We start from the raw sequence: 144,179 nt of genomic DNA on the forward strand, positions 1-144,179 counted from the left end.
TGATTTTTGAAGGGTTTTTTAGTTATTATTACATAACAGAAACTGCCCCAGCTCTATGAAATCAATTCCTTTACCCATCTCAATTACATCATGGATAGTTATAAGGAAAATGTTTTGTTATTGTAAAATCCTATGTAAAAGTGAGCTAATATAATGAACTTAGGTAGAAATGTGAAAGACAGATTGTCCAAGCTGCCAAATCATTCTTTCTATGATGCAACTGAACACTTGTAAGAATCTTCTTGGGGAAGGACTCTTATCCACCCACCAAGCACCCACTGCTACCCACCTGTTACAATGATGTATGAACATGCACGTACATGTAAATGCACATACATGCACTCCAGACATCCTGATTTTCTTACTGTTGTTCATGTACAGTATTCTATCTCCCCTCCCCACACCTTTGCACAGGTTCTTGGCCACGTCCAGAATGTACTCCCTTCTTTTCAAACCCCTAGTTTCCTTCACAGCTTAAGCCAGAGAAGTGAGATTATTCCCAATCTAAATATGAGTTATGGTTTATGAACATTTTCCATGATGTACCCTCTCAGGCTGCATGTAACCATGTTTTCTTTCCAATTGCTTTGACACGAGTCACAAACAACTGCTCCTGAAGCAGTGAGGTGGATGTGAGGGGTACTGTATATTAATCACATCACACCTACTCCCTCCCCAGGAGGGCACTAACAACTGGGGCAGGGGGAAAGAATAGGCCTTATAAAAGAAATGTCCCTTGAACTAAACTGTGCAGTTAGCTAAGGATTCTAAATGTGGGAATTAGTGTAATCCAGGGATGGAAATGTGTGCAAAGGCAAGGAATAAGAGGTGGGATTACGATGGGATGTCATGAAAGAGGAATAGCACTTGCATCTCTCAGGCCCTTTTGGTACTATAAAAATGTAGTCTATTATAGAAACAGTTTGCAAATACCTACCTTTGCTTTTCTTGCATTTTCATCAAAAATGTTCTGGTACATGAAAAAGTGTCATTTTCATAAGGACTTTTTTATTACATAAAATAACTAGCAATTATATAACACTTCAAATTTTGCAAAGCACTTTACACATATTATCTCATTTGATCCTCACAACAACCTTGTGAACAGGTGCTATTATTATCCCCATTTTACAGATGAGACCACTATCAGGGTTGGGACTTCTCAGGATCACATAGCAAAATAAGTGTGAGGAGAAATTTTAACTCGGGTCTTCTTGACTCCAAGTCTATGACTTTCTTCAATCAGCTACCTGACTATAGACAAGAGAAGACCCAGGAGTTATTCGATACTGACGGTTTCTTGATCTCTTTTTTTGAGCAGTAACATCATCCATTGACATTGCCCCTTCTTTTCATAGGTTTCTCCAAATCATAGAATTCTAGAACTTTAGGTTGAGAAGGTTGAGCTGCCCACTCATTTAATGTATGCACCAATGGAATCTCCACTCTAACACACTTAATAGTCCTCCAGCCTTTCCTTGAAGACTTCTGTTTAAAGGAACATCTTCCCTTTCCCCAATTTAACCTACTACATTTTGAATAGCTCTAAATTGTTAGGGATTTTTTTTCCTTGAATGAACTGAAATCTGTCTATTTGCAACTCCCACCCATTACTATTAGTGTTTTTCTCTAGACCAAACAGAATAAGTCTGATGCGTCTTGCACATGGCAGCCTTTCAAGATACCCTCTCCCTAAGATATCTTGTAATAAGATCCCTTGTTGATGCTTTCAAGATGGTGTCATGTCTAGCATGGATTTTTGCTGTATGTATTCACTCAATTCCAGCTGCCCTGCCCAAGTCAACTTTCTAAGTGCCATTTTTACTTTTTGAATAGCACATTGGGGATGAAGGTATAAGGGTCCAAATGTGGTGGTTTAACAGTCATTTAGATGAACATGGATAATTAAAGAAACATTAACTAAACTGATCCATTTTCCATCGATTTGTTTTCCTGCCAGATTCATCTATTTGTCTCTTGGGACAATGTGGCTTAGTTAGGTCTTATGCCAAGCTTTTGGTAGACTTCATATGCAGTGATATTTGTTGTTTTATGAGATGATAGGACTTGTAATTATCTCCCATTCTCCTCTGTAGTGTTTAACAAATGAGTTTGTATTCTAAATGAATGTTGCCCTTGGTTGTCATGACTCTCTGTTTTGGCAAGCAAATCATTTGTTGGGTAAGGTGATTGCTGGTTTTTTTGGTGGCTTCTTAGTTTTAATAAATGCTTGATATTGGTTAAACTTTTTCAAGAATTGGTAATAATCAAGATCATTTTTTTTACCTTTTCTATTTCTCATTAAAAAAAAAAGATGTTGCGATCAAACAGTATATTCTCATCATTATCCTCTTCTTCCAACTTGCTAATTCTGAATCTTTGCTTTGACCCTTAAATATGACTCTATCCAGAAAATGTATTTGTATATAACTTTTACATCTATAAGTAATCTATTTCTATTAATAAAGTTAAGTTCATTGTGTGTGTGTGCGTGTGTATGTGTGTGTGTGTGAGAGAGAGAGAGAGAGAAAGAGAGAGGTTGTCTTCTGCTCACAAAATCCAGGGTCTTCTGATACTTAGAAGGAAAATATTCACAAGATCTAGTCAGAAGACTGTTAAGCATATTAATAGCATTTGATCTTTTTAATTTCTTGACCCTATACCACATTTTTAACCATCCTTTTGGATATTCTTTTGTGCTTACCTCTCAACCAATGTCACCAATTCTTAAAGTATGCATTGATTTGGTTTAGAACTTCTTAAGTTCTTAGAAATTCACAACTTTTTTATCCTCTGTAGCAGATTTGGGGATGAGTGTCAATTATCCCCATGATGCTCTTTTTGTCTATCTTCATCATGCATTCTGCAAGGCAGAATGGTCAAGTATCACATGGAATTGTTTTTTTTTTCCTTGCTGACTTAAAAGGCACAATGAAGCTAGATCTTCTGGGACTTTTGTTTGCATTTCCAAGGAAAATCTGTTAATTGTCTTTCAAATGTAGATCTTCATTTCTTCTATAGTTTCCATTTGTGAAAAGAAGATCAATACTGATATAGTTTGATTATTTCAATAGTCATGTTGATTTACAAACTTGTTCTTTTTTTAAATGAGTTTCAAAGAATTCATTTTCTAGTGGTCAGTCTGGTGGTATTATGACTCTCAGTACTCAATTGTCTTAGCCTTTGTTGATCAGACATGCCTTGTTATGATCTTATTCCCAAGATCATTCTCTCTTGGTAAAAACTTCTAGAGCTTAAGTTCTACTGCAGAGGACTTTCAAAATCCAGGGTCATCTCCACACCACAATAAGGCATAAGAAGGAAGTCTCATAGCCAACAATGTTATGATAGATGAATAATATTAAGAATTGTATCACATATTTGAATGACACTTTATAGTTTTCAAGATATGCCCATAGATTATAATTATATGTAATCATCATTATTTTATGATGTGTTATGATGAACTTTCACTTTCTTTGTTTGACAGATGAGGTAACTCCTCCCAGAAAGTGTAAATTATTCATTCAAGGTGATGAAGATAGTGAATAAAAGTTCTTAGAAAATAATTTGGATCTCTAATCACTAGTTCACTCATTTTGCATACTTTTTCTTTAACTACCTTTTTGATGCACCAAAATGAGGTCACACCAGTTGTCAGATAGTGACTTTCAGACTGTACTCTGCATTGTGAGTACTCAGGAATTTCAATACTTAGTCCTATGATATAGGTTCCCCAAATTAATCTATCAAGGGGAGCCAAGCTAAATAGTAATGTATAAGAGGTAGAATCTCAGAATTGGATGGGAACTTAAGAATAATTTAGTCATATATGTATATGTATATATATATATGTGTGTGTGTGTGTATGTTTATATATGTATATATGTGTATATGTGTATATATATGTATATGAGTATATGTGTGTATATGTGTATATATGTATATATACATATATAGAGAGAGCTATATATCTATCTACATACATATATATACCTATATGTGTGTGTGTCTGTGTGTGTGTGTGTGTGCATATCTGTACATCAATGCCCTGTATAGCAAATCCAACAACTGATTAACCAAGCTCTGGTTGAAGACTTGCAGTGAGGAGGAACCCCCTTTCTTCCAAAATCATCCTATTAAACTTTTGGATAGCTATAATTTGCAGGAAGCTTTTGTTTTTCCTTTCATCAAGCCTAAATTTCCTTTGTGGAGTCATTGGACTATTACTAACCACCTAAGACTCTGATCATTTCACTTCATCTCTGAACCTCAATTTTATTATCCATAATGGAAGGGGATTGAATTAGATAATCTCAGTGTTGTCCTTCCACTGAAGTTTATGATCTTAAGTCTAATGCTATTTGTCAAATTTATTCAAGACAAATAATTGAATAGAGACTACTATGATATGTTTTATTAATGGTATTGAATAGAATGGGGAGGAGTAGTAAAGTACTTAAGTAGTATTCCAAATAGTCATGATGATACATACAGCACATAGTAATAATGAGGATGGGAACACAAACAAGATTGGCAAGGAAGTGGGAGACAACATTTTGATTCAATTTTAAACTTATTTGAGTGAATGGAATCACTTCAGTATCATTGAGACTTCAATGGGGATTAATAGAACATGTTTTAAGTGGACATTATATTTCTAACAATGACATGTATAAAGAATATCATTGAGGAAATATCTGAACAGAAAAGGTTGTGTGCCGATAACTTCACCCCACATGAGTGCTTCACTCATATCTACAGAATGTAAAATGACCAAGAGGAAGTCTTCTAGTATGTTGATTAGTTCCTTGATATTTGATTGATGGGAGAAGCTGAGCAAGAAAGAGGTGGGAAACAATGATGGGAATAGAACTTCTATCAAAGGTATCATGGAGCCAGTTAATCATTGAAAGACTGGCAAAATGAAAAGTATATAGCAGTTATTAAGGAACAACTAACTCAAAAGAAAATGGTTTCTTCATACTATGATTGCTCTGTTTAATGTCTAAGATAATGAGTTCTAGAAATTCCTTTATCAGAGTAGCCCAGTAGTTAGGATTTGCCAAGTTTGCTTCAGGTTACTCTCATTTTATCCCATGTTTTAGAAGCCAAATTAGTATTTGGGAAAATCTTCACTATTCCCTTCTATCCTCAAGGGGTGATGATTTCAGCACACATGAATTATAAGCTATATTTAAGTTTAAAAACAGTAATTTTAGCAATTACAGAGAAGTCCTTCTTATTCTCCAGTAAGCAAGTGTTTAAGCCTGGAGTTTTCCTTGGAATAATTCATCATACCTAGTTAGACTGATTTGTCAACTGATGGTGATAGGTCACTAAGAACTACTGGAATATGTCAAACTCTGAAAGTGCCTTCATGAGGAAACACGATTAACTTTTATTCTTTCACTGCAGTAATCTCTTTTTCTACAGTCAGAGAATTTCTAAATACATTTCCAATGCCCTATATCATAAGTGTGTATGTTTAGGGGACTTTTTTTTTTCCAGTGGTCAGAGTTGTGGATGGAGGAGTTAATTGTGGGCAACTGTTTCTGGAGCTGACTTACTTGCAAGCACAGTGAAATCTTCTGACATTGGACCAGCTTGTAAAAATAACTTGGACCTTTTAAACAGGTCTGTATAATAATTTATAGACATGAGATTAAAAACTCATAGAGTGCTTCGGAAATGTATTTAAGTAAGGCCTATTTCCAGGAAAATCACATCATGTATGTCTGAGAGTTAAAATGGTGTGTGAAACTCTCCAAGCAATAGCTTACTGACTTGCCGTCTGGAACTCACCATAAAACTTAGGTCTCCTTCACATATGCTTCAATACTTCAGGCATCCAAGATTTTGTGGTGCTGGCTCTTCTTCTGCCAAAGCAGATCTCAAACCTTCTGTAAGTTGATATGACTAACAAACATAACACTTCATGGCCAAGGTGGCAATGCTCTTGTCACAGTTTAAGAAGGTTGTTGGTCAGATTGTTTATTGCTGGGACCAAAATCTTAGGTAGGACATGATAGGTCATTACAACTAAGAAGGACTGTCAAGCCAAAGAAGGGTTAGATTTGTTCTGTTTGGCTCCAGTGGTCAAAACGAGTAGTGATCATTTTTACCCTAACAAAGACACACTTTTGAGCTTGAGATAAGGAAAATCTTGTTGACAATGAAAATTATTCCAAATAATATGGGCTGCTATTGGAGGTAATTGGTTTCCCTTCCCTGGAAGTCTTCAAGCAATAAGATTGTAGTCATTTGCAAGGCATGTCAGAGGGACTGTTGTTCAGGTACTGGTTGATTTAGCTGGCCTCTAAGACCCCTCTCACCACTCTAAACTTCTGGGATTCTATTTAGGCTCTTCAGCTTGAGAGACAGCAAGAAGGCTTGCATCCTATTAGCATAAATATTGAGAACACAAAGGTATCTCAATGAAAAAAAATGGAGAATGCAGTTGAAATTTGTAAAACAAGAAAAGAATATTATTTTTCTGCAAGTCTTGAAACATATCAACCAATCTTATTAGTTGCTAAAAAAAATACCAATGCAAAAAAAATAATTTCATGTTTTAACCTATCATTATGGCATAGTATTTAGAAAGGACCTGTGGCATTAAAAAAAAAATAGGGACATAATTTCTGAATAATTTAATCATTTTATTAATAATTCCAGAATTTTTAATAAAAGGGCCAGTGGCACTCTCAAATGCTAAAGGCTCATGGCTAATATGCCCTTGGAAGAGGATTGTTCCTGAGGGTGGTAATCGATTCCTATTGGGTAACAATGAGTGGTGGACTTTACAAAGAGAAGTGAGCTCACTCCAATGAGGGGCTTAGAGTGATATCATGTCACTCTTAGCCAGAAAGACTATCCCTATGCCCAGACCACCCCCAGCCTTGGGCAATTTAGACAAAGAATCTATATTCAACACCCAAGTCAGAGCTGGTTGGGTGGAGAAGCAGTACCCAGAATGAGAAGAATGTTAATTCTATTTTCTATCAGCCCTGTTCCTGAGAGACTGGACAAGGAAATAGGACAGGTGAAAAAAATCTTGGGTCTTCCCAATTTTAATAACTGACTATTAATATTAGAGAGAAATAATCATTTTTCTCAGACCAATGCTCATTTCATGCCGGCAAGGTTAAAGCAACAAAATTTTTAAGGATGAATTATCCTCAATTTTAGTTAAGCACTTAAAGACTTGTCTCTCAGTATAAATGACTCTGAGTAGTTAACAAACCATTCAACTCATTAAACATCATTCTCCTTATCTCTAAATATTAAGGGGAAAAAAAGGCCCAAGTTATTGTATTTTTAAATAACAAAAAAAAACAAAACTTCTTATCCTGGAAGGAGATGCTAGGACTATATTACAAGGAATGTTCATTTACAGTAATTTAAGCCCCTCAATATTGGCAAATATAAGGTTTTATTATTTTCTCCTCATTTATAAATGCAAGATAATGAGATGGAGTGACAAGATCTCAACTTAGAGGGCTTAGAGACCTGAGTTCTGACACTTACACTAAGCCTATGATGATGGACCCAAATAATTTCTTGGTAAAAGTATGCAAAAGTGTGCAAAAGTCAACAAGTTCAGGTCAGACCAAACTATCTGATATTCAGAACCAATGAAGTTACCCCTGTTGAATGGTTTAGTTCCAAAGACTCATCATTTTTCAGGGCATTTACTTGTGCTAAACTGGATTTTTTTTCATTAAATATTTGAGGAAACCGAGGAAAAGCAAGATTCAATAAATACTCTTGAAAAAATGAAAAAGGATGGGCAGAAAATTATTCTAATAGTTTTTGATGTTAAGCCACTCAATATAGTTTTTGTTAGTACAAAAAAAGTAAAAGTTTTTTTTAAACTGATGAATCTTTTTGTCTTCATGATGTGGCCCTTTAATACTAGAAGATTCTACTGAAGAGTGGTGGCACATGCTGAAATCCCTGGTACTAGGGCACTTAAGGCTGGCTAATCTCTTCAGCTTAAGAGTTCCAAGCTATTGGAGGCTAAGCTAATCAGGTGTCCACATTACGTTTGGTACCAAAATGGTGAACCTACAGAATGAAGGGTAACCAGGCTACCTGAGAAGGGGCAAACTGGATGTAACAGGTGTGGCAAAATCAGGTTATGTGTTGCCTTTTTTAAGGCTATGAAAAGTCAGCATATTAATATATTACTTATGAAGTAAGAAAGTGAAAATGTGAATTATTTACCATCTGGCACTCTACCTGAGCTACCAAACTAATATTCTCAGCTAAGTCACAGGCACACATATGAAACAGATAGATAAAATATATTTTAAGTGCTTATTATCTGTCATGCATTGTGGTAAGTGCTGAAAATACAAATAAAAGCAAAAAAAATACAGTTTCTATCCCCAAGGAACTTATATTCTAATGAGGGAAGGAAACACACAAACAGAAACTAGAAAGCAAGTGGTGTGGAAAATATACGCAGGTAGGAACAAGGAGGAAAAATCCAGTCTGGGAACTTCCTTAAGTAGTGATCCTGGGAAGTAACTGAGCAACTAAAGGAGAGGGCTAGGGCCATCTCCAGAGTGAGAAGGCATCTGGAATGGATGTGGAAGATTCTGGATACTCAGGACAGCTGGGAGAGAAATTTAGGAGAACCTCCTTAAAAAATTCCAGCATGTCCACTAACCACAATAGGATACACAGTCTACAGACACGCTCCCTTCCTCAGCACTCCAAGACAAATAAACAAACAAAAAAATGACACTTTTCACGTCTGTTATTTCAAGAGACAGCACTGGGGAAGTCCAGAATTATATACAAGACTAATTGGAATACTACTAAATTTTTAAAGTGAAATCTGCAGCTCTAGAGCCCCCATCCCATCTCTGAACTCTGCTCTTTCTCACCACAGACTTAACACTCCACATTTGCAGAATTCAATCACCCTGCTAAGTAATTACATAATTTGTTGAATATAGTGTAGTTAGGTTATGTCCCGCACATAACATGGGAGTATTGTTGTATGGCTCCAAAGGGAGCAGAGAAGACATCTCTAAATTCTTCTCCCCCCACCCACCCCCAAAGGAAATGATAACCGGCAGCAGGGGAAACAGGAGCATAGGGTCAGAAGCTTGGCCACTCTGCTCTCCTCAGAAAGAGGGAGTACCAAGGTAGAATTAGATTTAGCTGTTCCTTTAAATATTATCTGTCTAAGGGATGTAGTTTTCAGGTTCAAGATAAATTTCTATCACTAGTAACGAAGCATCCCAAACATTTTATACAAGGCTTGAATCATTTCCCCATGAAATGCTAATACCACAATGAACACATCAGTAGGAAGGAAACCCATTTATCCAAATCAATGGCAAAACCAAAATCAGAGAAAGTCCACATAGGAGAATGTATGCCAGACAATACAGAGAGAAGGAGCTCTCCTATCACAAGAAAGGTAACTCAGTGCAACTAAAAGGGATATTCCTAGATCTCACCCAAGGGGAAATTCCTTGAAGTCTTTCATGTAGCAAGTTGGGGATAGAGACATGATGGAGACCAGCAGCTTCTCTCACATGGCTTCATCCAAGTCTTTGTCTCCCTTCAGTAACCTGAAGTGGGCTTGGCATTTTCCATATCCTCTCTTGAAGCTGGAAGCTACAACCACCCAAATGACCACAGAACTAAAGGAGACTCAAGATACTCCAAGATCCTGAAGACCCTTGAAGAAAGTCCAAAGAGAATAGAGCTCTCATCTTTCTCACTCTCACCACCTCTATCTCATCCCTCATGCTTATTGATCTTCACCAAGGAGAAAAGAATACATACCGATGAGCTTTGGGACTCAGGTTATAAGAAAAAAAAAGAGAAGAAAAAAAAAAAGAAAAAAAACTGAACTCTTTTATATGAAGTCATTCCCTTTCAACCATTCCCCAACCCTCTCCCCATATGCCTCCCTAGATTATCAGGGTTCTGTGAGAAAATTACTAAATCAATCACAAATGGAATTAATAGAAAGGTATAAAGAAGTTGTTATAGAGAGATTCCTTTTGGGATGTCAGACTAAAGCAGGGAAAAAACAGGGGCATGAAAGAATGTTGAAAACCTCTATCATCTTATAAGCTCTCTAATTGAGCAAGAATCACAGGACCTACAAGTTTTGGAACCGGTGTTTACAATGCAGGCTTCCAGCCTTCACGGAAGCCTAGAAGGCAGGCCTCAATCTGACAGAAGTATCTCCTCACTCTATGTGGCCCACCTGTGAACTCAAGGGTATCAGATTGAAGAGGGGAGTTAATGCCCATTTCAAAATCTGCTTCTTTTCTATCTCATCATTTGGCTTACTACATGTTGTGAATGCATACTAATTGAGGCTTCCAATGAGTGGGGAGGGAGAAGAGAGAATATTAGAATGTTTCTACTTGGTGCTCAACTGACTAACTTTGTCTCTCTGAATCATTATAACCCTAGGTTCAGAGGGAAAAAAAATAGTAGTATTCAAGGAGTTAAGAGAGGAAGGTTTGGGGTATAGGTTATGAGACAAACTCAGTCTTTTGGACTGGTTTATATTTCATTTACCTTAAATTCTTAAGAGGAATTATATCTAGTCCCTAAACATTCTTCTTTTTATCACATTTGTTCTATGAAGTCTTCATCTTAGACTCCATACAACATACCAAAGATAGCATCCTCTATTGTGCTGATTTCAAGTTTATGCTTGGCTCATTCTGGCCATCCTGATCTACTACTTAACTGTTTCCATTTGAATCATATATGGAAAAGTATCTGGAACCCTTTGTACCAAAGGAAAGAGTCTTGACTTCATGTTTTGGTTTGGTTTCCACATGTCATGGAATTAGCTCTGTAATTTAATATCAGATCATGAAAGCACAAGACAAAATTAATTCATGAATTGTCTGACCTTATTCTTCTCTTTCAGGCAAGCAAAGATCAATTCATCAAGCCATCCATTTTTCTGCCAAGTGACAGGAAGGTGAGTAGCAAAAGCGCATGGGATTCATTGTTCTTCATGATATCTTTTGGAGCTGTCAGTGTCTTGGTGCCAATTTTATACACCCTTTTCTACCATGTCATTAGCTGGAACAGATGTTTTGAATTGAGGGTCTCATCCAGAAGCCAAGATGTGCTCTTGACCTAAAAAGACAGGATCAAATCTTCACTGTACAGTAAGTAGTTCTTCATTTGGCAGAAAGGGGAATTTATTTTGGGATGTATTCTCTTTGCTGGAAGACTTCTGTTACCCAAATCAAACTGCTGTATGAATTGTCGGTCTGAAGTAGCTCAGATACGTTGATTAAACCTTAGCTTTGCAGGCACATTTTCAACCGGCATCAGCATTTTCAGAATATTGAACCGAGCCTATGTCCCCACCCTGAAACTGAACCACTGGTTGAATGTTGAAATGGCATAAGCTACAGTGTAGTCTCATTTCCCTGAAAAATCCTTTTAAGTATAAGGATTCTGACAAAGTCTGGGTGAAATTTGGTGTCCCTGTGTGACCATCCTAAAAAAGTAATTAACAATCATATGCCATAAAAGCATGATATAATTGAGCCTGTGGAATGAGTGTTAATCCCATCTTCCAATAGATATGTTCCACTAAGGATACAACAAGGACAGTTTTTCTCAACTATAAAAGTTCATTAAGGTCTCTATTTTAAATAAGAATCAAAGGATCATGCAGGAAAAAAATGGAGGAGGTCGTTTGGTTCTCTAGTCAACACCCTCCTCCATTTTGCATAAAAGGAAACTAAAACTGAAAAGGCATGAAGACTTTACATTGTCTTAGATGCTGGGGCAGGGGTCCACATTTCATGAATAATTTGAAAAGGGGAGGAGATGACAAGTCCATATGCAGAGATTCCTATTTTTTTTTTGTTCTAAGCAAGGGAATATAAAGAGTTGGTAGGTATGAATAGGAATTGTGATTCAAAATACTGCTTATGCTAAAGTTAAAAGCCATTTAGTAAAAAAAAAAAATGAGAGAAATATATCTTAGTGAGGTGGGTCTTAGATGTGTAAGCAGAGCTCCAATCAAATCACTTCACCAATTTGAACCTCCATTTCTTCAACTGTGAAATGGGTCTAATAACACAGGCCCCACTGACCTCACAAGACTGCAGTGAGAAAAGGTCTTTGGGAATTTTAAAGTGTTATAAAAATATCAATGAGTCTCTTCTTTGTCAAAGTCTATCTGATTCTTCAAGGCCCAGAATTTCCTCCATGAAGTCTTCTGAGGCTATTCAAGCTAATAGTAATGTCTTCCTTCTCTAAATCTGGTTGTCTTTGTGACCTAATCACTGTTCAGCATCCTCATAAACCCATGGGGTTCCTGTCCTATACCCGTATTTTCTATCTCCCCCACAGCACCTACTACTCTTCTGGAACATTATGAGTCTGCAATGTGAAGCCCTACATTAAAGTTCAAAATGGAGAGATGTGGCAGTCATATGATAAAAGGGTGATAGCTAAATGTTTTACAAATACTTATATGGGTATTTTGAATATATCTAAAATCATTCATGCTGTCTTATTTGTTAGAATGTAAGTTACTCAGAGATGAATTTCAGAATTGAAAGTGGTATTAGAGACAATCTACTCTAACCATATTCAAACAGGAATCCATTTTTCATACTCCATTGGTCTTCAAAAGCTCCTTAGGAGCAAGAATTGTCTTGCTTTTTTTTTTTTTTGAATCATTAGTGATTAGCACAGCACTTTGCACATGGCAGGAATTTAGTAAATATTTATTGGTTATTTATTAACTGAGTGACTCTTCTTGAAGACCATTAGTGAAAGGTAGTCTACACCTCCTAAGGCAGCCTGCTTTTGGACAGCTTTTTTGAAGTTATACTTACCTTAAGCCATTTCTCAGCTTCAATCTTTTCAATCAAGTAAACATTTGTTAAGTACCCCTATGTGCCAGGCACTGTGCTAGGGAATATTTTGCTTTTTTATTTGGATGCCACAGCTCTGCCTCCTAAGAAGGACTAGATACTAAAGACCCAGAAAAGAGAGTTCTCACAACCGAAGCCCTTGACACTTTCTAATGGTTCAATGTCAGAAATTGATATTTTAAACAATATAAATAACATTAAACAAAATATATTATTATTGCATCCTAAATGTCCATGCATGTTTATGAAAGTAATATTTATCATGATATGATAAGGTAGCTTTGGCACAGTGGATAAAGTACCAGACCTGGAGTCAGAAAGACTAATCTTCCTGAGTTCAAATCTGGCCTTAGACACTTACTAGCTGTGTGACCATGGACTTAAACCTTTTGCTTCAGTTTCCTCATCCACAAAATGAACTGGAGAAGGAAATGGCCAACCATCCCAGTATCTTTGCCAAGAAAACTCCAAATGAGGTCACAAAAAATTGGACCCAACTGAAAAAATGACCAAACAACAGCATATATGACATATATCTACGACAGAATAATTCTCCTGAGGAAATTTGGATACTTTCTATTGTTCCAGATTTTAATAAACAGCTGTCTATTAACCGACATCTTATAAAAGTTCTATCTAGAGAATCTGACATTTAGAAACTTTAGGAAAAAGCCCAGAACCAAATGGATTCACAAGTGAATTATACCAAACATTTAAGAAGCCATTAATCCCAATACTGTATAAACTACTTGGAAGAAAAAAGTAAAGAAGGAGTCCTACAAAATTCCTTTTATTACACAAATATTGTTTGGATAGCTAAAGCAGAAAGAGCAAAAACAGAGAAAGAAAATTATAGGCCAATTTTCCTTAATGAATAAAATGCAAAAATTTTAAATAAAATACTAGCAAGTAGAATACAGCAATATATCACAAAGATCATATACATTATGACCAGGTGGTATTTATGGCATAATGTAAGGCTGGTTCAATATTATGAAAACTGTGATCATAATTGACTACATCAATAACAATAACAAAATCATATAATTATATCAATAGATGCAGATAAAGCCTCTGTCCAAATACAACATCCATTCTGATTAAAAACACTGGAAAGCAGAGATTCTTATAATCTAGCCAATAGCTCAGTAATATTCATACCCCTTAAGAGTCCGCCCAATATGATGGATGTTCTAATAAACCTTGTCTTTGGCTGAAAGAAGGCTTATGTCAAATTCTTTCAGGCAGGACCCATGTGTTCTGATTTGTGGGTCCCAGTACCTCTAAACCCCTAAACCTCAACATTTTGGACCATACGGGAAAACTACCTAACCCCAAGTTCTTCTCCAGCCAAGACTAGAAAGTATGTAAGCCTCCCCCTACCCTTTTCTTGCTCTGCAGTTGGGGTTGCTCTCCAAGCACCAAGGCTTGGAGGTGCTTTTCAGGCAGACAGTTACAAGGCTGTCTCACACTCGGCCTGACGCTCTCAGGCTCTCAGTCCATTGGGTTGGTTTGAGGTCATGGACCTGGGTACACCTTCCACAACATAGAGGACAAGGACATATGCCCTTTCAGGAAGTGTATGCCCAATTCTATCAATTCTCTCGGCACTAGGGAATTGAGGAAAACTGCAGTTGCTTTTTTATTCCTTGAGGCTTATTTACTCCCTTCCCTCTACACCCTTAGATCCTCCTTCATGGAGGTTACAGGGAAAAGTTAGAACAGCTGAAAATATCTTGGCAGATTCTGGAGGTTTTGTGATTGATCATTAAGGAGTTTTGAAACTCTTCTTTACAACACTGGTCACTCCTTTCTCCCACTCCCTTCCCTTGAGTCAAGAGAGTATCTATTAGCCCTTCTCATAGGAGAACAGAATTTCATGTTTTACACCTCACCTTTGATTTCACCCTCCTCTACCTGGGAAAGGAAGGAGGAGGAAGGGGCTGCAACTACAGCATGGGCCCCACTGGCAATGACCTTGGGCCCTGGGGCAACCTTTGCCTGGAAGCATCACCCAGGTTCAGCACATCCTGCTCAAGGTAAAAAAGCTAGCCTCTAAACTTGGGTAAGCACACTCTTTTTAAAGTTGTAGTTTTAACCGTTAATGATGAGATGTTGATTCTCTGTGTAAAGTAATTTGGAAATGCATTTAACAAAACTGAAGTCACCTGATTGGTAATGGGTTTGTTTCAAGTTTCAAATTGGTGAACTTTTTGTATCAGTTATGTCAAGCAACTTTTCATGATTTGGTTACCACTAAAATAATTTGGCTATTGTTGGTTATTGTTTTAATGTGTAAAATCATCAAAAAGCTTGTTTTGATTTGCTGAGAATTTGCAAGTATATAGAAATCTCTAATAATTTTAAATTTGAGATGTAAATCCTGGAAAAGTTTTTTCCTAAACTGTGATTGGTGAAACTTGTTGTATGAGGTTAAAAAAAAAAAAAAAAAAAGCTCCGGATTTTATTTTGAGTTGTCTAATGCCTTATAATAATCTATCAATAAATCAATAATCTACCATCTAAGATGTGCTACAAACTACTCAGAGAGAATATTATTCTGGTGGGAAAAGCTAAGAGGACAATTTTAGCCTGTCTAAGATAGGATCTTCCTGACTCAATTTCCCCATGATGTTCCCTTGAAAGGGAATGTTACCCACCTGGCTATTCCTGAGTCTGGCTATGAGTTGGATTTGATACTGCATGGTTAGAAAACTGAATTATCTGAATCCAAACAGAGATAAAGATGTTTTATCCTCTCACATTTGGACCCTAAATCTATCTGGGCCCTGCAGTCTTTTCTGTCAGATTTGTGTCTTCTAGACTACAAGCCATTCACCTACAGTTGGTAGCAAACAATGGGTACCAGTCAATGTTCCCCCATCATTCCCTGGATGCAGCCTGTGATCCATTCCAGTCAAGCTCCTCTTTGGGACCCCCTCAAGGCAGGGACAGCTTTACACCCCTTGCCAGCAGGAAGTAGTTTCAGAAACCAAGACCTTCGCTCCTTACCCCAAAAGGATTTGGGTCCCATTTGTTTGAGGGGGGAATAATGAGGATGGGATCGAGACCTCAAAAAAGAAAAACCCTGGACTTTCCCATTTGGCCAAATTGGCAGTCACCTGAGGCTATAATTCCTAGGCTTTCATTGTTGCTACACCCAATCTCCCAATTCTGTTACCCTTAACCTAGCCTAGTCCTCCATTGTCTTACTTCCCTATGGCCCCAGGCCACTTCCCACCCTTAATCCTAGCTAAACTCCATTCTTCCTAGGCCAAGTGGTCCAGGTCCCTGGAGTTCCATTACCTCATAGACTACTTGGCCACTCCTAGATCCCTCCCATAGTCTTTCTGTATATAAGGTCCATCTTGTCTCCATTAAGATGCTGAGATTCTTACGATCTAGCCAATGCTCAGATTTTCATAATCTAGCCAATAGCTCACTAATGTTCAGACTCCTTAAGAGTCTGCCCAATATGATGGATGTTCTAATAAACCTTGTCTTTGGTTGGAAAAAAAAACACTAGAAAGCAAAAGAATCATTAGAACCTTTCTTAAAATAATAAGTAGTATTTTTCTCAAACTAAAAGCATTAAACTTGAAGCTTCTCAATAAATCTGGAGGGAAGGTAGGATGTCCATTATCACCACTATTATTCAATGTTTTATTAGAAATGATAGCTATAGCTAAAAGAAAAGAAAAAAAGAAATTGAAAGAATAAAAATATTCAAGGAGGAAAAAAATCACTCGTTGCAGATGATATGATGTTATCATTTGAGAACCCTAGAGAATCAACTGAAATAATTAGTTGAACCAATTAACAACTTTAGCAAAGTTGCAGGATGCAAAATAAAGCCACCTAAATCCCCAGCATTTCTATATACTATTAACAAAATTCAGCAGCATGAGATACAAAGAGAAATTCCATTTAAAATCATTACAGACAATATAAAATACTTGGGAGTCTACCTGCCAAGACAGACCTGGCAATTACATGAACACAATTACAAAACACTTTTCAAATAAAGACAGATTTAAACAATTGGAAAAATATTGATTGCTCATAGGTAGGCCAACCTAATAAAAGAAAAATGACAATTCTACCTAAGTTAATTTAGTTATTCCATGCCATACCAATCAAACTACTGAAGAATTATTTTCTAGAGAGAGCTAGAAAAAATAGTAACAAAATTCCTCTGAAAGAACAAAGAATCAAGAATCTCAAGGGAATCAAAGAAAAAAATGTTACATCAGGTGGCCTGGTAGTACCAGATTTAAAACTCTATTGCAAAGTGGTAATCATCAAAACAATCTGGTAGCGGATAAGAAATAGAGTAGTGGGTCAGTGTAACAGTTCGGGGATGTAATACACAGTAGTAAATGACCATAGTAATCTAGTGTTTGGGACAGCAAGGTGGTACAGTGAATAGAGCATCAGACCTGGAATCAGGAAATCTTCTCTTCTTGAGTTCAAGCCTAGCCTTGGACACTTACTAGATGTGTGACCCTGCACAAGTCATGTAACCCTATTTGCCTGAGTTTCCTCATTTGTAAAAATGAGCTGCAGAAGGAAACAGAAACCACTCCAGTATTTTTTGTCAAGAAAGCCCCAAATGGGGTCACAAAGAATCGGACACAACAGACGTGACTGAACAACAACAAAAACTAGTGTTTCATAAACCCAAAGATTGAAGCCTTTGGAGTAAGAATTCAACAGTTTACAAAACTTTCTGGAGAAACTGGAAAGCAGTTTGGCAAAAACTAGGTATAGACAAACATCTCACATCATATACCAAGATAATGTCAAAATGGATAATTTAACCATAATTGGTGACATCATAAGTAAATTAGGACAACATGGAAACATGTACCTCTCAGATCTGAAAAGTTATGACGAAACAAAAGATAGAGAGGATTATGGGAAGTAAAATAGATAATTTTGATTATATGAAATCAAAAGGCCTTTGCACAGTAAACCTAATGCAGCTAAAATTAGAAGAAAAACAGTAAACTGGGAGAAAATTGCAACAAATTTCTCTGATAAAGGCCTCATTTCTCAAATATATCGGGAACTGAACCAAATTTGTAAAAATACAAGCCATTCAACAATTGATAAATAGTCAAATGACATAAATAGGCAATTTTCAGAAGAAGAAATCAAAGTTATTAATAGTCATAAGGGGGAAAAAAGCTTTAAATCACTACTGATTAGAGAAATGCAAATTATAACTATGCTCAGTTACTACCTCTTACTTAACAGATTGGTTAATATGACACAAAAAGAGAAAAACAAAATAAATATTGAAGAGGATGTGGAAAAATCAGGGCACTGATACACTGTTGGTGGAGTTGTGAACTAGTCCAACCGTTCTAGAGAACAATTCGTAACTGTCCAAAAGGCTATACAACTGTGCATACCCTTGGACCCAGCAACACTTCTGCTAGGTCTGTCTCCCAAAGAGATCAAAGAAAAGGGATAAAGGACCTATTTTTACAAAAATATTTATAACAGCTCTTTTTGTGTTGGCAAAAAATTGGAAACTAAGGGTATATTTTTCAATTGGGGGATTGCTGAATAAGTTGTGGTATATTTTTGTAATGGAATACTATTGTGCTATAAGAAATGATGAGGAGGATGGCTTCAGAAAAACCTTGAGAAGACACAAATGTTTTCAAAGTTAAGCGAGCAGAACTAGATCATTATACACAGTAATGACAATATTTTAAGGATAATCAACTGTGAAAGACTTAGCTACTCTAATCAATACAATGATCCAAGACAATTCCATGATGAAAAAAAAAAATAATATCCATCTCCAGAGAGAGAACTGATGAATTTTGGATGCTGCTTGAAGCATACTTTTTTTTAAAACTTTATTTGTATTGTTTTATTTTGTTTGTGTTTTCTTTTGCAATATGGCTAATGTAGAAATATATTGGTTTGAGGGCAGAGATTGTTTGACTTTTATTTTTGTAAGTTCAATATATGGCTGATACATATTGTTTTTCAATATGTTTGTCATACAGAGTGATTAATAATTTCACATTGCTAACCAATTCAGAGTTCCATCAACAGTTCATGTATTCCTGACCTTGACCTTTAACAGCCAATCCACAGCTAACTCTTTCCACCTTTTCACATTGACAGAAGTCAAGTTTCTAGAGAGAGAGTGACATCAGTTTTTTTTATTTAAATTTTTCTTTTTACTCCTGGTTGGCTGAATCTCTTATAGTATCATTAAGTTTGGAACTCTTGAAAACTGTTTGTTCATATCCATTGGGGAATAGCTTTTGATTTTGTTTATGTTTTATTTCTCTATCTTGGTTATCATATTCTTATAAAATATATTGATACTTTTTCCTCATTGACTACTTCTATTTTTATCCTAGTTTTGAAAATTGTGTACAACATTTAAAATTCACGTAATCAAAATAACCTATTTGATCGTTTGTGATTGCCGCTATCCCTTGTTCCATTAAAAGTCTCTCCTTAGCTATGGTTATAAAAGAAATCAGATCTGATTTTCTTTTTGTATAAGTACTTTTAATATTCATTTTGAACTTCTTATAGTATGTGATATTTGGTATTTAACGCAATTTCTGCCAAAACGCTTTCCACTATTCCCAATTCTTCTCAAACGAGAAGTCCTTTCCCAGTTGGACATGACCTCAAATTTGCTGAGACCTGAACTATTGAAATCAATTTTCTATTTCATCTTTTTGCTATTGTTCCACTGTTTTATTTTTTTAACAAGTATCAAATAGTTCTGATGATTATTGCTTTGAAATATAATGTGAGCTCTGAAAAAGCTAACCCTCTCTTCATTCCTTCCTTTTATTTTTTCCCCTGAGATTATAGACCTTTTGTTCCAATAAATTATGTCTATTTAACTCTCTATATGCTATCTGATCATTATTTTGATTGATATAACTCTAAATGTGTAAATTAATTTAGGTAATATCATCCTTTGTTACTACTTGGTGTGGCTCAGCATGAAAACTGACTATCCCATCAGTTATATAGTTGTTCTTTATTTCCTAAAGGTCTATTTTAATTGTACATACAGGCCTGGAGTCAGGAAGACGCATCTTCCTTAGTTCAAATATGGCCTCAGACACTTACTAGTTGGGTGACCCTGGGCAAATCACTTAACTCTGCTTCAGTTTTCTCATCTGTAAAACAAGCTGGAGAAAGAAATGCAATCTATTCTAGAATCTTTGCCAAGTAAACCCCAAATGGGGTCAGAGAGTCACAATTAAGAAAATGACTGAACAACAACAATAAACAGGTTTCTAGTACCTGTTGGTAAACTGATTCCTGGGTATTTTAGGTTTTATATGGTTTTATAGAATGGGATTTCCCATTCTATTATTTCATTCTGGGACTTTTATTGTTAAATAGAAATGCTGCTGATTTTGGAGCTTTATTTTGTGTGTGAAATTTACTGAAGAAATTAATTGAATCAATGAGTTTGCTGATTCTTTAAGATTTTCTACATAAACTGTCAAGATGGCAACAAGGATAGTTTTGTCTACTCTTTATGTATATGTGTGTACGTATGTGTGTATATATACATATATATGTATATATATGTATATATATATAATATATATTCACACACATACATACACGCACAAACACAAAGGAAAATTTGTCTACTTTGTATTTGTACCTGTATACCTGCAAGCTTTGGGTTTTAGATATATGCTTTTATGATATTTTTTTTAAAATATAAAATGTTATTCTACATCGGTATTTATATAATTGTTTGCATAAATGATTGGGATTTTTGTATCTCTAGCCCCTGCTACCAGCGTCTGGTAGGTGATTAATAAATGCCTTTCGATTGATTTGACTTTAACAAATACTTTTCTGCATCTATTTCTGGAATCACGTGATCCAGTTAATCGTGACCTTTATGCTGAACAATCATCACCTCCAATTTGACAGTAACTAAACTCTTGTGTATTTGGTCAGGATTGTATTTTTCAATTGTTAATAGGCACAGTCTGATCATCCTGGTCTGTTATTGTTTTGTTTGATATTAAGATAAGGCATACTATGTGATCTGCCATAACTGTTTCTGGATTTGCAGGCGGGCATCACCACTGCTGGGAAAGCCCACTCCCCCAAGCGTGGGCACCAGGGCTTGGCCTGGCTTATGGAGGGCTGTGGGCGCCACCTGCTGGCCCGTCTCCTCACCTGCCTCAGGGCCCTAGCCAGCTGATGGCGGCGCTGCTCCAAGGCAGGCCCGGAGGTCCCCGCATGGGGCTCCAGCAGAGTCCTGCCCAAGGGTGTGCGCAGGCGCGCCCGGGACCGTTCGGGCCAGTTCAGTTCTTGGTTGCTCCCAGTTGGGAGGCGTCAGGTGCGGCAGCGGCCTACCGGGCCTTCCCGGCAGGCACCGCGGCGTGAGGAACCGTGTCCTGCTGCCTCGGCCCAGCCTGGACTCACTCCCTCCCCCAGTCCAGGCCACCCTTCCCCCAAAAGCGTCTCTCCAAGCCCAGGCCCCAGGAAGCTGGCTCAGCCTCTCTCAGAGCCAACTTTCCAACCTGGCGCTCCCGTGACGTCATCACCAATGGGGTCAGCCGGCGCAGGCTGATGTCATCACAGGCCAGACTGGGCCTGCGCAGGGGGCTGACGTCATCAGGAGCGCGTCAGCGGCACTGTGATGTCATCACGCCGGAGCACGCTCCCTTCTCGGACCAACCTGGTCTAACCAACCTGGAGCCAGCCAAACTGGTTCGCGGCGGAATGCTCCGGTGGAGTCCGGCTTCACCAGAATGGCGCCGCCCCGCCCCGATCGCCCCATCTGGCCCCGATCGCCCCGTCCGGCCCCGATCTCCCCGTCCGGGCCCGATCGCCCCGTCTGGCCCCGATCTCCCCCGTCTGGGCCCGATCTCCCCCGTCTCGCCCCGATCGGTCGGCCCCACGAGAATGGCCCGGCTTCTACAGGCTGAAAAGGAAAACAATTCCATCAGCCGGTCCACATAAGCGGCAGACCGCGGGGTCCGCAAACCACGCTGCCCGCACACGCAGCCGCCTGCTCTCCCGATCTCTGTGATACTGAATCCCGTGTTGAGCTGCCCCTGGCCAGACCTTGGGCTGGATCCCCTCTTACCCGAACCCTTAGGCGCCTCCATCCCAAAGCTCCCCAACCCACCCAGCTCGTTGCCCTCTCCCAATTTTTCCCACCCCAGGCACCAGGGTGTCCCTGAATCCACTCTCCCTCCCCTTCCCCCCGCCCGGGAATGTGCAGATCCAATCATGCCCACCTCATTCTCGGTGCCTTGTTCCCTCCCCACCCTAGCTTATGGCTCCCCCCATCCTAATCTTCCCTGATCCTAGTCCCCAGCTGCCTTCATCTAGAGGCTCCCTACCCCAGTCTCCATGGACCCTCTCTACCCTCACCCTTGGGCATCAGCATTCCAATTCTGCTTGACACTGGCTAGCCGCCAGGGGACTCCCATCCAGATCATCCTACTCTAGGCCTCCTGATGAAATTGTTAGTTCCTTTCATCTGATCTCTACATGCATTTCATCTCTCCCTGGCCATGCTTTCCAGTCCTGGCAGCCCCCTCAGTGGAGGTTTTTCAGTGGACACCTATTGAGCAGCAGCGGTAACAGGAATCAGTTTGCTCAGGGCCTATCGTTGGCCCTCGGCTGGCCACCTTCAATCAGCAAACCCTCCTTTGAGATTCATGAGATCCAAATACCCTATCCTAGAGGTCCTTAACTACCAGCCTCCTGGGCATTTTTCCTCCATTCTTAATGAGTTCAGAGCCTGGCTCAGGGTTTTCCTTTCCTTTACCTCTGCTCTTACACTTGGGGATTTCAAAGTTCATATTGTTATTCCTTCTAACACTCTGGCCTCCTACTTCCCCAAACTCAGCTCCCTCACCTTGCCTTACTCCTTTACTCTTACAAGCTGCTTTCAAAGTCAAACACAGACCTAAACTCACACTAACAAGAATTCTGAAATTCCCGTATCCTCTTTACAGCCCTCTACATGCCACCTCTTACTGGGCCTCATTTGAGAACAAGGAAGATTTTTTTTGGTCTTTCTGTGTTTCCCCAGTGCTCATTACATAACAAGTGCTCAATAAATGTTAGTTGACTGATTTCTCTTAAAAAATGTTTTTGTCTTCACCATAACTTCCAATAACTCCGATCTTTAGTACTTTCCCAGGCCATCATCCCTTTTATGGATACTCTTACCTTGCTACTTGGGTAGCACGGTAAACAGAGCACTGGACTTGGAGTTAGATAGACCTAAGTCCAAATCTAACTGACCCTCGGCTACTTCCTTAACTTCTGTTTACCTCCACTTCCTCAGCTGTCAAGAGAGAATAATAATAACAACAACTGAGTTGTGAGAATTAAAGGATATATTTATGAAGCACTGAGTGCCTGGCACATAATAGGTACTATATTAATACTAGCTCTGTTCATTATTATCATTATTAATATGTAAATGATTTACCTCTTCTCTTTCCCCTCCTAATCTTTACCCTCTAGTTAATCAGTTCTGTGTTTCCTTTTCTTCTTCTGCAAACTTTCTTGCCTCATTGTCCTAATGACATTGAGGCCAAGCCTCATCAAACTCAGGCAAAATCAGCCCTGGATTACTCCTACCATCTCTCTCCTCCACATCTGTGTGCTTGCTACTTTACACTGCTGGAGGAAAGCATTCAAAGGTACTTCCTGGGGCAACTCCTCAATTGCACAGAGGCAACCCTTCCATTCCTCTAATTACTTGTGAAGCAGCTTGGTCAAGTACAGAAATATCAAATGCACAGTAGCCTCTGAGTGCCTTCCCAACCAGATTCAAATACAAATGAGGGATATTTAACAAAATAAATAAAACTACAAACATAGATAGTGTTAATATGTGGTTTTCTAAGTCAATATGCAGCTTAGTGGCTTCTGTTTGTACTTGAGTTTGTCACTAGTAGTGTAGTAGATAGAACATAGGACTTAGAGTTAGGAAGCTCTGGGTTCAAATCCCAATTCAGACACTTACTAGCTGTGTGACCCTGCACAAGTAATGCATTCTCTCTGTATTTCAGTTCCCTCATCTAAAAAAATGAGAAACTTGAACTCAATTCTCTTGAATTATAGACATTTGTTTTATATCTGTTAAGCAATTCTTTAACCTGTTAAATTCACAAAATTGTCACACAGTTTTCACACTGTTAATGGGAAGCCAATAGATGAAGAACTGCTATTTAATATCTGCTGTCATTGGTAACGTGTCCTTAGGAACCAACATTAGGAAGGGTACTGTGAAGCACCATGAAGAAATTTGTAGTGCGGTGCAAAGGACATCAGAATAAAAATGAAATAATTTAGAAATCATCACCTTTCTCTGAATAGATGTCAGGCAATTTAACCCCCCCCCAAAAAAAAAGCCATTTGAGCCAAGACTTCATTTGAAATCACATCTATTTCATGGAAACTATAAAATTCTGAGTGGTTTAGAAATTTAAAACAAAATAAAACATTTTTATAAATCACGATCCACTTTATGGGGAGAAATTGGTCAAGAACTCAAATTTTAACAACATATTATAAACACCAAGTCACATGACAAATTAGAGGAACATTAGCCTAACTTCCATGCAGTGAGATCATTACTCATTCCTTCTTCTAAAGATGTTCTCAGCTTACATGTCATAAATATATATATATAATATATATTATATATATACACATATATATGTATATATACATATATGTGTGTATATGCGAGTGTGTATATGAATATGTATATATGTATGTATGAATATGTATCTATTTGTCATGTATGTATATATTCACACATAGATACACATGTGTATATATATATATGTATATCCTTCCTAAAATCAGAACCTTTAAAACAAAACTATTGATATTGTGTATGTACATATTTGGTATGTATATGTGTGCATGGGTGTGTATATACATATATACATATAAATACACACATATATGTGCATATGTATACAGACATATTGACAGTACTTATGAATATGTGTGTATAGTGTATATATCCTTGTTAACCAATATCCTTCCTACAATCAGGACACCTAATTTAAAATAATACTTCAAATATCGCCTGACCATAACAGCTGACAGCAAAACTATCTATCATCCACCTTGTGTTCTCTACTGCACATTTCTTATCACAGCCTTACATTGCATTTTGATCCTTTCTTGCTGTATTGCATGAGGAAGGTATTTTCACTCATGTTAAGTGTTCAACCTTTTAAAAACTCCAGATCTTTTCCCCCCAAGTGAACTGCTATAGTCATACCTTCTTCTGACTTATATTTGTTATGCTAATTTCTAAATGAATTATAAACCCTATTGTGGACCATAACCTTCCTAGTTTTATGGACTCCTGTGGATTAATCAGGGAGATTTCATTAGGTTCAGTAACCTGGAACCTAATAGGTAGAAATTGAAACTGGGTCTAAAAGATAAGGATCTGCTTAAAATATAGTGTATGCTTTCCTCCAGCAGTGCAAAGTAGCAAGCAGACAGCTGTGGAGGAGAGAGATGGTAGGAGTAATCCAGGGCTGACTTTGGTTGAGTTTGATGAGGCTTGGCCTCAATGTCATTAGGACAAGGAGGAAAGGAAGTTTACACCGTTTTTTCAGTCTTCTTATACTTTACAGCATTCCCCTCTACAATACCAACTCTGTGATTCAGTGATGCTGGTCTCCTTTCTTTTCACAAACAAGACATTCTTTGTCCCAAATCTAAGGATTTTTCCTGGCTGTTTACCCCATGCCTGGAAAGCTCTCCCTCCTCATCTTTTCTACCTGGCTTCTCTGGCTTCCTTCAAGTCACAGATAAAACCTCATCTTTTATAGGAAGCCTTTCCTGATCCTCCTTCATTCTAGTGCTTTCCATCTGTTGAGTATCTCCAATTTATCCCTTTTATAGTTTGTTTGTACATAGTTGTTTTGCATAATATTTCCTCATTAGATTGTGAGCCCCTTAAGAGCAAGGACTTTCTTTTGCCTTTCTTTATATCCATAGTTTAACACAGTGCCTGGCACATAGTAGGTGCTTAATAATGTTTATTGGCTACTTCCTTCTTTGAAGTTTATATTTTTGTCACTTTATTCAAGTCCTTGGATAATGATTCCAAGAAACAGTCAATTTTTTTTCCCAATAAATCAATGACTCAATCAACAATTACTAATCAAGGGCCTACTATATGCCAGGGCCTTTGATTGACACTGGGGACACAAGTACACAGAATGAAATAATTCCTACATGAAATGAGCTTAGTCTATAATGGGGAAGACAAGGATACACACACACACACACACACACACACACATATAAAATGATACAGATAAATACAAAGTAGTTATGCACAAGTTATTTTTTTGGAAGGGGGCAATCAGGGTTAAGTGACTTGCTCAGGGCCACACAGCTAATAAGTGTTTAAGGACTTGAAATCAGGTCCTTTCTGACTCCAGGGCCAGTACTTTGTCCACTTCACCACCTAGCTGTCCTAGAACTAGGTAATTTGAGAAAGGGGGCCCTAACAGTGTGGGGGTGGATCAGAAGAGGCTTCACACAGAAAATGGTGTTTGAGCTGTGTCTTAATGGAAGAAAGAAATTCTGTAGGGTAGAAAAAAGGAGAGAGCTCATTCCAGGCATATGCAATGGCTAGGGGAGGTGCCAGGTATGGAGTGTTATGTGTAAGGAATAAAGAGAAGGCCATTTTGTCTGGATTGTACAGTGGGGGAGGATGAGTAAAGTCCAGTGAGGGTAAAAAGATGATTAGTTACCAGGGGGTGAGGGTAATTAAAAGCTAAGAAGTGAAATGTATATTCTAAAGTTTTGACTAACCTGGAGAGTTTAGGAAGCCATTGAGTAGGGGCATCATGTCATCAAATCAATGCTTAGGGAAAATTACTTTGGCAACAGTGTGGAAGATGGACTGGAGTGGTAAGAGACTAGAGCCAGGGAAAACAGTTAGAAGGCTTTCAAAGAAATCATTACCAGTAATAATTATCTTAGGTAAGGTAATGAGGTTATGAACTAAGGTGCTAGGTATGTGCAAGAAGAGACGTGATCAGATATTAGATGTAGGAGTGATTGAAATGGCACTGCGTGGAAGCTTACTGGATACATGTGGTGGGAGAATGAGGACTTGGATAGAATACCAAAGTACTGGACCTGGGATGTGGTGAATTCTACAGAAATAGGCAAGGCTGCAAGATCAAAGACTTTATAGAGGAGAGATCAAATACAGTTTCAGGCATGTTGAGTTAGATATGCCTATTGAACTGTCCAATAGGCAATTACTGATTCAGGATGAAAGACTGAAGGAAAAAAATGGGTTGAATATATAGAGGTCTTAAGCCATCTATCTCAAGATGCTAATGCCATGGGAACCATTAAGGGATACTGAGAGAATCTATAGAGAAAGAGAAGCCAGAGGGAGCTCAGGTTAGACACTTGTGGACACACCCGATACAGGGTGTGGTAGGGATGAAAATTCTTAGCATTCCAATGGATGGAATGCTAAGAAGGAGCAGTTAGACACACAGGAGGAAGAGAGAGAGAGAGAGAGTCATCCAACGTAGAGGGTATAGAATCTGAGAAGTGGAGATAGTAGTCAACAGTGCCAAATTCAGCACATAAGTCAAGAAGAATGAGGACCAAGAGAAGACCATTGGATTTGGCAAATCAAAGGTTAGTCATAACTTTAAAGAAAGTATTTTCATTTGGGTTAGGAGGTCAGAAGGCATAATGTAGAGAGTTTGAGGAGGGAGAGAACAAATGGACACAGTAAACATTGACAGGGTTTTCAAGCAATTGACATTTGACTCGTGGTAAAAAACCAGTGGAGTTGTCTGTGACTGGATCTGATGGCGTTTAACAGCCTTGTTCTGGCAGTTAGCATTGTTGCGCTGGGCAGGATATCCAAGTATCTCCCCCAACACAGATCTATATTCTCCATCAGATTGTTCTCTTCCACTAATAATGGTGTGCTTCATTTGAGAGCTCTTTCTGATAATTGGGATATGACCACTTAATAACTTGGTAAATTCTCATGGGTGGAGTATTGCCACAAATAATTATGGGACAAGAATTCAGCCAGCTATTAAGATTTGCCAAAAACAAATAAAAAAAAAATTGGGGGGGAGCATCTAGGTGGTGCAGCAGTGGATAGAGCACCAGCCCTGAAGTCAGGAGGACCTGAGTTCAAATCCAGCCTCAGACCAAACACTTGACACTTACTAGCTGTGTGACCCTGGGCAAATCACTTAACCCCAATTGCCTAAAAACTTAAAAAAAAAAAAACAATTTTTTTTTCTGGCATCCGGAACCAGCCAGCCTAGGGCAAAGAAGTGTGTTCCAATGGCTACCTTAGCCAGTCTCATTCTTCCTGGGATGCACCCAGCAGAGACAGGAGGCTGGCAGCTGTCAACATCGAAATTCTGGATTTCAGGGTCTCCAAGAGTGAACCATTGTCATGCATATGAACCTTTCCCTCACTAGAGATTGCCATCAATGAGAGGTACATGGCACAATGTTGGATAAGAGGTAGAACTGTAGCCTGGCCACTGTGGGAAAAGTCAGATCAAATCAAGATCTTCAAGTCCAGCAGACTGGAGTCTTTGTCTGGAAGGGAAGTGGAGAGGGTAGAGAGTTACCAGGACAGGGCATAACAAAGGAGCAAGTAAGAATGCATGAGTCAGAAACTAGTGCTAAGGAGTTCTAAGAATAGCTATAGCAATGGAGTAGGCAATCCCATTGAGATGCAGACACCATGCCTACAGAGTCTGATTCATAGGGATTTGAAGATCAGGATGCCAGGCGTCACACTGAAATGTTAAACATAAAGGAATAATTCAGGGAGAAAAAAGAAGTCTGATATTGTAGGTACTGGCCACTTCGCCTGCCCAATACTCGATTTTTTTTACATTTATTCTTCACATGTTTTATATATACTAGTTGTCTCTCCCATTAATGTATGTGTATGTTTATGTGTGTATGTATGTATGTTAGGGATTGTTCATTTTTTTTTATATCTGTATCCAAGCATCTAACAATGTCTGGCACATAGTAAACAATTAATAATGTTGCTGATCGTTGGATGTTCAGGTACTCAAACATGGCCCTGGGCCGCTAGTTCTTCTTCTATTTGTTCCATCTGGTAGGTCTGAGGCTTCTCCTGAATTTTTGACATATTCAATCATTACCCTATCTGAAATGCTCCCAGTCTGAGGACATGGCAAGCATCTGGTGCAAGCATCTGGTCATTTCCCATTCACAGTGCTGAGTTGAGACTGAAAGTTTAATTCAGTAGCTTTCATTAAAATGGCTCAGTTTATTGAACCAGGCTTTATAAAGTGGCCCAAAGGAGGGCCTGTTGCCATCACACAATCTCAGAATGGGAAGGAACTTCAAAGGTTATGTGATCCAACCTATATCCGCACAGGACATCCCTCTCCAACAACCTGAAAAGTCATCATTCAGTCCTCAGACTGAATATGCCCATCTAACTCTGAAATGAGTTATCCAGATTATAGAGGTTATCCAGATATCAAATAATATTCATTCTTCTGACATTTTAGGTCAATAAAGTTTAGTTAAGCATCTGTTATGGACAGGAGCTGGGCTTGATGGTAAGGATGCTCCTGGAAGGCAGTGGATCTGGGATGCCATGAAATATCCCTTCAGTGAGGCAAAGCACAGCCCAGCCCTGTTGGGCTCTCTCTCTCTATCCAGATATGTATATATCTATATCTATACATCTGTATAGATATATAGATATATAGATATATACACATTATGTATATATATATTATATATATTTCTACTTTGCTCCATTAATTACTTAAATTACCTAGAACTTCATTGCTAAGTATCTATTTGGGTCTATATCTTTTGTTTGTGCTTCTTGTACTTGTGATTTTTATGGCATTATGGTTTACAAAGGATTATTTCTTCCTTTTCTACATTATTTTGCAGTATTTTTGTGTCCTAATACATCATCAAAATTTTAATAGTCCCAGGTAGTGCTGAGAAAAAAAATACACACACACACACACACACATATTCTTTCATCCAACTGAGAAGATTCCATAGTTCTCTCAGATATAGTTTCTCCAACAATTTGTGCAATTTTATAATTCCTTTTTGATTGTTTTTTCTGTTAGTTTTATGTAGATCTGAGAGGTACATTAAAATCTCCTGCTATTATTGCATTCTGTCTATGTCTTCTTATATTTTTTTTCCTTTATGAATTTATATGCTTTTGGAGCATATAAATCTAATATGTATATTGGTTTCTTACCTCTGGTCTTTTTCATCATAATGCAGTTTTCTTGTTTATTTCTATGTAGCAATTTTTATCTTTGTTTTGTCTGACAGTATGATGGAAGCTTATGCTTTTTCAGCATCACCTGATACATAGTAAATTTTGTTCTGGTCCATTTTTCTTCCTTTTATCATTTTGTGTTGTAGGTATTTTTAAAGGGAAATAAACAGATTGTGGCATTTTAATTTTTGTCATGGGGCATTGTAACCGAAGCCAACTCACCTGAAAGGAAGGAAGCCATGTGAGAGATGCCAGGGACCTGCTTCTGGGAGAAAATAGCATGATAACATGTGGACAAGTGCAGCCTTTGTCTACATTGTCTATGTAGGAGAAATTCTTGCATCTTAAAAACAAAACAAAAACAAACAAAAACACTAGCAATTTGGGATAGTCTCACTCTTTCTATTTCTACCGATACTCCTACCTGCTCCAAAGTATAAGCACCATTCATTAAGCTAGATGGGGGAGAGCCACCCCACCCCTCTCCTTAGGCCCTATGCCCTAAGAACCTGGGCTTGGCTTTTGGTGCATTGTGTTTGTCTTTTGCAGTTTTAGGTGCAATGGGCTAATTGTTAGATGCAGGACCTGAAGTAGGATGTTAAGTCATGGACACCTTGGAAACTGAATTCTAGCTTAAATATTTCAACCAGTTCAGAAGGGAAGTTCTAAGAAAGCAGGGTGCAAAGCAGCAAGCCCTGGGGATAGGGGTGGGGTAGGAGTGGGGTTTTATGGACTTAGCACTTAGTGGGACTGATGCTATTCAGGAAACGAATTAAACTGAATCAAATCCCCCTCACCTACTCAGAGGTGGAGGGATTTTAGGGAGAAACATGTGCAAATGTTAGTGGGAATACTTCTGTTTCTTCTTGTTACAACTTTGAAATAAATATTTCTTTGAAAAGCTCATCTGGCTATTAATTGTATAAGTGGAATTGTACTGTTTGGAACCCTAAAATAATCCTAAAATTAGGGGAACTCCATCATTTGGGACTTGAGCCAATATCGGAGATTGAACATCCCCCAAGTCCCCTAGGGGTGCAGAGACTCTGGTGGGAGGGGTGAAATCTGGCAAAGCTGGCTTCAGGCTAAATAAGCCCTTTCCATTTTCTTACCCAACCTTTTAGTCTCTTTTATGGGATGGTTTAATTCATTCACATTTAAAGTTAGGAGAGGTAGATTTAGGTTTTCCTCCATTTTCCCTACTATCACCTTTTTCTGAATTTGGATCTTTTGCTATTGTTCTCTTTCCTTTGTAAAGACAGTAATGATCTTTAACACTTCAGTTATTTTTGATTAATAGAATTTAAGATAATTATTTTCAAAGGCTCTTTCCCCTCCTCTTTCAATTCCCCCTCACATTTCCATGCCTTTCCCAAGTTTTTTTAACTAATTTTTTAATTCATTTTCTTTCTTCTTTTTATTTAGTTACCTAACCATTACTTTTCCCCCTCTCATTTAATCAAATAAGATCCCACTTCTCTCATCCAACATAGTTTGCTTCTTACAATTTTGTTCTGCACTTTTTTTCTTAGCAGGATCCTTTTCTCTAATTGTCTTATCGATTCTATCCTCTTCCTTTCTATCCAAGATATTTATTCTTTGATTCATGATATTTGTACTTCTTCACTCCTTTCAATTCTGTCTTCCTTGTGAAAAGAAAGCTTCAAAGGTACCAATTTTCTTTTTCCTCTTCCCCATTCTGTCTATGTTATTTCATTACAGATTTTGTCTTGTGTTCTCTTTTTCCCCCATTGAATCTCTTTCTGATAGAGATAAAGAGGATTAAAATATTGCCCTGGGGTAGAAATTTTCTTGTGCCCTTGATTGGGAAATTAATTATAACTCCCTGCCTTCTCCATGAACATTATCCTTACTGGCTGTAGGAGATATTTCTCTCTCAATTTATGCTCTGGATAGAACTCTTTATTCTTCTGGGTGTCAGTTGTTCCTAGAAGTTTTAATTTGCTTATTCTGAGGCAGGATGCTATCCTTAGAGGCACAATGATCCCCTATGTTTCATGTTCTCAATAAGTACCAAAGTCTTGCAAGTTATACCCAATGTAAGGTCTCCATCACCAATTATAGAATCTCTCTCTTCCCAAAGGAGTTTTCTTCAATGGTACCTGCTCCCACCCTGAATAGATGCCATTCTGCTTGAACCCTTGCCTTTGCCAGCTTGCCAAACCTATCATACACCCTCATTTTCTTGAGAAGCCACAGATGTTATTTCCCATAGATTTTTACCATTGACTTCATAAGAATATGCACCACCTTTACCTCTGTCTTCTTCCTCTTACCCTTTTATGTCTATTCCCACTCTGCAGATAGCCCCCCCCCCCACTTTAGGTGGGAAGAGGAGGGAAGCATTGGGGAGTTTAGGCTGTGCTATCACTTCTATTCATCTGATTTCACTCTTATCTCTATGTGTACTGTTAGAAAAAAAAATTAATGGTCCCTCTGTTGCTATTTTGTGGTTGATTATGTTGTTTCTAACCCCAAAAGTGATTTTCTATTTCGAGGTTTCCCCCCGTTTTTTCCCTGGACTAGTTTATTTAGTTATTTGTGTTTTGTTGGTTACTACATTTTTAATACTTCTTTTGCTTTTATTTTTCTGACATTATTGCAAAATAAAAACCTGCTCATGTCTTGTTTTTGTTTATTTGCTTGCTTGCTTTGACCCTCTTTTGTTTAACATACATCTGATTTCATTGATAATTAGACTAAAGTTTCAGGGTATGTCCCCATAGATGTCATCTTGAATTAATTTGCTCTGTAGAACATATTATTCTACTTTCGACTGTGGTTCCTGGTGGATTCACATCAGTCTTATTTTATTCAAATTTATTTTCTACATTTAAAAGTTCTTTTCCTGGTCACTTACAGAATTTGTTGTTTGTCATTGAAAGTGTTCAATTTCATGACTATTTGGCTTGAAATTTGCAGCTTAGGGTTTTATTCCCCTGGAAGTGATCTGTGGATTCATTCAAGTGGCACATTTTCTATCTTCAGAAGTTCTAGATAGTTATGTTATTTCTTGAATTATATTGTTAAAAGTTTTTTGGCTTGCTGGGTCCTTCGGGGAGACTTAAAATCTTTAAGTTGTCTCTACACACCCTGTATTTGAGGTCATTGTGTTTTCTTTGTAGAGAGATCATGTTTTCTTTTAACATTATTGCTTTTCTCACCTTCTCTTCATTTATACTGTCCTCTTTTGTGTACATTTTCAAGTTCAATCTGTTCCTTCTGTTTTTGTTTCTTTAGTGATACTTGCCACTGTGGATTCAAGTTTTTCTATTCTGCCAATTATTTCTACTCTACAGGCCATAAATTCTGCTTTTATGACTCCTATTTCTCTCTTTAACCATGTGGGAACATCCTGCTATGGTTTCGTGTTCTTTTGGAAATCCATAGGGCCCTTTGCCACGCCAGATGTTGGGCTTATTTAGATGTTCTGAAAGTCATGTTTCTTTCTGGTTTTTGTTTTTTTTTTTTGTTTTTTAGCATTTCCGTTTATTCATATATTTGTGCTAAAAGTTTGTAATTGAGTTTATTCCTCCTAAGATCTTTAGTAATTTCAGTATTTTTTCCTTATAATCTCTCTTGCTAATATTTGAACTGCTCCTCCTTTGATGCTAGCTCCCTCAAGGGCTGGAACTCAAAGTCATCTTAGCCTCCTCCCATGCTAGAGCACATTTCTCCTGCACCAAGCTCTTCCACAAATGATTCCTGAGGGAATTGCCCTCAGCAGGATACCTATCTCCTTTCCTTCAGGCCTTTGGAACCTCTTCTCCTCCCCCCACCCCCATGAGTGTGCACACACTTGGGCACACACACACACACACACAAATACACACAAACACACAGATGCTCTTATCCTGCACCGATTTCCTATGCTCTTTATTTCTCTGACTGAGCACTAATTCAATGCAGCATGTTAACTCTTTAGGGAAAACGAATTTTCACTTTCATGTACCTCCACTGCCTCCATGTAGGGTAAAGTTAGAGGAACAAGATTTCTTGCTTGTTGCCATAGAATTGTTGGATGAGGGCAGGAGTAGATGCTGGCAGATTATAGCAACAGTAAGGTAATTGATGAGTACATCCGAAAACAAAAGCCTGTGATTCTCATTTTACCAACTTACCAGAGCATGAGGTCTAGTTGGGAGAAGGATATTGAGTGAGTTTCTTGGGAATAAGGTATTAACCTTAGTTGTTTTCAATTCACCAAGTTTTTACCCCATTGAGGTTCCTGATGCCAGCCTCTAGAGACAGATGCAATTAGTTTATACATCTTTTGTGTAATGATTATTTTGAAGAGGTCATGAGGATTGGGAAAAAGGTCTAGTCTTCTATCTTCTTGGTCACATGATCATAAAGTTTGGGCTTTCAATAAAGACAGTCTCGTGTTGTTCACTAGATATCCAAAAACCTTACCTCGATATTACTATGAGCCAATGTAAATAAATTGCAAGCTTACAGTTTACATCTTATGTTTAACAAAACATGCATAGTATAACTAAATGTGTTAATATACTTGGGCATTTATTGAAGTCAGAGTATTTAAAAATAGCTATGGGACCATACATTTTGACTTACAATGAAATTTAGATATCATCTAGCATAAACCCTAAATTCTTTTTTTTTTCAAATAAGGCTGTGGAAGCCTAAGAAGGGTAAATGACTTATCCAAAATCATACAGATAATAAATGGAAGAGGCAGATTTTGAACCCAAGACCTCATTGCATTGCAACATATTGGTTCTTATATAATATCTAACAAGGAATGAATTAGCTAGATTCCACCATTTTCCACCACATTAGCTAGATGCACCATTTTCCATTTTAAAAAGTCATACATGTATAGCTTCAGTACATATTATTCCCTTTTCCCTGTTGTGTTCTCAATCCCCAGAATTTTATGAAGCTTTCTGGACCTGCTCTATAACCACTAAAAAGACTTTGCACTAACCACTGACCTAGGAAAAACAAAGTGATTTGGCTTGCTTGTTGACTTCCAAAAAAAAATGAGAATTTAAAAGAAATAAATATCTATAATCGTACAAAGTACAGATATGAACAGAACTTGTGACAGAACTCTTAAACAGTCTAGTGTCAGAAATAGATCGTGAAGAAATTGTCCAAGGGAGAGGGGTATGGGGATGGATAAATTGTGGAATAAAGCTGACAAAAACTGAAAGATAACCATATTTGTTTTTAAAAAAATAACTACATTGAACTGAATATGGCATGCAGTTAGATGTCCTTTCTCATAAAGTTCATTCTTCAGTACATTTAGACACTGAAAATTGGAGGCAAATTGGATCCAGAATTAGGTGGAAAAACAAATGCTAAATTGCTTATGGGGGGGTAAAGGGGGTGGGGCCAAGATGGCAGAGTAAAAGCAGCGATTTACTTGAGCTGTCCCCCAAACCCCTCCAAATACCTGAAAAAATGACTTTAAACAAATTCTGGAGCAGCAGAACCCACAAAAAGACAGAGCGAAACATTTCCAGCTCAAGACAACACTGATGGTTGATTGGAAAGGTCTATTGCACAGGGCTGGGAGAGGAGGACAGTTCAGCACGGGCCATGAAGGCAAAGATGGGGGCTCGGCAAACCTGGAATAGTCCTGAGGGAATTGAATCAAGGGGAGCTGTGGCAGTTTCCAGACTTCTCAACCCACAAAGACCAAAGACAACTTAGAAGGTCGGTAGGAAAGGTTTGTCAGATCCTTGGTGAGAGAAGAACTTGGTCATAGCCCCAGTCCTGGCTCAGTCCTGGGGCAGCAACTGCTTCCAGAGCTCTTGGCCCACAAACAGGGGGAATTAAGTGGTTGATCAGAGGGGGATTGCAAGGATCTCTTTGCTGGTGCTGAGGTAGGATTCTCTTGCTCTGACCATGCTTGGATCTGGGTCACAGTTCTAGGTGGTGGTCCAGGGTGAGGAGGAGTGCTGGCATGGTGAGGCTTATGGTGATGGAAGAAAGGGAATCCTCCTCACAATTTCATGGCAGAAAAGAGTGCTTGTGGTCACTCATAGACAAGAGCACAGGTCAGGAAAGGAGTAAACACCATGATCTTGATCATACCACCTTGGAAGAAATGAAAATTTATAGGTCTCTAGAAGTATCTCTGAAAACCGCTGCACAAAACTCCCAAAGCTTGGGATAATACATTCTCCACACTGGAAGCAGACCCCTACCTTAACAAAGAGTTTAAAACTCAAGTAATTGACTGAGAACATGAGGAAACAGCACACACACACACACACACACAAAAGCAGACCATAGAATTATTTTACTTTGGTGACAAAGAAGATCAAAATATACAACCAGAAGGAGACAACAAAGTCAAATCTCCTACATCCAAAACCTCCAAGAAAGTATGAATCAGTCCCAGGCCATGGGAGAGCTCAAAAAGGATTTTGAGAAGCAAGTAAGAGAAATAGAGGAAAAATGGGGAAGAGAAATGAGAATGATGCAAGAAAATCATGAAAAACAAGTCAACAACTCACTAAAAGAGACACCACCCCTCCAAAAAAAAAAAACTAAAGAAAATAACACCTTAAAAATAGCCTAACTCAAATGGCAAAAAAGATCCAAAAAGCCCATGAGGAGAAGAATGCCTTCAAAAGCAGAATTGGCCAAATGGAAAAGGAAGTCCAAAAGCTCACTGAAGAAAATACTTCCTTAAAAATTAAAATGGAGCAAATGGAAGCTAATGACTTTATGAGAAATCAAGACATTGTAAAACAAAACCAAAAGAATGAAAAAATAGAAGACTGTAAAATATCTCATTGGAAAAACAACTGACCCGGAAAATAGATCCAGGAGAGAGAATTTAAAAATTATTGGACTACCTGAAAGCCATGATCAAAAAAAAAAAACAGCCTAGACATCATCTTTCAAGAAATTATCAAGGGAAACTGCCCTGATATTCTAAAACTAGAGGGTAAAATAGAAATGGAAAGAATCAACTGATCACCTCCTAAAAGAAATCCCAAAAGGAAAATTCCTAGGAATATTATAGCCAAATTCCAGAGTTCCCAAGTCAAGGAGAAAATATTGCAAGCAGCCAGAAAGAAGCAATTCAAGTATTGTGAAAACACAATCAGGATAACACAAGATTTAGCAGGTTCTACATTAAGAGACCAGAGGGCTTGGAATATAATATTCTGGAGGTCAAAGGAGATAGGGTTGCAACCAAGAATCACCTACCCAGCAAAACTGAGTATAATCCTTCAGGAAAAAATGAGTATTCAGTGAAATAGAGGACTTTCAAGTATCCTTGATGAAAAGGCCACATCTGAATAGAAAATTTGACTTCCAAATACAAGACTCAAGAGAAGTATGAAAAGGTAAACAGGAAAGAGAAATCATAAGGGACTTATTAAAGTTGAACTGTTTACATTTCTACATGGAAATTTATTTGTAATTCCTGAGACCTTTGTCAGCATTGGGGTAGTTGGAGGGGGAAAAGTCTATGTATAGATAGATAGATAGATAGATAGATAGATAGATAGATAGATAGATAGAGGGGACAGAGTGCGTTGAAGATGAAGGGGTGATATCTAAAAATGAAATTAAGGGGTGAGAGAGGATTATACTGGGGTAAGGAGAAAGGGAGAGGTAGAATGGGGTAAATTATCTTACATAAAACAGATAAGAAAAGGCTTTTACAATGAAGGGGAAGTAGGGGAGGTTGAGAGGAAATGAGTGAATCTTATTCTTATTGTATTTGGCTTAAGGAGGGAATAACATACACACTCAATTAAATATGGAAACCTATCTTACCCTATAGGAAAATAGAGGGGAAGGGGATAAGAGAGTGGGGGGATAATAGAGGGGAGGGCAGAGTGGGGGAAGGGGTAATCAGAAACAAATACTTCTGAGAAGGGACAGGGTCAAAAGAGAGAATAGATTAAACTCGGGGCACTATAGGATGAAAGGAAATATAGTTAGTTTTCCACAACCTGAGTACTATGGAAGCATTTTGCATGACTACACAAGTATAATTTGTATTGAGTTGTTTGCCTTCTCAATCAGGGTGGGTGGAGAAGGAGGAAGGGAGAAAATTTGGAACCCAAAGTTTTAAAAAAAAATGTTAAAAATTGTTTTCACATGCAACTGGGAAATAAGATATACAGGAAATGAGGTATAGAAATCTATCCTGCCCTACAGGAAAATGAAAGGGGAAAGGGATAAGAGAAGGTGGTATGATATAAGGGAGGGAAGATTAGGGGACAGGGTATTCAGAATGCACACTGTCTTATGGTGGGGAGGGGTGAGATGGGGAGAAAATTTGGAACTCAAAATCTTTTGGAAGTGAATGTTGAAAACTAAAAATAAATAAATTAATATTTTTTTTAAAAAAAGAGGTAAAGAAGGAGGGAAAGAAGGAGGGAAGGAAGAAAAGAAGGAAAAAAGGAAGGAAGGAAGGAAAGAAGGAAGAAAGGAAGGTAAGAGGGAGGGAGGGAGGACGAAAGGGGAGAAGGAAGGAAGGAAATATGCATTCATAAAGTACTTACTATGTGCCATATCCTGTGCTAAACAAGACTGTTGTGAGCTTTAAATATCAGACTAAGTAGTGGCCTATAGACTATAAAAGGTTTTTTGAGCAAGTGCCAGATCTGTGCATTAGAATGATTATTTTGGCAGCTATAAGAAGGATGGATTATTGAGCAAAAAGACTAGACACTAGGAAGCCAGGAAGAAGGTTCAAGTAAGAGGTGATGAGGGCATGAATTGGGGTAGTAACTGTGTGAGTGGAGAGGAGGGAAATACATAAAAAGTAAGAGAATCCATTTATAATTGTGATTTCTGTGAATATGTACCCAGTGTAGAACAATTGAGTGCAACGAGACTTTTGAGGCCATTTCACAATGATTTTACAGGACGAAACTAAGGCCCAAAAGGATGAAATGACTTAATGACTTAACAAAGATCACACATATAGTTAATGCCAAGGGTCAAACATAGGAAACATTTCTTTAATCAAGGAAAGATGTAAATTTTATAGTAAGTTCAAGTGTGTGCTGATAAATGCTTAATAACCAGCTCTCCAAGGAAAAAAATACTCATTCTATGCCTTTAAGTTTAATCTGCATTATAACATTTTCTCCATCATGTTCTTAAGTCTAAACAATCAACAAAACTATAAATCATGCCTTGGTTTAAAAAAAAGATAGTCAATATCTGTTTTGTCATATTTTATTTATTTCCAATTTTTGGTGTCAAAAGTTTGTTTAAATAAAGTTGCCTCAATTGTATTCCCTATCTTCTTGTTTTTGTTACTTATTGTAATCTGGTATTAAAGTATATGTTGATTTAAAAAAAATAAATTGCCTATGGGGGAGCTGTCAGGGTCTTTTAATGGCCCTACCCTTCTCTCTTAAACATTTATTGAAACAAAGACAATTTCTTTAATCCCAAATTTTTACCTGTGTTATTGACAAAACTATGTTTCCTGAAACACTTTGGTCTCTAAATAAAAGCATTTGTGTATCACTCAAAGAACACTGAGAAGGTCTGCAGTGTATTTAAGCAAGCCTAACATATAAAAAAGATTTGGAAGAAGACCCAGTGTAAAGGACATCATTAGGCAAATGCATGGTTGAAAATGATGGGTTGATTATATGGTAAGAATGTGGGGCATCAGGTAGACAGCCCTAATTCTCATTGCTATCACTATAATGTCAACATTAAGAAATGCCAGGCTCCAGCATATTAGATGGAATCCTGGGCAAGAACTTAAAGGAACAGACCACTGAAAGTGATAGAGTAGAAAAAAGCAGTACAGCCTAGGTCCCCCACACAGCTATACCACAAAGACCTAAATAATGTACCAAACTGAGTCCTGATTAGAAAATCCAAGAAATAAATGTTTTTCCTGCCCAGGTGGTCATAGAAAGAGGCAGTCAAGTACTGCATGGAGCCTTCCATTGAACTGGCCCTGAACTGTGACTGAGGGCTCTGTACAAGGGAAAGAAGAGGTTCCAGCTTCAATGTGGAAGGGCTTAGCACAGTGCAGGGAGAAGGAATAGAAGGCAAAGGACATTTCTGTTATTCATGCCATAGATCTGGCTCTCTGATCCCTTGTGATCTGGGGAGAGGACCTGGGTCTAGAGGTGTGTCCTAGGGACCAAAGGGAAGCTCTGTCACTCATAGCCTAGGGTTAGCTCTCAGATCTCATGTGGCTTCAGGAGAAAATCTGTGCCTAGAAATATGCCCCAAGGCAGAAAGCAATCAGTGGCCTGAGTTTGTGTACTTGGACAGAAGTAGGGAGCAGCTATGTGCTTCTGGCATCTAGAGGGTATCAATGTCTCATGTCCAGCCTGAAATCTATAGCAGAATAAAGAGAGAAAAGAGCTCAAACCAAAGGGAAACCCGGAGTTTTAGGCCCCCGGCTAGCTAGCTTATGTTGGCTAGGATCAACAGTAATCTACTGATACTCTAACAAGGAACAGACCTAATGTGGGATTTCCCAGACTGAAACCATGGTCAAAAAAGTTGCAAAGCTCAGACTATGAGGATAGTCATCAGTCTTCATTCTGCTATTGGCAGATTTCGGAACACTGAAATCTTCCAGGGCCCCAGCATGAACTTCCTTGGTCCAGACATTCTCTTTAGTAGTATGCAGAGTCTAAACTTGGAAATTAAGTCTAAAAAATAATTAAAGAACAAAAAGACAAATACTATCATAAAGATCTATTAGAGTAACAATGATTTCCAAGATACAAACCCAGAAAAGGAGAATGACACCAAATGTTTTTTAAAGAAAATAAAATTTTAAAAAATAGTTTGGGCATTAATTGGATTAGAATTTCTAGGGGAAAAATGAAGCAAACTTTTTAAAAAGCTGAAGAAATTATTTTTATTTCTCTTATTTTTTTTTTACATTTTGAGTTCTAAGTTGTCATATTCCCAACCCTACATTAGAGAAGCATATATGTATATGTATATGTGTATATGTATATGTGTATGTGTATGTATGTATGTGTGTGTGTATATATATATATATACATATATATATATATATAATGTGTGTATATTTGTGTGTAAGTATGTGTGTGTAACCACACAATATATACTTCCATACATCAGTTCTTTCTCTGGAAGTGGATAGCATTTCCCTTCATAAGTTCTTCATAGTTTATTTGAATGATCATATAACTCAGAATAAACATTCACAGTTATCTTTCATACAACATTGCTCTTACTGTATACAATATTCTCTTGGTTCTGCTCATTCATTTCACTCTGCATTATTTCCTGGAAATTCTTCCACATTCTTTAAAAACTACCTGCTTGTCATTTCTTACAGCACAATAGTTTTCCATCAAGAAGCTGAATAAATTTAAATGATAAATGATATAATAGCAACATAGGAAATGATTGAAAAAGATTGAATTATGGAAAAGAGTTGAAAAGATTAACAGCTTATTAGAATAATTATAAGACCTTATCCAAGCAAAAAAATTCAGGGAAAAGTAATATGAACCAAATAGAAGTTAATGGCTCCATAACACAACCAGAAATATTAAAACAAAGGACTGAAAAATAAAACAGTAGAAATGCAAAGTATTCCATAGGAAAAAAAACTGAAACAGAAAACAGATTGAAGAGAAATAATTTTAGAATCATTGGACTATCTAAAAGTCATGATTAAAAAAAAAGATCCTGGACATCATATTTCAAGAAATCATAAAAGGTAACTGCCCTAATATCTTACAATTAGAGGGCAAGTAAAAATAGAAAAAAAAATCCACTGAAAGAAATATCAAAATGAAAACTTGCAGGAATATTATATTGAAAATCTAAAGCTTCAAAGTAAATGCAAAATGTCAAATAGCAAAAGAATAATTAAAGTACCAAAGAGTCAGAGTCAGAATAACACAATATTTAGTAGCAAGCACTCTAAAGTCCTGGAGAACTTAGAATAGGATATTACAAAAGTCAAAATATATAGGTTTACAACAAAGAATGACTTGCAAAACTGAATATAATCCTATGGGGAGGGTCCTTTAAATGGAGGACTTTCAAGCATATCTGATGATTAGATGAGAAGCTAGTAAAAACTTTGAAATGAAAACACAAGAGTAAAGAGAAACGCCAAAAAGTAAATATAAACAAGGTAATAGAAGGAGATAGACAACAATGAATTGTTTACATTCTTATGGAGGAGATTATTCAAGTGTCTCCTCAGGACCCTAATATCATTTTGGGGTCATAGATGGAGTCAGATCAGACTAGGAAATTAGGGATATTTTTGTTATATTTTGAAGACTCTACAATAAAAAAAGAGAGAAATGGGAAAAAGGAATATCCTGAGAAGGGGAGAAATGTGGGGGGAAATTATCTCACATAATTAGGGAGCATGAATAGAGATCTGTCCAAATATAGAAGAAGAGGTAGGAATTGGGAGACACTTGAACCTCACTTCCATCAGAAGCAGTCAATGGAGAGAAAAATGACCATCCACACACTTTGAAGCAGAAATACATTTTACTCAAATGGAAAAAAAGAAAGACGAAAAAAGGGAATAATAAAGAGGGTAGATTAAGAGAAGAATTACAAATAATGCAGACTCAAAATAGAGAGGATGGATTGTAAAGAGGTATTGAAAAAGAAAGACATAAAAGGCAAGAACCTGCATTTGGGCTCTGGATGGAGGAAAAAGAAGAATATAAATAAGAAGAAATAGATAACATAAAATTTTAAAAGTTTTTGCATAAACATAAATGTGGTAAAATTTCAAGAAAAACAGGCACAAACAAAAATATTTGCATCAAATTCCACTGATTTCCACTGATAAATTTTAATGATCAAGATATATAAGTAACTGATTAAAAATTTTAAGAATAAGTTATTTTCCAACTAATAAAATATCAAAGAATATGAACAGACAATACTTAAGGTAAGAAAACTATATTATCTACATCCTTATTAAATATTTTAAATAATTAAGAATTAGAGAAATTTAAATTAAAGCCATTCTGAGATTTCACCTCACCCCCCATTAGATTGACAAAGATGACAAAGTAAAACAAAAATGACAAATGTTGGAAAGTCTATGGGGAAGGCAGTTACTTGATGTAACTATGAATTGGTCCAGACATTCCAGAAAGCAATTTAGAACTGTGCCCCAAAAGTTACAAAACTCTGCATACCCTTTGACCCATCCATACCACTATTAGCTCTTTATTTCCAAAGAAATCACAAAGGAAAAGGATTGATGTACAAAAAATATTTAAAGGAGTTCTTTTTGCAATGACAAAGAATTGGAAACAAAGGAGAGGTGCTCATTAATTAGGGAATGGCTAAATACATTATAGTACATGAATATAATCCAATTCTATTTTCTATAAAAATGATGATTGGGACAGTTTCAGAGAAACTTGTAAAATTTGTATCAACTGATGAAAAGTGAAATAAGCAGAACCAAGACAACAGTTTATAAAATAACAAGGGAAAGGGAAGGAAACAAGAATTTATTAGTCACCTAAAATATGTCAAAGAAGGCATCTAGGTGACTTCATGGAGAGGAGGCTGGAGCTGGAGTCATGAAAACCTAAGTTCAAATCCAGACTCAACCACATACCAGCTATGTGACCAGAAGCAAATCACTTTACCTCTGATTGCCTTAATCCACTGGAGAAGGAAGTTGCAAACTATTCTAGTGTCTTGGCCAAGAAAAACCCAAGTACATTATGGTCTATGGGGTCACAAAGTGTCAGACATGACTGAAATGATTAAGCAACATGTGCCAAACACTATGCTAAATGCTTTACAAATATCCCATCTGATTTTCACAACAATCCTCTGAGGTGGTTACTATTATTATCAACCTTATATGACTTAGGATCCTGAGGAAGGTAGAGCCTAAGCGATTTCTCCAGGGTTACACATAGTAAATGTTAAACTCTGGATTTGAACCCAGGTCTCCAAATTCTACCTGCCTTCCTTAACAACATTCTAAATACAAACGGTTTTGCAAAAATTAAGAATTGTGATCAATGCAATAACCAAAGATAATTTCAAAGGATCTGTGGTGAAACATGCTACCCAACTCTCGACTGACATGATGAACAAAGGTTTAAGACTGAGATGTATATATTCCTGGACATGGTCAATGTGGGAATTAGTTTTGTTTGACTATGCATATTAGTTTCAAGACTTTTTTAAAATTTATTTTTTCAATTTTCATTTGGGAAGGGAAAGTAGGAGGGAGAGAAAAAAGTTTTCTTTTTGTCAATTAAAAAAAAAAGTGAACTTCAAAGGATAGAGCCAAGATAGCAGAATAGAGGAGGCAAACTCTCCAACATTCACCTCTAAACAACTTTAAAATAATACCTTAAATCAAATTCTGGAGGGGCAGAGCCAATAGGTCAAGGTGAGACATTGTTCTAGCCTAGGACAACTTAGGAGGCTAGAAAGGTCTATGACATAGGGGCATAGGCCAACTCAGAACTCATGTGGATGAAACACCTGTAAATAGATAAAGTGATAGTGACAAAAGCAGCAACAGCTTCAGGAACTCTTAAGCCAGAGATGGTAAGGGGATGTAACTTGTCGGAAACAGGACACAAAGGACTAGCCCTGGATGCAGGACAAGATACTGTTTGGAAAGTCCATTGATCATACACGCTTCTGGGTCACAGATGAAGAGCAGAGAGGACTACTTTCAATCTATAGGGAGAAGGGAGTCTGAGAGGTAGTATCAACTTTGGGCATGAGGGATTGAGGACACTGAGGAACAATATTGCTTGCACTTCCAAGAGAACAGGAACCCTGAGGAGCAATATCAGATGTGATTTCAAGATATCAGGAGCACTTCCTGGGTAAATATCAAACACAGGCCAAGAGAGCAGTGACCATAACTGTGCTCAGATTACACCTCCTTTAAAGCATTGAAAACTTTCAAATCCCCAGAACTAGCTCTGAAAAGAGCAATGCAAAAAAAAAAAAAAAAAAGCTTAAAGCTTGGGACAGTTCCCCTCTTGCCCAATGATGGGAATGAAGCCCAAATTTAACATAAAGTTCAAAATCAAGAAATAGGATGGAAAATCAACAAACATTAAAAAAAACTGACCATAAAAATCTGCTATGATGACAGTATAGATCAAGGAAAAAAAAACTCAGAAGACAATAATGTCAAAACAGCTACAACCAAAGCCTCAAAAATGTGAATTGGACACAAGACCAGCAAGAATTCCTGGAAGAGCTAAAAGATTTTTTTTTCAAAATGACAGTGGTAGAGGAAAAAAATAAATAAAGAAATGAATGAAGGAAGAAAATTATGAAAAGATCATTATCAACTTAATAAAAGAAGCAAAGAAAATATATTAAAGAAAATAACTTCTTTTAAAAAACAGAATTTGCCAAATGATAAAAGAGGTATAAAAACTTACTGAAGAAAATAATTCCTTAAATATTAGAATTTGGGAAGTGGAAGCTAATGCCTCCACAAGACACCAAGAAACAAATATACAAAGTCAAAAGAATGGGAAAAATAGAAGAAAATATGAAATATCCCATTGGAAAAAAACAACTGACCCAGAAAATTGATCAATGAGATATAGTTTGAGAATTATTGGACTATCTGGAAACCATGATCAAAAAGGAGTTTAGACATCTTATTTCAAAAACTGTTTAAGGAAAACTGACCTGATATCCTAGAATCAGAGGGTAAAATAGAAATCAAAAGAATCCATCAATAACCACCTAAAAGAGATTCCCACAATGAAAATTCCCAGCAATATTATAGCTAAATTCCAGAGCTTCTATGTCAAAAAGAAAATACTTCAAGCAGCCAAAACAAATCATTCAAATATTTTAGGACTACAGTCAGGATAATACAAGATTTACCAGCTACCATATTAAAGGAGCAGAGGACTTGGCATATGATATTCCAGAGGGCAAAAGAGCTGAAAGTATAACTATGAATAATCCACCTAGCAAAACTGAGTGTATCTTTTAAGTGAAAAATGTATATTTAGTGAAATAGAGGATTTTAAAGCATTCCTGATGAAGATACCAAACCTGAATAGAAAAATCTGAATTTCAAATACAAGATTCATAAGAAGCATAAAAAAGGTAAAACTGAAAAAGAAATCATAAGGTACACAATAGGGTTCAGCTCCTTACATTCCTCTATAGGAAGATGATGAGTAAATTCTAAAATTTCATGATTATTAGAACAGTTAGGATAGAAAGAGAATGTGGGAGTCAATTTTATTGGGATGATATAAAAAAAATGGGTGAGAAAGAGGGATGCCTCAGGAGAAAGGAGAATGGAGAGGAAGAATGGCAAAAATTATCTCACATAAAAGAGGCATGTAAGGACGAGCTTTTATGTTAGAGAGCAAAATAGTGCAGGAGCAGGCAGTACTTAAACCTAACTCAGATCTAAATTGGTACAAAGAGGGAATACACACACAATTGGGTATAGAAACCCATCTTACCCAATCTGGGAAAGAAAAGGGGAAGAGGATAAGAGAAAGGAAGAAGTGATAAAATTAGGGGTGGATAAAAGAAGACAATGGTCAGAAGAAATACACATATTTGAGGAGAAAAGGATAAAAAAAGAGAGAGAAGAATAAACAGAAGAAAATAGGTTGGAGGGAAATGTACAGTTAGTTTTCATAACTGTGAATGTGAATAATATGAACTCACCCATGAAACAAAAATGGATAGCAGAATGGATTAGAAACCAAAATTCAGCAATATATTGTTTATAAGAAACACATTTGTAATGGATAGATACACACAGAGTTAAAATAAGAAGTTAGAGCAGAATCTACTATGCTTTAGTTGATATAAAAAAAAATTCAGAGGTAGCAAACATTATCTCAAACAAATCTAAAGCAAAAATAAACTTCATTAAAAGAGATAAGCAGGGAAACTCCATCTTGGTAAATTAAGGTACCATAGACAATGATATAAGATCATTACTAAACATATATGCACCAAATGGTAAAACATCCAAGTTCTTTTTTTTTCCTTAATAGTATTTTATTTTTTTTCCAATTACATGTGAAGATAATTTTTAACATTTATTTTTATAAAATTTTGATTTCCAAAAGTTTCTCCCTCTTCTCTCCTCAAAACAGCAAGCAATCTGATATAGAGTATACATGTATAATCATGTTAAACTTATTTCCACATTAATCATGTTGTGAAAAAAAGATCAGAGCAAAAGGGAAAAACCACAAAAAAGAAAAAAGTGAAAATAATATGCTTTCTGCATTCAGACTCCATAGTTCTTTCTCTAGACGTGGTTAGCATTTTCCATCACAAGTCTTTTAGAATTATCTTGGATCATTGTAATGATGAGAAAAACTAAGTCTATCAAAGTTGTTCATCACATAGTGTTGCTGTTGCCATGTACAACATCCAAATTTAAAAAAAAAATTTAATTAATTACAGGAGAAAATTGAGAGTAAAACTATACTATTGGGAGAACCTCAACTTTAGTCTCTCAGAGCCAGATAAAATTAACCACAAAATAAATAAAAAAGAAGTTGAGGAGATAAATAGACTCTTTAAGAAGTTAAATATAATGGGCCTCTGGGGAAAATTGAATGAGAATAGAAATAAATATACATTTTCCTAAGCTGTACATATCACCTTCACAAAAATTAGCCATTATTTGACCAGGGTATAAAAACTCTAATAAACAAATGCAGAAACACAGAAATATTATGTTCCCTTTTGTGACCATAATGCAATAAAAATTGCATTCAATGAAGGACCATAGAAGCATAGATTAAAAATTAATTGGAAACTAAATAATCTAATCCTAAAGAATGAATGTGTCAAAAAATAATCATACAAATGATAAATAATTTCTTTAAAGAGGATGACAGCAAGGAAACAGCATACCAAAATTTTGAGGATGCAGCCAAAGCAATACTTAGAGGAAACTTTTTTATCTTTAAATGCTTACAACAGTAAAATGGAGAAAGAGCCAATCAATGAGTTGGACATGAAATTTAAGAAAAGAAACTAGAAAAAAATAACAAATTAAAACTCTTCAATTAAACACCAAAATGGAAAACCTGAAAAACAAAGAAGAGATTAATAAAAGTGAAAGCAAGAAAACTATTGAACTAATAAATAAAACTAGGATCTGGATTTATGAGGAAAAAAACTAAAGTAGATAAACCATCATTTAATTTGATTAAAATAAAACCATCTTGGCAGTATCAAAAATGAAAAGGATGAATGCATCACCCAAGAAGATGAAACTAAAACAATTATTAGAAGCTATTTTGTCCAATTCTTTGCCAATAAATCTGACAACCCAAGTGAAATGGATGAATATTTACAAAAATAAAAATTTCCAAGATTAACAAAGGGGGAAGTAGAATACTTAAATATTCCCATCTCAGAAAAATAAATTTAATAATCCATAAATGAGTTCCCTAAGAAAAAAACTCCAGAACCAAATAGATTTACAATTAAATTCTACCAAACATTTAAAGAACAATTCATTTCAATATTATATAAATTATGTGGAAAAATAAGCAAAAAAGAAATCCTACCAAGTTCTTTTTATGACAAAAATATGTTTCTAATACCCAAATCAGGAAGAATAAAAACAGAGAAAGCAAACTATAGAGTAATTCCCCTAAGGAATTTTGATGCAAACATTTTAACTAAAATATTAGCAGGAAGTTTACAACAATGTATCACAAAGATCATGTACTGATAACAGGTGGAATTTATAACAGGAATGAAGGACTGGTTCAATATTAGGGAAACTATCAGCATAATTGATCATATGAATAACAAATACAAGAAAAGACATGTGATTATCTCAATAGATGCAGAAAGAGCTTTTGACAAAACACAACATTTAATCTTATCAAAAGTATAGAAAGCATAAGATCAAATGGAGTTTTCCTTAAAATAATGAGTAGTGTCTATCTAAAATCATCAGTAAGCATTATCAGTAACAGAGATAAACTAGAAGCCATTCCAATAAGATCAAGGGTGAAGTAAGGATTTCCATTATCACCACTGTTACTCAGTATTGTACTAGCAATGCTAGCTATAGCAATTAGAGGGGAAAAAATCAAATTTTAGGAATTAGAATAGTTAATGAAAAAACAAAACTATCCTTTGCAAATGAGGTGATGGTATACTTAGAGAAATCTAGAGAATTAACTAAAAAATAGTTGAGACAATTAACAACTTTTGCAAAATTTCAAGATATAAAATAAACACATAAATCATTAGCATTTCTATATATTACCAACAAAGTCCAACAGGAAAAGACAAAAGGATAAATTTCATTTTAAAATAACTACAAGTAATATAGAATACTTGGTAGTCTACCTGACAAGAAAACTCAGGCACTCTATGAACGCAATTACACTTTCCACACAAATAACATCAGATCTAAATGATTGGAGAAATATTAACTGTTCATGGTTAGGCTGAAAAAATATAATACGAACGACAATTCTACACAAGTTAATTTACTTATTCAGTGCCATACCAATCAAACTGACAAAGAAAGTTAAAATAAATAGCAACAAAGTTCATTTGGAAAAACAAAAAGATCAAGAATCTCAAGGGCATCGACAAAAAAAAATGTTTTTTTGAGGAAAGGTAGTCACCATTCTTTACCAGATTTTCTTTTTTTTCATCAGATTTAAAACTATTATTTCAAAAGTGATAATCATCAAAACAATATGGCACCAGCTACAAAATGAAGTAGTGCATCAGTGCAGCCCATTATAGTGATACACAGTAGTAAATGACCATAGTAACCAATTTTTGATAAACCAAAAGGAACAAACCTTTGGGGTAAGAACTCAATATTTAACAAAAAATTGTTAGAAAAAGTGGAAAGAAGTTTAATAGAAACTATGCATAGACCAAGATAAGGTCAAATTGGATAAATGATTTTGACATAATTGGTGATATCATAAATAAATCAGAATATACTTTTCAGATCTATGGATAAGAGAAAAGTTTATAACCCAAACAAGAGATACAGAAGATCACAAGAGGTAAAATGTATAACTCTGATTACATGAAACTTAAAAGTTTTTGCAGAAACAAAATAATGCAGCCAAAATTAGAAAGAAAACTGGAAACTGGGTTTTCTTACTAAAGGTCTCATTTCTCAAATATATAAATACCTGAGCCAAATTAATAAAAATAAGAGCCATTACCTAATTGATAAGTGGTCAAAGGATATGAACAAATTTCAATTAACAAGAAGAACAAATCACAGTTATCAACAGTCATATCAAAACACTCTCTAAGTCACTACTGATTAGAGACATATACATTAAAACAACTCTGAGATATCACCTCACACCTACCAGATCAGCTAACATGATAGAAAAGGAAAATGACAAATGCTGAATGGAGTGTGGAAAAATTCAGACACTAATGCATTATTGGTAAAGTTATGAACTGGTCCAACTGTTCTGGAGAACACTCTTCCCAGAAGTGTGTAAAACTGTGCACACCCTTTGAGCCAGAAATACCATTACTAAGTCTGTATCACAAAGAAATAAAAGAAAAGGAACTATTCGTACAAAAATATTTATAGGAACTCCTTCTGTGGTGGCAAAGAAATGGAAATTGAGGGGATGCCCATGAACTGGATAATGGCTGAATGTATCATGGTATATGATTAGGATACAATGTCATTCAGTTGTTTCAGTTGTGTCTGACTCTTCATGACCCCATTTGGAGTTTTCTTGGCAAAGATACTGGAGTGGTTTGCCATTTCCTTTTCCAGCTCATTTTACAGATGAGGAAATTGAGACAAACAGGGTGAAGTGAATCACCCAGCATCACACAGTTATAAGTATCTGAGGCCATATTTGAATTTGGGGATATAGATGAGTCTTCCTGACTCCAGGCCCAGTACTCTATACACACAACCTAGCTGTCCCATGTAATAGAATACTATTTTGCTAAAAGAAATGATGAGAGAGATGGTTTCAGAAAAACCTTGGAAGACTTATATAAACACATGCAAAGTGAGCAGAATCATGAGATCACTGTTAACAGTAACATCAGTATTGTAAGGATGATCAATTGTGAAAGACTTAGCTACTCTGATTAAGACAATTATCCATGACAATTCAAAAGGACCTCTGATGAAACAATGCTCTCCACCTCCAGAGAGAGAACTGATCAACTCTGAATATAGATTGAAGCATTTTTTTAATTCAGAGAAGAAGGAAAAGAGATAAGAGGGAGGGAAAGAATTTGGAACTCAAAAAACTTTTAAATAAATGTTAAAAAAAATTCCATGTAGATGAGAAATAAAATAAACAAAAATGCATTGGGGAAAAAGAAAAATAATAGAGGACCCAAGGAAAATGATATAGATGAGTAGATACAGATGGGCTAAAATCTTCATCATCACAAGGAAAACCCATATTAGTGAGATGATTGATACACTGGAGATTGATTTTTTTTTTAATGAAACTGAACTTTGTATGTTTCCTGGTAAGTTCTCAGCTTCTTCCAAGTTGGACTTCTTTTTCCCATTGTTGTTTTACTTACAACTTCAGTGCCTGGTACACTGGTACCAAAGATGAGGTTGAAGCTGAATCATAAAGGAAAATAAACTAAGTTGCGGATGGAAGGAGAGAGAGCCTTTCAGGTATAAGGAAAAGCCAGTGCAAAGACCCAAAGTCAGGAGATGGAGTGTTGTGTGAGAGGAACAGCAAATGGCCAGCAAAGTTTGACTGCACAGTGTGTCAAGAGAGCAAAGTGTAAGAAGTCTAGAAAATTATGAAGGTGCCAGGTCATGAAGGACTTTCCCTGGCAAAGAAAGGACTTTCTATTTGATCCTGGAGGTAACAGAGCTTCCTGATGCTCATTGAGCTGTGAGGTAACATAAGAAAACCTGTGCTTTAGGAAAATCAGGTTGACAGTGTGTGGATGATGAACTGAAGCAAGAAGAGCCTGGAGGCAGTAAGGCCAACAAGAAGCCTTGTGCAATTGTTTAGGTGAAAGTGATGAGAATGAATCAGGGTGAGAATTGTGTGAGTGGAGAGAAACGGCCATATATGGGGATTTAAGGCAGAAGTGAGATCATTGATTTCATATGTGTGGTGACTGACACTGAGGAGTAGAGGGTCACACCTTTATCATGGGAGTTGATGAGATCACTAAATGAGATCTACAGAGATGAAAGAGACGGAAGATTGGCAATTCAACTGTAACCATGTTAGAATTTTGCTTGGGACTTAGAGAGGTTAAAGGATTTCTCCATTATTGCACAGCTATTCTATGTCCAAATGAGGACTTGAATCCAGAACTTTGTGACTCAGTCACCTTTCTATAATTCCCTATAGTATGCTTCCTTTCTTGGAGCTTTTTTTTTTTTTCAGTTCAAAGCATACTTTTTTCACTTTATTCTTTTTGTGTTTTTTTTTCTTTTGATCTGTTTCTTTCACAACTGTGACTGATATGAAAATGTGTTTTACATGATAGCACATGTATAACCTATATCAAATTGCCTACCATCTTCAGAAGAGGGGAGGGGAGGGAGGAAGGGAGAAAAACCTGGAACTCAAAATCTTGTAAAAATGAATGCTAAAAATTGTCTTCACGTGTAATTGGATAAAAAATACTATTAAAAAACCCAAACCCCCAAATAAAAATAAGTAGTCACTGAAGGTCTCAACTAATCAATCCTTCCAAGAATAAGCATTTATTAAGCACCACTATGTACCATGCATTATGCAAAGCCCTGGAATACAAAGACAAAAGGAACAACAACTGCCCTCAAAGAGCTTGTATTCTAAAGGGGAAATAACATGCTTGCCCACAAGTAAATATAAAATTCATACCAATTAATGCAAATTATTTTGGAGTGGATGACTAGTTCCTGGGTAAGAAGGGGAGAAGGATCTTGAAAAAAAACTTGTGTAAGAAGTGGTACTTGAACTGAGTTTTTCTTTTTTTTTTTCCTTATTTTTTTAAATCTTTATTACCAAGGAGTGTTTGCTGGATACAGGATATCAGAGAGATATATCCTAAAATGAATTTGTTATCAAAATAAAAGATATTAGTATTATCTTTAGTAGCTTTATTAATTGCCATTAATTCCCACTGATGCCTCTGTTTAATGCTGTTCAATGCAGTTAAGATGGGCCAGTGTTTGAGGATTCTTTTTTTTTTAATTAATTAATTGATTTTTAGTTTTCAACATTCACTTCCACAAGATTTTGAGTTCCATCTTGTCCCTCCCCCCACCCCAAGATGGCATGCATTCTGAAAACCCCTTCTAATCTGCCCTCCCTTTTATCTCTCCCCTCCTTCTCTTATCCCCTTCCCCTTTAATTTTCCTATAGGGCAGGAGAGATTTCTATAACCCCATTTCCTGTATATCTTATTTCCCAGTTGCATGTGAAAACGATTTTTGTTTACTTTTGTTTTTAAAACTTTGGGTTCCAAATTTTCTCCCTTCCTCCCTCCTCTCCTCACCCACTTTCACTGAGAAGGCAAGCAACTAGATACAGGGTATAAATGTGTAGTCATGCAAAACATTTTCACAGTAGTCATGTGAAAAACTAAGTATATTTCCCTTAATCCTGTCCCACCCACCATTTATTCTATTCTCTCTTTTGACCCTGTCTCTCCTTAGAAGTGTTTGCTTCTGTTTACCCACTTCTCCAATCTGCCTTCCCCTCTATCATCCTTCTGCTCTCTTGTTCCCTTCCCCCCCACCATTTTCCTGTAGGGTAAGATAGATTTCCATAGCCACTTGAGTGTGTATGTTATTCCCTCCTTAAGTCAAATACAATAAGAATAAGATTAACTCATTCCCTCTCACCTTCCCTCATTTCCCCTCCACTGTAACAGCCTTTTCTTTTCTGTTTTATGTGAGATAATTTACCCCATTCTAACTCTCCCTTTCTACTTTTCTCCAAATAATCCTCTCTCACCCCTTAATTCTATTCTCCAGATATCGTCTCTTCATCTTCAACTCATCCTGTCCCCTTTATCTATCTATCCATCTATCTATACATATAATTTTTCCCTCCAACTTCTCTAATAATGAGAAAGGACTCATGAGTTACAAATATCATCTTTCCATGAAGAATGTAAACAGTTCAACCTTAAAAAGTCTTATCATTTCTCTTTCCTGTTTACCTCTTCGTGTTTCTCTTGAGTCGTGTATCTGAAAGTCAAATTTTCTATTCAGCTCTGGTCTTTTCATCAAGAATTCTTGAAAGTCCTCTATTTCACTGAATGTCCATTTTTTCCCCTGAAGGATTATGCTCAGTTTTGCTGGGTAGGTGATTCTTGGTTGTGATCCTATCTCCTTTGCCCTCCATAATATTACATTCCAAGCCCTGTGGTCCTTTAATGTAGAAGCTGCTAAATCTTGTGCTATACTGATTGTGTTTCCAACAATACTTCAATTGTTTCTTTCTGACTGCTTGAAATATTTTCTCCTTGACCTGGGAACTTTCGATTTTGGCTGCAATATTCCTAGGAGTTTTCCTTTGGGAATCTCTTTCAGAAGGTGATTGGTGGATTCTTTCAATTTCTATTTTGCCCTCTGGTTCTTAAATATCAGGGCAGTTTTCCTTGATAATTTATTGAAAGATGATATCTAGGCTCTTTTTTTGATCATGGCCTTCAGATAGTCCAATAATTTTAAAATCCTCTCTCGTGGATCTATTTTCCAGGTCAGTTTTTTGTTTGTTTGTTTGTTTGTTTGTTTTTCCAATGAGATATTTCACATTGTTTTCTATTTTTTCATTCTTTTGAATTTGTTTTACAGTGTCTTGATTTCTCATAAAGTCCCTAGCTTCCAATTGCTCCATTCTAATTTTTAAGGAAGTATTTTCTTCAGTAAACTTTTGGATTTCCTTTTCCATTTGGCCAATAGTGCTTTATAAGGCATCCTTCTCCTCATTGGCTTTTTGGACCTTTTTTGCCATTTGGGTTAGGCTAAGTTTTTTTTTTTCTTTTTCTTTTTCTTTTCTTTTCTTTTTTTTCTTTTTCTTTTTTTTTTTTTTTGGTTAGGCAAAAGGGTTAAGTGACTTGCCCAGGGTCACACAGCAAGTAAGTGTTATATGTCTGGGGCTGGATTTGAACTCAGGTCCTCCTGAATCTAGGGCTGGTGCTCTATCCACTGTACCACCTAACTGCCCCAATACTTCACATCTCTACAATGCCATTAAAAAAAAGCAATTGGGGTTAAGTGACTTACCTAGGGTCACACAGCTAGTAAGTGTCAAGTATTTGCTCTGAGGCCAGATTTGAACTCAGGTCCTCCTGACTTCAGGGCCAGTGCTCTATCCACTGTGCCACCTAGCTGCCCCTAGGCTATTTTTAAAGTGTTATTTTCTTCAGTATTTCTTTGGGGGTCTCCTTTAGCAATCTGTTTACTTGTTTTTTCATGATTTTCTTGCCATCACTCTCAGTTTTTCCTCTACTTCTCTTACTCTTTCTTCTACTTTTTCCTCTACTTCTCTTACAAAAATCCTTTTTGAGCTCTTCCATGGCCTGGGACCAATTCATATTTTTTCTTGGAGGCTTTGGATGTAGGAGCTTTGACTTTGTTGTCTTCTTCTGGTTGTATGTTTTGATCCTCTTTGTCACCAAAGTAAGATTCTATGGTCTGACTCTTTTTGCACTGCTTGCTCATGATCCCAGCCAATTATTTGTGTTATAAACTCTTTGTTAAGGTAGGGATCTGCTTCCAGTGTGGAGAATGTACTGTCCCTAGTTTCAGGGGTTTTGTGCAGCTGTTTTCAGAGATGCCTCTAGGGATCTGTAAATTTTCAGTTCTTCCAAGGTGCTATGATCAAGGGTGAGGTGCTTACTCCTTTCCTGGCCTATGCTCTGGTCTATGAGTGACCACAAGCACTGTTTTCTGTCTTGGAACTGTGAGGAGGATTTTCTCTCCACAGGCCCTACAAGCTCCACCACATCGGTGCTCCTTCTCGCCCCAGGACCGCCACCCAGAACTGTGACCCAGATCCAAGCACAGGCAAAGCAAGAGAATCCTGCCTGAGCACCAGAAAAGAAATCCCTGCAATTGCCCTCTGATCAACCACTTGATTCCTTCTCAGTCTGTGGATAGGAAGGTCAAGGGGCAGCTGCCAGCCCAGGGCAGTACTCAGGAACCAGGGCTGGGACCAGGCTTCTCTCTCACTGCAGACACATACTTTTCCTACTGACCTTCTAAGTTGTCTTTGGCATTCATGGGTTGAGAGGTCTGGAAACCTCCACAGCTGCCAGTGATTCAGTCCTCTGAGGCCTGCTCCAGGTTCACTTAGGCCTGTGTGCCCACGCCAAACTGTGCTCCTCTCCCAACCCAGGGCGATATACCTTTCTGATCAACCATCCAGATTGTGCTGTCCTGGAAATTTGTTTCTGTCTTTTTGTAGGTTCTGCTGCTTTGGAGGTTGTTGTTTTTTTTTTTACAGGTGTTTGGAAGGGTTTGGGGGAGAGCTCAAGCAAGTCACTGCTTTTACTTTGCCATCTTGGCTCCACCCCCTTCTTGGAGCATTCTACTTCATGTAGCAGGCACTAAATAAATGTTTGTTGGACTGGAATAGCTTAGATTGGATAGGATCCCTGGAACTTAATGCACTTTCTTTTTTTGTTCTAAGTTTTCAGCCTCTAACTGGGCACAAAATGATTTGGTTTAAAGAAGGTAATAGTTTTCTAATGCTGTTTGGAGGGGTTTGGATGAAACAGTAAAATGTTGTGGGTCAGAATGGGAAAGGGATGATTTTTCTTATGACCACAAATCTCTCACTTCAACAACACTGCACTACAAGGTTACACTGTAACTTTGTATTCAAACTCATATTATTGTATCCCGGTTTATCATTAGTGCTAAGGCTAAAGTGTGTATATTACTTAAAGGCATAGAGATTGGCCACACTTTGGCAGGTCTTCAAATGCCTAGTACCATTCTACAAGGTTTATTTCAGGTAATGAGCAAAATCCACCAAGATGTTAACATTCGAAAAAAGACTCCCAGTGTGAAGAGTTGGGCACAACTCTTCCTCTTGCAAACTCCATTCCCTGGGCAATTCAGGGGCATCTAATTGTGGGCGTTTGTACTAAATAGAATACAATAGAGTAATGCTTGGTGAGAATTTTAAGCCACTATAATTCTAAGTTGTAAACAGCTATAAAATAGCCATTGTTTTAAAATTCCTTATAATTGATTCTGTCTGATTTGCAGGGCTGATTTATTGTGTTTTCAGCTTTACAGTGGCAAAAGGTGGGTGTGGATCTTGGAAGAAAAAAAGACAATTTCATTTTGAGACTTGGGAATTTAATAGTGCAGACCTTAATCGGTCATTCCCAACCTTTTCCTGTGGATAAAACATATATCATTATCCCCAAACATTTGTGCACATACTTGATGCTGCTCTAGTGAGCACATGTCTGACAGCCACCACTCTACTACCTTGGCAGCTGAAGGAATATGTCTGAGGGTCATTCACTCAACCTTTGACAATGACATGGCAGAAAGCTGGCAGTGGATAGTTAGAGCTATTCCAGGATAATGATGTCCTGCCTTGAGTTCTTAGAGCCTTGAAACCCTTCAGGTGCTGGATTCCAAGTGCACAAAACATCTCCATAGCAGGAAGAGCTCAGTGGATGATGCTGACTGAAGTCATGGCTATGATTTGAAAGGCCTGTCCAGGACTTTCCATCCAGTCAATCAACAAGAATTTGTTAAATACTAGTTAAGTGCCAGGCACCATACTATGCACTGAGGATACAAAATACATAAAGAAATACTCCCTGTCCTCGTAGAGTTTATATTCCAATGGGGGAGAAAACATGGATGGAAGAAAAGACTGTCCACAGGAACAAGTCAGTTTAACTTTGTGGTTTAAAGTCAGGTTAGGGCCAGGGCTTACCCAAGAAACTTACAAGGCACAGGAATATGGTTTAAGGTGAGGGATTGGTATGTAACTGTGTCCTTATCCTTTTCTGAAACAATCTGCCTGTTTTAGTGCCATTTTGTTTATTTTGATGCATCATATGCAGTCAGAGTCTATTATCCACATGACCAGTTTCTAGGATTTGCCAGCCAGAGCTAGAGGAAGAACCCAGTAGGTTAGGTTGACCTCTAGTGCCCAGTTTACAGGAAGATATGAACAAGAGTAATCTGGATGGGCTGGAGTGGATCGATTATCAATAGTCAGGATGAGAGGTACATGCACCTTCTTCTCTTAAGTTCTGCTCTTGTTCACACATACACACCATGGGCCACACAGAACCTACCTAGATTTGTGACAACTTGCATGACTGGATAACATGGGAGTCACCAACTTTTCTGGGAAGATAATAAAACACCAGGCCTTACCATCTGTCCTGCAATATTGCCTTTTAAGGTCCTCCAGAACTTACCATCTCTTCTACCTCTTTATTCTCTATACTGTTAGCACTGTCATTTGACCTACAGAATTATCTTTAGGACCTCCAAGTCTTACCATCTTCCCTGCCACTGATCATTTCAACTTAAGGACATCTCCATCCACCCTACAATTGCATTTCTTTCATATACGTTGTTTCCCCCAATTAGTGTGATCTCCTTAAGAGTAAAGATAATCTCTCTTTGTTCTATTTGTAGCCTCAATGCTTAGCATAGTGCTTAGCACAGAGTCAATGTTTAATAAATAAATTTTAATTATTTTTTTTATCTTCATGGATGAGGTTTTCAGAGAACAATCAGAATACAGAGACACTCACATTAAAAGATAGATTCACATGTATATTTGGTGATTAAAACCAAAAGGAACCTTAACCCTACAGAATTTTAATTTTATTTTTTTCTACTTTGAAAGAGTAATTATTACAGTCAGCTGAACCCATCCTTTCTAACTACCTTTCCTGCCTTGCTACTATGTTTATTTTCTTCTAACTTCTTCTAGGTAAAAGACGCTGGGTTGCCAACCCCCAATTCACTTCCAAATCTTATATTTGAAAGGACAGGGATCTTCAACGTAGATGCTACCTTTCCATTACCAGCAAATATTCTTTTTCTTTTACCTTGTATTGTCCCTCAGGCAAACAGAAAACTGCAAGTGAGCCAATCATTTACTCTAAACAACAGAGAATCTATTTCATTTGCCTAGGCTTGGGCCTCCCTATCTATGGGCATAATGGATAGAGCACTGGCTCTGGAGTCAGTACCGAATCATGGGGTTCAGAGCCAGGACCTGAGTTCAAAACTGGCCTGAGACACTTACTCATTAGCTATGTGACCCTGGGCAAGTCACTTAACCCTGTTTGCTTCAGATCCTCATCTGTAAAGTAAGCTGGACAGCTAGGTGGCACAGTGGATAGAGCACTGACTTGGAATCAGGAAGAATCATATTCCTGAGTTTAAATCACTTTCCAGCTATGTGACCCTGGGAAAATCACTTAACCCTCTTTGCCTCAGTTCCTCAATTGTACAATGGGCTAGAAAAGGAAATGGCGAATGACTTCAGTATATTTGCCAAGAAAACCTCAGATGGAGTTACGAAGAGTAGGACATTACTGAAAAATGACTGAATAGCAACAACTCCCTAACCAGCCCAGACTGAAAAAAGTAGAGTAAACACTCATGGGCCTAATCCAATCACTGACAGGCATAAGAAGTTTGACCTGCTCTGTTCCTCACCTAGACTGGTTTGCCCATTACTCTTTTTTCCCCTCCTCTTGAGGGTTCATCATATTAGTGTTAGAGTTAGTGTAGACACCTGATAGGTTAAAACCTATCATGACACCTCAGACACAGGTCAAGTGTGGGAAATACCTAGAATACAGATTATAGGCAAGTGTCACTGTGTCTGATTTCTTTTTAAAATAACAACAATGATGACTACAACGATAATTATAGTAATTATCATAATAATAAAAACAACAATAACATTTACATAGTGCTTTGATGTTCACAACGCACTATTCATGTGATATCATGATCCTCACAACAACATTGTGAAATAGATGCTTTTATTTTTTCCTATTTCCCAAAAAAGGAAATGAAGGCTTTGGGGTTAAGTGGTTTGCCCAGCATCACATAGCTAGCAAGTGTCTGAGGCAGAATTTTAATTCAAGTCTTGCTGACTCTAAGTCCCATGTTCTATTCACTATGCCAACTAGCTTCCAGAGAATTTCTAAATGACGGAAACATGTCCAGAGAACTAGAGCCAATATACTTTTATCTTTGATACTAGAACTCTGAGTAAATCTGAATTCTTTAGAGAGTGGACATGACAGGCTCAAAAATCAATGGAGTTAATGATGATAGTAGTATAAGAGCCCTCCAATGGCCCCAGAAGCTCCCACTGAGATTCTTTCAGTTTAGATTGAAAATATTAAGGTTGAAAATTTAAAGAATGTGAATGAATACAGTGGGTCACAAATGCTAGTTAATGTCTGGAGCTGGAAAGAGAAAAGAAAGAGCTGATTCTGTATTTAGACTCCTATTTCCAAAATATTCCAAATTATGTGTTTGTTTAGCTTACAGATTAGGATTGGATGCCGGGGAATGGTACAGAAGTATGCTTAGTTTTCACAAATAGATTTTGCTTTCTAAAGGCAGATATTTCATACCAGAAATTCAAACTCAGGGAGCTATTTTAAATAATAAACAACATGATAATTTGCATGTTTAATGTTGATGATTCATAGAAATTTTGAGCTGGACAGATTCTTGGGGATCAGTTGATCTAACATTCTAGGAGGTAGTCCTCCTGTCTCTACTTGAGTACTTTCCATATTGAAGAGTTCAGCATCTCACAAAGAAACCTCTTCTACTATTTAATAGTTCTCATTAATTATTCATTCCAACATTACATGTCAATCATGTAACAGAGAAAACATTGTGCTAACGTCTAAGGAAGATAAGAAAATGAAGGCATGATCCCCAGTCCTCATACTTCTATATACCCAAAAAGGAGAGGAGAAATGGCTTTGTGCTCATCGTGATGGAAGACATGCTTCAAAGTGAGAAGTTTTAAAAGCTGCCCTTCTGTTCAGCTATGATTTCCTCCTGTGTGATAAGGACCACACAGGGTATCTCACACTTTCCCATGAGAGCCTCTTAAATATTGGAAGAAAGCTATTAATTCTTCCATCAGTTTCTGATCTTGCAGCAAATTCTTGAACCCTTTTCATCATTTTATATTCAGTGGTTTCTAGACCCCTCCCAATCATCCTGATCAATTTCTTCTTGATGGTACTAGTTTGGAAAAGTATCTCTTAAATGTCTTACTCAGAATATAAAATAAACCTCCAGGTTCAAAGAATTTCATCTTTGGAGATTAGAAAATATTCTGTCTTTAACAGTTACTATTCTTCCACTGAGAATCAGTACCCAATCATGGGGTTCAGAGCCAGGAAAACCTGGTCCAAGTTTCACATATGACACATTTTCTATGAAATCTTAGGTAAGACATTTAACTTCTAAGTGCTTTAAGCAGCTCACTAAAAGTTACACGGACAAAAAAAAATTATGCTGACTTTCACTGACACAAGTTGTGTCTTCCCCATTGCATTCCCTATACCAAAGAAGTCATACCACCAGTACTGATTTCTACTATTTCATTAGCTATATTTTGCATAGGGAATATGATCAGAAAGATAAACAAAAGGAAAGTCATGTTTTTAATACACAGTCTAGCCAATGTTACAGATAATTCTGAAGAATTCAGGAAAATAGAAAGAGTTTTGTAATAGGATCAAAATCATAGAAATAGAACTAGCACTGTAATTGGAAAAGACCCTGATGTTGGGAAAGATTGAAAGGAAAAGGAAAAGGAGACAGCAGAGGATGAGATGGGTAGATAGTGCCATGGAAACAAAGAACATGAACTTGCACAGACATTAAGAGATAGTGGAGGAGAGAAGGGCCTGGAATCCTATGGTCCATGGAGTCACGAAGAGCCAGACACAACTGAATGACTGAATAACAACAAAAAGAAGTAGTATAACACTATAAACAATTACTTAAATAATGCCATTAAAATCAATACTTAAAGGCAGCTAAACATAGCTATAATGAAAGATCTGCATTCCAAAAAGATACATGATAAAGCACACCTGTCCCTTCAGTAGCCAGACAGTAACTATGGATAGGGAATGCTGCTGACACTGTTAGGCCTTATTGCTTTATCATTTGGTTTTGTTGAACTGTGTGTGTGTGTGTATGTGTGTGGATGACATCCCCTCCAGGCTACTCTACAAATTACATTTCCTTTTGCAGGTTTATTCTCTAAAAGCAGATTACTGCCTTTATCTCTGCCAAGTCTAATGTGGGGTTAGAATTGAAACGCTGGAATTTGGTTTCCCTACTGAGGAACTAGTCAATCCCAAATAGTCTGTAGGTGGCTACTCCTACTACTATAGCTCACAAGCCCCCATCAGTGTACTTTCCGTGAACTATCAGCCAATAAATTTCATGAACTTTGAGCAAAAATATTTATTACCAAGATATAATTTTTAAATAGCAGTTTTTACAAAATGTAGCACATTCTCCCACAAAAACATGGAAAGTATAGGAAAGGTGGATTCAATCTTAGAGTACAATGTTAGTGAGGTACGTATGTAGCATACACATGTGGAAAATGGTGACTCACAACTCCTGATACAGGAAATCGTTTCTCTGTTTGTAGTCATCCCCTTGAGTGTAGTTCTCTATTCCTGCAAGTTGCTTCCCACCTTATGTTACCATCTCTCCATGTTTGTATCTATCATCAATGTGTCTCTCTGCTACCACCTGGTTGCTTTATCTCCTTCTGTTCTAATACCTTTGATGATGTAGAGTAGAAAGAGAAAACTCTGTCCTTCCCTCAAGATTGATTCACTCACAGGGCCTAGTTCTTCCTCTCTTTATGGTTTTAACTGTCAAACTGGCATATGCCAACAATGGACTGAATTATAAGATGTTTCCTCTGTGGTGTAATTTGTCTTTATCAAATGATCAAACTATAACCTAATCACATTGATTAAGTTATTCTTATATTATGGTAACATCATAGAAATTTTGTTAACACCTATTTGATACTAAGTAATTGCATTATGGCATGATTGATTGCTATTTTTAGTTATTGATTGATTCTGTCTCTGATTCCAGAATCTGAAACTGGGAGAAGGGGACCATACCTCTCTTGCCCTAGATCTCAACAACTTGTAATTAAAGTCTGGATTTTCTCTGATTGCATTTATTTGTGTGTAATATTTTTATAATAAAGGGTTGTTGGAAGAAGAGGAGGCATTGAACATTTTGACTATTTTGAAAAACAAAATGAATCAACAAATTAAAAAAAAAATCTGTTGCTTACAAAACTCCAACACAGAGTGTGGTATCATTCACATTCTATAGTCAAAGGATATCACAGTCACATAGACAACACAGAGAACATATTTAGTCATCAATTATCAATCAACAAGCATATAGACAACATCTACTATGTATCAGGCGTTGTGCTAGACACTAGTGCTACATCAAAAAGTACTTACAGACTAATAGAGAGAGAGATAATATAAATATGTACAAAACATATGCCAAATGGATATGAAATAGTTTGGGAAGGAGTGCACTAGCAGCTGGGGAGAGCAGGAGAAGCTTTAAATAGAATGTTGCAATTGAGTTAAGTTTTAAAGGAAACAAGGGATTAAAAGAGGCAGAGCCAAAGATGGAATGCAATCGAGGCATGGCGAAGAGATTATACAAAAGCCCAGACAAAGGAGATTTAGCCCTATGTATAAGGAACAACAAGTAGGTTCAATGGGCCAGACCACAGAAAGGAAGTGGAATGTGTGTGATGTATAACTACGTTGATAAAGGGCTTCAAAGTCAAAGAAAAAAGGCCTCTCTTCTTGAGATATAAAGTTGAGAGATGGGGCAATAAAGAAATTGCCTTTTCTCCAGCAGGCTGGCTGTGAACACATGGACTTCTAGGAAAGCCTGAATCTGGGATGAGGCTGCTTCTTGTTTTAGCATTCTTTGCTTTGGTAAAGTGCCCTGTGAAATCTCAGTAGGCAACTCCCATCTTCCCCCTTCCAGGCAGAGAAAAGCACGATATTGGCTACGAAAACAAGTAATTTAGTAACAGCCACTGCAGCAGTGTCTTATTGACCAAAAAGGACAACATTGCCCACAGAGAGTGAAACCACAGAAAAACTGAGAGTCCACTTAGCATGGATTCCAATATACTCAGAAAAAGGGAATCATATAATGGATGAACACTCATGTCTGCTTAGAAGATTCCAAAAGGATTTTTTATAATAACTTTATAACCGATTGGAATCATTCTAATACTTCACTGTTTGTCATTCCCTTTACGTGTGGGAATAAAACTGCCTAGTCCATACCTGCTTTGTGTTTATACTCTAGGTACCTTTTGAAAGAAAATTATTACCTGTTCCTTGTTTGGAAGGGCATTTTAGACTAGAAACAAAAGTATAATTATCTCTCCCACGTCTAATGTGAGGTTAGAATTGAAGCACTGGGAGCTTGGTTTCCCCACTGAGGAAATAGCCAATCCCAAAGCGATGAACCCGGGGGTGGGGTGGGGTGGGGAGAACAAGAGCAGGTAAAGCATGAGGATTGGTGATTGTCACCAAACCCTGTGGCCTCATCCCAGTGGTTCCTAATTAGTTGTTGTGCTAGAAGTTCATTACAATAGTCTCAGTTAAAAGAGATGAGTTTGAAACTATAATAGTGTATACTTGAGTAATAAAATGGTAGATTTGAGAGATATTTTGAAAATGCAACTATAATTATCCAAACACGTTGAGACAGAGACATACAGTAATACCAGAAAATAAATTGGATAAAATGAGGACATGTGTCAGATTCAGACTGAGAAATAATCACTATGATCTCCTTGTCACTCACTCAATTGACAAGCATTTATTAAGCTTCTATCATGTCACAGACACTAGGCTAAACTCTGAAGATACAAAGAAACACATAGAAAACCAAGCCTCTTCTTCAAAGGAACTTACATTCTATCAGAGAAGACATCATGTACTTACGCACAAAGTGAACACATCAACAATAAATGCTAGGCAACTGGGGTTCAGACTTGTAATTACAGAGATTAGGAATGACTTCTTGTAAAAGGTACTTGAGCTACATGTTGAAGGAAGAGAAAGATTTTATGAGGCAGAGGTGAGGACATAGTCTATTCCAGGGATGGGGGATGACTAGTGCTGTCTTTTGTGAGTAATGAAGAGGCCAGTTTGACTATACTGCAGAATGTGTGAAGAAGAGTAATGTATGATGAGGCTAGAACGATAAGCTGAAATTGTGTTGTGAAGGTCTTTAAAAGCTAGAGAGAGGAATCTTACATTTGATCATGAGACAAAGGGAGCCATCTGGAGCTGATTGAGTTGGGGAATAACATGGTCAAGTAACAGTTTAAGTGTCAGGATAAGGCACAAGGTCAAGGGGTATTCCATTAATCATAACATTCTGGGTTTTGTCATTCAGTATGTTTGCCCCCACATATCTGCATCTTATACTCAAGCTGTCATATAATGATAGGTTTTGTCAAATACCTTACAGTGTGCTATTCCCAAGATATTTTCCTGATCTGGTTATTCTGTTAAAAGAGAAAATGAGATTAGAGTGGCATAAAATTATCTTGATAAAACCAAGCTATCTCTTAGTGATAGCCATTTCCCTTTCAGAATACTCAAGTAATTGGCTGGGATCATGAGCAAGCAGTGCAAAAAGAGTCAGACCATAGAATTTTACTTTGGTGACAAAAAAGATCAAAACATACAACCAGAAGGCAACAAAGTCAAAGCTCCTACATCCGTAGCCTCCAAGAAAAATATGAATTGGTCCCAGGCCATGGAAGAGCTTAAAAAGGATTTTGAAAAACAAGTAAGAGAAGTAGAGGAAAAAATGAGAGTAATCCAAGAAAATCATGAAAAACAAGTGAATGGTTTGTTAAGGAGACCGAAAAAAAAATACTGAAGAAAATAACAACTTAAAAAATAGAGTAATCCAAATGGCAAAAGAAGTCCAAGAAGCCAATAAGGAGAAGAATGCCTTAAAAAGCAAAACTGGTCAAATGGAAAAGGAAGTACAAAAGCTCACTGAAGAAAACATTTTCTTAAAAATTAGAATGGAACAATTGGAAGGTAGTGACTTTATAAGAAATCAAGATGCTTTAAAACAAATTCAAAAGAATGAAAAAAAAATAGAAAACAATGTGAAATGTCTCATTGGAAAAACAAACAAACAAACAAACAAAAAACTGACCTGGAAAATAGATCCATGAGAGAGGATTTTAAAATTATTGGACTATCTGAAAGCCATGATCAAAAAAAGAGCCTAGACATCATCTTTCAATAAATTATCAAGGAAAAATCCCTGATATTTTAGAATCAGAAGTCAAAATAGAAATTGAAAGAATCTACCATCACCTCCTGAAAGAGATTCCCAAAGGAAAACTTCTAGGAATATTATAGCCAAATTCCAGAGTTCCCAGGTCAAGGAGAAAATATTTCAAGCAGTCAGAAAGAAACAATTCAAGTATTGTGGAAACACAATCAGGATAGCACAAGATTTAGCAGCTTCTACATTAAAGGACCACAGGGCTCGGAATATAATATTCTGGAGGCCAAAGGAGATAGGACTACAACCAAGAATCACCTACCCAGAAAGACTGAGCATAATCCTTCAGGGGAAAAAATGGACATTCAGTGAAATAGAGGACTTTCAAGAATTCTTGATGAAAAGACCAGAGCTGAATAGAAAATTTGACTTTCAGATACACGACTCAAGAGAAACGTGAAGAGGTAAACAGGAAAGAGAAATTATAAGAGACTTTTTAAGGTTGAACTGTTTACATTCCTGCAGGGAAAGATGGTATTTGTAACTCATGAGTCCTTTGTCAGTATTATAATAGTTGGAGGGAAAAATTATATGTATGTATAGCTAGCTAGCTAGCTAGATAGATAGATAGATAGATAGATAGAGGGCACAGGGTGAGTTGAAGATGAAGGGGTGATATCTGGAGAATAAAATTAAGGGGTGAGAAAGGATTATATGGAGAGAAGGAAAAAGGGAGAGGTAGAATGGAATAGATTATCTCACATAAAATAGAGAAGAAAAGGCTTTTACAGTGGAGAGGAAAGGTGAGAGGGAATGAGTGAATCTTATTCTCATCGGACTTGGCTTAAGGAGAGAATAATATACACACTCAATTGAGTATGGAAATCTATCTTACCCTACAGGAAAGTATGGGGGAAGGGGACACAAGAGCAGGAGGATGATGGAAGGGAGGGCAGATTGGAAGAGGGGGTAATCAGAAGCAAACACTTCTAAGGAGGGACAGGGTCAAAAGAGAGAATAGAATAAATGGGGGTGGGATAGGATTAAGGGAAATATACTTAGTTTTTCACAACATGACTACCATGGAAGTGTTTTGCATGATTTCACATGTATAACCTGTAATGAGTCACTTGCCTTCTCAATGAGGGTGGGTGGGGAGGAAGGAATAGAGAAAATTTGAAACCCAAAGTTTTAAAAAGAAAAGTTAAAAAAAATTGTTTTCACATGCAACTGGGAAATAAGATATACAGGAAAGCGGGTATAGAAATCTATCCTGCCCTATAGAAAATTGAAGGGGAAGAAGGTAAGAGAAGGGGAGGGAGAGATAGAAGGGAGGGCAGATTAGGAGAAGGGGTAGTCAGAATGCATGTCATCTTGTGGTGGGGGGAGGGACAAGATGGGTAGAAAATTTAGAACTCAAAATCTTGTGGAAGTTAATGTTGAAACTAAAAACAAATAAATTAATTTTAAAAAGAAACCTAATGAATGCAGAAGACGTGACCCTAATTTGGTCTTTTTCTTGCTTCCAACATAGCTTAAGATTCCCTTTTGATTTTCCTTGGCTTTTATTACTATTATTATCCCTTAATTTTATATTTTAGTATTCTTGATTCTGTGTTGTGAAATAATGTGACTCATGCATTAACCTTGAATTATCATGTCTTAGACCCATCTTTTATGCTTTAAAAAAAATAGATTAAAAACAAAAATGGATAAGAACCAAGATGGTAGGTTAGTTCTCTTTACATTCAGGTTAGGCTCTTTGGGTGTTTGTTTAGCTGCCATTTTTCTTCATCATTTGAATAATTTTGGTTTTCATCTTAAAATTCAGTCTTTGAAATGTTTCTATTCTTAAATGGCAAACTTCCTCCCGCTGCTGTTGTTTAGTCATTTAGTTGCGTACAACTCTTTGTGAACCTGTGGAACATATCACACCAATATTGTCCATGGAATTTTCGTGGCAAAGTCATTGGGGTGGTTTGCCATTTCCTTTTCCAGTGGATTAAGGCAAACACAAGTTATGTTACTTGCCCAAGGTCGTACAGTTAGTGTCTAAGGCCTTTTTTGAACTCAGGTCTTTCTGACTCCAGGTCCAGTGCTTCATCCATTGAGTCATCTAGCTGCCTTCTGAGAGACCCTACCTATACTCTTTCTCCCTTAAACCCCAACAAATAAGCTTTTAAAATCTATGACAAATTTCAGACCACAGTCGATTTACACTCGAAGCTAAACACAGTGCCAGGCACATAGTAGGTGCTTAATAAGTGTTTAATAATGGATTATCAAAATCTAAAATGGAGTATTCACTTTCTCTTAAGGTTCACATTATTTCCACTTCAAACATCAGTTTATCACTTCTGCTCTGAATCAGTGTCAAAATAACAGTCAAATCCTTTATCACTTGATTAATGAAATTATCATTAAAATAAATTGAGAATTTATTAGATGTTCTGGTTTCAGATGAAAGAGGAAACTCCCACAGCATCTCCCATAACTACTGCATCATGGTCTGGGTCAAGTTCTGATGCTTGAACATAGTTATGCATCTTTTCCTTGTGACTAAATGGTCTATAACTTGTTCCCATAATATTACTTCCATTTCTTCCTCTACTGATTTTTTCACAAACTTTTTTTCAATCTTGCCCACTCTATTTCATGAATTTCTTCACATGAGCATATCCCTTTAACATGCAAGTTTAATGCATCACTTCTTGCAAGTCCCAGTGATTACATGTGACACCAAACTTAACTCTTCCCATTGCTTTCTCTTGTACATCATGTTTCTCACCCATAATTTGTGTTCTTTGTTTAGTCATTTCAAGACATGAGTCTTGGTGCTTGTTCATTTTACTTTATGTCACATCCTGTGAATTACAAAACAGAATCAGAATAATAAAATTAAAGTATTTCAAAATTGGAAGCTAACTTAGTGGATGGATATTCCAATTCATATCTTTATGAGAATCCCTACTATAATATAAGAAAGTTGTCTTCCAATACTTATTCAAAGATCTTCAAGGAGGAGGGACTTCCTATTTCACAAGGCCATTCTTTCCATTTTGGTATTATTTGAATTGTTGAGAGCTTATTTTTTTTCCTATCAAGTCTAAATATGCTTCTTTACAACATCTAATGATTCTTTTGAATGGCATCTGATATGTCTTACATAACACAGCTTCTTGAGTTCTTGAAATCAGCTATTTTCTGCTAAGTTAGTCTTCTTTTCTCTTCAGTTTTAATATCCCCGGTCCCTTCGCCAAATGCACACACAGCTTGGATTCTAGGCTCTTCATCATTCCCATTGTTCTTTCGATTTTATCTGGTTTACTTTACTTTCTAAAACGGACTGCCCAGAACTACACACCATATTTCAAATACGGTCTAACCTAGAGCAGAATATCCTTCTCCCTGGAAGCTTTGCTTTTCTGAATCAAGACTAAATTAGCACCCATTTTTTGGCACCCATATCCTACCATTAGCCCCACTTGAATTCATACTTCATGAAACCCCAAGATCCTTTTTTTCTGGATATATAGACATCCTTACTTTTCTTCCCTCATCTTCTATATTCAATGTTATTAAAGAACACATGAGACTTTGAGTACATCCCTATGAAATATAACTTTATTGTAGTCTATCCAATTCTCTAGTCAATATCTTTTTTTTTAGATCCAGTTGTCATCCAGTATATAAGCTATCACTAGAATGTTTGTGTCCTCTTCAAATTCAACAAAGATGACATATATGACTTTATCCTAGTCATTGAAAATGATGTTTATCAGCCCAGGGCCAAGCACAAATCTTTAAGGCATTCCACTGGAGATTCCTTCAAACTGGCATAGAGCTAAGGATGACTAGTCTTTCTTTCAGTGTGGTCATTAAACCTTTTGAATCTGTCTAACTATGCTTTCTCTAGCCCACAACTTCCACAAGAATAGCACAAGATTCTTTAACAAATACTTTGCTAAAATCTAGATTCAATGTGACTATAATATTCCTTTCTTCTATCAGGTTAGAAGTCATAACCCAAAATAAAAGGAATGAGGTTTCCTGGAATGACCTGTTTATTTTATTTTATTTTATTTTATTTTTTGTTTAACATTCTTTTTTTTAATATTTTGTTTGAAAATTCTCTTCCACCTCCAGCCCCTGGCCCATTCATTGAGAAAGCAAGCAATATGATACCCATTATAATGTGAAGGTGTGCAAAACATATTTCTATATTATCAATGTTGCAAAAACAAAAAGCAATAAAAATAAAGTGAAATAATATGCTTAACACTACATCAGTTCTCTTTCTGGAAGTGGATTGAATTTATTATCACGAATCCTTTGGAATTATCATTGATCACTGTATATTGATCAACATAGCTAAGTCTTTCACAGTTGATCATCCTTACAATATTGCTGTTACTATGCACAATGTTCTCCTACTTCTGCTCACTTCACTTTGTGTCAGTTCATATAGGTCTTCTGAGGATTTTTTGAAACCATCCCCCTCATCATTTCTTATAGCACAATAGTATACCATCACAATCATATGCCACAATTTGTTCATCCACTACCTAATTGATGGGCATCCCCTCAATTTCCTATTCTTTGCAACCATGGAAAGAGTTGCTACAATTATTTTTTTGAAAATATAGATCCTTCCTCCTTTTCTTTGATCTCTTTGGTATACTAACCTAATAGTGGGATTTCTGGGTCAAAGGGTATGTATAATTTTATAGCCTTTTGAGTATAGTTCCAAATTGACCACACTCACATACTTCAAACCAGAATGTTTGGACTAGTTCACAAATAGTTTACATTACTATACTTATTTTTCCATGCCCCCTCTAGCACTTGTCATTTTCATTTTCTTTCATGTTAGCCAATCAGATCGATTGATAGATATGCAGACAGATATGAGGTGGCATCTCAGAACTCCCAGTTGTTTTAATTTGAATAACTCAAGTTATTAGAGATTTGGAGCATTTTTTTTCATGTAACTATTGGTGATTTTGATGTCTTTTTCTTCTGAAAACCACCTGTTCATATTTTTGTTGTTGTTGTTGTTCAATCATGCCTGACTCTTTGAAACCCCATAGACAGTACTTTTCACGGGATTTTCTTGGCAAAGATATTGGAATGGTTGGCCATTTCCTTCTCCAATGGATTAAAACAAATAGAGATTAAGTGACTTGCCCAGCGTCACAGAGCTAGTAAGTGTTTGGGGCCAGGTTTGAGCTCAGGTCTTCCTGACTCCAGGTCTAGAATTTTATCCACTGAGCCGTCTAGCTACCCCTCTTATCCTTTGACCATTTATCAATTGGAGAATGACTCCTTTTTTAAATACATTGGCACAGTAGCCTATATATTTGAGAAATGAGGTCATCATCCCAGAAACTTGCTGTAAATTTTTTCCCCTAGTTTCTTGCTTTCCTTCTAGTTTTGCCTACATTTAGTTTTATTTGTGGAAAAGTTTTTTTTTTAATCTCATGTAAATAAATATCCATTTTACCACCTGTGATCCTCTATATCTCTTGTTTGGTCATAAACTTTTCCCTTATCCATAGATCTTGCAGGTAATTTTTTTTCCATTCTGTCCTAATTTGCTTATTACATTATTGTCTAAATCATATACCCACTTTGACTTTATTTTGGTATGTAGTGAAAGAACTGTTCTTGATGAGGGTATGTTGGTCTTTCTGATTGATAGTTGCTTCTTTTCTTAGATAGATGCTAGCCATCTCTTTAATACTGCATTCTGTAATTTTCTCAGGAATCAAGGTCAATCTCACTCACCTATGGTTGGCAGTTTTGTTCTCTTCCCTTTTCAGAAAATCCCAACATTTATCCTTCTCCAGTCTTATGCTATCTCTTTTTCTTTGCAGTCTTTCAAATATCACCAGTCGTATCTCAGCAATTAGAGTACATACCTTTATTGACACTTTTGTTCAGTATCAAAGCATGAAGTTTATCTGGCCCAAGTAACTTGAATTCATTAAGGCCACCAAAATGCTCTTTCATTATCTCCTTGCATGCATTTCTTATCAGCTCCCTAGTACACTTTTGGTTTTGGTCCCTTCCCATCAAAATATCACTTTCCTTTGAAGAGAAGAGAAGCAGCAAAAGAATGAACAACTTCTAATTTATTATCCCATACCCCCCGTGGCAGCAAGTCGATCCCACATTTTATTATCCTTTTTTAGGCAATACAGAGAAACACACACATGGTGTTTTCCTTGGCTTTCCTCACTCAAGTCACCCCTGACTTTTATCACTTTTTCCTTAGAAGGCAGCAAGTTGGCAAAGGAGGTAGAATATTGGAATTAGAGTTGGTCAAGATGACCTGGTTTGAATTCTGTCTCAGATACTTGCTGGCTGTGTGACTTTGGGCAAGTCATTTAACCTCTCTCTGTCCACTTCAATTCCCTCACCTGTAAAATAGGGGTAAGAATAGTATCTACTTCCCAGTGTTCTTGTTAGGATCAAATGAGATAATATTTGTAAAATGCTTTGCAGACCTCAAAACCCTGTGTAAATTCTATCTCTTTGTAGTAGTATTAATATGGTAAGTACCATGTCCTGTGTTAACATTAATCCTCTATTAGCTGTTCTTTGGTCCTCATCTATCTATAATTTTCTATTTTAATCACTTTTACAAGTCACACTGAACTGTCCTTGTTCCTGTGCATCCACCTTGATCGCTTCCAGACCCCTTCCATTTGGCCTCCTCACCAGAGTGGATTTCCTTTGAGTCTTCAGAATTGCATACCAGAAAGTTTCCCTGTCCTTCTTAGACTCACTTCTGCTGAGGAATTCTTAACCTTAGGATCTTATTTCTCCTTCATCTGAACCCTCTGAAAGCTGTTCCAATCACAATATGGATTGTTCTGTATCTGTGCTCCTTCTGCACTGCGAACATTAATAGGGAGAGACTATCAGTCTCCCTAAGATCCCCATCCCTGTCAATGTTTTTTTTTTTTTTAATGAGACATATAGGCCGGTCCCTTTGTCGGTTCTTCTAACAAATATTTCAATCAGTCAAGAAGTTCTTAGGTCTTCTCCTATTGAAGGAGGAAAGAGAATAAACATTTATATAGCACTTACTATGTGCCAGGTGTGCCAAGTGCTTTACAAATATTATCTCACCTGATTCTCAGAGCAATTCTGGAAAGTATTTTCCCCATTTTACAGTTGAAGGAACTGAAACAAAAAGGTTAACTAACCTGTCCAGGGTCATAAAGCTAGTAAGTATCTCAGGCCAGATGAGAACTCAGGTCTTACTGACTCCTGGTCTAACAATCTATCCACTGTGCCAGTAATTGCTGAGGGAGAGAGAGAGTGAGAAAGAGAGAGACAGACAGACAGACAGACAGACAGACAGAGAGACAGAGAGACAGAGAGAGACAGAGAGAGAGAAACAGACAGACAGAGAGACAGAGAGAGAGAGATCCAGAAGATGAGTGAATAAATTCCCCCATAACTGCTATATAAAATACTGTGCCAAGCTCATGATATTTCCCAAATTCCCCCAACTAACTTTATGGATATTTACATCTTTTATTTTCTTGTTCTTATGTTGTTGCTTGTCTCTATTGTAAATTCTCAGTGGATATTTGAAGATTATTTCTCCCCTTCCCTGTCCTTTTTTTTTTAACTTAAATATCTTTTGATTTGATTTGTAAGGCACCAAACAAATATATTCCTGTGAGCCTCCTTCCAGGCTAAGAGCCACTCCTTCCCATGTTTTTAACTATGGTTCACAAATCCAAACACCATTTTCAGATACCAGACAATTTAATACATATTGATTAAATACCAACTATAAATAAGCAAGCCAGTGTAATAGAGATTCAAAGATTACCCTCATTTTAGAAATGTAAGAACTAAAATTTCCTGAATTTTCACAAAATTTCTTTTTAAGAATAAAAGGAAATTATACACAATATAAAGACATAAATGGAATTTTCAAAGTTTATGCTCATACAAATGTATGAAGAATTGGAGATTGTTTTTCAATGTAATGAACTGTGTCTTGGAAATTCCTCCACTAAAGCAGATTACAAAGCTTCATAGGTTGGTTGGGAAGTCTTAGAGAATCTACCTGAGTCCCAGAGAGCTATAATAATTGACCTCTCCCCTGCCCAAGCACCTGAAGCACATAAAGACTTTTCCTGGTGGAATGGGCAGATGAGAATAATTTATCTCAACAGCCGTGAAGGTGTCTGAAGAAGGTTCTGTGGAGTGCTCAGAGCTTGATCAGGCATGGAAGACACCAAGGTCACCCACTGCATCTGGAACTATCACTACTCATCCTGACTTTTGTTTTGACATTGGACTTTAATGACCTTGAAAGAGAGAGTGAGGCTGAAGACTTTGCACAGCTTGGCCTCACTTAAATCCAATTCACACACACGTCAAGACATCATCCTTGACATCATCAGTCCTCTTCAAAAATGAAGCAAAAGCAACAATAATGGACACATTCTCCACAGCAGGGAAGTATCAGAAGGACAATTTGACCCCAGGTCTTCCTGAATCTCCCACTGTAACTCTGCCTCTTATTTAATCTAGAAAATCTTTCATTCCCAATCCACTCTCAGGCTGATGCTGAACACTCCTCAGATATCTTGGACTGATTTCTGTTATGCCCCTTGGCAAACATCCGCCTAGTAGCTACTTAGTCAATGTTGAGGGAATAAATGCTAGAATGAACTGACATTCAATCTGGTGGCCTGCTCAGGGAAGTTCTCCAGTCTTCAAGGAAATGAAGAGAAATGAACTTCGGTGACTTGTGGGATCCACTATTCCAGAAAACGACAACCACAACCACAACCACAACCACCACAGAAAGAACAATGACAACAACAACAAGAAGACGCATTTATAAGGCATTTCATGCTTTACAGAAAAAATGTGTTATAACAATCCTGTGAGGTAGTTGCCAGAGGAATCATAGAATTTCGGAATTGTAAGGGACTTCAAAGGCTTTTGGCCAAGGCTGTTCTGGTAAATGTCTAACAAGCAGCACTGTAAAACAATTCATGCAGCCCACTTTGAAGTTTAACCTGATCTACGTGAAAGTAGCATAGCTTTTAATTTTCATGCTGCACAGCACTAACATCACATTTTTGAATGGGTCAACAAAATCTACAAATAGCGAGCGTCTTTGAACTCCCCGAGTGACAGAACTTCAACGGCGTAGCCCCACGTAGCCTTTTCAGCACCCTGCAGGCTGAGTTTCCAGGACAGGCGGAAGGGAAGCCGAGAGCCCTGGATGCTGAGAGAATTACGAAAAGTCAGTTAAATCTATATTCAGAGTTTTCCATGATGTGAACTCAAGCTAGCAGAGTTTTGTGTCGCTAAAATCTAAATAAGGGTACACAATTAGGCTATGTTTTTATCTTGACTTCACAACTCCTGCCAATGACTCAAATTTCGGACTCATTGAGGCACATATTATGAAGTGCTTCGTGAGAGTGGAGCATTTGGCAGAGAGCTAATCCAGTTTGCTCTTGATTTGTTCTCCCTATCCAGATTGGGTTGAATGGTACAGCGCCCATTTTGGGGGGTTTGATTTTGAATGTTCTTTTACAGAAATTCAAGCAGCACTACTGTGGAAATTTGTCATCTGGTTTTGTTTTCTCTTCCAGCAAAATACATTTGCTAGACATGTATTGATACGATCCTTTCATTGATGGCATTTTCGAGGTTGTCTTTATGACCGGCAACATCAGACGATTTTAGATTTAAAGTCAAAAGAAACCTTAGAGGTTATTTGGTCTGATGACGTCATTTTATAGATGAAGAAATGAAGCTCGGGGGGACTAAGAGGCTTCCGAAGGTCACACAGGAAGTAAGAAGAAGATCTGGGATTTGAACTCAGGTTCTCTAATTCCAAACCTAGCACTTTTCCCACCAATCCATGCTGTATCTGTTTACCCAAAAGAAAGTGCCAGATACACCATAAGTATGAACTGCCTATATCTATATCTATATCTATATCTATATATTACATACATATATATATAGATAGATAGATAGATAGATATACACACATACACACCTGTCTACCATTGATCTGTCTACCATTTATCTGTCTGTCTGTTTGTCTGGCTAGCTAGCTAATCTTGTTGTCTTAAACCTACTAAAACCTCTCCAGATAGAAATTCTCTCCGTCAGCATGGTCTGGAAATCTGTAATTTATAACGTTAATGAATTTGGGGGGAGGGGCATGGACAGGTTTTGCTTTGCATATACACACATAAGGCATGTATATATATACATAGGTAAATATGCCTAGATGTGTGTATATATATATATACACCTTTGACATGTACGCATATATATATATACATGTACAAACACATCGTTGGTACATATATTTCATTACAACACGCCGTAGAGGCTACATGGCTACCCTAGGAGTAAGGAAGACTTGGGTTTGAGTCCTGCTTCTGACATGTACTAGATGCATGATCAGAAGACAATCCCTTAACTACTTGGTGCCCCTAGACAGTTTTCTAAAATTGCAAGTTACACACCAATTGCTAGACTGCCTCAGCAAAGGGAATGTCTCCACTGGACATTCCCTCCACTGAGGAAATCCTGTGGCATACTCTTGTTGATATGAACTTGAAAAGTCACTTGATGGAGCCACTGGACAATGGCAAGAGTATCAGTGATGGAGTCAGAGATTGTAAGTTCAAATCCTGTCTCTGAAATTTCATTCCCCAGTGACTTTGGGTAAATCACTTAACCTGAACCTCCTTTTTTTCATATATAAAATGAGAAGGTTGGAATGGCTTATCTCTGGGTTTTCTTCCAGCTCCAAATCCATGATCCTATGACCCCACCCCCAAATAAGAGCCATAAGGGAGCACTTAGGCCCTCTGCATTTATAGCCTGGATTTTATAGTTCTGTATTTATAGATTTGATAATGTCAGTCATCCCATTTTAGCGATGGGATGTCTGGAGAGCTACAGACTTCACTGACACAGCAAAGTAGCCACAACAGATGGCAAAAACACTTGCCATTTCCAGAGATAATCATTTTAATTTAGAGCAGCTAGAAAAATAATAATAAAGCCATGGTTGGGGGGGGGGTCTGATTATGAGCCTTAAAGCACATGTTTCATCCCCAAATTGTAATTCCAAAAGCCCCAGTGATTTATGGTTTAAACATGTCATGAGGTATTAAGTTTCTCTTGGGTGATTTGTAATAATCAGAGCCTGGTTAAAACCCCAAGAAGAGGTGATGAGTCTGAAGCTAAACATGATGCTTGGTCCCTTTCCTGTCATACTCCTTCCTTCACCAACAGCCAAAGCTTTAATTGTACCCAGTCACCTTGATCAAAGCAAGTGTGGCCAGGGAAAGGAAAGAGACAGAGAGAGTTAAAGAAAGAGAGGGGGTTGAAGGAGAGAGAGAGAGAGAGAGAGAGAGAGAGAGAGAGAGAGAGAGAGAGAGAGAGAGAGAGAGAGAGAGAGAGAGAGAGAGAGAGAGAGAGAGAGAGAGAGAGAGAGGCTTAGTTAAAGGATCAGTGGAAAATCTGTAGAAATGATGTAAGAGAAAGCAAAGGCAGGGATTGGAGTAAGGAGTGTAAGGCTGAAACTATAAAAACTCTGAAAAAAAGCTCAGCATCAGGGCAAAGTTAGGGAGAAAGAGCATAGCAACGTCTCTTTCAGATTTGGATCTCTTGAATTTTGAACAAGGTAAGCAAAATAATGACATGGAGAAATCCTTTAAGAAAAATTCTAATCTGCTATTTTCACAGATTCTTTGATGTTTCATTTATTTGTCACTTTTACTAAATTTAAAGTAACCCTACTGCTAGCAGACCATGAAAACTAGATTTCCACTATATATACAATGAGCTGGGATTTGAAAGGCTGTTTCTGTAGTGTATATTTAGGGCACAAACTAATTGGATGGATTTTGGCTTTTCATAAATTTCACAAAAACCTCAATACTTTTCCCCTATTACAAAAAAAAAAAAGATTGAAAACTGTTTATGTTCCTGGTTCAAACTGCTTGTTGCTGTTGTTGTAAAAAATATGTTTAGTGTGTTGCTTGATGTTTATAATCCTTAAGATAAAAAAAAACACATGAATTTATTAGCTTGAAAAACTTGTTGCAAAGTGGTTTTCCCTTTATGTTTTGTTCACCTAATCCATAGAAAAGAAATGTGACTTAATTAAATAAATAAAATATTAATTAATTAAAAAATAATTCAGCTATGTTAAACTTTAGAAATGTACTATGAAACTTGAAACTAATAATATATATATACTATGTATATATACAATATATAATAATATATTTATACAATATATATATGTTTGAGATCTAAGCTTTAGGCTTTGTTCTTTGATGATAGTAAGGGATTAGTTTTACTAGCACTTTAAATTGACATTTTGGTTTCCTTTAGAAGTAAGTATAAAAATTTAAACAAATTTTTTGTTTTGTTTTTTGGGTTTACATACATACATACATACATACATATACATATATATATATGTATATGTATATGCTTATCTCACCATGTTGCCAATACTAGAAACATTATTGATTATTGCTGGGACAGAGAATGACTCTGACTTCAGGTTTGGTGGCATTTATAACCCGGAATTGTAGACCCAACCACTCCCCCCCCCAAAAAAAAACCTTTCACAGGTGATAAAGTTTTCTTTGTTCCTTTAGAGCTGATGGGACAGCACCTGACAGTCCATGAAAGACTATTATCTTCTTTTCAGAACTACTCTCCAGGACCCTGCTAGGCTTGCTAACAGAAGGCTCCTGTGGCCAGATAGTCATCCAAGTGACCTTTATGTATACTGATGGCCACCTGAGGTCCTCTCTTCCAGCAGCCTTCTCACACCCTTTTACTTTGTTCTAGGTCTTCTGATGTACATTTTTCAAATATCATAGATACTTTCATCCTTTCTGTAAAGACAATATTGCACCTTAGCACATTCATTTGTTCTCTCCTTTTCTAAGCATGTGTAAGTGTGTATGTATGCATATGTATTACATAAAACACATATGTGCAGATTGTATATTCACATACACTGTTGACATGAAAGGATGTAAATGGGTGTATGCATATGTGTGGGCACATCCATCTAAATCTATTCACATTTACATTTGCATTATTGCAGATACTTCTTATTTTCTATATCCAAGCTCTGGTAGAGAAGTAACAATCCATTAATAAGTGATGGTGCCTGGGACCCAGGTTCATCAGCTGATCCACTGTGTTTTGGAGGCTCGTTTGAGGAAACATTGTTAACAGATTTTGAGACATAGGGCTGGGTCAGAAGAGCCACTCCTGATCCTTACTTTGCAATGGATTGTTTCATGACATCATGCAAATGACCCATGATGTTTCATTTTAGATCTATAAAGTGGGCTGGGGGTGCTCACTGAAGGTCCTCATTCAACCTGGAATTTCTGTGATGGGAAAGAATTGATGTAACATTATGAAAGAGGCAGCAACAGAGCAGATAAAGGGTTAGGCTTGGAGTCAGGAGGACCTGGGCTCAAATCCTCCTTCTGAAATTGCTGTAGACCATGGGTGAGTCACATAACCTCTCAATTCCCCTGGTAGTTTTTTAAGACTTCAATTGCAGACAGGTATTCAATCTGCACTAGTAGAAGGAGTTTCCACTTCTTGAGTTCCCTGCACCAGTGAAATTACAGGTCCAGACCACGTACATAAGTAAGCGCATCTGATAAGAATGCACATGAGATTGACAGCATCTAGGCTGGAGTAAAGCTCATCTTGTTTTTAGATGTTTATTAGTATCCTAGAGAGATTGTCATATGATGCATGCAAGGACTTTTTTTTTTCATTTCTTCCTTTGTGTTTTGAGTTGTTTTCTAAATATCTGAGGGGTTGGCAATTTCCTAGGAATATTCTGACTTAAGCGTCCAGGAGGGTTAAACTTTTCACTGCCTCAGTATTCTGATCTACAATTAATGAGAGCAGTCCTCCAAACTCAGACCATCAGCATCTGAAATCCTTGTAGGACAAAGCCTTTCCGAGCCTGTCTTTTTTTTGTGCCTGGTGTTGTCTTCTGTCCCTCTGCCATAGCTCCAAATCTGGCACCAGGAACCACTGAGCATTGGGGATTCACAACTTTAGAGGCAAGGGAAGAGAATTAAACTTTTGTTTAAAATTTTGAAAAGAAAACACATTGAAGTAATTAGAGATATTTTGAACAGCTGGCACAATGAGATGACCAGTGTAGAAGTGATTGAGAAGCTGAGAGTTTGCTGGCAATAGACGGTAACGTAATCAAACGTTTGCTCTCCACAATGCATACCAGGGTGATTTTAGCCCCATCATTTATTCTGCCCTCTTCTGCTACATATACAATTAACTCTTCATGATTGGCCAAGCCAGTTTTTTCTGGGTGTAGATGATCTGGTGGCAGCTGGATCAATCTTGCTCTCCATTCAGTGGGTTTTCTTTCACACTTTCTCAGTTGACTTGCTCTGAATATGCCAGGCAGCCTAGCAGAACCTCGAAGGGCAATCTACATTCTGTGGCAACCTCATTCAGTAACTCAAGCAATTTGCCCCCCCTTTCGGCCACAAGAAAATGCTTTTTAAGCAAAACTATTTATTTTCCTTCCTCCCTCCCACCCAAGGAAAGTATAACCCAAACAAGAATGTTTAAGTAGATGAAGCAACCCTGCTCAGGGAGATTTTGCCTGAGCCTGGGAAGTGATACTGCCCACCCCATCACAGCGTAGGGAGCAGAGAATAATTGAGCAGGAGAACACACCCCAGAAGCTGTCCAACAGCATTTCATAGAATCACAGTTATTCATTTTGGCATTTTCTTTATCTTCAGCCCTTCAGAGGCACCTGGACTGAAAAGTGATTAATAAGTAGGTATCCCAAATAGAGTTCAACCTTCACGCTGCCTTAAATCTCCCCTCTTCTCCTTCCTTCTCACCATGAATATGAACTGAGAATAGATCAGAGGTAGACAAACCCAAGTTAGAGAACTGAGATCTGGGCTGGCTCCTTCACCAAATTCCTCAGACAAATCATTTGATTATTCTGTGTCTCCCTTTCCTCATCTGGAAAATGGGAATATCATTTTTTCTGTCATTCCTGCCACACAGGGTTGTTGTAAGATCAAATGAGATATTGAATGTGAAAGTGATTTGAAATGCATTATTCAGGCTTTTCCAAATGTCTTTGTAGTTTTAAGCTATTATAGCTAAATGGGTGTGTATGTGTGTATGGCATGTGTGAGCATGTACATGTGTGTGCATGTGTGTAGCTGCATGTGTCTTGCACACATGTAATGGAACCTGTAATTTTGTTAGTGAAGGGAAATCCTTGTGTGTGAACTCTTGCCACTGATTCAGATCAACTACTAATTTGTAACTCACTTGAAGTACGGGGAGTAGCCTGCCTTGCCTGTAACTGAACAGCTGGTCCATGTCAGAGGCTGAATTTAAAGCCAACTCTTCCTAATTCCAATACAAGCCCCCAAGCTGCAGAGTTTGTATTTATTCCGAATCAATTGTCTTGAATTTACCTTTGGATATCTGAGACATGTTTGCTGGTATATTTTTTCATCACTACTTTTCCTAGTCTTCTATGCATATTTTTCAGAGCTCTATGGTACAAACCATATTTCCTGGTTTAATCCAATCCACACTGGTCAAGGACCTTCCTCTTTTGTCAACAGGGTAAGATAGGGAAGACAAGTGGGTCTTTTGTTAACACCATAGAACATTATCTGGAGGTTTCTAATCATTGGACCAATGGGAATCTTGCTTTCTTTTTAGGAATATGTTCTATAAATAATCTCCACTAGATTTGTCCTTGTGTCGGTGTATATCCAGCTCACCAGAGAAGAAGCTCACGTAGAAATCGACTCCACTAGCCTAGGCATTGAAGTTTCTTTTTGCTCCCCTAATGGTCATGACCATCAAATAGAAAAGTATCCTCATCAGAGCAAGATAAAAATCATGCCATGCCACCAGCATGAGGCTCTGTGCCATGAGATGCCATTATAATTATGATGGACCTCAAAGGAGGACCCCCTGGTACTTCTGGAAACCACCAAGTACCTTTGGATGCCAAGACCAAGCCATAGCAAGGAAAATTCTGGGCTGCTCTGGTGACTGCTGTGTTTCTTGTTCTGTCCTGTTGGGTCTTACCTTCATTCCAGTGTGATTCACTTTAAATCCCAAAGGTTGGTGACTACCAACTCCCTTTTCCTGGAAGCTGATTGACAGTGATGAAGAAGAAAATGCCAAAAGACCAAACAGTTGCACGGTTAATAGATACGTGGTCATGGTAATGGTTTCCCAAGTTGTCTACTTAATACGGTTTCTGAAAAAGAGAGGGGAAATGCTACAAATAGAATAAATGGCATAACAAAGGTGAAATTAAGTATTTTTGATTATTTCAATTTGGTACAGGAAGGGAACCTTTTTTAATGTATGAGGAAATCCTATCTTAAAAAGAGCAAGATAAGAAAGCCCAAACCTAGGAAACACCACATTCCTAATGGCTATTCACACACAGAGAGGACATATGGCTTCAAATAGAGTCCTTTTCAATGATGAGATGTCTTAGAGACTTTTAGCCCCAAAGCATGAGACATTAGCCAGAGATGTGGCCCAGGAGTTTTAATTTAATCAATGAGAACATTCAGTTTCCTAAATTATACCATATTGTAGTCTCTTATAAAGAAATGGATTGAGTTAGAATACTCATTTTGATAGAATACTTATTTTACAGTTCCTACAGATACTGAGATTAGAATCCAAACACAACACTTTCCACTTTCCTCATTCAACTTTGTAAGCAGTGTGCATAAGTAACATTGTCTACTGGCCCCCAATGCCTCAATGCCAGGCATTTTCTAGTTCTTCCCTCCTCCCTGGTTCTCTGTCCTCCTTCACTGGTTCATTCTAGATAAATCCTCAATGGTACTGGAGTTCAAGGGATCAGAGAACTAGAACTGGAAGTGCTCTCAGAAGACAACTAATTTAACTTCCTTATTTTACAAATGATCACAGACCTAAAGGATCTCCTAAGTTATCTATTCCAACTGCCTTATTTTACAGATAAGGAAACTGTGACGGAGAAGATAGAGCGATTTGCCCAAGATGACACATGTGAAAAGCATCAGAGATGAGATTTGAACTCAGGTCCTTAGACTCTTTGTTCATTTTGCCACAGTGTCTATTGACAAGACCTTTCCCAATTTAAAAGATGAATTGGTCATATAGTATAACTGACAAATAGAGATAGCCCATGTGCACCATTGTTATCCTTAGGATGCCAAGAGTATATAAAAAAGAACCTCAAGAACTTTAGGTGATCCTCCTGTATTAAAAACATAGGAAGACATGGGCAAGATTTGCACAGGACAGATAGACAGGGATGGACTGCAATCTGAAATGAGGAAGGGAATGTCTACCCACCTGGCCTAAATCACAGATATATTGCTATTCTGGGGAATGGGATGGCAAACTCATTGGCTTTTTAGGCCTCAGTCCTTGCTTTTTAATGCATCCACACCATCATCATTAGTCCATTAGGGCTATAGGATGATTCTGGGCATTCATAAAGAAGCTGGAAGGAAGGAGATGGAGGAGCCAAAGAGTTTAAAAGCAGCTCACAATGTGGTAGCTGTCCTCAGCTGGCTTGCTCTCACACAAACAATGACCATAGCATTCTATTTGGTTTGTTTACATGGGATGATTTTCTTCCCCAAAACATAAAACTGTGGTGGCTTGAGGCTGAGAAAACAATAATTGTTATCCGGGAGCTTCATCAACAGACAAACAGGAAATTCTTCAGGCATTTATCGTCTAGATACTTCTTGAATGAAATGATTTCGATTTTAGATATCCATTCATTCACTAAATTAGGATTGTTGAGAATTAAGTAGACATGCAAAATCCCATGTCCCATGGTTTTCCATCCCTGGGTATCTATGAATAGTGTTCATGTCCAAAACCTAGTTCTGTTACAGCCTTATGTTGGAAATCAGCTCTGTGGTCTGTGGACATTCCAGGAAAAAGATATCGGTATTGATTTTTCCTATATGGGTTAAGAAGGAAAATACCTTTTAAAAATATTTCTTTTGAGTGGCTTAGAATCTAAGGTGTGTCATTTCAGCCCTGACACATTTTGAGCTGGAGCAGAAATGTGCCTGAATCTAAAGCTAGGAGTTTTCTCTGAAATAATCAGGATGGAACATTAGTTTGAAAAACCCAAGGTGAGGGAGATACACCTTTAATGAAACTATAATGGGAAGTGAGTTTGGCCCACTGTGAAGCTTCATCCCATTTGACACATCATGACAAACCTTGTAGTATGTTCCTGTTTCTTCCTAGAGGGATAATAGCATCCAGAATTGAAAGAAAAATATTCTTGATATGGCAGGACTAAGGCAGAGCACAGAGTGACTGTATTTATTGAAATGTATACATGTTTTCTCTACCAGTAGAATGGTGATTCTGCTTATTATTGGAAGTTCTTCTGCTCTTCATTGAGCCCAAGACCACATTAGTTTTTTTTTGCTTCTAGCTCATGTTCATTATTCACACTAAGCTTGCATTCACCTAGCTCTACCTCCCACCCTTATCTCTTTATTTATCAAACTGCAGCCTAGCTCTGTCTCCTCCTTCCTGTTCTTATGATACTGATTTTTTGAGCCCACATTGAACATTTACATTTAATGTTTTTACAATTCTTCTCATTAGATCCAGCCCAATATTCAAGGCAGTCAAGACCTTTTGGATCCTGACCCTGTCTTCTAGTTCTCAGTCTTCCATCTCTCCCAGTTTTTGGTCATATGCATATTTGATGTGTGTGCCACATGTCCCTTTATCCAAGTTATTGATAAAATTATTAAACAGCAAAGAACCAAATAAAGATCCCTGGGGCATTTCCAAAGAGACTTCCAACCAAGTTTCCATTAACCTTTGACCACTGCTTTTTTTTTTATTTCTGCCATTTAACTAATTCTAAATCTTTGAAATTGTATTATTACTTCTCCTTCTCTACTAGAATAATGTATACTATTTTATGAAAGGCCCCACTAAAATGTAAGTAAATTCTTTCTGAGAATTTCCCAGATAAACTGGTTAGCCACCTTGTCAAAAAAGAGTAATAATACATTGTTCTTCATATACGATTGTGAGAGATTGAACGTAATTGGCTATCTGGATAGATTAAGGGACCCCAAAAGAGGAGACAAATGCCACAACTGGCCTTGTCCTATTTCTCAAGGTTTCTTTAAGCTGCTGGCATTGACTGACTTCATGTTGGCAATACTACCTCCAAATCCATTGCTGCAGATGTAATCAGGATCTTATTCCTATCAACATTAGATCATTCCTGTTATGAGCAATATGGTCTGATAAATAAAACCAGAGATTGGGGAGATTCTACCCCTATGATGACTTCCCTTTCCTTCCACACTGAGGTGCAAAATAGCAAGTGAAAAGGGTTTGATACCAAATAATTGCTAGTTCTTTGAATGGAGGAGAAAATAGCATAAAGAGCTCTGGGGTTGAAGTCAGAAGACCTGAGTTCCAATTCCGCCTACAGCATGAACCAGTCTATGACCAGGGGTTGTGCTAGTAGTTGTCGTAGTAGCAGTAGCAATACTAGTGGTAGTGGGAGCAGTGGTAGTTGCAGTCAGTCAGTTGTGGTCTACTTTATTTAGAATAATCTCCTATATTTTAAATTCCTCTGACAGTTAAATTTCTGTGAAAAATGTAAACATAATAAAACATAGGAAGGCATATTTTTCAAATTTGATTTAAGAATGCTTTATTTCACGACCATTGTTGACAAGATACTATACTTAGCCCTGAGGGAAGAGAGACTAAAATGGAAGAAGGCATCTTCTCAAGGATCCAACATTCTACTGGTGGAGAAACCCTGTAGACATTTCAGTAAATACAAACTAAATACAAATTAATGCAAGAGAGAAGGTGTTAATTACTGGTATAGGGAATCAGATATGACTTCAATAAGTAAAGGCACATCAGCTATGGTGCAAAAGAAGCCAGGAAGACACATTAGGGAATAAAGGATCGTTTGGGCAAAGACATAGAGGTGGGGCTGAAATGGCAGGTAACAGCTTGGAGTTCAATCATCGACAAAGCTTCTATAAAGGGAATAATAGAAAAAATGCTCAGAAATATGGGTGAGACCTAGATCGGTTAGAGTTTTAAATGTCTTGTTTAAAAGATACATAGTCTCTTAGACACAGGGGAAACTGCTGAAGGTTTTTGAGGAAGGACTGACATGTTCAGCCTTGTGTCTACAGAAGATGACTTTGGCAACTACGTGGCACATGCCTTGGAGAACATAGAAATTGCAAGCAGCGAGGTTGAGTAGGAAGGCTTTTACTGCAGCCCAAGAATGAGATGAAGATGAAGGAATCAGTAATAGTCCTAATAGTGAAATCAGAAATATTCCATTCTGCAGATGGAGTCCAAAGGCTGCAAGAGAAAAGAAAATGTTATATTAGTTTGAATAAAGGCTCTATTTTCTTCCCCAGATCTGGTTTGTATAAACTCTAGATGTGGCTTATAATTAGTGTTATTTTTTTTAGTGCATATATCCATATATATCTCCTTGCATAGATATCTCATTTAGGGGTGTGGTCAATATTTAAAGGTAGCCTATATTTGGACAAATCCCATGTATTTTTAAATTTTATGGCATTTTACTGCCAGAGAGTCTTAAAGTATATTACAAACATTGCTTAAAATAGCCATGTGAATTAAATGTTCTTACTCCCACAGAAACAATTTCATTCATATTTTCACCATCCTGTGAGGGAGGTTGGCATCTGTAGTTCCATTTTTAAGTGTCCATAGGTTTTGTGACTTGACTATGATTATATCGGAAGTGAAAGAAAAAGACTGGAGTGTGGGTGTCCTCCAGTCCAGTGTTGAATCTATTGGTCAATATATGTTTTTAACAGAGGTAGGTGGAAAAAAAGAGGGTCAGCTACGGCGTATCCACATACACCTTTTAAAGAGTATGCTTTGGTTGAAATAAGTAGCATTAATTTTTCCTCATAAAATTAGTCACCTATTATATAAAATCATTAATCTTTTCATTGTTTCAGCTCAGTTTAGGCACCATGTTGTTCAGTTGGTACAGGGCTTTCCATGTACAGGGTGCTCAAGTTAACTACTAATTGGCAACACATAGTATAGGATTCATCTTCTATCTAAAAAGAAGCGAGGATAGCAACAGCTAGTGAAAGTCACAAAGCAAATCTTTACTAATATTTATAAACATTCTTAACAATTTGAGTCATCCCAAAGGGAAATGACATCTCTTATGAGGTCATAGATTTCCCTTCCCTGGAGATCTCAAGTCAGATTCTGGAGGACATCTTTGTTAATAATTTGCTTATTACACTTTTGTAATGAACACATAGGATTGACTTCCCTTCCAACTCAGAGATTCTGTGATTCTTTTTTTGGTCGCTCACCACAGTGAAGTGGAGGGATTTCACTTCTCCAGATATTTTAAAAATAATTTTATTGACTAACTCACGAGGCTATTCAGTGCTTATCTCATAATCAATCAAGCCATCAATCAGCAAATATTTACCATGTGGAAACTGTGCCAAGCACTGTGCTTGATCATAAGCAGATTTTGAAGTCATGAACTATTTTTGCCCAGCATGGACAAAACCCTAGAGAAGGGCTAAACTGGGAGAGCCTCCTTGCTCTCTCCCTGTCATTTCCTGTGTTTCTAATTTTGCCAGCTTCAGGTTTCACAGGTTCATCAAAATGTGTCTTGTGTGGCAGGTGCCAGGCTGTTTATTTGTATTAGACTCCCCAGTACTAAATTTAGGTGTCTGGGTCTTTTAGATTAAAAGCAACCAGCATGTTATTAGACCACAGCTGTACATGTTTTCAAATGGACCATTTCTTTTTATACCCACATCCCCAAGCAATCAGGATGTGGTTATTACCTAGGTGTGACACTGTAACTTTTCATCATCACTTGGGTGTAGACATCAACATTGATGTGATGGAGGTGGACATCAGGACAAACCTATAGAGTCCTGTGCGAGCACTGATTTCCGTGGCCGGGGAGGGAGTTGAGGAACAAGGAGGACATAGCAGGCATATTATAAGCCACTCGGGGAGACCTTGGAAAATTTTCAAACTTTGGTACTTTTTAATATAAGAAAAGAATATAAGAACAACTGACATGTGTATGGCACTGTGTGTACATATGTTACTTTCTCTGAGCCTCACAAGTATGTCAGGTGAGACGAGGGGTATTATCATGCACATTTTACGGGTAAGGAAACTGAGTGTCTAAGAGATTGAGAGATTTCCCTTTGGTCACATGGCTTATACATGTCAGGCATTAGCTTGGATGTGTCAAGGGTGGCATTTGGACCTTGACTTCACATCCAATCTCCTACTCACTTCGGCATACTCCCTCCTGCTCTGCCATGCTGCAAGAAAGAGCTGATGAATGGAGAATGAAACAAGGAGGCAAACATAAGAAAAGCTATATATGTCATTGCTATATTTCTTTCTTTGTGGTGAAGAAAATCAGTAAAGAAGAGCAAGATATGGGTGAATGAGGCTTCCTGGACTGGTTCTCTACCTGAATGTCTTGCACAGATTTTGTCTGGCATTTTGACCAGATCACTACAACATTCCCTTTTCTGTCTCCTTTCTCTATTTGTGGAGATGGTAGTTGTTGTTGTTGTTGTTTTAAACAGGACATTTTTTTCCTAAGCCTATGGAAAATCAGAGTAGCCTCTGGCACTCTGTGTTGATCTACCTCAAGCAGGTGACTACTGAGATACTTAAGAAATATTTGCCATCCAGGAAAGATGATCTTAATGTAAGGCCAGAGGAGAGCAAACATTCTTTTGTTGTTATTGTTGTATTCCCTAATAGAAATGGAAAACAACAAGCTTAATCTGTGAGCCGTAAAATCATAGGTTGGTAGATCTTAGGATCATAGACCTGGAGCAGGGAGGAAACTCAGAGGCCAACGAGACTAGCCAACTCTGTTCATAGGAGAGGAAATTGAGTCCTCAGGAGGATTTGTCCAAGGTCAACCAAGCAGCAAGTGTTAAATATGAGATCTGAATCCAGGCCCTCTAACTCCAGAGGAAATTCTCTCTCTTTAGATCATGACAAGGAATATGGTTTGGAATTTGTTATAACTGTTTTTACTGTATGAAGGACCTGCTAAGATGTATCATCATGGAATAAATATGACTTAGAATTGCTGAGTTCTACGCCATGGGAGTGTCCTCTCTGGCTATTCTTACCAAGATCACAAGGCTTCAGAGTTACATGACTAAAATTGTAGCACTAAGGCTGCTCTGGAGTAGAGGTCAGGAGTGCTGGCACACCTTCACGAGACATTCCCCCTGGCTTTTTATCCTATGGGGAATAGAAGAGCCAATGGGAATGTTCCTTCTCCAAGTGTGATGGTTCGTTCTTTCACATTTGCCTTTACACAGAAGGTGATAATTTTTTTTTGGTCATGGCAGTCCTAGAAGTCCTGTGAAATCATAGAAATGTTCCTTCTGTATTGTCCCTGCAGCCAGAGACACATTTTGAATGGAATGGGAAGGAATGGAATGGAATTTGTTGAGTGCTTTTCCACTAGCCTTGGTTTTGCCATGTTTTACATGATTTTTTGTTCCTCGCTACCACACACTATTGACTCTCTGTGTTCTGTTTTCCAGATGCTGGCCTGGAGATTTGTGGCCACTCACTTGATCCTGGCCATTTTCCTGATGCAATGGAGCAATGGCAAAGGGCCTGGGGTCGAGGCAGCACCAGAGGTAACAGAAATGATCTTGGAATGTCCTATATATGCCTTTCTTGAAGGGAATTTCAGGTCAAATCTGAACTCTGTGCCTAGCTCACCAGCAGAATAAATGCCTGGTAACAAAAATTCAAGCCAATTATTGCATTCTTTTGACCAGTTTCCCTCTTTTTTTACTATTATGAAATAGAAAGTGACAGACTCAAATGGATACCAATTCAGTTTACAATATCATTGCAATTTGGTCAATTGAAGGTTGCAGCCGGGTAGAGAGAAAGACAAAGAAACCTGCACGTGCTAACTCTGATTGTAGCTACCAGTGCTCATATCTGAGTTAATGCCAGAAGGATGGAAATCCCTAAGGATAAGGTCTGAGTTTTCCATCATTGTTTCCCCAGAACCAAACACAATGTCTTATACATAGTAGGCACTTAATAAATATTTGTTTAACTGAATTGAATCTGATACATAAACCACTAGAGAAAATCCTTTTTAATAGACACCAAATTTGGCTAAAGATCAACCAACTCCAATATGTCCTTTTCTGTGACCTTTATAGCTGAGTGATGGTAGAGAGGAGAACTGAGGCTGGATGGGCTCGTGGCTGCCTTGGCCAAAGTAAAAAGTTAAAGCCATGGACAACCTCGCCCATATAGATCGATTTTGATTCTATTTCTTCTTTGCTTTCAGGGTCTGTTGGCCTCTTTGTTCACATTCAGGAGTCATGTTACAGTAGATGGGGTCACCAAAAGGACCTGTTTCTTATCATCGTAGTACATTGTGTCTTTTTAAGGACAAAATGTTCCATTGAACTCAGTACTGGCCCTTAGACTATTGCCTTAGACTACTATTAAAAGAGAAAGATTTTTTGCCACTTCAGAGTATTTTTCTTCTTATTAGTACTTCATATTCTTTCACATTTTCTTCTACTTGGTTTCAAGAAAGAAAGATTTTGCTGACTTTCACAAAGCATGCTGAGTATTTCTACTGTGTTGTGCCTTGGTGGTATCAGACAAAGGTAGCAGGTAACTAGGGCTTTCGGCTGCCAGTCCATCCCAGCAGGACCCTTTGTCGTGCCTCACATGAAAAAGAATGAAATGAAATGAAAACCCACTTCTAGACTTCCACTTCTTTTAGACTTTACTCTGCTGGTCTGGTGAAAACTAATTAGTGCTATGGTGTGAATGAATGATTGTCTTTGAAAGTCCTACCTCTCAAAGATAATACATTTGTGTTGTTACCGGATCCTTCCCAAGAAAGGAGAGTGGAAGGGACTGCAAGCACCTGGGCAGGTTAAAGGGTGAAGGATGGCCTCAGTACCTGAGAAATGAAACAGCTCCATGTCTGGATGGTTCCAACAATGACATTAGCATTAGCAGAATCAGTAAATTCAAGAAACTCAGCCGAAGGATTTCCTTGTTAATACTCATTTCAAAAAGAATCCCACAATCAACTACAATCACTCCACTATTTGTTTCTAAAAATATTTCCTTTAGTAAAGCGAATAAATGTATTTAAATACATTAAAATGAGTAAAAGTCTACTCATGTCTATGTGGTTACGTAGCACCGTCATTAGAGATCTCAACCTGGAAGAACCTTGGAGCACCTAGTCCAACATATTCTTTTTTATTTTTTTTTTATTTTAATGTATGGAATAAAACGCTTTTGATTAAGAGATATAGGAAGCAAGGCTCCAAGAACGGAGATGATTTGACCAAGATCATGAAGGTAGCAAGTGGGAGAGCCAGGATTCATACCCAGATCCTCCTTACTGCAAGTATTTCATGAGGTTCAATCTACCTCTATGGACAGAAATTTGCAGGTGAAAGAAGGGTGGCTGCTATTTGCTAAATAACTGAGTTACTAGAAGAACTAAAGGTTCAGTTTTAGGGCTGAAGATTTTTGTAGAAAAGTCAGTGGGCCCCAAGCTAATTTCCTACCAAGTCCATCCAGTTAGAAGAGCAGTTCTTCAGAACCTTGGCTCCAGCCCTGGCCATATTCAGTTATTGCATTCTTATGAACAGCCTCCAGGTCCCTACTTTTAATCCCAGAAGCATCTGTCTTCTGCTTGGATCTTATTCGGATCATACAAGGATACCTGTAAATGTCCCTAAATGTGCAAGTACAATGGAGACATGAGGAGATTATCGATCCTCCGGGCCTCTTCAGTTGTTTAAACATCAATAACAACGATAATGACAATCCTCTCTCTAGCAGGCCCTTAACTCCATAGCTGAGACTGCACAATCCCATGTTGAAAACACTGAAGAGAAATCTGCCACTGAGTTGACCCAGAAACTGCTGTTCCTTGATGAGCTGGTATCCCTGGAAAATGACGTGATTGAGACCAAGAAGAAAAGGAGCTTCCCTGTCTTTGGGGCTCCACTGGATCGACTTTCAGCTGGCTCCTTCAACATCAAAGGCAAACCGAGGTAAGTGAAGGCGTCTCTAGGCTGAGGGCAAAGGGCTTTTCTTCAGCTCTGGGCTCTGAAACATGAGAAGCTCTGTGGAAAGAGTAGCAGGGCTGTCCTCGTCATCAAGCCATGTTCTCACCATGTGGCTGCGAGCAAGCTACTCTGAGGAGGAATTTCGGAAGCCACTAACTCTTGGGGCAATCTCATTAACCCACACTGCTGGAGTGTGCTAAGGACCACCCACTGGTGTGGAATGAGGGGAAACACAGGAGATAACAACCATCTTTGCCATAGTTTAATTATTTCATTATAATGTTAACTATGACCATAACACTGGGGACCTATCCATGTACACACACAGCGACACATGCACACGCACTTGCACACGCACACACACACAGATACACACAGAGGATTACAGTAGGTCTAGAAGTTGGCACAGTGAAACCTTAGCTAACTAGAGTATATGAGCACAGGATGGATTCTGACTAATTGTATTCATGATTAACTAAATCATTTTCAGAAAATCCTTCTCCCTTCAATTCCTATTGAACATCATTCTAAAATTGTCCACGTTGTCAACTCTTTTATTTTGAATGACTACGGTAGTGTGACAATCTTTGAATCTTCCTTTGACAATTGAGAATCATCTTTCATGACCTTGAGTTCATCATTCTAAAAAGTTGTTCCCAGTGCTGAGATCTGGAGACAACTGTAAGAAAGATGGTGGTGCAGTGGGAAGAATGCAGGCTCTGGAGACAGAGAACCTGGTGTCAAATACCAGCCCCGCTGCTTCCTACCTGTGCCACATACTACCTTAGGCAACTCACTAGATTCTCTGGACCAAAATTCTTCACACATAAAATAAGAAGTCTTTCTAGCTCTAAACCTCAGAAAAACAGAATCATTCAAACCTCAAGGAATCTTCTTAGCCTTTTGGATTTTTAAAAACTCCCTGATATAAGCTTTATAATTTATCCGTTTCTATGAATAGGAAGGGTGAGGGCACCAAAGGGGTTAAATCTGAGGTAAATGCTGAATTGGCAGTTCATCTTAACTAAGTTCCTTCTAAGAATCAGTAATAATAAAAAAATGTATGGAGAGCAGGCAAGAGTCTGACATTTGTAATAAACCATTGGCCAGCTCATTTCTCTGTTTAAAAACACTCAGATCAGTCATAATTTGCATGTCACAAGAACTAAAAGGAACGAATCGGGGAAAAAAATTACAGTTAATTTGATGGAGGTGGAATTGTATTACAAATAGGATCGTGAACCTGGAGTCAGGAGAGACCTGAGTTCAAATCCAGTCTATGACGCTAGCTGAGTGACCTTGGGAAAGTGACTTGGCCACTCTGAACCTGTTTTCTTACCTATAATATGAAAAAGCAATGCCTGGCCCTAACACGCAAGGGAGTTATCTGGGAGGCTCACTGAGAGTCTGTAGCAAAAGGTAGAGGGATCTTAGATATTCTTGTATCTATTAATTACTCTCTCCGGTGTGGACCCACTCTTGAAATATTGAATGTAAGCTAATGTCTGCTCTATAAGATGCCTAATGTTACGTGAAACAGCATCTCCCCCAAGAGACATCAGCTTCTTGTACTGTACTGTCAGCAACTGAATACAAATGATGTACAAATGATGTGATTCGTGGCACGAATTGGACTGTGCCAAAAAGACAAGGTCCAGGGAGTGGGGAATCCTTCTAGATCTAGGAGTCTGAATGAAAGTTAGCTTCAAGGCCAGGGATCAGGAATGAGTAGCTGTGGACAGGATGTGTCCCTGCTTTTCTCAGTGATCCAGTAAAAGGCCTGGGTCCCTTACTGAGAAGTGTTACATCCTTTCCACCATCCTTAAAAAAATTACATATTTTTAAAAAAATATTTGGGACACCAGGAAACCAGGATCTTTACTTCAGCAGCAAAACACTTTCGAGGTTTTCTGGCACAGAAGGAAGAATTTGTCTGGCCAGACTTTTATTTTCAGAAGGCAAAGATCAGCAGTTCCTGTACCCTTGAGGATTTAAAACAAGCCATGTTTCCCTTTATTCCCTTTATGATCAGACCTTTTACAATGGATATATGAATCATTTACCTGTTAGAGAATATGAATCACTTACATGTTAGAGACATATGGATCTCATACCTGTTAGAGACATGGGGTTGTATCAAACCCACCAGGCCCTAGCTCCACATCCCTGTATTTAAGCCCATCTCTAACTCTTCCAGACCCCTAATTGCATACGTACAAGACAAGAGCAAAGGTCGTGTTAGGAGTACTGGAACATAAAAATTTCTGTCACCAATTCTTTGAAATCTTGTCTCTCATCTCGCATCACCTGGACATTCAATTCAACAAACATGTATTAGGTATAGTGCCAGGCACTGTGTAGGCACCAAGCATAAAAGACCAAACAAAATCCAAGTCCTGCCTTCAAGGAGTTTCTGTTCCATTGGGTTATCCAGCCTATAACAGATAAATGCCACAATATTTGAGCAGAAAGAAAGCACCAATACCTAAGGGAATTAGGTAGGACTTCCTGTGGGCAGTACCGTCTGAGTTAAGCCTCGAAGCCATCTAAGGATTATGTGAGGTTGTTGTGATAAGAGGGTGTATTCCAGGCACGGGGGCCACCACCAAAGAAACTGAGGATAAGCATGAGATTTTCTTTATGTAGCCAAGTCAAGTAGCAAAAAAAACACAAAAACAAAAAGAAAACCCATCAGTAAAGTAGGAAAGAACCTTGGCTTGGAGTTCAGTAGCCTGGGTCTGCTACTTCCCCGCTGATGCCTCCTTAGATATCATTTCCCTCTCTGAGCCTCAGCTCCCTTCTGTGTGATATGTGATAGGAGCTCTAAATCTGATGGCATAACACAATTTGACACTTAATATAAAATCTAGAGCTAGAAAGGAACTCAGAGGACAGTTAGTTCAACCTCTCATTTTACAGATGAGGAAACTGAGGCCCAGGAACATGACATGACTTGCTGATGTCACACAGGTGTTAAGTGGCAGAGAAAGGATTTGAACCCGTGTCATCAGACTCCTATGGCAACGTGGCCAGCTGTCCCCCTACTTCCATCATTGTATTTCATTTTTCTTCTCACAGCAATTCTTTGATCTAAGTGCTATGAGTACTCATTGCTGTGGTTGCTGTTGACTCCTTTTTCAGTTATCTGACTCTCCATAAAACCATTTAGGGTTTTCTTGGCAGAGATGCTGGAATGGTTTGCCATTTCCTTTTCCAGCTCATTTTACAGATATGGAAACTGAGGCAAAGAGGGTGAAGTGCATTGGCCAGGGTCAAAGAGCTAGTAAGTGGCTGAGGCCAGATTTGACCTCATGAAGATGAATCTTCCTACCCCCAGGTCCAGGCCTCTGTCTACTGCACCACCTGGCTGCCCTAACTGTACTTATTATCTATATTTTAAAGATAAGGAAACTAAGCTCAAGAAATTCAGGGATTTAACCCTAGTTACAGAACTAAGGTCCAGAATTAGGATTCACAACAAGCAGTTCCGTTTGTCATCTCTGTTCCGTTATGCAGGCTCTTCCATGTAGTGCTCACCTTTCTGCCTGCTCTGAGAACCCCCAAATCCTTTCAGAGCTCAACTCAAGTCTCTCCTCCAAGAGGACTGTCAGAATCTATGCAGTGGTTCATAAGCACCCCACCCCCACCATCAATTGTAGCTTTCATTTCTTTTTTATGAGTATTTTTTTTCATTTATTTACATGCTGATTTCCTTTTCTAGAACCAATCAGCATGTGTTAAGAATGGAAGTTCCTTTTCAGTAGGGTATAATTTATCTTTCTATCTCTTATGTGTGTTGATCAGTGATTATTGAATTGAAATGAATTAGAAGTCCCCGTCTCTCCTGACTCTAAGCACAGGATGATTTCTCCAGCACACCTTAGTATTTACTGCACAGATCACTGGTCACATTGCTGCTGCCCTCTTCCATACCTCCCAAGCACTGAGTAGAAATGGGTTAACTTGGAGGATTCTTAGTGTCAAAGAAAAGTTGAAGTTGGAGGGAGCAAAGATGTTCACAGTCATTTCAGTTGCCCTGAGTGTAAAGGCAGCTTCAAATTGCTTGGTTCATTTCGGTCAGAAGCCAACTTGAATTCACGTATTTTTACCCATTGTGGGCTCTTTCTTAAAAAAATTATTTTTCAAGTATGAAACATTCCCATTGTGGCCTCAACTCAAAAGTCTTTAGGGGTGGAGAACTGAGGCCTCAAGGCCCTCTAGGTCCTTAGGTGTGGCCCTGCCACATGTAGCCACATGTGGCCTCAAGGCCTCTGCAGCAGACAAAAGTGAGGAGGATGCATCTCAAATAAGCTCATTTTTTTCCCACCCATTTCTGAGTTAAATGAAAGGAAGGAAAATATTCTGTTTATTCATGGAAAAATATTAGTTTAAAAAAAAGTTTATTTCCATGAAAACTCATAAACAGCCAAGTTTTGAAGGCTGGAACTTTCTCAGAGAAAAAAATAAACAGATTTCCTGCATCCTTTTTTGTTTTTTTCAAAACAAACTAAAATTGTAACAGATTGAAATATTACTTGTGTATATAGGTCTAGTGTAGAATTTCAGAAGCTTTCCAGTTCACTTCTGTCCCTGGGGGAAGGAGGTTCCATAAATAAGTAGTAGACTGGTTGGGTTCTTAAATAGCCATTTAGGGTTGTTTCTGCTCATTTATAGCAGAAACCAGAAAGACTTTTCCCCTGCCCCATCCTCCATATTAGCTTTATAGTTAAACAATTAAAATAGTAATGTTTGTAAGAACAGTCAGAAAATAATGGCTCTCCATTACATATGAAAGCTTATACAAATCTTGTCAAAAGCTATTCCATCTGTCAGTTCTTAAAAATACCAAGGGCCTTAACATGGAAACACATGGATAGTCGTCCACTGGCACTGTGGTCTCACCCATGTGACTACACTGCCTAGTGCTACAGAGAAGCAGAGCATCACTGATTCAGAGCTGGAAGGGACCTTATAGGGCCATCCAGCCCACGTGTCATTTTACAGTCAGGGAAACTGAGGCACAAGGAGATTTTTTTTTTTAGATGACTTGCCAAACATCACACAACTAGTAAGTGTCTAAACCAGAATCTGGACCCAGGTCTTCCTGACTCCAAGTCTAGTGCTCTCTGCCCTTCTTCCTCTCAACTCGCCCATGTCTGTCCATTCTCTTCAAATTCATCATATTCTCCTCAAAGTCGATCAGAAGGGATCGATCAAACGTGTTCATGCTGCTGTAGGATGCCAGTATGGTGATATCCTATAATTACTGTTCTGCTATACCAATTATAGAGTATCATGTCGTATATAGAAATTAACTATGTTTTCATCATGGTAAACTCCTGGTTTGGGAACTCTCTCCCTCAATACAAATCACAGATGTGATTTAGGATTTAGAGTCTAAGGAATTGCATGAAGCACCTTGAGATTAAGTGACTTACTTACTTGACTGAGGTCACACAGCTACAAGATATCCTAGATAACATTTGAACCCAGGTTTTCCTGACCCCAACCTCAGTACTTTATCTTATCTATTCTTTTCTATTTATTGAACTTTCCACACACCCATCCATCCATCTCTCCATATGTCTATCATCTATTTATCTACCTATCTAACCGTATTTCTCTATGTCTATCTAGATTATATGTGTGATAACCCATCAATGAAGCCATCATCTTACTGATATGACTACTCCATCTATCAGTGTCGATCATAGGTTATCTTTATCCCATGTGGTGAGGACACAGCTCTTTCTCCACTTTCCTGCTAGTTGCCTAGGAAAAAGCCTATATTTGAGATGTTTTTATATTTAAATCTTACAGATAACACCCATTTATTAAACTCTTGCAATGATCTCTAACAAGCATTTAACATCTTTTTTTAATATTCAAGCAACATTATTTCAAAACAATCTTAGTAAGGGCCCCAAAGAGATGCAAAATTGGAGAATGAATGGACATCTGGAAAAGAAACCTTGTCAAAGGACAAAAATAAATGTCAGACCACATTGAGCTGAGATCCCATAAGGAAAACACAATATAGACACACATGGAGACACAAACATACATATACACAAAAGCACATGGAGGCAAGAATGCAATACAGGTACACATTACAACACAAACATGCATGTACATGCAAGCACATAGACACAAACATGTGGATTGCAGTCACAAACGTTCATGCACTCAAAAGCATGCACAGCCACAAACATGCACACACAAATGTCCATGCACACACACAGACACACACACACAGACACTAAGTCTTTCCCATGTTCTGCCTTCTCCATGCTGTCTTTTCTCCTTCTGGACTTAGAAGACAAGACGCCACTTTCTCTTCTCTGTCTCTGATGGAAGGATGCCCTGCTTGGGTCCTTAAACCAAACCTCACTCGGAACTTATTTGCAAGTGCAGACAACTTGCTTTACACTTTGCCTCTTTTCCCTTTAAACACATCTGCAGGTGTGAAATTATGAGACGATTCAAATCCGAGAGACTTAGACAGTCACCAGCACCTCCCCGCAGAGGTGCTTTTTGAAGTCGCCGCATGTTAGCCTGCCCTTTTCCAGAGCATGGCCTCCCTCATGCCCTTCCCATTAATACCTTCTTCTGCTAATGTCCAGCACATCATGGGGACACAATCTTCCTGTATGTCTTGCACATACATAAATATTCCTTGGATGGAATTGATAAAGATCAGGATAAAGGTCCAGCTAGCTCAGTGCTTTGCTGCTGAAATCAGCGTGAGGAAGTGTCTCAAAGCCAAGCTTGACTAAGGCAGGAATTCTTAGCCTTTTTCTATCATTGGTACCCCCCAAAATTTTGATGAATCCCATTTTTTTCTTTTTAAATGAATAAAATCCAAATGATTACAAAGGAAACTGAAGGTTAGTGAAGATGAAATTCTATTTTCCTATCCAAATTCACAGAACTTCTGAAATTTCTCCCCAGATTCCTGGGACCCATGGAGCACAGGTTAAGAATCCCTGCTTTAAGGTTATTGAGGGAACCCTCATTATCCCAGTTCACCATTTACTAAGCCTATGTCATCTATAAAATGTGCTTTACGTTTTCAGCAAGGCCTACAACTTGCTGAATGAATTCCATGCAGTCACGTCTCCCTATGAGAAGTATAATTTAGTTTTGTCCGTTTAATACATCTTCACAGATTCTCATTCATTGTTTGCCTTTATGCATAACCTCACCACCCTAGCACAGTACCATCACATGCTGGATGCTTAATAATATTAGCTGGAGGGCAGCTAGGTGGTGCAGTGGATAGAGCACCGGCCCTGAAGCCAGGAGGACCTGAGTTCAAATCCCGCCTCAGACCAAACACTTGACGCGTACTAGCTGCGTGACCTTGGACGAGTCAACCCCAATTGCCTTACCAAAAAAAAAAATATATTAGCTGGATTGGGGATTTTTCAAGGTGACACAGCCTCTGTCTAAAAGCTATTATTTGGTACATGGTTGTGCTGAGTGTGTACTATTCATAATTTTAGAGCTTTAGATCGTAGGACCTTAGACCTAGAGTGGGAAGTGACTGTAGAGGTCAGCTATTCAAACCCCCTCATCCTACAGACATGGAGACTAAGGGCCAGGGAGGGAAGTGACTTTCCCAAGGTCATGGCCCTTCTATGTCCCTCTACCTCCCATTTGACTGTTATCCTTAGGAGTGGCAGTTTGTGTCCTATGGCTGTCCTGCCTCCAACACTAGGATCACTGAAATAGCTCTCCCCTTTCTTGAGATAATGAGATTATAAATTCAGAGCTGGGAGGGAGGCTGGACAGCATCTACTCCAACCTCTTAACTTTATAGATGAGGATCAAAGAATGTTAGTGACCTGCTCGAGGTTTTAAAGGCAGTACGTGGCGCAGATGGAATTTGACATCAGGTCCTCAAACTATCGCAGCAATGATGATAGAACTGGAGATGGGTCAGTCCATCACCACCTGGCTTGTTGTTGTTTTGCTTAGTTTTTATGATTTAACTAAGGAGTACATTCACAGAATCCTAGAACCATCAAATATTAGAGGGAAAAAGGAGCTCAAAGCCTTCTAGTCCCACACACACCTGAACCACAATCCCTAGCACACCGTCTCTGCCTGGCAGCATCCTACTACCATTTGTATACTCTAAGGAGGAGAAATCCATTTCCTCCCAAGACAGCCCATTCCACTTTGGACAGCTCCAATTGGTAGCAGGTAGGGATTTCTCCTGACATTTGGCCTAAATCTACTTTTCTGTAACATCTAACTCTCGCTCCAGATTCTGTTTTCTGCAGTAACACAAAATATGTCGGGTCCCTCTTCTTAGTGACAGCCCATGAAATTTTCAGAGACAGGTCCCCTTGAGATCATTTATAACAATGTTAATCAGCATGGAGGAAACCCTCTCTTAACACTTAAAGAGTTGTGCTCAGAATCTCTGCCTCATCTTTCCCTTGTCCAAACTTTTCCCCACCGTGAGAAATTCAAGGTCACTTTGTTGTCCTTTGATGGAGAAAGGCATTTAAGACCTAAAGAGATTCCATTCCACACCAACCCTCAGGAAGCAGGATTTTTCACTTATTTCATAAGGTTATGACAATATTATAAAAGTTTGAAAGAAAGGTGCTTGGTTTGCAATAGCTATTTAGTAGCCAACTTAAAGCACTGGCTGTAGAGTCAAAGGTCCTGGATTCAAATTTCACTCTGCTGTTTACTCCACGTGGGATCTTGGAAAAAAACATCTAGCCTCCCTGGGCCTCCATGTCCTCTTGTATTAAATGAGGAAGCTAGGCTAGCAAGCCTCTGAGGTCCCTTCCTGGTCTGTATCTATTCTCTTAAAGTAAAAAAATGCTTTTGTGATTCACCAAGGTCAATTGAAGTGTCATGATTTTCAAAATATTAACAGCATTCACAGTCCAATTCCAGTTGGATATGCTGCAATGAGTAGCTGATATCTGGGTTGAACCAAGGATGCAGCAGGCTTTCTCCAATCACACAGGGAAAAGTCTGCATCTAAACTGTCTACTCTTTTAGCCTTGAAGTTTTGTATCATAGAGTGACTCCTGGTGGTGAACTGGCTGAAAGGCCCCAGGAGCCTTTTCTTCGGTTAGCAAAGACACGGTCCAAAGGAGCCTCAGGGGAGTGGAGACAGACAACTGGGTGGGAGGGCCTGCCTCCAGTCTTGAGAAGGATTTCATTCACTTCTGAACTTTCAGGAGCTGCCCCTGAGTCTAAGTTTCTCATATTTGCAAGATTATAAACATCGAAAGAAATTCTGATGGCAGACTTCTTAAAAATTTATCGTACTTCTTACCTGCAGATGTGAAAGCCTACAAAGGTAGCCACTAATAACACATGGTGGGTGTGGCCTGGCTAGGCAGCCATTGGACTGAAGAAGTTCCAGGTCTTCAGTGTGCCTTTACCCAAATATAAGATGAGAGTCAGACACAGGAAGCAAAAAAGTTACTACAAACTTCAGCTGTGTAGGGGAGGAAACACGGAGATGAAGGGGCAGCCCTGTTCACTGTCCTATTCAGAGCAAAGCTATAATATTGCATTCAATTCTGGACAAAAGTCTATGAAGGGGGGTTGCTAGGTGGCACAGTGGATAGAGTACCAGCCCTGGAGTCAGGAGGACCTGAGTTCAAATCCGGTGACACTAGCTGTGTGACCCTAGGCAAGTCACTTAACCCCAATTGTTTTGCCAAAAGAAAAAGAAAGTCTATGAAAGACGTTGATAAATTAGAAATCAACATACTGAGGTGCCTGAAGTTTGGGCTATATGTATAGAGATTGAAGTTTCTGGGCCTAGAGGAGAGAATGCTGGGGGCAGAGATGAGGGATCAGTAGGATTCTTTAAGTACAGGCACACCTTGGACATACTGTGGGTTTGCTTCCAAACCACCACAATAAAGTGAATGTCACAATAAAACGAGTCACATGAATCTTTTGGTTTCCTAGTGAATATAAAAGTTATGTTCATACTATACTGTAGTCTATTAAAGGTGCAATAGTATTGTGTCTAAAAAACCAATGTACGTCCTTTAATTTAAAAAATATGTTCTTTCTAAAAAGAATGCTAACTATCCTCTGAGCATTCAGTGAGTTGTACTCATTTTGCCCGGGGAGGGTCTTGGCTCCATTCTGATGGCCACTGACTGATCAGGGTGGTGGTTACTGAAGGCTGCAGCGACTGTGCGTTTCTTACGATAGCAATGAAGTTTGCCCCATAGATTAAGTCTTCCTCTCACTTGAACATTTAGAAACCATTGGAAGATTATTGATTGGCTTTATTTCAATATTGTTGTGTCTCAGGGAATAGGGAGGCCTGAGGAGATGGTTGGTGGAGCAGTCAGAACACACTACATTTATTGATGAATTTCACCATCTTATATGGGTATAGTTTATGGCATCCAAAAAAAAAAACAATTTACAATAGTAATATCAAAGAGTACAGATCACAGATCACCATAACAAATATAATAATAATAAAATATTGTGAGAATTACCAAAATGTGACGCAGAGACACAATGTGAGTACAGGCTGTTGGAAAAAATGGCACCAAAAGACTTGATCTATGCAGGGTTGCCACAAACCTTCAATCTGTAAAAACAAGCAAACAAACAAACAAACAAAAAATCTGCCAAGTACAATAAAACAAGGTGTACCTGCCATGTAGCAGATTAATTGGCCTTGTTCTGCTTGGACCCCAAGAACAGTACCAGAAGCAATGGGGTGAACGGGGAAGAGAAGAGGCAAAAAAAGTCAATTTAGGCCTCCTGCCAGGATAAACCCTAAACTGGCTGAAAGTGGGAGGGCCTGCTTTGGGAGGCCATTGATGCCTTGTCTCTGGAGTCTTCAAACAGAGTCTGGACCCGCTTTTTTGTTATCTAGGGAATTTTGTTTGAGGTTCAGTATGGACTAACTGTCCTCTAAGGTCCTTTCCTATGATGAGATACTGTGATTGGGCAACAGAATTCCTAGAAGCTCTAACAGTGAAATGAATGCCATGGCTAAGAGACAAGTCAATCCATCCTACTGGGCAATGGCCAGGGAAGGGCACCTTTGGGAGGAAGACTGCTAGTAGGCAGGATTGAATCAACGCCAGAGTCAGATACATTTTCTTCTTGATGTTCCTGGTGATTATTCTCAGTTTTCCTTGTGGCCCTTTGAGAACCATTTGAAGGCTGAGCCTTAGTTGTTTCAGGCTTGTCATACCACTAGTCTGTCACAAGAGGGACTCACAGCCAGCGTGAAGCTTGCCTCGTGCCCGAAGCTTGGGTTAGTGTCCCAGCCTGAAGTCTGACTGGCTGTTGTTTCAGATGCTGTTTTTTCAAATGTCCATGGGTGGGGGCGACGGCAGGATAGGAGAGGAGGGGAAAAGAGGAAGAAGTCCAGGGCAAAGGAACCGGAAACTTTCCAAAAATGTTTCATTCTAGGAAAATGCCCAGATGAAAACAGGCAGAACCTTTTGACTTCTGAGCAGCCACAGCCCGTGGCAACAAGAACCACAGCAAGTTGGCCTTCAGAGCCCCTTTTCCCAGATGCCTTCATTCATTGAAAGGGCTGTCGTGCCTCAGTTCCCCCCTATCTCTGGGAGGGTCTTTTCAAAGCACTTGTTTGTAATCTGTATTTGTCATGGCAGTCTTTCAATTATTTTAGTTTATGTCAGGTTTGTGCCTGTGATTTTGTTGGGACTGGAGCACCGGTGGGGAAACCCCCTCTCCCTGTGAAACGCCACCAGCTCTGCACCTTAAAGTCCCAGAGAGTTAGCTGGGACACAGAGGTTCAATGACGTGGCCTGCCTCACACAAGCAGCATGTGCCCAGAGGCAGGATGCGATTCCAGGGCTTCCTAACTCTGAGGCCACCTCCCCAGGGGATGCAGCACCATCCTCTAGTTCAATACATAGTGAAGTCAGGTGTTGTGTTTGTCTGTCTGCGTGCATGTCCATTCAGACATCATTGGACCACAGGCTAAGTCATTGGAGAAATGAAGGTGTCCAAGCAAATAGGATGAAATACACAGGTGCAAGTCCTACTCTGGGGTCACCTGTATAATCTCAAGCAAGTCATTTAACCCTTCGGGACCTCAGTGCCTGCTATCCCTCAAGGAAAGAGTCACACTAGATAGCCTCTGAGGGCCCTTCCAGCATGCAATCTAGGACCCTTGGATTTCACTGGGTAGCTCTGTGCATTTCCCTTCTACACTCACCCTTCCTGACTTCTGTGTCTTCCAGAAAAACAGTGGAGCTTCCAAAAAGGCGATTTGGAGTCCCCATTGATCGTATTGGGAGTAACCGTCTTGCAAACACCAGGGGCTAGTAGAATCCATGGGTAAGTACAGTTTGTTTAAAGGATGATGATAATGATCCCCGTAGAAGCAATTCAGAACAGACACACTGTGTTAACTAGGCACCTTTGCTCTCCTGTTGGACACTTATTTTTCTGACATACATGATTTTTTTTAATTTCAGACTCATTCTAATAGAATAATAAATGGTGCCAGTTCTAAATAATAATGTTGATATTTAATTTTTTAAATCTAAAAATTGATGTAAAACCAATCAGTAAATATTTTCATGTACTGGTACTGGTAAACACATAAAAAAAATCTTAAATGACCCTATCACTTGATCCGTAATAATTACCAAATCACAGAATAAGAGAATTTCAAAGCTGGAAAGGACCCCAGGTGCATGTGACCCAACTCATGCCTCTGAAAAACTTTGTGACTCAAGAGCAAACAAGACTTCATCCAAGCAGCTCTCGATGAACTTCAGTGACCGGGAAGCCATTACTGTTAGAGGGAGCAGAGGCAGTCCATTGCTCCAGGGAACAGCAAGCTCTCCTTGGTCAGGAACGCTTCTTTTTTTTAAATTTTTTTAATTAATTTATTTTGATTTCTCAACAATCGTTTCCATAAGCTCCTGAGTTTTAAATTTTTCTTCCCCTCCCTCCCCAAGATGGCATGCAATCTGATATAGGCTATACATATACATTCTTATTAAACATATTTTCACATTAGTCATGTTGTAAGTAAGAATTAGAACCAATAGGAGGAACCACCAGGAAGAGGAAATAAAACTCAACAGAAGAAAAACAGCAAATAGTATGCTGGTCAGAAGCTCTTCTAACCTCTGGCCTCAATCAGCCTCTCTGCAGCTTTATCTCATTGCACCTCTTTCTTTTCTCTGGGGCCAAATCGCACACACCCCACCTTTTTTTTTTTTTTACTCCATTTGATTCTTTATAGCCAACTAGCCTTCTCTTTTTGAAGATAGACATGTAGTAGGCATCAGTATCTTTGTGGGCAAGGAAGGCACAGTTCAACAGCATTATAGAATTAAGATTCCTTGAGAGCATGCACTGTTTGGTCTGGTTTGGTGTTGGGACCATAGCATTTAGCACAGTGCTACTCATGGGACAGTTACTTGACAAAGGTATTTTGAAATATCAAAAAATCAGAAATATTTCTGATAGAAATAATATGAAAGTTTTATGTAGGTGAGTCTAAGAGGCAGGGTTCCCACCCCACTCTTCTCCAAGAAGCATTTTCTTTGGACATTCTCCATCTTGCTTCCCTCAAAGGAAGGGAGCTACAACCCCCAGACCTCTTTGGGTTCTGGTGCATTATGCTTGCATGTGTTACTGATTTCTCCCCTGCCAACATTCCTCAGGGAAACAGGTAGCACAAATCTAGGTATGTCATCAGCATCTCTTTACTCCCAGGTAATAAGGTCTTATCATCCCTGAGAGTGAATCCCTCCCTTTACATGGTCTCAGGCCTTGATCAACTCCTAAGAGGCACGTGTTTGGGAGCAAAATGTTCTCTACCTGTTCTCCTTTTTATCCTCCTGTCCACCACAATCATCATCAACCAAGGCCTGAAGAGATCAGCGCTTCTGCCAAAACCTACCACCACTACATCCCCCATTCACACGCACACACACACACACACGTATATCATTATATACTCACACACAGAAGCATTCATATACACTAAGTCACATACATATAGACTCAAAAATATATTCCTATACCTAAACACCTAAACATGCACACACACCCAAATTCACACACACACACACACACACACACAAACACACATTCAGACGCACATATACAGCTTCCCTGATCATCTGTAGACCTACATATCATTGTAGTCATTGAATGCCTCATTGACCACACCCAGGATATGATTCCCTACCACTTAAGCAACATTATTATCAAATCACATGCTGAGATACACAAACTACATTTACATTATGTTGATGAGCTGGGGTTAGTTTTACTGTTTTTTTTATGATTAAAAAAAATTGTTGCATGAGGAGCAAACCAATTGTTACAAAAATCCAAGTCACTTCCTAGAGCTCACTGGCCACCCCTTACGTCTTTGATTAGGTTTGAATCTGAAACAGTGTAAAGGGAGGTGGCCCAAAGGAATTAGTGTTTTCAATGATTATTTCTGCATCCCGACATTAAAAGGCTATATTCACACACACTGACCTTTCAGAATCCAGTCACACAATTAGAGGCACAGGACTGATTGATCCTGGAGTGAGAGGCCTTGGTTCAAATCTGTTTCTGAAGCTAATTTCCAATGTGACACTGGAAAAGTGAGTCAATGGCCAGGGCCTCTGTTTTCTCATGAAGAAAACGAAGAGTTGGACCACATGACTTCTGAGGCCTCTTTCAGCACAAAATCTACAATCCTGTGATTCTACAGGCCACAAAAGCCATTTTTCCATCAGATTTCTGACCCAGTTTCATAAACCCCAGAAATTCCAATTGTTGATAAAGCTTTGAATATTCACTAAATTCAAGTTGCTTTTCCAGACCACCACAAACATGGAAATCTGGCCATTGCCACTTCTTATCCAAATTATCGTATCATAACCATGCCAATAAAACCTCAAAGTTATGTGATTTAAAAAAAAAGAAATGTTTCAAAATGAATGTTTTCAAACTACTCACACAGAGTTTTATAGATTATACTTTTTCTCCTTTTTTATCACCAATAATTAATTTGTGTAAGGTACTTCTAGCTCAGCCTCTTGTAAGTTAATAGGATATGGTCTGCCTACCATCGCTCATGTGATTTCCAAGATTCATAGGTCAACAATTCCTGGGTTGACTCCCCCCCTTATTTTACCTTGTGTTTCTTAAGTATATTTAAGTTTACAATGCATTTTCCATGGACTGTCTTATTTCATCCAGATAGTAGTCCTGTGAGGTATGTAGTATAAGCTTTATTACCCCTATTATAAAGGTGAGAAAATTGAGGCCCAGAGGAGAGGTGACTTATCCATATTCACATAGGTACCAGACCTCTTCACTGTGAGTCTAACATTCTTTCCCCTGCCTTCTTTATTCTAATCTGGCAGGGCTGGGTGATCACCCTTCCTTCTTTCACATTTCTAAGGCAGACAAATATAGTAACTGACTTTACAAACATCTTGTCTCCCTTCTGTGAAGTTTGATGTGAATGGCTCTGGGTTTCACTTTACACCTGACAACTGGAAGTGAAACTTAGCCCTGACCACTGGAGTTGCGCTTGGCTTGAGGTTAGGGCTATGCAAAATTGTCACATTTTTTATGATTTCCATTGACAACTAGAATCTCATTCTTTGAGCATGACTTGGGGAGGAGCACCCCCGTGAGCTCCTAACATCACAGGGCTAAGGTTGGGGTTCTTGAGTTAGATGGCTTTTGAACCCCATTCAATCTATCTGCACATTAGGATATTTTCTGCTCTCTCTAGGCCTAGTAAATTGCCTGGGCCACTGACCAGCTAAGTGATTTGCCCGGAATCACACAGGCAATATGTGTCAGAAGTAGGACTTGAACCCAGACCTTCCTGGCTGATTCTTTACTACACCATGTTTTCCTCTCTGGGGATGAGATGAGAAATTAGGCTGAAATGTGGCTCCAGGAGCATCATAGAACTATGCTTTGTTATTGCCTCAGGAAATAAAGCAGAGCCTGGAGATATGGCAGGCCTTGGGTGAAGCTTCATGGCTGGAAGATTTTGCAAGACTCTGAGATCTCCCACCTCATCTTCCTGACAGAGCTTCTGGGCTTCAGATTTTCACTGGGGTTTGTTTCTTTTATTTTGTATTTTGGTTATTTTTACAACTTATTTTTTTTCTGTCTGCAGATGCTGCTTCCTGGGATGACATGTGACAGAAACCCCAACAGAGAAGACTTTTGTCTTGTCCTAATGAATAACCCCCCAGCAACCTCAAGCCCTCCCCATTCCCTGCATCAGATCAGAACCCTGTCACTCCCCCAAACATGTCTCATTTCAGTGCATGGCACTTTTCATTTTAAACATTAAAGACAAATTTTCCAAGCTCTGCAACCTGTCTCCAAAGCCTCTTGTTTTAGGAGAATCTGTATGTTTTTAAGTGTCATCCAGAAGTCCTACAGAAGGTGTGGGCTTCCAGGAGTATTAGGAGGGATCACTTTGGCTCAAGGAATCTTCTCAGGGCAGATGTGCCCTGGTAAATTAAGTTGCAAAGTTTTCATTTTTTGTTTGTATAGGTAAAGAAACAAGAAAATTATAGCTATGTTTCTTTAGCGTAATCTTCACTTTTTTTTCTTTGCTTTGCTGTGAATAATTACCTGTTCATCTACTTGGGAGTGTGAGATTTGCTGGATCATTACTATATGGTGGTGCCAATCTCATCAGCTTCCAGCTTCCTCAACCATCCCCAGCTTAGTCCTAGATCCAGAAGGCTGCAACTATTAGAAAATAAGCATCAGAAAGGTCTGGTTTCCACTCCCTACTAGGAGTGTGGTGATACCCTCAGGACTTCAAAGGGCAAAGCCACTTGTTCCTGAGTGAATGGGCTCCAAACAGCTGGCTGCTGCTTGACCAGGCTCTTGTCCCTTTTAATGGCTTTCCTTGAACACATAAGTAAAATAATGCCAGTTCTACCATTCATAGGTCTAAAAGTCTGCCGAGTGTTGTATGTGGTTTTATGCTGAATTGGGAAAATAACTGCCAGTTTGGTTTACCTTAATATGGCTCCTTTTGGACAGGAGAAGCAGTGGCCAGGGAAAGAGGTCATAAAGCTCATAGTAAAAGAGAAATGATCTGTAGGCCAAAGATGAAAGAAAGCACAAAGCACATACAATGTAATAACCATAAGAAAGACTGAGACAGGAAAACACCAAAAAAATGTTACTCGAAACCTCAAATAGATCTAGTCCCTTATATAACAACACCAGCATCGTCAACAACAACCAGCATTTCTACAGCATTTTAAGGTTTGCAAAGCACTATATAATTACTAACTCATTTGATTCTTACAACGAACCTGGGAGGTAAGTGCTATTATTATCCCCATTTTGTAGATAAAGAAACTGAGTCAAAGAGAAGTAAAGGGACTCACCAGGGTCACAGAGCTAGGATGTGTCTAAACCCAGATTTGAACTCAAGTCCTCCTGACTCCAGGCCCAGGGTCCTGTGTTACTTAATTGCCTGTGCATGATCCTTTAGGCCAAGGATTGTTTTCCATGTGCCCTTTATCAGTGTCTAGCACTTTTCTTGGCCACATAACAGGGTCTTAATAAGTGCTTGCTATATTGGATTGAATTTGATTAGATTAGATTGGACTGAGAGATATTGGATTGGATTGGATTTATTGGGTCATATTGACCTGAATTGGACTATATTAGATTGAACTGAATTGTTACTGGACTATATCAGACTGAATTGGATGGAAATAATGATCAACATCTATACAGTCTTTTAAAGTTTGCGAAGCACTTTACCCAAACCATCTCACTGCATCATATGAGATTACATTGGACTAAGTTAGGGTAGACTGCATTCAATTGGATCTGACTAGGCTAGATTCTAGAGATACCAGGTTAGAATAATGACAAAACACTTGGTGAGTTTAGGAAAGGAACAACAGAGGGAAAAGAAAAGATCCACTTGGAGACTGTAGTGTTCTTAGTACTTCAGGACAATGGACAAGGCCACATCTTTCATGGTCAATGGCTTTTAAAAGAAAATTAAAGGCTCAAATGTAAACACACACACACACACACACACACACACACACACACACACACACATACCATTAATAAAGTACTGTCCTTACAACAGTCCTATGAGGTAAAGGCTCAGTGTTACTGTCCCCATTTTACTTACAGGAAAACTGAGGCAAAATGAGGGTTGAAGACTGAAATGCTGGCTATCTAATGACAAGTACAGGCCTTTCTCCACCCCCACCCCCCATAATTCCTCTTCACAGAGGATGCTGTGGTGATGGCAGCTCCGAAGTATAACTGCACACCAAAAATTATATGTCTCATTACTTTCATTGGAAAACTGTCAGTGATAGATGGGGTGGGTTGGAAATCCTGCATTACCCTAAGTTTGTGTTTGTGTTGGCAAAAAATAACGCAATCTATATATACACTTTATTGTAGAACGTAAGCTTCTTGAGGTCAGTAGATTTTTTTTTTTAAGGAGGGTTCCAATTAGAAACTTTATACCAGACAGAGTAATGCTATTCCCTCTCCTCCTGAGATGTCATAACCTGGCTTTGGTGTTTGGTGTTTGGAGCTATTTACCAGCTTCCCATAGCTTAGAGGAATTCTCTAAGACCTAATCATCGCTAGACTTCATATTCATATCACCTGGAGTTTTCCTCTCCTCTCTGGGCTGGGTATTTGTCATCTCAGGAGCTGAGCCCATGATCACCCTCTGTCAGGAGAAATGGAAATAAATCTAGTTCACTATAAAAACTCCTTAAAGTCAAGTCTTTGTGGGATGTAAAACAAATTGATTATATAATTGATATTTTTTTTAATCTCCAGATATTTACTAAGTGTTTACTGTGGAACACTAGGCCTAGTGGAATGTACAAACAAAAAGATAAGAGACATGGCCCCTGCCCTACGAAATCATATAGTTTTCATATAAAATAGAATATGTTGCATAAGATCAAACGTAAGCAATGGCCAAAATATGGTATGTACAATCTTATAAGTGCTCAGAGAAGAGATCATAAGGTTCTCTCATTTTAGGAGCTTGTGACTTAAAAACAAACAAACAAACCATAGGGAAAAAACAGTGAAGTTTCTGGTTTTCTGCAGATGACAGTCGCATGTATCTCTGATATTGATGATTGAGGAAGGAAGAGATGGGGAAATGGGGTAACATATCTTGCCTTTGGTTTCTCCTCCCTCCCCCTTTGTCTTGGACCTCATTGGCATCTGAATAGATTATTGCAGTAACTTCTGAATAGGTTTTCCTGCTTCTGAACCAACCCGTCCTTCATGCCTCTGTTAGAATAACCTTCCTTCTACAGGGTAATACTCAAAAGTGTATATATATGTGTGTGTGTGTGTGTGTGTGTGTGTGTGTGTGTGTGTGTGTGTGTATTACATTCTAATTATTTTACCATGAAACTCTACTCCTTTTCTTTCTTTCTTTCAGAGGACCTAGGGTTGTTGAAGACCATGCTCATGGAACTTACACACTTGGTATTTCTGGGAACCTTACAACTCTTCATAAAGGATCATGTTTACTTACAGGAAGTAACAACTGGTGCACGTTCCACCCCATTACAGATATGGTCCATGTCTCCCACAAACTCAAAAACCTTTGCTTGATTCATCCATGCCCAATAACTATCATCTCATATCTCTTCTTCCTTTTGTAGTTAAACTCCTTATGAACGACTTTTCCAATAGGTGTTTCCATTTCCTCTCCTTCTGCTCTCTTCTTAACTCCCCAAAGTTTGACTCCTGACCTCATCACTCAACTGGAACTCATCTCCCCAGAATTACCGGTGGTTTCTTCCCCGCCAAACCTAATGGCTTTTTATCAGTTCCCATCTTTCTTGACCTCTCTGCAGCCTTTGGCACTGTCTATCACTGTCTTCTCAACACTCTAGGCTTGTGACACTTCTGTCCTGTTTCTCCTTCTCCATATTTGACTGCTCCTTCTCAGTCTCCTTAGCTGGATCTTCATCCAAATCATGCTTGCCAACAATGGGGCTTTCCCAAGTCTCTGTTCTGGGCCCTCTTCTCTTCCTCCAGTATCATATTTTTTTCCTCTGTGTTCTCATGATTGAATTATTATCTCTATGCTGATGATTTTCAGATATGCTTATATAGCCCTAACCTCTCTTCTAACTTCCAGAATTCCATCTTCAACTGCCGATTGGACATCTCAAACTGAATGTCCCATAGCCATCTTGAACTCAGTATATCCAAAACTGAACTCATTATTTTGACCGCTAGACCTTCCCTTCTACTAAACGTCCTTTTTACTGTTATTGCTCATTGCTGGGTACCACCATAGTTCCAGAGACTCAGACTCACAACCACGGTGTTATTCTTGACTCCACACTGGCATCCCCCATATCCAATCCAATCCTATTGACTTGTTACACCTTACTTAACCCTACCCTGCAATGCAGTAATGCCTCCCTGCTCTCTGTTCCTCACACAAGACACTCTATCTTCTGACTCCAGCCATCTTCCTTGGCCCTCCTTCATGCCTAGATTCTCTCCACCTCATCTCCACATCCTGATATCCCTGTCTTCCTCTCAATCTCAACTAAAGTCCCACCTGGTACATGACAACTTTCCCAGTCCCCCTTAATCTTAACGCCTTCCCTCCAAGACTATCCCCACTTCATGCTATCGTCATTTTGTTATTAAATACTAGTTGGTCTCCTTACCTACATTTCTAGCTCCTTGAGGCCAGGGGCTTTTGGTTTTTTTGCCTTTCTTTGTGGCCCAAGAACATAGTAGGTACTTACGCTCAATGAGTTAAAATTGTTATTGACAAAATTTGACAGAGGGAAGTCTATAATTTGTGTACATAAAACTTTCAGGCATAATAATGTCTGATGATTATTGTCCATCCATGCACTACGATATGTATTAGCTTTGGCCAAGTAAGTTTTCCCCAAAAGCATCACATCAGTCCTCTGTATCAGTGATCTGCAAATTTTGTTTAATACTCATGACTCTCAGTTAAAAAACATCAAGCCCACAGCCTATTTTGGGCATATTTACTTACAAACTAAAATACTTGTACTACTCAGCAATATTACGCACATTGTAAAACATACAGAAAATACGCATTTTTTAAAAGATGAGATAAAATTGAAACAATGGCCAATCTGATCTTCCAATTGAGCTGAAGCCTTGAAATTTTTAAAATGTGTTTTTTCAGGTGATTGATGAAAATGAGAAGCAAAGAGGAAAACCATCTGGGAGCTGCATGAAATTATTGTACCATATTGGCTTAAATCTCTGACAGTAGGGCTGATAATCTTTCTTTTTTGAACTACAGCTGTAGTTGTGGGAGAGGCATGAATTAGTACCTGACCATCAAAGCATTGACTTATGGGGTCAGCTGGTTATGGGTGCAGAGGCAGAGTTATTACCTCAGGACCATCTCTTTTGAGTCTAGGTCCCCTCTGAGTATTCAAGGGCAGATCTGATTATGCCTATTACCGCATACAGTCAACAGAATCCAAAAAATGCCCCATTGGCTGCTTGGATGGAGTTAGGGCATAGGATGATGACTTTCAACTTGGAGATATTTAAGTGTAGAAATAAGACTTCACCTTCATAAATCCACACACATTCGTACAGAGATGCTTACACCTTCATACATACACATGCACATACAAATCAGAGAAAGATACTTCAATTTCTGGCCCCCTGTGAGTCAATATTCACTTAAAAGCATAACTCCCAGGATGCCATTGATGTGCTCACTCTTCCTAAGTAAGTAAAAGTCATTTAAATACAGCAAATAAGTGATAAGAAGAGCCATCACCACTGCAGTTCACTCCCCAATAGGGAAGACCTTGTGCAATGAGGCACACTGTTTTATGTGTTGGGAACGGAAAGGGAGACAAATTCTTCCACCAGTATTCCCCATATTTCAATAGCAAACAGATTCTAAGTGGTTGACTTTGTGGTAAATCAGCAGCAACCACGCAAGAAAGTGAAAGATGGCCCATGCACAAAATGTATAAATCCAAAGTGGTATTTATTAGAAAGATACTTCAGGATGTATTTGACTCATCCTCGATCTCATGCTGAAGGTATGAAAACAGGAGACAGTTGACTCCCCTGAGTGCTTTCCTCTGACCCAGCTGAGTCCCTGACTTATACCCTGCATTATCCTCTGGTTTTGATAAAGTATCTAAATGGTCTTTCATTCATCATTAACCACACATGCCTAAGGAGAAGAGATCTCTCCTTCTTTACAGAAGTTGTGAACCCATAGACAGGGCAACGTATGGAATTTTCTCCCTGCCAAGATATGAATGTCTTCTCCAAGACCCAGGTCTAATCCCACAAAAGCTATGAATTACTAGGAAGTGAAAAGTAAACTTGACTTTGGAATATCCGAGCCACGTGTAGTATAGATCATAGAATCATGTGAAGCTGGTTTATTTCTGTAATGTCGTAGGTCACATCAGGAGGGGAGAGTTTTTCATTTCATAAAGATGGTTCAGAAGCTCCCACCTTGGGGCTACTGTTTTCTTCACAGAAATGCTCTTAGCTGTGAAGCTCGTCCTGGTTCACATCTCTGACAATTTTAAAAAGCCCTTTGTGAACATAGTTGTGTGTATGCTTTCTTATGCTAATACGAATGATTTCCTAACTGAAATGATACAGATGCAAAACCGCCGAGTGGCAGCAGTGAAAGGTATTTGGTTCTTTCAGTTCCCTCCTCTCTTTGGGAATGGGGACTGAGATTCAGCTAAGGCTTCCCAAGCTCTTTCTTACTGGTCTCCACCTTGGCCTTCTTCCATTCTCAACCGGGAGGCTGCAGATTTAATTAGCCATAGCCTGTGACAACACCTGCCTCATTTTTTAGCCCAGGTTCAATATAATACCCTTCACATTCATGTGGTATGTTTTTCTCTTATCATCATCATCATCATCATCACCATCATCATCATCATTATCACCATCATCATCATCACCATCATCATAACTAACATCTATATAGTGCTTACACAGTGCCAGGCACTGGTGCTGAGTGCTTTAAAATTATTATCTCATTTGATCCTCACAATAACCCTAAGAGAAAGTTGCTACTATTATCCCCATTTTACAGATGAAGAAACAGAGGCAAACAAGGTTAAACAACTTCCCCAGGATCACACAGGTGGTAAGTGTCTGAGGCTAAATTTGAACTCAGGTCTTCCTGACTCCAGGTAAGGCACTCTATCCATTGTGTCACCTAGCTGCCTGTCTTAGAGAGTTTATAGCAGATAAAAAGTAATTAGTACAAGAACAATAGCTCAGAGTCCCAAGTTTGAAATAATCCCATTGAGACAGCGGTTTGATTTTCTGATCTAATTTAATTTTTTTTTATCTCTCCAGCTATATTTATCTATACTTGATCTGACCTGTCTATATTTGAGGCAAAATTAGGACACAGGAAATGTTTAGTTGAAAGACATGAGCAGAGTAGAAAGATCAGAGAAAGAAACGAGGCAGCTAGTTGGCATAGTGGACAGAGGGAAGGACCCAAAGTCTTAAAGACTCATCTTCCTGAGTTCAAATCTGGCCTCAGACACTTTTTAGCTGTGTGACCCTGGGCAAGTCACAGCCCTCTTTGTTTCAGTTCCTCATCTGTAAAATGAAGGAAATGGCAAACCACTCCAGTATCTTTGTCAACAAAATCCCCAATGGGGTCACAGAGCGTGGGACATGACTAAAAGGACTGAATAGTAATAACAACAACATGACAGTGTCTGTTGCTAGGGGGGCTTGGAGAGACAAGGTTGAGGAGAGAACATCTTTTCACGGAATTTGCCTCAGACCTTGGAGAAGTGAGTAGAACTGGCAGCTTCAGTCAGAGTACTCTCTCCTGAGATTGCTGCACTGTAGCTCAACTTCTAGCCTTTTCAGCTTCTCCTTTTTTTTCCTTTGAAATTCTTGCTCCTGTCTCTCAGATTTGTTCCAGCTCAGTTGGTCACATTGGAAAGGAAAGGGGAATCTCTCCCTGGAGGCTGCCACTTTGCACAGCCCTTACAGTCACCATTCTTTGCTCTTCTGTTCTCTTGCAGGCTGTGTGTGTCTCTTTTAAAAGTCTCAGTACCTCCTTCTGCTTTCAAGACCTTGCCAGTCCAAGTCAATGTCAGGGCTGAGAGGACACGCATGTCCTTCTGAGTTACAAATATCAAACCACTTTCCAGTTCTCAATCCCCTATGACAGAGTATCTTGGGTCTGAGGTTTTGCAGGCCCTTGCAACATTGTCTGAGATATAACTAAAATCAGGAATAATATTAAAAAAATATCAAAAAATACATAAACTCTTAGTAGAACTGAGATGATTGGCCCAGCATCCCATGTAATACCATTCAAGTATCGCCAGAAAATGGAGATGAACAACACAATACAAAAATACAATACAGAGAATCACTAGACAGGGGTTTCAATGCCTATAGACCTAAACGACTCATCGAATTTATTACATGCACTATCTCAACAGCACTTACAAATCTATAAAACAAAATATGTGACACAGTAAACAAAGTGACAATGAGTCAGTAGGTTTCATAATATGAATATATTATAATATAATCAAAACAGCCAGATTCGGTACACATATGATGAGATAGAAAGGAGTGCTCGAGGCAGATGAAGAAAGCAGGACGCAGGATGTGACCAGCCAGAAAAGTGATCCCAGAAGACGATGCATTGAAGCCCCCACCATGGACTTACCTGTGTGCTTTCACGAAGCACCCTTAGTTCCGGAAGGACTCTCCCCCTCCCCTTCCCTGTTCTCTTTGCATCTCTGTATGATAAAGGTACCTCCAGACTACTTGATAGCCCAGACATTTTGGAGCCATGCCTGCTCTTCCCATTTTCTTGTCCCTTCCCCCATTTCATAAAATTGTATTTAAACCAGATCTTTAATCTGGACAATTGCCTTTGCCTTCTACAGGAAACAGGGCCATTCTGCTCCCTTAGGGAGTGGGGCCTGCGGCCTCTGCTCTCCCTCCCACGTGGAGTGTAGCCCACTGGGACTCTGCCTCACAGGGAGCGCGTCTGATTGTATGCATCACTCCAATAAATGCCTTTCTTTAACTTGGAGACTATCCAAATGAATTATTTCAAGACAATAGGACCTTCACATCTATTCCTCATGATTTCAGGTGGTACCCCAACATTCTTGGGGTACACCCTGAACTCATCCTTTATCTAACCACAACCCCAAACACTGTTAACCCCTCTTAGACAGGTAATATAGCAAATAGGCACATAGAGAGTAGAGAATACAAGAGTTCATGGGTACAGTATTAAGCGGAGAATCTGTGTATCTTATTATTTTTAGTAAGGTACCCTTCTAAGCAAAAGAGGTTTACAAGTATTTTCTCTAGTCCATTGGGCTAGGATAGTTTTGCAGAATTAAGGATTATTTTGTCATTTCCTCCTCCTTCTGAAGCCTAAACTATCTTTAATGGAAGGCAAGATTTATCTGCGATTCTTTAGAAGGGGTGTGTGTGTGTGTGTGTGTGTGTGTGTGTGTATCTGTCTGTGTTTGTGTCTGTGTGTCTGTCAGAAAGACAGAGAGACAGAGACAGACAGAGAGACATAAACAGAGATAGAGGCAGAAAGATAGAAAGGAACAGAGACAAAAGAGAGTGAGAAAAAAAGAAAAGTGAGAGCTGGAAGACAGAGAGAGAGAGAGAGAGAAGCAGTATTTGTACTTACATTACTTAGCTGGAGTAAAGGGCAAAACTATTTGGTCCTGGCTAAGAGATAGAAAGATAGATCAATGGAACAGAGTGGCTATACAATTTGCAGCAGCAAATAAACATAATAACTTTGCCTTTGACAAGTGTAAAGGTTCAAGATTTTGGAATAAGAATTCATTGTTTGGTTAAAAAAAATTGTAGGGAAAACTAGAAAGCAGTATAGCAGAAACTGGTCATGGATCAATATCTCATGACATTTACCAAGATAAGGTCAAAATGGAGACATGACCTAGATATAAAGAGACATCTTACAAGAAAATGAGAAGAGCATAGAACATATAACTTGCCAGACTTATGGATAGGAGATAACTAGCTCTTAAGCACGGTGACATACACATATGTCAACAGGCAGTACTAATATTAATTTGGAGAAAGTTAGTTAAGACAAGGAAGATATATATATACGGCAGAAAAACAAATACCTCTGGCTCGTTCTCTGTGGGAATTTTTCCAGATATGGTGCTAGGCATCTCTTTGTGTGGGGGTTGTGCCCTTCCTTTCTATTTTTTTTTTTTACTTAAAATGAATCTCTTATACTGAGGAAAATGGTCATGAATTTAACAGATGAAAGAGAAAAGTTTTGGAATATTAATTCCTTTAATCATATAGTTTCCTTGCTTGGTTAATTGGAGCAAGCAGGACATGGGAGTAAATGCCAGCCACATCAACTGTTCCCTGTCTCCTTAGGAAAAACGAGGGTAATTGGCATCTGGAAGGTGGCTTCCTCTGTGGAGCACTGCTTGTGAAGCCTTTGCCAGGTGAATGGCAACATCAGATGCTTTCCAAGGTGCTTATTGGATTGTCTTTTTAAGATAAATGTCTACTATTCTGGTTCCCAGTAAAATCAACGGAATGGAAGTCTGCAATTAGGTGTCTCTGGAGTGCAAAAGCAGGTCATTTTTAAAGGAGGCAGAAGGCTCAAAATCTTGGAGCTCGAAGAAAATGGAGCAGCAAGGGAGGATGGACGGATGTGTTATTTACTTTGATCATTTCAACGTACCCACAAATCATGTCTTAAGGCCTTGAACATCAATTTATTCCAGTCCTCAAATTCCCTGTCCAGGGTTTTAAACTTGGCCGTATTGAACATTTTTTAAAGTAAGTTTTTATTTATGTCTTCTGTTTCTTCCATTATCATAGATATTCCAAGTATCCCATCCCTCCCCCTCCCAGAGAGCCCTCCCATATGACAAAAGGTATTTTTAGAGAGGAAAAAAAATGAACACAACTGATTTTTTTTCAATACATTGAAAAAGTTTACAAATACATGCAATGTGTAACACCTGTGGACCTCCCATCTCCACTAAGGGGTGAATTGTGCATATAGAACAATTTACACAGGGCTTATTTAATTGTCCAATAGACAATATTGTAGCCCTCGTGGCTAATAAAATGGAAAACACCAAGGGAGGGGAAGGAACGCTAATCACATGCATACGTGTAGGAACAACGTGTCACCAGGGCGTAGCATATGATCAGGGAACATATGTGAAGGAGCAGCTCTAAGGACATGTGTGATTAGGGCACACAAACACGCTGCAGTGCTCCAGAGTGTCACCAACGCCCTCTGGTGATTCCAGTGCACTGCTCTCTGAAGCTGTCTGTTGGGTAAGATGTTACTGCTGGACAAGGAATCATCACTGGGTGTTGTATCTCACCTCTCTACCAGGCACTGTGTAGTCTCTGATGGATATCCTTTGGTGTCTGACTACCATATCTGCTTCATTGAGGTCTGTCACAGTCGGCTGGGCTCCAATCTCTTAGGGAAACTCGTGTTTCTGTTCTCATGGCTCATGTACACTCATTAGTAGGTCTGTCCTTTGCAAGTGAACATTCAAACCTTTTGTAGGCCATGCAGTGTAAGTCCATGACAGTAGCATCCAACCAGAGAGATGTCCTCAGTGTAGGATTAACCCCATCCTATTAACTGATTCTCTGATTCTATCCCTCCAAATCCCTGGTCTCAGCAAACTATCTGATGTAGGATTGGAAATTTTATATTAACTTCTATAAAATCTTTAATTGATAACTTTTGTTTTTCTGATCATTTTAGTGACAATGACAAAACTATCAAAAAATGAGTGGGATAGGGCAAAATGGCTCCCCTCAGCCCCTAGGAATCTGAAGGCAGAAAGCAAAGAACTCTTGATGTCAGAAGTGATCTCTTCTTTACCACGGCCATAACTTTGAGACATGGTTCTCAATCCCTACCTTTAATGTCTGTCTCTGCCAGCAAATTATGAATCTTTACTCAGCATTCATTCCTGTCAGCACTAAACATCAAAGAAAGTCAGGTTTCTTGGTAGCTTGTTTCTACTCCTGAGTGCAACCTGAACCAGATTGGAATGAAATTGGGAAATAGTTAACAGAATAAATGATGATAATATAATAATACAAATAGAACACTAGAAAACATAGATAATATTACATTTTAAGACTAAATCATTATGTCACTTGTGGGGATCATAATGTATATACTTTAGTGACTCATTTATATTTCATTTGGGTATCACTGTTCTACGTTATTATTTTCAAAAAACTGTGGATTACAATGGTTTTCCTGGCTGCTAGATCTCACTCTGATGGCACACAATGATCTTGGGGTCGTTCTTTGTTTTGTTTTTCAGCCCAATAGCTGGTTTGCCAACTCTCCTATGTTGTGCTTGTAAAACTGACTTTCTGAACCTAAATGTATGACTTTACATTTATTATGACTAAACATAATCTTTACTTCAGCTTCAATTTTCTAGTTGGCCAATATCAGTTTGAACCTTGACTGCATAATCTGGGAGATCAGCAATCCCTCTTCACCTTGGAACATCTTTTGTGTACCTCTTGTTTCTCCTGACACCTTTATGGGCAAGCTTTGTTTTTTGTCATTAAGTAACTACTACAAGTTTATTGAATTGAATTTATCGTTTTCTGAGACTTATCATTTCCTCTTACTATCTCATTATCAACGCAAAGTTTTCCTTAATTGCCCGTGGAGAAAAACATTCCCTAATAGAACAACTTTTAATACTTTTCCTAAGAGTTCTTTCCTATTTTCTGCACATATTATTTTTCCAAGTCAACGGAGAATTACTCTACTGAAAATAAAATTAAACCAACAGTCTTTGTAATCAAAATTGCACCCTATAGGCATTGAACAGATTAAACCTTATTTAGTAACTGCAAAATGAACTGCATAGCAAAATGGCTGAGGAAGACACTCTTCCCAGTACTTCCTGCCTTCCTCTGGTGACTCCTAGCTTGGTCATTTTTCAGACTTAAAACTTCTTGTCTGCTTCCCTGATATCAGGCAGGCAATGCTTGCTAGCACCATTTTTAACAATGCTCCTTCCTTCCTTCACTCCTTTACCTGCTCTCAACCCAACCATGCCTGCCAAATTCAAATTCTTTCTTTTATTTCATTTATTTATTTTTGGTGAGGCAATCGGGTTTAAGTGACTTGCCCAAGGTCACACAGCTAGTATGTGTCAAGTGTTTGGTCTGAGGCTGGATTTGAACTCAGGTCTTCCTGACTTCAGGGTCGGTGCTCTATCCACTGTGCCACCTAGCTGCCCCCAAATTCTTTCTTTTAAAAACAATATTAATTTGGTTTGGAGAATTCTAAAAATAATTGGAGGATGACCTGTAGAATGCCTTTACCAGACTTTGGGAAAGGTTGTTTTGTGTTATTTCAATGAATTTCATTGCAAACAGGTTTGTGTACCCAATTGGGGTCAATGATCAACTCATCCTGAGAATTCTGGTACAGCCTAAAATTCATCATAAGGAGAATGCTTGGAGTTGTGCTGTTTGCTTGTATTCCTTCTACATGGGAAAACAAAACAAAAACAAAAACAAAACAAAGCAAACCAAACAAAATAAACAGATAAAACCAAACAAAACAAACAAACAAAATACAACTAGAGGTCAGTTATGAACAATCCTATCTCATTTGTTTGCTTTTTAGAAAACAAGAGGAATCTGGGCTTTCTCCCCTCCCACTCACCCCCCCTCTCCATAATGGGCTCAGTATTTGACAGTTAGCCAAGGATCTGCTTGGCTTCCCTGTAAATATCTGGCACCATGCCCTCAACCAAAAGCACAGTGGGCCATACCTCAGCACTAAAGGGCAGCTCTTGCAGATCTCTGGCAAACTTTAGAGAACGTGGTAGTGTCAATGTGAACTATCTATCTGAGACACAAGGCAGATTTCAACCTGTGCCCTCCCAAAGTTGAGACCAGACAAAGGAGCCTTTATGGCTCTTTTTTGAGGGGGGAGGGGGAGAGCACGTGACTGAATACTTTAAAGTTTATTTCAGCAAGCTGATAAAATGTTTGACAGTATAACCCAGCCCAGCAAAGTAATTACAAGGGAATTAAAATGGATACACAACATTTCAAGGAAAAAAAAAAAGTATATATATGTATATGTATCATCCCAATCTTTCACCCCTAATGTCACTTCAGCAGCACCATGGTTTCCAAAGGAACATTTTTTTCTAAGGATGACTTCTAGGTCTCACTTTCTTAGGGAGCCTTCCTAAGCGACTTGGATGGGAAGAAGAAAGAAGATTGTAGTGATGCTACAGTTGAATTAGCACAGAAATCATTATAATCTTTATGTGACACAGTTGGTAAGAGTGAATTTTTTGTGGATGACCGGATTTTTTTTTTAATTATCAGAGGAAAAACTGCAAAAAATAGACTTTCCAAAAGGCTGCTAGAAAGGAAGAAGTGATGAAGACAGAAACTTAGTAGAAAGGTATCGGGGGGAAGCTGCTTTTAAATTCTATTCAACTGGGCAATCACTGCTGAAGCACCTATCATATGCCAGCCCCTGCTCTAGGCACAGTGGATAAAGGGCCAAATGATCTAGTCTTTGTCCTCAGGGAGCTTGTAACCCAGAAACAGATAGAAAAACATGAAGTGTATATGAGTGATCCAAACAGGGTATTGTTTTTTATGTTCTGGAGGGGTGAGAGGATATGACGGTGAAGGCGAAACTAAAAAACAGTCTTTTTGGGAATGCTGACAAAGCTCGCTTGACCTGTTACATAACTGGCATTTTCTAGATCTCAACAGGCTAACGTACATTTACATGCAAAAGCTTGCCTGGAGCACGCACCCAGGATGTAGTCATAGAACTTTGGAATTTCAGAGCAGGGAGGGACTTTAAAATCACCAACTCACTTCACGGAAGAAGAAACTAACACAGAGAGTCTAAGTCCTACAATGAACAAGGGTATAGGAAAGTTGGGATTGTTTATGTGCACAAAAGAAGAAAATGCACCCCAGAAAAATTCTGGGGTCACTGCCCCCCATCAGTATGGAAAGGACTGATTGCCAGGCAAATGATTGCCTTTCTATTCACACATAGGCCTCCTAGGAGTAAAGAATTTCCATTCCCCACATTGTGTGGGGCATTTCAATATTAAAAAAATAATAATAATTTCAGAATGAGCAGAATTTTAATCATCAAATGCTTTGGAGAACCCTCATTGGTTATACCCAATCTCTTAGCTGGGTTTCAGGAGATCTGGACATCCTTACACCAGTTTCTCTAATCACACAGACTTAAATTCTTCTCCTCAGCTGTCAGACCACAGGAGGCAGGGACTGAATGCAACACTGGTGTGTGGGTGTGAACATTCTGAAGAATGATACATGGTATAAATGCAATGAAAATTTTACCTATACTAAATCTAAATGTTCCCTTTCTTCTTTAACCATATCTCCTACTTCAAAATTGTATCTCCCCATCTCTATCACTCTGTCACTGTCTCTGTATCACTCTTTGTCTGAATCTCTTACACACACACATACACACACCACACACCCCACACACACACCACACACACACATACACATGCACACACATATACACATACATACATGCACACACCACACACACATATACACATGCACATGCTAACATACAAACATCACACCACACACATATATACAGATATACATGCATACACACATACACACTACACATATACATATACACAAATACACTCCCACACACACACACACTCACACACACCCCTTCTGTGCTATAACCATCTCACTGAGATTTTGGTCAGTTGAGCATTTCTTGAGTACCTGTGGTGAGCAGTTCCCCATGTAGGGCACATAGGGCTGGTTACAGTGGCCCTACAGGTATAGAATCACAGGGTAACAGAATATTAGAATTAAATGGACATCAGTTACCGTTTGGTCCAACCAACAGTAGTCAGTCAGTCAGTCAATAAACATTTATTAGGAGCCTACTATGTGCCAAGTACTATACTAAAAGCTGAGGATTCAAAAAAGACAGAGTCCCTGCCCTCAAGGAGCTCACAATCTAATAGGGGGGATGTCAAGCAAACAAATGCATACAAACAAGTTATATATAGAGTGGGAAATAATAAAGAGACAGGAAAGTATTAGAATTAAAAGAGGTCAGAAAAGTTTTCCTGTAGAAAGTGGGATTTTAATCAAGACTTAAAGGAAGCCAGGGAAACCGGTAGAAGAGATGAGGGAGAGCATTCTAGGCACGTAAAGCAACCAGAGAAAGTGCCTGGAGCTGACAGCTGGAGTGCCTTCTTCACGGAATAGCCAGGAGGCCAGTACCAGTGACCAAAGAGTTCACGGCAGGGAGCAAAATACAAGAAGCCTGAAAAGGTAGGAGGAGGCAAAGTTGGGAAGGGCTTTGAACACCCAACAGAGGATTTTGTCTTTGACATGGGAGGCAATTGGGAGCCACTAGAGTTTCTTGAGCAGGGGAGCGACCTATTCAGCTGTACCTGAGAAAGATCTCAGTGCCTGAATGAGAATCTTGACAGCCCCTTTCAGTGACAAATGGATCATGGAGAACACGTATCTGGGTTTAGTGGCAGGGAGATCTGGTCTTGAACCAAAGCTCTAACACTTACTAGCTCTGTAACCCTGGGAAAATGAATTTTAACCTCTCATGGCCTTACTTTCCTCAACAGTAAGTGTAAGAGTTAGACTTCATGGCCTCTACATTCCTTTCCAATTCTAAATATCTGAGTCAGTGTTTGATCAACCTCTTCTTGAAGACTTCCAGGAAGAGGAACCCAATGCCTCTTGAGATAGTTCATTACTCTTTGGACAGCTTTAAATTTTAGGATTTTTCCCTGATTTTAAGCCCAAATTCACCTCCTTTCAACTTCCGCCCATCATTCTGGGTTTTGCCCTTATTCCAGTGTTGGTTAGCATTTGATCAGAAGTGGCTAGTAAGTGTCCCCTCCTTCACTACATCTATGACCCCATGAACCTGGACAAATTAGGTCACTGAGATGAAGAGACAGGATATCCCAAGGACAATGGACACAAGGTCAACAGAGGGCATATGTCACTTAGGGAGGATCGGTGATTTCAGAAGTCAGAAGGGTAAATGTCCTTTGTTATAAAAAAAAACTAAGTGAGAGTCAATAGCATTTCAAAGAAGAGACATGAAAATATACCTTCTTTCTTTCATTGTTTATGGTGGCAGAAGGAGATTGGGGAGAATATAAGCATTGGACTTGGATATATACTTACTCAAGTGAGATGTTGGTTTATTTTGTAGGGTAACTTTTTTATAAGTCTTGGTTAAAACAGAAAGGGCTACAAGGGAAGGAGGATGGATATATCTGGGAATAAAAAAATATATATAAAAACATAATTGATGAATTAAAAGGTCTAACAATCTAACATGCATCCTCATACTTAGAGAATAATTTCCCAAATTCTATTCAAAGAAGATAGAAATGTTAGAAGATCAATGAAATTCTCTAGAGTCAAGAAATGTAGTCAAAACATCTTACCTACTGCTTTGTGAGGATAAGGATAATATAAAAAGTATTTTTATATAATTAGGAATCTCTGAGTTCAAGTAGCTTTGAGCTCCACCTCTCAACTGGTTCGTGTTGCCCCCTGACCTACTGATACTCCAACACTGAGACACTGAGATTGTTAGCTCCTTGGAGGTAGAAAAAATGGATTGCTTATCTTGGTATCATATACAGATTCTAGCATGGGGTTGTTTATAGAACACCTGCTCAGTAAATGTGGTTGTTATTGACAAGTAAAATAAGAAAGTACTGTTGTCCCACTCATATGTTCCCCCAATGAGGAGGAGAAAGAGAAAGAAAGAAAGGAAGAAAGAAAGAAAGGAAGGAAGGAAGAAAGAAAGAAAGAAAGAAAGAAAGAAAGAAAGAAAGAAAGAAAGAAAGAAAGAAAGAAAGAAAGAAAGAAAGAAAGAAAGAAAGAAAGAAAGAAAGAAAGGAAGGAAGAAAGAAAAAGAAAGAAAGGAAGGAAGGAAGGAAGGAAGGAAGGAAGGAAGGAAGGAAGGAAAGAAAGAAGGAGGAAAGAAGAAGGAAAGAAGGAGGGAAGATACAGTTCAATATACACCAAAACAGTCATAGCAAAAAACTGGAAACAAAAAATTGGGTGCATGTCAATGGATGAATGGCTGAATAAACTGTTATGTGGATGGAATATTATTGGGCCATAAAAAAAAAAAAAGAGTGAATGAAGTCAGAGAAATATGGGAAGATTTGTATGAACCTGGTGCAGAGTGAATAAAATAGAATCAAGAGAATAAGATAAATAATGAATACAAAAAAGGGGATGAACTACACTAATGGTAAGTTTAAATCTGAATTATCACGACCGATTTTTGTTCCTGGGAACAAAAGATGAAACACAGCATTGTCTTCTTAACAGAGAGCTGAAGACTATGGGTACAAAGTGGTGAATACATTTATAGATATGGATTTTTTTTATCAGTTTTGCTGACCTGTTTTTCTTTCTTTTCCTTAACAATTCAGATGAAGGAGTCACATATTAGGAAACTGTGTAAAAACAAAATGAATTAAAAATGTAATTTTTTTAAAAAGAGAATAATCTGGCTATTATTATATTATTTTGAAACCCTGGACACAAGAATTGCCTTAAAAAGTAAAAACAACTACTCATTCCCACTGAGAAGAGAACCATACCCACAGTTTTTAAGAAAGAACTAGTTCTGATAGGTTTCTCACCTTTCCAAATGACAATTTGTCAATGGCCAAGTTAGGCAAGAAGCCCAATTCCATTGTTTTAATTACACCGAATGACTCAAAAGTTAAACTAATTCAGTGACCCCTTGGAGTTCTCATTTTCCAATGTACAAATGTGATGTTTCAAGATTGTATAATCACTTTTAAAAACTAGATTTGTCCCAAAGGGCTAGAAATCTCTGCATATTCTTTGATCCAGCAATACCACTGGCAGGTCTGTGTCCCAAAGAGATCAAAGAAAAGGGGAAATGAACTATGTATAGCTCTTTTTGTGGTGGCGAAGAATTAGAATTTGAAGGGATCCCATCAATTGGGAAATGGCTAAAAATGTTATGGTATATGATAATATTGTTCCAGAAGAAATGATGTTTTAAAAAACCTGGAAAGACTTATATGAACTGATACAAAGTGAAGTAAGCATAACCAGGAGAACATTCCATATAATAACAGCAATATGGTACGATGATCAGCTGTGAATGACTTAGCTATTCTCAGCAATGCTATGATCCAAGACAATTCTGAGGGACCTATCACAAAAAATGCCATCCACCTTCAGAGAAAGAACTGATGGAGTCTGAATGCAGATTGAAGCATATTTTTTTTTTTACTTTATTATTCCTGAGGGTTTTTTTTCTTGGTTGATTGTTTTTGTTTTGTTTTGTCTGCATTTTTTTGCAACAGGGCTAATATGGAGATTCTTACATGATTGTACATTAATAGTCTTTATAAAATCGCTTGCCTTCTTAAGAAGGGGGAAGGTGAGAAGGGAGGGAATGAATATGGAACTCAATTTTTTTAAATGAATGTTAACATTTTTATTTATATGTAATTGAGAAAAATAAAAAATAAATAAATGAGGGGGAAAGAGATTAAAAAAAAAACTAGATTTGTTTTGGATATGCCCACCCAACCTTGAGTCAGCCATAATCCAATGTACTAATGTCTATAACCCTCCATGCAGTTTAACTCCTTAAACATGCAAGCTATTCATTGAAAGCAAGAGCAAGGCTTAGAGTGGACAGAGATCGTGAGCTCAAAGATACTTCCCACCTCTGGGCCCTTGGCCAATCACCTTCCCTGTCTGTGTCTTACTTTCTTCATCTGTGCAATCAGTGGGGAGAATTATCAGGCTTCTAAATTCCAGGCTGAGAAGGCAAAGGCTGAAGACATGAATGGGGGGAGCAGGGGACATGACCACAGGTTTGGTTGTGAGGACTGGAGGCCAAAGCACAGGATAGGTTGGCAGTCCCTGCCTCCAGAAGCTGCTCCTTTAGCTTTTTCAGTAGTTAAAAAAAAGATTTTTCTCCTTTTTAAATTAATTAATCACCCTCTATTTTCCTTTTCCCCATCAGCACCACCCCATCCTCCAAGAAAATAAAAAGTTAAACACCCCACACTTTGCAGAGGAAGGCTTATGACTCAACAGGAAACCAGGCCTAAACAGGTCTGTGGTGGAGGAAGGCAGTTGTGGGTGTTAATTGATAGGGTCCCAGTAAAGAAAATTCAAGGTGCTGGATCTGGTCCCACAGCACATATAATGAGAAGCCCTTTCCAAGGTGCTCCAGTGAAATGGCCTTTCCATGCCTGGACTTCCTTAATTGGTGCTCATACGCAGGAAGTGTTGAGGCATTTGGAAGCCTGGGCTTTCCATGAAGCCTCTCATTTGTATGCATTTTTAATAAGCTCTTTTATGGCCCAAATACCATCTTTTGAAGGCCTGTATGCTATAAGAGCTGAGTAAGGTGACCCCAGAGGTCCTATGTATTCATTTATTCAACCAACAAGCATTTATGAAGCACTTATTGTCTACTAAGCACTATGCTAAGAAGTGGAATAAACAGGAAAAAATAAACCCTCTTGCCCTCAGGGAGCTTATATGCCTCTGGGGTAAAACAATAAGTAGAGAAGTTAATAGACAAAGAAAGTAACAAATAACATGGGAGAGAAAGGCCTTAAAATGGGCAGAATCAGGAAAGTCCCAGGAGAAATGGCCCAAGAGCTGAGGCTTGTTGAAAGAAACTGAGGATTCTAAGAGAGAGGGGAGAGTGTTCCAGGCATGGGAATAGCCTATGCACATGAATAGAAATGGAAGCCTGAATGTTGGAGATGGAGAAGACAAGAGGCCAGTCTGGCTAGATTGTCAAGTGAGTGATGGGGAGTCAGTGGATGAATGTCAGTAGGCAAACTGAGACCTTTACACGTCCAATGGAGGAGCTTGGGTTTACTCCTCATAGCAACATGAAGGGAACCTCTGGAGCTTATGAACAGGAGAGCAACCTGATCACCCATGAGGAACATCTGTCTAGCTGAGTGGTGGAGGAGGAATTGGGTCAGGGAGAAACTTGAGGCAGGGAGACCAATGTAGAGTCAAGGAGAGGCGTCAAAGGTTGTGATAGTGAAGGAGAATGGAGAGTCAAAGACGTGTCCAAGACTCCAAGCCTGGGTGACTTGAATAATAAGAGATTGCATTTAAGGTGTTTCCAAAGCATGTCATTATTATTAGGAATGCATTTGATCTTCACAAGCCTAAGAGGAAGGAGCTTTTGTGATCCACCATTTCACAGATAAACAACCCCAAATGGGGTCACAACTGGACACAACTGGAAATGACTCAACTATAACAACAGGGATATAAATGGAAAAAAAGAAAAGAAAAGAAATAAAGCCCACAGTTTTCAAGGAGCTCACATGCTAATGGGTGAGACAAAGAGCCTTTACAGAATAAACTTAAAGACAATATATGCAAATAAATATGTAGTTGAAGATAAAGTAGATTAGGAACAAGGGCGTTCAGAGGCAGAGGATCAGGAAAGGCTTCATGAAGATAATGGTGCTTGAGTAGAGTCATGAAGGGAGATGGAGAGGAACGGAGGGGAGAGAGAAAGAGAGAGAGACAGACAGGGACAGAGAGACAGAGACAGAGAGACAGAGTCAGAAACAGAGAGAGCCAGAGGGAAAGAGAGAGAGAGAGAAAGAGAGAGAGAGAGAGAGAGAGAGAGAGAGAGAGAGAGAGAGAGAGTGAGAGAGAGAGAGAGAGAGAGAGAGAGAGAGAGAGAGAGAGAGGAGCTGAGGAGAGAGGGCATGTTAGGTGTCAGAGATAGCACGTGCAAATACAGAGAGGTGGAAGATGAGATGGCATGTGTGAAGAATAGAGACAAGGTCAGTCTGGCTGTTGCATGGGATGTGGGAGCAAGAATAGTTCCCCAACACAGATTGGGGCCAGGTTTTGAAGGGTTTTAAAACTAAAGGAATGATTAGGACTTTATCTTCAAGCCATGGGGAGGGTGGGGCTGAAGCTGGTTAAATAAGGCAGCGGCTAGGTAGATCTAACTGTTATTCAGCTGTTTGGTAAGCCCATCTGGAGCAGGGATCTGATGTGTTAGAAAACAGAACAAAGATCAATGAACAACTAACTTTTCAGAGAGGAAATGAGCTGCTTCACAATATTTAGAGCCATCCCAAAGTAGAACGAGCCACCTTTGGGCTGGTGGGCAAAGTGGGGGACTTGGGTTCTGGAAAACCAGAGTTGCCAATCCCGCCCCAGACCCTTGTCAGCTGTGGGATCCTGGAGAGGTTACAAAACCAAACCAAAATCAAACAAGCCTCTGTTTTCCTCAGTAGCCTCTGCAGTAAAATGGGGATTAGTTGTGAGGAGCCAGTGGATATAGCAGCCTCAGTTTCCTCATCTGAAAAATTAAGGGATTTGAATCAGTCCCTACTGATATCCCTTCAGTTCTAAATCCATGATACTCTGATCAGCTCATCAGGAGGCTTAAAGCAGTTTGCCTGTTTGTCAGATAATGTCCAAAAGGGGATTCTGTTTCAGATACAGGCCAGATGAGGCCACCACTGCTGAAACCCTGGGATTCCTTACCTGTGACTTTAGGAAAGTGCAAAGAACTGTGAGTAGGAGACCTGAATTAAAGGCCTAGGGTTGCCATGAATTAATTAGCCTAATGACCTTAGCTCCAGGCCTCTGTTCTTCACCTGTCAAATGGGAATAAAACTCAGCTCCTGCCCACTGCTACAATGGGTCCCTTTGCAAGATAATGGGGCTCTGGAAACGCACGAGCTGTTTCTGAACTCTGCACCAGAGCTCCAGGGATACTTGTGTGTGTAGTCCAATGTGGTAGACAATGTATATGTCCAACTCTGTGATCATCAATCCCTAGATTTACATCGAAATCACTGGAGCCACAGAATGTCCATCATTGTGGTAGCCATTATCGGTGGCCAATAAATATCCCCATCAGCAGCCAAACACAGAAATGTTTATTAAGAAACATACCTGAGAACAGAAATAACGGGACGTCCCTTTCCCTCATGTCGCAGCGTGGGCAATTATGAATCTCAAAGATCCAATTGGGAAAATAATCAAGGCAATGGGTGCATCCATGTGGATGCATTTTATAATCATACTTTTAAAAGCCTTTTATTCTTGGGACTGCTGCTCCAAAGGAAATTGTTACACCCATGCCAACACAACTGTGTTTGCAATGAACACCCCTGGGCAAACCATAACTCCAACCAGTGAGGAATCGGGTTTTACCCACATACAGGCAGCTGCTGATTCACAAATGGCTCCTGCTCCAAAGGTGCCCTTGAAAGTCAAGTGAGTGAACCCAAGAAGCATCTGCCCAAGGAGGTGGCAGCAGAAACGGCGACTAGGTCTCTTTGCATCCAGCCTCTCCTCTCGAAAATCCAAGTTCATTTTCCTAAAACACTGCTCTGGCCTATCACTCCCTTGCTCAAATGTTATTCATGGCTCCCTGCTGTTGCCTCTAGGGTAAACTATATGCCTTCAACACACTCTTGTGTCATCACCTTACCTCTCCATAATACACCATTATTGCTATCATGAGCTGCAGGTTAGCTTTGGTTCCATGAAGATGTGGTTTCAAATCTTGCCTTTTCCAATATTAACTATGTGACCCTGACTAAGTCACTTAACTTTGGAATGTTCTGGGTGACCATCTATGATTAAAATTTATGGAGAAGGTGCCACCCTACATTGGTAGAAGCAGTCTCCTTATCCAGGGTGTTATCTGAACCGATAAAATCAAAAGTCCAGTTCTTATCCCTCTTATATGGTTCTCCGCCATTCACTCTTTATGCAAGCCACACTGGCCTACTAGCAAATTCCCAAACTTGACATCTCCCATACCCAGACCCTTGCCCATGCAGTCCTCCACTCCTGAGATGCACTCATCTCTTCACCCTCACCTCCTAGAATCCCAAGCTTTCCTTGACAGTGAGCTCTAATACCACTTCAGGCTAGAGCCCTTTCTCCATCTTCCCAATTACTGGTGCTCTCTCCCCACTTGGAATCACTTGTCTTCATTTATCTATGGCCATGTTACATCCCTTCAGAAGAAGCATGCTCCTTCAGGGACATCATTTTGATACACCCAGCACCATGGCCAAAACATAGGCACTGATATGAGCACACTGAAGATTCCAGATTGTGCCAGCATAAGGAATTCCCACCACCATCATCATCATCACCACTACCACCATGGTCCAATGTCACTACTACCACCATCACCACCAGCAGCACCAGCCTCACCCCCACCAAATGAGCTCTAAGCCTGTTTATAATTTAAGGCTGAGGCTTATGGAATGATTGGAGTTGACTGAAGTTAAGTGACTTGCCAAGATCGCACAGTTCTTACATTACAGGATTTGAACCCAGCTTTCCTGACTTTATATTGAGCACCCTATCTGCTATGCCATGTGGCTTCTGTTACCTTGCACATAGTAGGTGCTTAATAAATGTGGAACTTAATTCCCAGCACATTTCACAAATGTGTGTGTGTGTGTGTGTGTGTGTGTGTTTAGCTCCAGACACTGAGAAATAATTTGCTACAATATTATAGACACAAAATGGGCAATGGAAAACAGCAGCAGCCTGGGAGGCAGGAGCCTGAGCTTTGAGTCCCAGCTTTGCCTGTTGCTGTTCAAGCTCAGACATCATTCCCTGTCTCTAGCCCTGTCTCTAAGTGTTTTCATCTGTAAAAGAACCCTCTTGGAATACATGAGCTTTCAGGTCCTTTCAAGCCTAAACATCCTTTGTCAAAGGCTTTTTGTAGTCCATCCATGAAACTAAATCAATGTTATTTAAGGGAGAAAGTCATTGAGTGGGAGGGCCTTCTCCTCAAACACCCCACACACTGTGGCATCCAGGGTGTGAGGAACAGAAAGTGTGTCTTCATCCAAGCCCCTGCTTTTGTCCAAAGAGACCAGGTCTCCATGGGGAGCAGAAGCTGTAGGGAGAAGGCTCTGATGAGGGCAGGAGTGGGGGCTCCTTTGTCCAGGGAGGGTGAAACTTCTTATTATAATATGGACCCTATTAGAAGTCTGTGAACCCTATGGACCCCTTCTCAGAATAATGGAATTTTGAATGCATAAGATAAAGTGCATAGAGTTATAAAGGAAAATATGTGTGTATGTATGTGTATATATATATATATGTATTTGTATGTGTATGTATGTGTATATACATGCATATATATATACGTGTGTACATCAGAGCATAAAATGTATGTATATACACATGTGCATTGCATCTGCACTGTGTATGTGAATATACATATATGTAAAGCTATAAAGTATATGTATACACATATACATACACACACAAGATATAGATATATATATATATATATATATTTAACAAACTCAAAGTTAAAAGTCTAACTCCAGAAGAAGCATTACTATATGTAAGGGTTTGAGTATGTTAATATCAGGGCAGCTGGATGGCACAGTGGATAGAGTGCTGGGCCTGGAGTTAGAAAGACCCATCTTCATGAGTTCAAGTCTGGTCCCAGATATTTACTAGCTGTGTGACCCTGGGCAAGTCACTTAACCCTGTTTGCCTCAGTTTTCTCGTCTGTAAAATGAGCTAGAGAAGGAAATTGCAAACCACTCCAGTTCTTTGGCCAAAGGAAAAAACCTTCATGAAGAGTCAAACAGGACTACAGAATGACAATATTAATATCAACTACCATTAATAGAGCACTTCCAAGTTTGCACAGCATTCTCCCTCTGTCATCTCAGCAGACCCTCATGACAACCTTTTGCTATGACTCCAACCTTTTTCCAGAAGAACCAGGCTCAGAGAGGTCAAGGGCCTTCCTTGTGGACACACAGCTAAAGTCCTAGGGGAGATTCAAACTCAGGTCATCCTCATTCTAAGGCCCACATTCTCTCTGCTTTCCTCCTCCAGTCTTTCTCCAATGGTAATCACCTATCCTAATTTTCTAAATCAATATTTCTCTAGCATTTTGTGTTTTAAATGAAGCATTTGTATCCCAACAAGTCATTGAGGTAGATAGTACCAATGTCACCATTCCCATTTTTCAAGTAAGGAAATTAAGGCTCAGTGACTTAGCCAAGTAACACGGCTAGACTGAGATGAACTCCCTAATCCTCTGACTGTAACTATCTGATGAAGGAGGAAGCTAGGGGCAGCTGCTAAGGAGGGTACAGCTCACTGGCAGTCAGGAAGACCTGAGTTCGACGCCAGCCTCAGAAGCTCGCTAGCTATGTGACCCCACTCAAGTTGCTTTACCTCTCTCTGCTGGTTTCCTCATCTGCAAAATAAGGATTCTGATCATACCTACCCCTGAGGGTTGTTGTAAGAACCAGATAAGAACATGGCTTAAAGCACTTAGTTGGGTGTCTGGCACATACTAGGTACTTAATAAAAATGCATTTCCCTCCTTCAAATCGTTTATTTGGGGGTGAAAAAGAAACATGTGGGGCTGTTTCTCCCCTCTTTTCCCGAAGTAGCTGCTTCTTGGAAACTGTCCTCCTTGGGTTAATACAAACTGGCAAAGCAGACTCCTCAATCATCTTTAAAACCTTCATACCTTTCTCTTTGTCACTTGGCTAATAGAGCAGAGAGTTTCAGTCTAGACAGTGATGACATTCTGCAACTAGGCTGAATGGAGGTGAGTCCAGCACCAAGGTCAATAGTAATAGAAGCCAGGCATTACTGAGCTTTTTTCAAGCTCTGATGGGGGTGGAGGTGGGCACCATGCAAGCAGGGGGAGAGTGGGGGCTCTCTTGAAGCAGGCTCCCCAGGCCACGTGCATGGCCGTGACTTCTGATCTACCTTCATACTCTGCTACTGCACCAGCCCTGAGCTAGGAAGCTAAGAATCTGCATACATATTCACACTACAAAATGGAAACGGGGGAGTATTGTCCTGTCTTCTTCAATAGGGCAAGTATCCTTTCCTCCCTATGATGCAACTGCTATCTACCTAGATGCTGGCTACACTGGCCTCTCCTAAGAGGGCCCCAACCGAACCCTGATAATCCTTCCCTGAATCACTGAAGATGCCCAGGACAGCATTGGTGCTCCCCACCAACACCCTGCAGGCATTCCATGTCATAAGACACTCCTAATTGTAAGCACCAGTGTTTTTTTTTTAGGTTCTAGTCACATGACTGGCTAGTTTCCAAAAGACCCATTTAATTCATTTTAAGTGTTTGCTTTCAAAAGAGAAGTACTTTCTTCCTACCTTTTGTCATAGTTATTCCCATGTGTGCTTGCAGACGTGTTGAGAGGTCGGCTAATTTCCTGGAAATGGACATGGGGATATTACAATCATAGTATTTAGGATTTGGAGAGACCTAGAGATCATCTTTGTCCGATGACTCCTTTTATTAAAATGGCCATTGAGATGAGTAAGTAGAAGCATGTAGAGTCTCTGGCTTGAGATCACATGCCGATTATAAGTAGCCAAGCTGGGATTGGAACTCAGGTTCTCTGATTCCAAATCCAAATCTCTTTCCACTCTATTAGACTACTGTAACCAACCAACAGGCGTCATAGAGGTAGGTGCCATTCCCAGAATTCATTTTCAGTATGTTGTTTGGAAGTCAAAATGGTTTCCAGAAAGAGATTTAGAGAGTGTTTAACAAAATCTGAAGTCTGTATCACAAGTGAGGAAAATGAGACTGAGAGGCCCGATATAGCCTGACTGATATATGACAGGCCCGGGTCATGAACCTGAAGCTCCTGATTCCAAATGCAGTGCTCTTTCCTCTAGTCATGCTGTCCTTATAGATTTGCAGATAAATCCTTTAAAAAGTCCGCTTAACCCCTGATGGCCTAAACTCATAGGGACAGAAAAAGTGCCCAGAAAAAATATCCCAATGTAAGTGAGTGTCTATGAAAAAATTCATTCTGATTTCTACTCAAAATGCTGCAGACAGGCCTCCCTCCCCTTGCCATAAGATTAGCAATTCCCCTTTCCCCTGCTGCTACCTGCCAGCCAAGAATATAGACTCTCCCACCCCCCCCATCCTCAGGGCTATTGCCTCTGACCTGGGTGGGGTTCCAGAAAGAAGGAGAGGAAAGAGATTACCGTGGTGATGCTGGGGAAACATAAGAGGCCAGAGCCTGGAGATCTGTAGAGAAGTCAGGGAAACCTCTTTGAGTATGGGTTGGACTGGGTACAAACATGGCATAAATGGCCATGGAGATGCCTTCCAATTCTAAGTTTGGAGATTCCTGGCAGAATAAAATCCTGGGACATTCCTCAAGCAAGTGCAGAACCTTATCATTCTTGAGACTCTGGTCCTCCAGACTCTAGGAAAAGGAGAAAATCAAGAATAAGGGTGGCAAGAGTGATGTCTATCATGATGAGGGGAGAGAGAAAAAAAGCGTCAGAGATTTGTAGCTGGGGAAAAACTCAGAAGTTAACAAGCAAAACCCCTTATTTTACAGAAGAGGAAATTGAACCCCACAGAGAAGAGATGACTATCCGGGGTCAGACAACTACAAAGTGGCAGAGCTGGGTTCTGAGCCCAGCTCCTGAGTCCTTATCCTGGGACATTTCCACACTGTCTCCAGTTTCCCTTCCATTGGAAAAAGTCATTAGCAAAGTGGATTGGGCCAGTATAATTTATTTCCAATGTCCTTATTTGCACTGTCAAAATCCTGTCTCCTGGCACAGGGGTCATTGAGCTTCCATCTCAATACATGCTGGAGCTTGCTAAACTTCAGTTACTTTAGTTTGAAGCCATGTGGGCCAAGGAATTGAATGCAACTCAAAATTGGAAAGCTGGCTTCCTGTTCCTGGCTCACATAAGTTTTCCAATTGCTTTTGCTCTTAGTTACCCCACGTATAAGATGGGAACAAATTCCTGCCCCCTCTTTATTGCCCCTTCTCTCTTTTCCCATCAGGGATGCAGCTAAGATTAAAGATATCTGAAACTGACCAATGTTGCCCAGATTCGAATAACTTCCCCTCAGCCCGAATCACCTAACACGATGCATGAAACATGGTAGGTACTAAATGAAGGGTTGTTGGTGGATTGACTGATTGATTAGTGTGAGGTAAAGTGGTATAGGCCAGCACCCTCATAATAGCTAATCGTTACATACATGGGAGCATAAAATGAGCCAAGGCTAAACAACTACAGATATGAAAAATCAGATCAACACAGCTAGCACATACAAAGATGGGGTTGAAATATGATTTCTCAAAACCAGAATGACAAAAAAAAAATGTTCCCTGAATTCAAACTTCCAAGTCTTTTAGCCTAAATCCTTCCCTTGGTGTATGCCATGGACCCAACTGTTCTCATTCCCAAAGAATCCAAAATGAGAATCTGCCCTGTAGCTCTCCCATTGGAGTGCTGGACCTTGGAATGTTGGGTCCAGCTGAAGCACTCGGAAGCATTCATCATCTTTCCAGTCTCACATCTTTGCTTTTTGATGAAGGGAGGAGCCCCACACACCTCACCAATGAGGCCATCATGTCATTTGTATTTCTGAGGGTTCTTAGAATAGAGGATGGTTAAATTCAATCTAATCTGATTTATTTGAGGAGGCCAACATCACATTGCAATTGGGTTCAAATCAGCAGTTCTGTGGCTGAGGACAGGTTGAAATGGAGATACAGGGCAGTTAAGACACTTGATCAATGGCCACGGGTAATAAGCATCAGAGATGGATTTGAACTCAGGACATATAACTCTCACTCTTCCTACTGTATGTTTTTGGGTCCTTAAAGCTAGAACAGTCAGGAAACCAAGAAGAAGTCTGTCCACCTTTACCATAGCAGGTGCAGTTGAATGTACCAGGTAGAGTAAGTATGGCTTCCCTTATAGAGACTACAGAAGCAACATCATGGAAAAAGGATTTGGATCTTGAAGGACAAAAGAATTGGACAGCTCATGTTTCACAGCTATTTTCTACCTAGCTAGGAGGGAAAGCCATGCTTTGAGTTTAGAGGATTATTTCAAAGCCTCTAGGTGACAGGTTTTCCAAAGACAGAAAACAAGATTCAATAATCAATGTTCTGTAGAAAGAAAAAAAAACCTTCTAAAATGTCTATGACACATCAAGTAGATAGGCTGGAACATCTGGAGAAATGTGAGGTCTGCTCCATGGCCAAGGACAGGAAGAATCCAACTGATACCTCTCAAACTCATGCAAATGAAAGCAGCTGTCCCTATATGCACCCAGAAGCCAAGGGACTAAGGCATGGGAGGGAAATGGGAACAGTGAAAGAGACTGGAGGACCCTGAATTTATCATTTAATTTCCTTAGGCCTGGGTCAATTACCCTCCTACCTAATTCATCCCAAAATGGAGGACAGCATTAAGCAAGCACAATAGGGAGTGATCCACTCTCCTTGCACTGATTCCTGAAGCTCAGGGTTTTTTCTACTCAATGCTTCATCTTTAACCAAGCAGATTCAGGGAAGGAAATGTCCAGGCTGCAAATAAATCCTAACTCGGGACACACTAGTCTACCAGTGTTAAAGAAGAATGAGTCCACATTGGGTACACACAAGTGCTTTAAAAAAAGCAAAGAAGAAGTAAATTCATTCTGGATTGGCAGAGTTCCCTCAATGCTTTTCTTAGTGACTTGGCTCAATCTTGCTAAGTGTTGTCTTTTTTTTTTAAACCTATTTCTGTCGTGAAGACACACCTTCCATTCCAATTTTATGAGTCCAAAGAAAATGTGATGTTGGTCTTGGCATCAGCTTCTATTTCTTCTCCCAAATGATCTTGGTCCCTACTTCGATGGGACCTCCTCCTATCCAAGAGATGAACCTGAAGCCAGAATACCAAGACATCCACAAAATCTCCCACGTGTGCACTCTCTGTGGCAAAGGCCTGCAGTGCTGTGGCAGCACCATTCTGTTGCACACATCCAGACCTGGGGTGCTGAGAAGGGAAATGAGTGGGCCCAAGGCCCCCAGCTAGTCGGAATAGCAACTGGGGCTCCCTGTCCGTTTTCCTCCGAGCCCAGCTCTTTGAGCATGCGTCAGCTAGGAGACCCAGTGTTTGGCAGCTTTACTTGCTCAGTCCAATTTCCTGAGCAATAATAACTTGGAAGGCCCTGTAATGAACTGTTAGAGGCCAACGCTTGAATTCTATCCCATGCTCCATTGCATTCAGGAGAAGCTCTGAAGGAAACTCATTATGGCCCAATTTCCCCTGAACCTAAAAAAAAAAAAAAAATGAGTCTGCCAGGCCTGTAAACAACCCTACAGTTCCTTTGGAAGCAGATCCTGAAACCTGATCAAATTGATAGACTGAGTCCAATGCTATGCCTCAGGAGGAAAGAGGCGAGGCAGCCTGCTAGAGGGAAAAAAGCCCTGACTCTGGACGAGGAGGACTTGAACTGGAGGCTGCCTTTGCCATGGACACCTATGTGACCCTGGGCAAGGCATTTAACTTCTCTGGGCCTCAGATTCTTCAACTGTCACATGAAAAAAGCTGAATCAGATAGGCTTCTGGGTTTCTTTCCATCACTAGATCCAAGATTGTACGTGTGGCCTTGGGCAAGTCACTTAACCCACTACGACCTTGGTGTCCTCAGTGTCCTAAGTGAGGGAGTTGGGCTAGATGGCTTCTGAGGCCTTTCCTGTTCTAGCTTTAGAATGCCGTGACCTCATTTCACTTACCACAATTACTCTAACCTCCCTTGGGAAACCTACATTTAACACTTTGATTTGGAAAAGGCATATACATACAGGCAGACAGGCAGGCTGGTCCACACATACACACACACACACACACACACACACGCACACACACACACACATAAATGGGGGTATATGTGTATACATACACATATGCATACATGTATATTTAAATATATAATTTAAAATTATTTTATTTAATTTTAAAATTATTTAAAATTTAATTTTAATTTTTATTTAAATTTATTTAAAATTTTTTAAATTATTTTAAATATAGTTTTAAAATTTAAACTTCTTGTTGGATTAGTACAGAGAACTCCACAGTGAAGAAACTCTCCACCAATGTAGTTTGCCATTCATTCTGCAAATGATAACATTTTATCATTTGTAGAGTTGCCTTGCAGTGCTGAAAATGGAAGTGACTTTTCCAGGGTCACACAGCCAGCATTTGCTGGAGGTAAAGTTTGAACCCATTGCTTTCTGCCTCTGTGGCCAGTTTTCTATGTACTGTACTCATGCGGCCTCTCCTAACTAATGTGAAATATAAATTAATTTGTAATAGCAACAGTAACACTGAAGTGGTGTTTCTCTAGTACTCACAAAGACTGGCCTCCCACACAAGCAAGCTTATTTCCGTTTTATGCGTGAGGAAACTGACCTGACTGTGCCTGGGTGCGCACCCCAGCTACCCAAGATCGGCGGTGGATCGGATTCTTCCCATTTCACGAAGTCAGAAACTCTCAGGGCGCATGGATCTCAGAAACTAAGAGACGATTCTCCCGCTCAATGAGGTCCCGATTTTCACTTTTAAGCAAAGATAGAGGCTAGAGGCTACTGTATAAAAAATAAAATATAAAATAAAATAAAAATCCCAGCCTCATTTTTGAAAGTTTCTTATTATGAACCCAACAAATATCAACCCCCTTGATGATTTCCTTCTGCAAAGAGCAAAGAGGTCTGTATGTGAATTCATGAATTTACTTGGTTTATTTTTAAGTATATATTAAAATCAAGATGGCAGCACCAACACTTACTTGCTCGCCTGTGTCCCCTTTCCCTTCTGTTCTTTTCTATCTTTTTTTTTATTAGTCAGTGGCCTTTTGTTATGTCTTTTCTTTTCCTTTTTTTTCCCCCTCACTATCACCACTCTCCAACTGTCCAACATCTATCTTCCAAGCAAAAAGTAAAAGCCCTCCTTTGTACCTAACAAACACAGTCCAGCGAAAGAAATCCATACACGGAACGTGTCGGAAAGTATGGGCTGCTGCTGGCCCTCGCTCGGGCTGCTCACCTCCTTGTGAGCACGGCGGACACGCGGATGCTAGTCGCCGGTGCTGCGGCGTCAGCCTCACAACTGCTCCTTGCCCTGGGCCGTTTGCGGTGCTGCCAAGGTGGTTTTCTCTGAAGTGCTTTCCTCCTTGTGTGACCTGTTCTCTTGGTGGGGCTCACCTCACTCTGGATTACCTCCAACGTGTCTCCGCAGTTTTCTGTGAAGCTTTCTCTTTCGTTATTTCTTTGGGCGCAATGATTTTCCATTCCATTCATCCATCATTTGTTCAGCCATTTCCCAAGAGGTAACCATCCCCATCGTTTCCAAGCCTCGCTACAATATAAAAAGTATTGCCATAAACAGATTTGTACCTATGCCCACACTCATTTTAGTGCCCGCTACAGAAGATAAGGATTTCGGAGTTGGAAGGGACCTCCAGGGCCATCTAGTTCAAGCCATGCCCAGAAAAGAATGTTGCCCACATTATACTGGACCAATGTGCTCCCAGACTTGACTTTCAGCCTGCCAGTGAGGGAGAAATCACACCCCTAGCCTGATCAACCTCGGGCGGTGCTCATTCTTAGGGTATTTGTCTGTGTATCGCTCATTTACCTTTTTGCGATGTTCCCCCACCCTGCCTGCCTCCACCTTGTTCCTCGTGCTGCCCTCTCTGGTCAAGCAAAACAAGTCTAATCTCTATTTTTGGTGACATTTTCGATCCTTTTCTTAAACACATGAGTAGGAGAAGTAATAAATTCCTACTTATCTCACTCTGCCCCAGCCTCCTCTTTGTGAGCTGTCTCACAAGCAGTGAGGCCCACAACCGGCAGAGTATGGAAGAAAAGGAGAAGGGAGAGGCCTTGATCAGTTGGAGAGCTGGCTGCTGAAAACAGCATCAGGAATTAGATCTGCTTTAAGGTCCAACTGCTACGACTTAGTTTTCTACCCTCTGTCACTCAAATGATCAAACAAATAAACGATAGAGGAAATGAAAGGCATCTGTCACATGGGAGAGAAAAAAGGATTACTTCTATCTAGTCTTTAGTGAAGCCATTCCCACCTCCCTTGGTACCCATTTGGAGCACAGCTGTGGGGTTGTTGCCCTATCAGAAACATGGGGGGAGGGCTCACTCTACCCTTTGCCCCCCATCTCATCCCACAGGCAGGTAGAGCTTCCCTTGAAACTCGGTGGAATAGAAGCGAGGGTGAAAGTGAGGCTCGGCAGAGAGGAAAAAATCCTGGACAGAAGGTCCATCAGGGCACCAAGCAGAAGCTGCAGTGGAGATGGAGTGGAGAGGTGACTGCTTGGCAGGCACATCTCCCAGTAGATTGGTCATGCATGGTTGGCATGCATGGTTGGCCTGCAGGCATGTTAATATTCAACTGATATTCACTAAGCAGACAGTGGTCCAGTAACCCTAGAGGCAACAAGGGGACTTCCAGGGCTGTTAACTGCTCACTAGGAGAAGAGATCAGTAATGGTGCAAGTGCTCTAGGTTAGATTCCAAGCTCTGAGTCTAGTAAATGAGTGACCAGCTCAGTAAAGGCCCAAGTAGCCAGCTGGAGATCAAATCAGGGGTCATCACGTCGACTGCAAATTCCACAACCCACACTGTGTCCCTGGTACTCTCTGACTGGACTTGCTCCGGTTCCCTCCCTGCACACGTGCAGATAAGTTCCTAGGACTCGCTTCGTTCCTGTCCAGGCACTATGGATGTCATAGAGCACAGAAGCCTGTGGAAGACCCAACTGCCATTTGTGCCAAAACAGCTTCCTTGAACTGGGGGCCCCTGAGCCCTCCATAGAGGACACAGTGGGCTAGCAGGGGCTCTCATCACTGGCATGAGGGAGAACCCACTCAGTAGCCTGCCCAGGAAATTGGTCAAGAAAGAACACAACCTTCAGATGGCTAAAGTGAGGACTCCCTTCCCTGAATCTATCAGATACCCAACCAAATTACCTTGTATTTCATTTATGGATATTTTGTACATAGTTAAACACTCACATGCCGTTTGCTGTCATTCCCCCCCCCCCCATAGGATATAAGCTCGTTGAAGGCAGGAACTGATTAATTTTTTTTCCCTTTCTATCCCCAGTGCCTAGCACAGAGCTTGACACAGAAGAACAGTTACTTAATTAATGCTCATTGACAGCCTGACTAAGGAATTAATGGGGAACTCTCCTGCCCATATAAAGGCACAACTGTGCCGGGAAACTAGGAGGTATTTTCATTTTTTTCCTTAATAGTATTTCATTTTTTTTTTACCAATTACATGTAAAGATAGTTTTTAACATTCATTTTTGTAAAATTTTGAGTTTCAAATTTTTCTCTCTC

At 38.9% G+C, this 144,179-nt stretch overlaps 1 protein-coding gene and 1 long non-coding RNA gene across 4 annotated transcripts in view; one reads left to right on the plus strand and one right to left on the minus strand.

Moving 5' to 3' along the window:
• Positions 1-27,497: 27,497 nt before the first annotated feature.
• OSTN (osteocrin) lies at positions 27,498-109,161 on the plus strand. 3 transcript variants are annotated; one of them, XM_027848893.1, is made up of 5 exons: positions 27,498-27,599; positions 90,283-90,381; positions 92,582-92,799; positions 105,048-105,144; positions 108,968-109,161. In XM_027848893.1, the coding sequence occupies exons 2-4, from the start codon at positions 90,283-90,285 to the stop codon at positions 105,130-105,132; spliced, it is 402 nt and encodes a 133-aa protein (XP_027704694.1). In that variant the 5' UTR covers positions 27,498-27,599; the 3' UTR covers positions 105,133-105,144; positions 108,968-109,161. The 3 variants fall into 3 exon arrangements, with proteins under 3 accessions (XP_027704694.1, XP_027704693.1, XP_027704695.1); XM_027848892.1 differs by lacking the exon at positions 27,498-27,599 and adding an exon at positions 78,169-78,248; XM_027848894.1 differs by lacking the exon at positions 27,498-27,599 and adding an exon at positions 78,169-78,248 and having other exon boundaries at positions 92,585-92,799.
• A 32,710-nt stretch (positions 109,162-141,871) lies between these two features.
• Positions 141,872-144,179, minus strand: part of LOC114033386 — a 4,667-nt gene continuing 2,359 nt past the window's right edge. The window contains exon 3 of the long non-coding RNA XR_003567973.1: positions 141,872-142,177. This is a non-coding gene — a long non-coding RNA (uncharacterized LOC114033386). The remainder of the gene's footprint in view (positions 142,178-144,179) is intronic.

The sequence above is a fragment of the Vombatus ursinus genome, unplaced genomic scaffold (genome assembly GCF_900497805.2).
Source record: "Vombatus ursinus unplaced genomic scaffold, bare-nosed wombat genome assembly UNPS02006874.1, whole genome shotgun sequence".
Classification (NCBI taxonomy): Eukaryota; Metazoa; Chordata; class Mammalia; order Diprotodontia; family Vombatidae; genus Vombatus; species Vombatus ursinus.

Bases quoted from the DNA above. Each gene is read 5' to 3' on its own strand.
- OSTN (XM_027848893.1), top strand. From the start codon at position 90,283: ATGCTGGCCTGGAGATTTGTGGCCACTCACTTGATCCTGGCCATTTTC. The intron at 90,382-92,581 runs GTAACAGAAATG...TCCTCTCTCTAG, and splicing joins GGGTCGAGGCAGCACCAGAG to CAGGCCCTTAACTCCATAGC. The intron at 92,800-105,047 runs GTAAGTGAAGGC...TGTGTCTTCCAG, and splicing joins AACATCAAAGGCAAACCGAG to AAAAACAGTGGAGCTTCCAA.